Source organism: Hemiscyllium ocellatum, chromosome 31 (genome assembly GCF_020745735.1).
Source record: "Hemiscyllium ocellatum isolate sHemOce1 chromosome 31, sHemOce1.pat.X.cur, whole genome shotgun sequence".
Lineage (NCBI taxonomy): Eukaryota > Metazoa > Chordata > Chondrichthyes > Orectolobiformes > Hemiscylliidae > Hemiscyllium > Hemiscyllium ocellatum.
Genome location: NC_083431.1, coordinates 35,580,903 through 35,705,629, shown reverse-complemented (window position 1 = coordinate 35,705,629; position 124,727 = coordinate 35,580,903). Strand labels below are relative to the sequence as shown.

Sequence of the window (124,727 nt, the reverse complement as noted above, 5' to 3'; positions counted from 1 at the left end):
AGTTATAATGTTTATAAGTCACTTAGGTAAGTACATGAATAGGACAAATTTGGAGATATATGGGCCAGGACCAGGCAGGTGAGACTAGTTTAGTTTGGGATTATGTTCAGCATGGAATGGTTGGACTGAAGTATCTGTTTCTGTGCTCTATGACTCTATGCTCTAGGTTGGTTTTTCCAGAAAGAAAATCTCTGGTTTTGACGGTCCTGGAAGCTGGAGATTTGGCAAGGCAATCTGGAGATCCTTTCCCAACAACCCTGCCACTTTCCCCTTTGTGGCCTGAAAAGTAGCGTTACTTGAAAAAGTCTATAATAAGGGTTAGTTTAGAATTCTTCCAAGACCAAGTGTGCTGCAATGGACCCCAGTGGTTCAATGCACCTCACCCTTGGTAGAGATCAGTTCACTTCCTAAATTCCTGAACAGCACTGATGTACAGAGGGATCTTCGGGTTCAAGTTGATAGCTCCTTGAAAGTGGCTACACAAGTGGATAGGGTGGTAAAGAAGGTGTATAGAATGCTTCAGATTTTGGGTTGGGGAATTGAGTACAAGAGTCAGGATATCATGTGGCAGCTTTATCAGATTTTGGTTAGGCTACACTTAGAGTATTGTGTTCAGTTCTGGTCGCCATATTGCAGGAAGCATGTGGAGGCTTTGGAGAGGGGGTCAGAAGAGGTTTACCAGGATGCTGCCTGGATTAGAGGGTATGAGCTATACGGAGAGGTTAGAGGATGTGAATTGTTTGCTTTGGAGTGGAGGAGGTTAAGAGGAGACTTGATAGAAGTCTATAAAATTAAGAGATGCACTGATAGGTTTGACAGACAAAATCATTTTCCCAGAGTTGAAATATTTAATACTAGTGGACATGCATTTAAATTGAGACGGGGCAAGTTCAGCATCATGGGCCAAAGGGCCCTTTCCTGAACTGTACAGTTCTATCTATAATCTAAATCATGCTATTGACAGAGAAGGGCAGACTTACCCCTTGAATACAGAAGTGGCTACTCTAATTTCAAGTCAGAAAACCTCTTGGGTTGCCAGTTTAATGTGAAGTGCAGTTTTCAAAGGTTCCCTTTAGTGGCCATTCTGCAATTGGCAGCACAGGAAGGTTAGAAATGAAGGCATGACACCAGGGGAGTGTGTCACATTGTGGGCTCAGTCAGCAGTCATTTCTGAGACTATTGGCTGTGCATGGTCTTTAAAACTGGAGAGGACGTTCATGTTCAGGAGGGGTGTGTGCAAAGGCACCGGGACCCAGGTCAGGGAAAGCTTGCTTCCTGAATTGTTACCACTGCTCTGCAACTTCTTTTGCTGATGTTTCACAGATATTGCACTCCATTAAAACATTTCCCTGCTGCTAAACTAACTACACTGCTGTAACGGCCCTTTGCCATGATGTTGCCGCTGGCACAAAGTGTTGTCACTGCCCGGCACTGTCTCGCCTCCATCGTGAGTTCAGGCTGAGCAGACCTCGTCAGTGCAGCTGCTGGCGGTGCCGCAGGGTCCTACACAGGGATCAAACCTTCTGTTGTTGCTGCCCCTGCAGCAGGCTCCCGGGCCTAGCCACTGACCTGAAGCCTCGTCTCAGACTACGAATCTGGACCAGAAAGGCTAGTTGGCACCTGCTCCTCTCCTAATGGTAGGCCTCGAGCTGAGGTGGGGCCATGTCTAGCTCAATCTGGCGTTGCTGCCTCTGCCACTGGACACCTTCAACTTCGTCATTTGGCCTTGTGGCTCCCCGGGCCTGAGCTGCCATTTTTGTCCGCCGTTCCACGCAGTGCTCACTCTCGCTGAAGCTGCTGCAACCAGGGCAGATAAGTAAAAGAAAAGATTTTTTTAAAAAGCCAAAGTAAAAAGCATAAGTAAAAAGAAACAAAAAAAAACAAATTAGACAGAAGTGGGCAAACCTCCAGGCTGAGTAGTCCAACTGCTGCCAACACACCACTGCCATCTAATGAGCTCACTAACTGCCTCAATCCACCTTCATGCACCCGGGTGGCTAGTTTTCTGCCTGTTTGTCCACTGTAGTGTTTGTTACAGTCATTGCATGGTATTTTGTAAATGACATTAGTTTTGCTTGTTGTCTGTATAGGGTCTTTCAAGTTCCAAGATGAAATTGAAAATGACTGCCAAACTATTCAGATCCCTTGGCATCATGTTAGCCTACAAACCCACCAATGCACTAAAACAGCAGCTAATGAACTTGAAAGATTCTATACAGACAACCAGCAAAACTAATGTCAACTAACTGGCAACATCTGTGGGGGAAGAAATAGAGTGAACATTTAGAGTCCAATAGGGCTTTTCTGCAGAGTCTCTGAAGTTAGAACATCACAAAGTCGTTCCTCATTAACTGTTGCATAATTTTGCAAAATAAATTTCTCAAGAGCACATTTCCTCTGGTGATATCGTAATGTGGTAAATTCACTAAAAAATGGTCTCTCTCACTCCCTTGTACATAAAATAAATTTTGCATTGTAGAAGCCTAACTAGTTCACTAAGATGCTTTCGAGAAGGAAACGTGCGAATGCACTTGACTCTTACCTGTTCTCCAACGTGACTTAGCAAGCAATACAATCAACATAAATATAAATATTCAGTCATTACCAAACTTGTCAGCATTATAATTAGCCAAAGAATTAATATCAAAAAGCAATTGTGACAAAAACGTTTTGTTTCTTTCCCAAAGGTCAAGGCAAGTCTACTCCTACAATACTGCACCATGTCTGACATTTTATGCTAAGGAAGTTTGTCTTTATGTAACTGGAGCAGAAATGCAGAAATCTAGACTAATAACCTAGAGATTTGAGTTTAAATACCACATGATGCTTTGTGAATTTGAGTTCGCTGGCTAGTCAAGCAGAAGCTTAGCAAAGTCACGTTCACAGAAACTGACCTATTAGCTAAAGTCACAATCCGCTCAATTACCTCCTTGGTTTCATTCAGTCTGATCGGCAGGCTGGGCAGATGGCGGGCTTCCTATTGATTCTCTGAGAATCAATGTTGACTCTTGACCCAACAAAATTTCAGAATAGCAGGCCAAAATGAAACCCTGATCACCATCTGTCATCAATCCGCTGATGGATCAGTACTGCTCCATTTTTATCACTACAAGGGGGGACACTCTGAATGCAGAATGTTTAGGTCCATCGCTGAGAGCTGCCTAGGACAGCTTCTCCACACACACACACACACACACACCCCTAACTGGATTGTGAAGAACATTACTTCCAGAATGGACTTGCACAGATGGTGAAAGTATTCCAAAAGTGGCCTAACCAATGTCCTGTACAAAGGCAACATGACTTCCCAACTCCTATTATCAATGCATCGACCAATAAAGGCGAGCATACCAAATACCTTCTTCTCTATTCTGTCTAACTGTGACTCTAGTTTCAAGGAGCTATGAGCCTGCACTCTTTGCTCGGCAACACTCGCCAGGACTTTATGTGTCCTGCCCTGATTTGCCTTACCAAAATACAGCATTTCATGTTTATCTAAATAAAGCACCGTCTGCCATTCCTTGGTTCATCGACCCATAAGATCATAAGACCATTACACATAGGAGCAGAAATTAGACAATTCGGCCCTTCAAGTCTACTCTGCTGTTCAATCAAGGTTACTAGGTATCTCAACTCAATTTTCCCGCTTTCGCACCATAGCCTTTGATCCTCTTGGCAATCCTCTTTTCTATCTATCACTGTTTTAAATATGCCAACTGGCCTCCACAATCCTCTGGGGCAATTAATTAAAATGAAGGTACCCAGCCTGGTCAAGGTACCAAGCTAACCTTCTTTGCTGTCCACCAATTTTGGTGTCATCTGCAAACTTACTAACCATACACTAATATTCACATCCAAAACATTTATATACATGACAAAAGACAGTGGCCCCAGCACCAATCCTTGCAGCACACCGCTGATCACAGGTCTTCAGTCCAAAAGACAACCCTCCACCATCACCCTCAATCTCCTAACTCCAAGTGACTAGCTCTCCCTGGATTCCATGTGATCTAACCTTGCAAACCAGTCTACCATGTGCAACCTTGTTGTGCCTAAGTTCATATAGTCAACATTCACCATTCTGCCTACATCCATTTTCTTTGTCCCTTCTTCAAAAATCTCAGTCAAGTTAGTGAGATCTGGTTTCCCATGAACAAAGCCATGTTGACTGTCCCAAATCAGGCTTTGCATTTCCAAATATGTGTAAATCATGTCCCTCGGAATCCTCTGCCATCAACTTATCTATCTCTGACGTCAGGCACACTCATCTATACCTCCCTGGTTTTCCTGGCCACCTTTATTAAATAATAGCACTGTATTACCCAGCCTACAGTCTTCCAGCACGTCATCCATGTCAAATGATGATAGAAATATCTCAGCATTAGGCCAATCAATCATCTCCCTAGCATCCCTCAAAGTTCTGGGATGCACATGATCGGGGGATTTATTTGTTTCAATGTGTTTGATTGTGAGATTTGATCTCATGTCTGCAAATCATTGTTCCAGGCCTGACGATTCCTCCTAATATATAACCACTTTTTAACACCCCGACCAGGAAATAAGAATTCAACAGGAGGGCTCTGAGTATGTTGCTGGTTTGCACCAGTACCTGTAATATCTAATTTCAGCACCTCATGTAAAAAGGAAGAAAAAGTTAATGATAGAGGTCAGGTTTAACTGGTATAACGAGGATATTTTATGTACTAAGTGGGAGTTTCCTGGCACAGTGGTGGTGCTGCTACCTTTGGTCTAAAAAGGCCTGAGTTCAAGTCCTCCCTATTCCACAGTTGTGTCATAACATCTCTAAACAGATTGTCACTGTTCTGTGAAGTTATTTTTGATCAATGACTAATTTTTGCCTTATCCACTGAAGATCCCACCCACTGCTATGCCCTCAGTTTTATTGTTAATGTGAATGTAAATGACAAAATGCAAGTTGGTATTGTCAAGCTGCCAACTTCTGGTTGTGCAGCCTCACTTGCTGCTACACTCACTAAACACAAGCAGACAAAATCAATGGTGCGAGACCTTGAGCTTGCAGGCATCAACATATTAGCTACAGAGCAGACAGACCGAGCCGACAGCAATTGTCCCCCATCCTTGCAGCACTTGCCTATTCCTTTTTTTAGTTACAGGAAATAAGGACGTTGTGAAACTTGAAAGGGTTCAGAAAAGATTTACAAGGATGTTGCCAGGGTTGGAGGATTTGAGCTATGGGGAAGAATAGCTCAACAGGCTATTCCCTGTTGAACAGGCTGGGGCTGTTTACCCTGATGCATCAGAGGCTGAGGGTGACTTTGTAGAGGTTTACGAAATTATGAGGAACATGGATAGGATAAATAGACAAAGTCTTTTCCCTGAGGTGGGGGAGCCAGAACTAGAGGGCATTGGTTTAGGGTGAGAGGGGAAAGATATAAAAGGGACCTAAGGGGAAACTTTTTCATGCAGAGGGTGGTATGTGTATGGAATGAGCTGCCAGAGAATGTGGTGGAGCTGGTACAATTGCAATATTTAAAAGGCATTTGGATGGGTATATGAATAGGAAGGGTTTGGAGGAATATGGGCCAGGTGCTGGCAGGTGGGACTAGATTGGGTTGGGATATCTGGTTGGCATGGACGGGTTGGACCGAAGGGTCTGTTTCCATGCTGTACATCTCTATGACTCTATGAGTCTAAGTGCATCCTTGAACTTCTAAATCAGCTTCATGCTTTGTTCAGTAAGTGTTTTCCAAACCCTTTGATGGTCTTATTTAATGAGGGACAAAGAATCAAACATTGCAGTCATCGATGGTGAGGGCACGGAAAACTGTGGCAGAGTAGATGGCGAGAAATGGAAAGTTAGAACCTGGTGAAGGGAGAGGAAGTAACAATAATGACAGCTCACTTTTATTCCAGTCTTCTACACAGAAACAAGATCAAACAATGCAAACAGTCGGGTCAGGAACTGAAAGAGAGACAATTTTTTAAAAAAAATTATTTGAGAAATTAAAGAATGAGTACTCAAATATTGAGACTTTTTAAAAACTCTTAACATTGATTATGAGGAAGTTTGAATAATTTGAGAGAATATTTTGTGTGTGCACGTCATACTCACACATGCCATGAGTCAGCACAGTGCATTATGAAAAAAATGGTACAGAAGACAAGTTTGTGACAAAGAGAAAATTTAAACTTAGCAAGAGGGTTGGTGTAATAATGGACAAAAAATTACTATGGTGAGAACTGGTGCTTTCAAGCTCACAGTGTCTAAGTTTATAATTCCCTAACCCCATACAGCCTGCTTCTTCCCAAAATGCACAACTTTTCGAAGATTGTGTGCAATTCTGGTCTCCCTCCTATGGAAGGATGTTATGAAACTTGAAAGGGTTCAGAAAAGATTTATAAGAATGTTGCCAGGTTGGAGGTTTTGAGCTGGAGGGAGAGGCCACATAGGCTGGGGTGCTTTTCCTTTGAGTGTCAGAGGCTGAGGGGTGAACTTATAGAGGTTCATAAAATCATGAGGGGCATGGATAGGGTAAATAGACAAGGTCTTTTCCCTTGGCTGAGGGAGTCCAGAACTAGAGGGCATTGATTTAGGGTGAGAGGGGAAAGACTTAATAGGAACCTAAGGACAACATTTTCACGCAAAGGGCAGTGTAAGTATGGCATGAGCTGCCAGAGGAAGTGGTAGGAGATGGTATAATTGCAACATTTAAAAAGCATCTGGATGGGTATATGAATGGGAAGGGATTACAGAGATGTGGGCCAAGTGTTGGCAAATGGGACTAGATTAGGTTAGGATATCTGGTAGGTATGGATGAGTTGGATGAAGGGTCTGTTTCCGTGCTGTACATCTCAGTGACTCTATGACGCTATGTTTCGGCCTACTCCTGCTCCACAGAACTCATCTCTTCAACCACCTCAACTCGATTTTTTTCCTCTCCTTGTCTGGGACCTTCACACTTACATCAGCGATTCCTCTGATATTTCATGTGTGTTTGAGAATTTCTAGCTTGTGGGGATTCTAGCCACCTCCTCTTTACCATGCCTCTGTAATCCCTTTACATGCCACTCCCCCATCAGGGTGGTCTCAGGGTTCGCCACTTCTTCCTGAAAAAAAGGCCTGAAGCAAACCTATCAACCAGAGGTGGGACGGTGGCACAGCAGTTAGCACTGTTGCCTCACAGCGCTAGAGACACGGGTTCAATTCCCGCCTCAGGCGACTGACTGTGTGGAGTTTGCACTTTCTCCCCGTGTCTGTGGGTTTCCTTCAGGTGTTCCGGTTTCCTCCCACAGTCCAAAAATGTGCAGGTCAGGTGAGTTGGCCATGCTAAATTGCCTATAGTGTTAGGCAAAGGGTTACATGTAGGGGAATGGGTCTGGGTGGGTTGCGGATCAGGATGGACTTGTTGGGCCGACGGGCCTGTTTCGACCCTGTAAGTATCTAATCTAACCACCATCCTCCAGCAGGCTGAGCTCGTCCTCACAATGAATAACTTTGCTTTTAACTCCCCTCACTTTCTTGAAGTCAAGGGTGTGGCCATGGGCACCCATTATGAAGGGATCCCTAAAGTGTGGAAGCAGGCCATTTGGCCCATCAAGTCAAAACTGGCCCTATGAAGAGCATCCCTCCCAGACCCACCCCCTTACCCTGCATTCACCAGAGTTAACCCACCAAGCATAGATATCCCTGGACACTAGCTTGACACATCCACCTAACCTGCACAACTTTAGACTGTGAGAGGAAACCAGAGCATCCAAAGAGAACCATGTAGACATAGGGAGAATGTGTAAACTTCACACAGACAGTTGCCTGAGGGTGGAATTGAACCCAGACCTGGTGCTGTGAGGCAGCAGTGCTAAACCACTGAGTCACTATGCACGCCAAAGTGTTTGTGGAAACATGGAACATTCTTGTTCCAGACCTACACAGATCCAACCCCACAATTCTTTGTCCAGTACATTAGTGACATTATAGATGTTGGTTCCTTCTCTCATCCAGAAATGGAAAGATTTATCTATCTCACTTGCAATTCCCATCCCACCCTTACCTTCATCTGGTCCATCTCTGACTCCTCCCTTCCCTTCCTCAACGTCTCTGTTTCCATGTACAGGGATGGGCTTGCCACTGATATCCATTACAAAATGACGGACTCCCACAGTCCGCTTCCTCCAAAGCCTCTATTCCATTCTCCTAGTTCCTCCATTGCTACCATTCTGATGATGCCAACATTTGCTGGACGATTTACAAATGTCCACCTTCTTGCTCAACCTAGAATTCCCCACCACTGTGGTTGACAGGAGCCTCAGGTGTATCTGACCCATCTCTCACAATTTGGCCCTCACCACCACCTCCCCCCTCACCCCCCCCTTTCCCTCATACAATACAAATAGCATCTTCCCTGGTCCTCACTTCCCATTATACCAGCATTCAAATCCAAAGGATAATTAGCCACCATTCCTGTTACCTCCATCGGGATGCCACCACCAGACACATACTCCCCTCCCTGGTCAGCCTTCCACAAGGATTGTTGCCTCCAGTACACCTTGGTTCTCTCCTCCGCTCCCATATTCCCACAGCACCTTCCCATACAATGGCAGAAAGCGTAAAACAGTGGCACAGTGGTCAGCACTGCTGCCTCACAGCTCCAGGGACCCAGGTTCAATTCCTGCCTCCCGTCTGTGTGGAGTTTGCACGTTCTCCCCGTGTCTGCATGGGTTTCTTCCGGGTGCACCAGTTTCCTCCCACAGTCCAAAGGTGTGCAGGTCAGGTGAATTGGCCAGGCTAAATTGCCTGTAGTGTTAGGTGAAGGGGTAAATGTAGGGTTGCTCTTTGGAGGGTCGGTGTGGACTTGTTGGGCCGAAGGGCCTGTTTCCACACTGCAAGTAATCTAACCTAATCTAATCCAGTCAAAACTGCCTGTTTACCTCTGCCCTCCTCAGTATGTAAGGGCCCAAATACACATTCCAGGTGAAGCAGCGCTTTATCTGCATTGCAGTCAATCTCAGCAACTGTATTCACTCTTCACACTGGAAGGATGAAACACAGACTGGGTGACTGCTTTGCAGAACACCTACACTTTGTGCCTAAAAATGATCCTAAATTTCCATTTCCTGCCTCTTCAAAACTTCACGCTGTTTCCTTGGCCAACATCTCTATCTCAGGCTTGCTGCAGTCTCTAGTGAAGCTTGGAGTGAACTGGAAGAACACTATCTCATTTTCCACTTGGGAGACCCTGCAGTCTTTAGAACTGAATATCAAGTTCAGTAATTTTAGGGCCTGAGCATCTTCTCTCATGTCCTTAACCTAACCCCCGCACACCCTTGACGTTACATGGGCGACTTTCATCACACCCAACCCAGTGTCGCCCTCTAATGGTCCCATTTACCAGCTCTTCTTTCTTTTCCAGCTCACCATTATCTATTCCTGATGAAAGGCTTTTGCCCGAAACATCAATTTTCCTGCTCCTCGGATGCTTCCTGACCTACTGTGTTTTTTCCAGCAATACTCTGAACTAAACTCTGGATTCCAGCATCTGCAGTCCTCACTTTTGCTTATTATCTATTTCTTGTCTGCCCAACGGCTGTTCTCTCTCTCTGGGCTCCATCTCCACCAGTCTTTTACTCCTTCCCCTTCCCTCCCTTACCCTTTCTTCAGATATATACTAACCTTTTCCTAGCTACAATCAGTTCTGAAGAAGGGCCACTGGATCCAAAATGTTGACTCTGCTTTCTCTTCACAGATGCTGTCAGACCTGCAGAGTTTCTCCAGCAATTTCTGTTTTTGTTTTAGTTTTCCAGCATCTGTAGTTTTTTTTGTTAACAAAAGTTTCATATTTGGTTGAAAATAAACAAAGTAGCAGGTGAGGACAGACTAAATATTTTGCTCAGTAATGGAGCCAAATGCTTTCAGAGTGGTGCCTCACAAATGAATGAGAGTCCAGGAGCTTGGACTATTCTGAAAATTCTGGACTCATTAAATGGCATAACTAAGAATGAGATTGAGAAATTCATTTCTTGATAGAAAGCAGTTATTAAATGATGCATCTGTCAATGTTGTAAATTGCATTCTTGAACTTGAAATTCTCTAGCTTTGAAAGTATGGCACACTCATAGAAGGCACCCTTAATGATAAGGAGGTTCCTTAGAGGTCTAATAAGCCATGGCCCAGTTCTTTCAACAAGAAGATTCTCATTCTTGCTGGCATGGGCAGGAGACAGCACGGAAACAGACCCTTTGATCCAACCAGTCCATGCCGAATGTAATCCCAAACTAAATCCGTCCAACCTGCCTGCTCCTGGCCCATATCCCTCCAGTCCTTTCCTATTCAGGTACTCATCCAAATGTCTTTAAAAGTTGTAATTGTACCTAAATCCACCACATCCTCAGGAAGTTCATTCCACACATGAACCCCCTATATATCAAACATTTGCTCCTCATGCACATTTTAAAATCTGTCTCCTCTCACCTGAAAAATGTGCCCCCTAGTCTTGAAATCCCCCATCCTAAGGAAAAGCCAACTAGCATTAGTTCTATCTGTACCTCTCATTATGTTATAAACTTCAGTAAAGTTGCCTCTCACCTCCTATGCTCCAATGAAGCAAGTACCAGCCTATCCAGCCTTTCTTCATAACTCAAACCTTCCATACCCGGCGACATCCTGGTAAACCTCTTCTGAACTCTTTCCAACTTGATAATATCCTTCCTATAACTGGGTGGCCAGAACTGGACACAGTACACCAGAACAGGCCTCACCAATGTTCTGTACAACCTCAACATGACTTCCCAACTCCAATACTAAAAGGACTGAGCAATGCAGGCAAGTGTGTTACTCACCTTTTTAACCACCCTGCCTATATGTGTCACAAACTTCAAAGAATTATGTACCTGAACCCCTAGGTCCCTCTACTCCAAAAACAGTATCCAGAGCCTTACCATTAATGTATAAATCCTGTCCCTGCTTTCCTAAATTACAGCAGTCACCTTATTTCAAATGTACTTAATTGGCTGAAAAGTGGTTTGATATATCTGACTTTTGCAAACCAAACATGTTATATAAATTCAAGGCTTTCCTTATTTTTCATTTATTTCTCTTCCAAGTACTCAGCCGATAATTTTGCTTTTCAATGAAGATTTCCCAAGTACTACTCCTACAAAATGCTTCCATTGTGTCTTGAGCAGAGCTGGCAAGAGACTACATTCCTCAAGTCAGGATCCTCCAGATGGATGAGGCTGGTGACTTCTTGCTGTTTGACCCTGTGAATATTGGCTGTAGACTGCTGCATCCTGCCTCCTGACAGAGCACTGTGACCAACTCACTCAATGTGAACATGGTGAGAGAGAAGATCATTGGGCATCAAGAGAGAATTCTGAGTGCACCATTGCCACCATTCCACTCAGCCCCCATGGAGCTGGCTGTGTCTGCTCGCATTATTCATGCGACAACAGACCATAGAAGCTTGAAATCCTCTATCTCTTTGATCCACTCATCTGCACAAGGTGGACAATCGTCTCTCCAAGATTAAGCTTAAAACCTAAATTACTCAATTTGAGTGAGACAAATAGAGAAGTACTTTTCAAAATTTCCAGAGTCAAACAAACTACACATTAAATGTTGACACTAATTTCAGCCAATGAACAGGAGGCGGGACATGATTTATAAAAATAAAAATGCCACTCTCCCTCTTCTCTTGCATCCCTTTCTATCCTTCCTATAGCATCTATATCCCAAAGCATTAAGCTGCCAGTTCTGCCCTTCCCTGAGTCACGTTTCTGTAATTGCCATGATATCCCAGTCCCATGTTCCCAACCATGCCCTTAGATCATTTGCCTTATCTGTTAGGCCTCTTGCATTGAAGTAAATGCAGTTTAATTTATCAGTCCTACCTTGTTCTCTGTCGTGCTCTGGCCAGCCTTGACTTGATCCCTTTATCTGCCATACCAGCCTCAGACTTATCTCCTTACTCACTATATCTTGGGTCCCACACCCCCATCCATTACTTGTTTAAAGCCTTCTGAATAGCATAAGCAAATCTCCCAACCAGGACATAAGACCATAAGACATAGGAGTGGAAGTAAGGCCATTCGGCCCATTGAGTCCACTCCGCCATTCAATCATGGCTGATGGGCATTTCAACTCCACTTACCAGCATTCTCCCCGTAGCCCTTAATTCCTCGAGACAACAAGAATCTATCAATCTCTGCCTTGAAGACATTTAGCGTCCCGGCCTCCAATGCACTTCATGGCAATGAATTCCACAGGCCCACCACCCTCTGGCTGAAGAAATGTCTCCGCATCTCTGTTCTGAATTGACAGATGCAACCTTAGGTTCATGGCTAAGGATCTGGTGTAAGGAACAAAGATTCACATTTTTGGACCATTGGAATCCCTTTTGGAGGAGATGTGACCTGTATAAGAAGTATAGGTGCAATCTGACTGGACGTGCAGTTTTTCTATCTTCCTGAAAGCTGCCATCCATTAATCCTTGCTACAAAAGTGAATTTAATGCAAAACATGCCACCAATGAAGCAATGGCAACCTATATGACTTCTCTCTAGATTTTATTGAATGTTTGCCTTCCAAAAGATGTTTTCTGGTCTTTAAAAACAGGGAAGTCTGCTGGATGACCTTCTGATTCAGTGACATTTGTTATCTGTGGTAATTTCATTTTCTAATGAACAAAACATAGTTAACATTGTGAAACAAAATATTAGATAGCTAATGAAAGAAAGTATGCATTCCTAAATTACCTGTAATTCTTGGAATAATGCTAGTTCATTAGATGCTGTATTGTAGATGCTGAAGTGTTATGTATTGTTAACCATTAACTAATTTATCTCGTCTATTAATATCCTCATTGTATGATATGTCATTATATTTTTGTAAAGCCTTTGAAAAGAAATGAGGGCTTGAGTTGCGAACACTTCTTGATTGAAAATTGCCCCTTAGTTTTAGAGACAAGAATATAAGATGAGGGTGAACTCTCTCTCTCTCTCTATCATCTCCCTCAGCCTGTTAATAAATTTCTTGCCCTCAATCCTAGAGCAAAGTTTTGCTTTGGAATGTCTTTTATCTGTGATGCTGTTGAAGCCAACATTTAATGCACATCCCTAAATTCTCTCGAGGATACAGTGGTGAGCTGCCTTCCTGTGATGCTGCATGCCTTTGGTACATCCGCAGTGCTGTTTGGTAGGGATTTCCAGGATTTTGATCCAGTGACAGTGAAGGAATGGTGTGTGGCGTGGAGAGGAACTTGTAGGTGGTGGCATTCCCATGCATTTGCTTCTCTTTCTTCTATGGGTCAGTTTTGAAAAAGGAAGAATGTTGATTGTGGTGAGTATCAAGTACGTTTCTTTGTCTCTGATTCTGTCGAATTTCATGTATATTGTCGGGCGCTCATCCAGGCAGGAGGGGAACATTCCATCACACTCCTGACTTTTACCTTGAAGGCTTTAGGTAGACAGGAGGTGAGTTACTTGCTGAAAAAAACCTAGACTCTGACCTTCTGTTATAACTACAATATTTGTGTGGTTGCTCCAGTTCAGTTATCCTGGCACTGGTAACACAAATGTTACTTGCCTCTTTTCAGCCGTAGCCTGGATGTTGTGTGGGTCTTCCTGCAGACTATATCAGGTATCTGAGAAATCACAAATGATGCTGAACATAATGACATGAATCTAGGGCAGGTATAAACAGGATTGCTAGGTGGTCTGCTCACTCTTAGGCTTGGTTGTGAGGGAGCTTGATCAGTGTCAAATACTATGCACCTTTAAATAAAGGGTGACTTGGTGAGCGGATACTCAACTGCATGGAGTTATTTCAGATTCAACATGCCTTTTAATGGTGGGAACTGCCCATATCAAATGTCATTTCCTGTTAGGTATTCCCCAGTATTGCTGACTTTTTATAACTATGGTACCACAACATTTACTCCCATATTGTCAATGTTACTGCCCAAAAATGGTTCGACTGCTGTTTTGAGTCTAACACCTGCAGTCTGTATGGTGACATGAAGCCAGGAGCAGAAAATGGTGCTGTCAATGTCTACCTTTGGAAATTGACAGATGATCTTTTTTCATTTAACTAAACAATTCAGCTTTTACACAAACAAAACATTTTGAAAGCATAGTTGTAGCAATTCATTTTTTAAAATCTCTCCACTCTGGAGGCTTCCTGCCTCTATTCCTGATGAAGGGCTTTTGGCCGAAACATCGATTTTCCTGCTCCTTGGATGCTGCCTGACATGCTGTGCTTTTCCAGCACCACTCTGATCGCAATTCATTTTCAGTCCAATGATTCAACTCGTGTGTTTAGAATTAATTCTTTTCAAGTGCTTGTTTAGAATGTAAATTACAATTACATTTATTATTTAGCAGATGCATATTGATCCCTTTATGCCATTGGTAATAATTGACTTGAATCAAAACTGCATGACTGTTCAAAAAATTATAGTTTGAATCCAAAGGTAGAATTAATATGGAGAGGAGACTTTATTCAGTACTTTACTTTCTTCATGATTTGCTATGAGTAACCTAGACCAGCCCTCTAAAGCAATGGGCACATTGGAAGGAGTGGCTAATGGAGATTCGAGATAAAAAGGGATGGTTCCTATCACCAAAGAATTCCCACACAAGATGCAGCCATTAGGTCATTTGTCACAATGACAGTTTGAGCTTATTCACTTATTCTAGGATGTAGACAATGAATAATGGAAGAAATTTGGATTGATCAAGAATTGTCTTAGTGTCTCAGCCAAGTCTCAATCTGCTGCCATAAAGCTTGTTCAGAGAAATATCAAAGCAGAAAATATACATCCATAGATGACAATAAATAAAAATGAGCACGTCACCCAATAAGAGTGATGAATTTAAGTAAGAGGATTTTTAAAACATGTATTTAAGAGCTGGAGTGTAAACCTATCAGATTTATTACCAGCTGACAGTGTCCAGTTACGGACAAAACACGATTGATGCTGAAACTTGATGGATGATGAATGATAATTGTAGATTCATTATCAACAATTAGGTCTCAGGTCATTTTAATTTTTCTGGCATTTCCTCCTATAAAAACTTATATTTTGATTAATTAATCTTGTTTAAGAAGCAAACACAAGAATATATTACAGGTAGAACATTTATTTTTCAAAATAATTGAATAGAACAGCATTTCTTGTCATTGACTGATCATATTTGATATGGATACAAATTGAATTTTAAAAAAAATTATTCACAGGGTGAGGGTGTCATTGGATAGGCCAGCATTTATTGCCCAGAGGGCAGTTAAGAGTCAACCATATTGTTGTGGGTCTGGAGTCACATGTAGGCCAGACCAGGAAAGGATGGCAGCTTCCTTTCCCAAAGGGCATTTTTGATCTAGGTGGATTTTTCCAACAATTGGCAATGGTTGAGTGGTCTTCATTAGACTCTTAATTCCAGTTTTTTATTGAATTCTACTCTCTGTCATGGCGAGATTTGAACCCAGGTCCCCAGAACATTATCTGGGTCCCTGGACTAGTAGTCCAGTGGTAATACTACTAAACCATCACAGATAAGATAAGAATGCATGATAAAATTAAATTAATTCTCCCTCAAGATTGAATTTCTTTGGTTCCAAGAAGGGCTAGTGCAGTCACATCCCCAAATCCACCAAGGTACCATTGTGCAGAATTTAATCAAAATGCATTTATAGCACTGTTTTAGTAAAAGTGGTGAAATTGATGAATCATTCAGCTTTAAGCAATAATTAGACAAATCGTGAACTGTGACATGAATTGTGAATAAGGTGGATATAAATCTTTAAAGCTTATCTTCCAAAGCCTCCAAGTATCATTGTGAATAACTGAAGCAAATTCCATTGCTAATGCCCAGTCAAGAATGCAGCTGAACTCTGAATCATTTCTTTGCAATTAAAAGAGGAGTTAATCACATTTTAAATCATTTATTTATTTTGTGATTATTTTGATGCATTCCCACGGTTATTCTGTAACCCATCATTGATTTCTTTTTTGGAATAGATGTACTGTCATGAAATTTCCGCAGTGGAACGTGTTCCTATTCGCATCTTGAAGTTACTGAAGAGAAAAGAAAGAGGATTACACTCCTCATTGAATAAAGGACAAACGCAACAGGAGAACAACATGTTGGGATGTGAGTTACATATTACCAAGTATTAGAGACAGTGGATTGTATTAACAACAAAAACAAAATATGGAAGAAATGCTAATCAAACTATTGGGGTGACACAGTGGTTAGCACTGCAGCCTCATAGCACCAGGGACCTGGGTTTGATTCCAGTCTCACGTAACTGTGTGGAGGTTGCATATTTTCCAAGTGTCTGTTTGGGTTTCCTCTGGATGCTCCAGTTTCCTCTCACAGTCCAAATATGTGAAAGTTTAGGTGGATTGGCCATGCTGAATTGTCCATAGTGTGCAGGTGAGGTAGATTAGCCATAAGAAATGCAGGGTTGTGGGGATAGGGCAGGGAGAGGGCTTATGATACTCTTCAGCAGGAATGGCCCAAGTGGCCTCTATCTCCCTGAGGTAACAGTGGCTGAAGGACCTGAACTTAAGAGAATTTATATTTGCCAGGAATTGGTGTTGGAGAGACTGTTAGGTCTGAAGGTTGATAAGTCCATGGGGCCTGATGGTCTACATCCCAGGGTACTGAAGGAGGTGGCTCGAGAAATCGTGGATGCGTTGGTGATTATTTTCCAGAGTTCGATAGATTCGGGATCAGTTCCTGCAGATTGGAGGGTGGCTAATGTTATACTACTTTTTAAGAAAGGTGGGAGAGAGAAAGTAGGAAATTATAGACCAGTTAGTCTGACCTCAGTGGTGGGAAAGATGCTGGAGTCAATTATAAAGGATAAAATTATGGCACATCTGGATAGTAGTAACTGGATAGGTCAGAGTCAGCATGGATTTATGAAGGGGAAATCATGCTTGACTAATCTTCTGGAATTTTTTGAGGATGTAACTCTGAAGATAGATGAGGGAGATCCAGTAGAAAGCTTTTGATAAAGTCCCACATAGAAGGTTAGTGAGCAAAATTAGGGCGCATGGTATTGGGGGCAAAGTACTAACTTGGATTGAAAATTGGTCGGCTGATAGGAAACAAAGAGTAGTGATAAACGGCTCCATTTCGGAATGGCAGGCAGTGACCAGTGGGGTACCACAGGGATCAGTGCTGGGACCGCAGCTTTTACAGTATATGTTAATGATATAGAAGATGGTATTAGCAATAACATTAGCAAATTTGCTGATGATACTAAGCTGGGTGGGAGGGTGAAATGTGATGAGGATGTTAGGAGATTACAGGGTGACCTGGACAAGTTAGGTGAGTGGTCAGATGCATGGCAGATGCAGTTTAATGTGGATAAATGTATGGTTATCCACTTTGGTGGCAAGAACAGGAATGCAGATTACTACCTCAATGGAATTAATTTAGGTAAAAGGGCAGTGCAGAGAGATCTGGGTGTTCTTGTACACCAGTCAATGAAGGTGAGCATGCAGGTACAGCAGGTAGCGAAGAAGGCTAAGAAGGCTGGCCTTCATAACAAGAGGGATTGAGTACAGAAGCAAAGAGGTTCTTCTGCAGCTGTACAGGGCCCTGGTGAGACCACACCTGGAGTACTGTGTGCAGTTCTGGTCTCCAAATTTGAGGAAAAACATTCTGGCTATTGAGGAAGTGCACCTAGATTCACAAGGTCAATTCCTGGAATGGCGGGATTACCTTACACTGAAAGACTGAAGCGGCTGGGCTTGTATACCCTTGAGTTTAGAAGACTGAGAGGGGATCTGATTGAGACATATAAGATTATAAAGGATTGGACACTCTGGAGGCAGGAAACATGTTTCCGCTGATGGGTGAGTGCCGAACCAGAGGACACAGCTTAAAAATACGAGGAAGACCATTTAGAACAGAGATGAGGAGAAACTTCTTCACCCAGAGAGTGGTAGCTATTTGGAATGCTCTGCCCCATAGGGCAATGGAGGCCCATTCTCTGTATTCATTTAAGAAAGAGTTGGATAGAGCTCTCAAGGATAGTGGAATCAATAGTTATGGAGATAAGGCAGGAACAGGATACTGATTAAGGATGATCAGTCATGATCATATTGAATGGTGGATGGTGCAGGCTCGAAGGACAGAACGGCCTACACCTGCACCTATTGTCTATTGTCTATTGTGTATCCTGGAGAATGCGCCACAATTCAAATCGTGCCTGATGTCAACAGTTGCCTTATTTTCTCAGTGTTCCTATAATCCTGGAGAACATCAGATTTCTTGACTATGCCATTGCAATGGCTGAGCATCCTCAGGGACTGCTTCCCCTGCTGGATATAAATAAATCCTTCCCTTCTCTGCCTCTTACAATTAATTCAGATTAAGCTCTAGCCTGGCCTGGCTACAGAGATTGCAGCCAGCTAAAGCTCTTTCCCTCTGACAAGGCATTCAGATTTCTCCTGTGTGTATATCATTGGTTGTGTGCTGTTTGCGATGGTTTTATCCCAGTCCCAGTGGTCCTCATAACGGCATTAAAGTTAGTGCTCTTGAAATCAACCTAGAGGGCCTGGACCACAAACCCCAAATGTTGGCTTTCTGCCTCACTGGGTCATGAGAATAACTTTAACCTCAGCACAATGATGTCAGACAATCAAAGGAAAGTCAGTGTCGCCTTCTGATGGAGGAAAGTGCTGCATTCCTTTCGCTTTGAACAATCATGTCAGCACCTTGGGGTGGAATGAGACTACTGCAAATATGACAACAGTGCAGACATCTATAATATTTACCATGTGTTTCCAGACATGCAGCTTAGGTCCATGTAATGAACACCTGTGCTATCCAAATGCCCTCAAAACATTTTTTTCTTTGCCTACCACTGAGTCAAAGTGGTGCCCTGACACTCTGACTTGAAGCGATGGTGGGAGACTGCTGATTGCCCTACCATGTGATGGCATTGGTGAGCATCCTTTAGGGCCTGGGATCCTGGAGAGCCCTGGCCGACTGAGAGAGTCTCATGGACAGATACATTTATCCTGACCTTGGGCTGACCTGCTGCAGGAAAAGGGGTTGCTGCAAAGGGGAAAGCTGGAGAGGTTGGGCATCGTAGTAGTACCCAGAAGTGTTGCTTTGGAAGTGCTTGGCCAGGGCTCCGGGTCCTTGTAGCTGGCTGCTGGCATCTCTCCATCTCCCTGAGGAGGTGAAGGGCCACACTGAGTGAGAACCTTCTCCTCTCTGACCTAATGGTGTAAGACCGACAGCTTTCCAGGCAGTGACTGAGCATTTGGCAGTCAGCTTTCCAAGGCAAGTCATTGTCTGCGTTCCAGTGCCATGCAGCAGATAGCACTTGGCAATGATTCCTCTGTATTTTGCTCTAATCTAGTGAGAGCCACTGGCATCACTGCTTGTTCCAATGCTTGTTGCAGTATGTTCACCATGTTATGGTGGCTCGGTATAGGAGCACATCATCTCCACAAGGCTGAGCAGACTCTGGTCTCCTCAACCGAATATCAGAGCCTTGGGCCATGACTGCTTTGATTGGCTGAGAGCCTGTGCCCGTGATATGCCCACCAGCCTGTGACCCTGAACCCACTCTCAATTCTGGACCCACTGAGCTGATGGACTCTGTTGTGGTAGACGGGACAGGTGATCACTGTTTCCGTGCCTCCTCTGAGGACCTCATCGTCCGCAGAGGATCAGCTGGTGGTGCGACAGTGGGGAGATGCTTCTTCCTCTTCTGGTGGGCACTGGTACCCTTAGTGGGGAAAGAAAGGATTAGTTGGAGTGGATGCATCATGTCTAATGCAGTGTCAATAACTGTACATCCAATAAGAGTAGACTGTAATTTTTCTCACTGTGACATTGCCTGGTCCTCTCCTGGCAGCTTTGTGAACTGCTCTTCGAAAGGATTGAGGACTGAAATATCCAGCATCCCTCTGTGGGTCTGCGCCCACTCTCTCCTGCACAGGTTGTCTTGTCTTGCCTTGCAAGCGGAAGAGAAGATGGATTGAGTGCGATAAAAATGGATGCACTTTGTGAGCATTCAGAGGCAGGCCAGGTCCTGAGGCAATGATTATGTCCAGGGAACTTTGAAGGATTGAGAACATTCGATGGCTGTGACATGGATGTGGTGCTGAGTCCTATGATTTGCACATGCCTCTGATGATTTATTCAGCAACTCACATGCATGTACATAATGAGCTGGAAAGCACATTGACCATGTGGGGAAACTCATTCAAGGCCCTGCTGGAAGTGACCATTTCAAACACACCTGATGCTATACATTTAACTCCAAAAAGGAAAAAGCCCAGCCCACATCTTTTTGAACCATGCTGACCACTTGCTATGTCTCCTCAACAAAATAATTGAGGAAATGCATACCACTATCCCATTGCTCATCTACTTATTTTGTGTTTAACAAAAGCTCACTTGCATGTTACCAGCGTTACCTGGGAGTTTCTGATCTTCAGGCATAATGTGAGTGTATTTTGTTACCGAATAAACAAATCATTAAGGAAGGAGCCACACCAACCTAGTGCACCGCCTTGAGCTCTCAGGGATGCACTTGAAACAGCTGGTCAAATAAGGTCAGTTCATTACACACAATACACACAATAGGTGTTGCTATGGAAAGCACAGTTTAAACAGACTAGTTCACAGTAAACATCTTCCAACTCAACTTGAAGAACAGCACAGAACTTTAGGACCATAACACCATAAGATAGTGGAGCAGAATTGGGCCATTTGGTCCATCAAGTCTGTTCCATCATTCAATCATAGCTGACACGCTTCTCTACCCACTCTCATTCCCTTCTCCTTTAACCCTTGATCCCCTTATCAATCGAGATCTTATGTCTAAAATATACTCAATGATTTGTCCTCCACAGCCTTCTGTGGCAATGGGTTTCACACAATAACCACCCGCTGGTTAAAGAAATTCCTCCTCATCTCAGTTCTCAAAGGTCTTGCCTTTACTCTGAGGCTCTGCCCTCGGGTCCTAGTCTCTCCTTGTAGTGGAAACCTCTTCTCCACGTCCACACTGTCCAGACCTGTCACTGCCCAATGACTTTATCACACCCTAGGAAATGTATTGAATATTATTGGAATCTTCTGCCTATCCTATGCAGTTTTGTGGTTTGACAAATGCAGGAAATATTAATTCTAAGAAAATGTATCTCCAGTTTGAGATCTCTATTTTTGAGGCATTAAGATCAGCAGTAAACTAAAATGCTCAAAGGGCTGGTGCAGGCACAGTGTGCTGAAAGGCCCTCTTCTTCACTGTAACAATTCAGGAAATGCTGAAGGAAAGGGCCTGAAACAAGCATCTTCACCCTGACAGCTCGTGAGTTACAAATCTATGTGTTAATAAAGTGTCCAAGAAAAATGTACAGGCTTTCAGTCCTGTTATCAACTCTGCTTGTTATATCCGCAAAGAACTCGAGTAAATTTATCCAATCTGCTTTCCTTTTCAAAACCCACTTTGATTCTGTTCGATTGCATTAAGCTTTTCTAAATGCCCTGCTATTTCTTCTTTATCAATGGACGTAGGCATTTTCCCAATGACAGATTTTGAGCTAATTGGCCTATGCATCTGACCCCCTCTCTTCTTGAACATTGGCAGCTTCTTAATCTACAGAAATCTTCCCGGAATCCAGTGAGCTCTGGAATCTTTCAAACAATGTCTCCACTATCCATGTAGTCAATTCCTTTAAAACACTTAGATTAGATGGAACAAGAGGGAACAACTACACATGTGGGTTACCTGTAGATGGTGAAAGTCACTCGCTTGATAACTATTAGGATTGAGGTCTTCTGGACCTTGCTTTCGGTCATGAGGTTTTTGAAAGGAATTGTTGAGCTACAAGCAGACTCTCAGTATCAAATTGTTTGTGGATTTGTGTTCTATATGCCCCTTCTGTAGAACTTGAGGAAAATGAAAATAAGTCCACAGAGGCCGGAATCCTGTCACTAAGTCCCCCTTTATTTACATGGGGAGGGTCCTTGATACTGATCCAGCTCCCTCAGTGAACTGAAGTTGCACCCGCCACCTGTAAAGGTTCTGCAGTATAGGCTCTCAGTCTAGCTGATATCTTCTGTGAATGTAATGGTTGGAGTCCAGAGTGAATTTTGTTAAAGACTAGGTTTGCAATCACTGAAACAGCCCGTGTTGGTATCGACCTCCGTTAGAACCAGGTGACCATATAACCAGACGTTTATTTTGATTTGGATATTGCTAAGCAACTTAACTGTTTCAAACCAGATGTAGGTGGACTTTCCAAAGTGAAGATGTTGATGAGAAGTTATGTCTGGTAGGACTCTCCCAGATACCAGCTTGTGAGTCCTCTTACTCCATTTAGATCCAGTGGGACTGTTTGGCTGAGGCTTGGTTTTGTTTTGTTTTGGGGTTTTGCTGTGGATTAACCTGGAGTCCCTCTGTTCAGGATATGTCCTGAGTGAGGCAAGGCAATTGCTTTCACTCAAGTGGTGTTCCCCAAGCTCAATCGGACTGGTGAGGGTGTCACTTCCATTGGAAAACCCCATAACTCATATGGTCCATTTGCTGCATTTTCTTAAGCAAGGTGGTCAAGAAGGTACAACCCCTTCATCCTCAGGCAGCTCAGAAAATTTGGCATGACCATAAGGACCCTCACAACTTCTACAGATGCATCATAGAAAGCACACTATCCGGGTGCATAATGGCCTGGTATGGCAACTGCTCTGCCCAGGACCATAAGAAACTACTGAAGGTGGTGTGCACAGCACAGACCATCACAGAAGCCAACCTCCCATCCATGGGCCCCATTTACATGTCTTGTTGCCACGGAAAGACTGCCAACATCATCAAAGACCAATCCTATTCCTCTTCTACAACTTCTTCTGTCAGACAGAAGATACAGAAGCTTAGACATACGCACCAGCAGGTTCAGGAACAGCTTCTTCCATGCCATTATTAGACTGTTGATTGAACTCTCTAACTTCAAATAATGCTGATTTTGTTAATGTTGATCTTGCCTACCACACGCCCTGACATTGTAACCTGTATGTCTCACTCTGTCCTTGCTTATCAGAATCTGCCTCTACTGCTCGCAAACAAAGCTTTTGACTGTACTTCGGTACACGTGACAATAAATCAAATCAATCAATCAGTTGTAGTACCAGTTTGAAGTCCAGTTGGGTTGCAGCTGGTAGAAACTGTCAAATGGTTACATCACTAATCCCACATACCCATTAGTCTCTCAGCTTCTCACTCAGGGTTAAAGCTGCCTCTGCCAGTCATCATAACATCGTCAAAATATGGATTTCCCTAGTCCTCAAATTGCTGAGTAAAACTGATAATGCCTCAGAATTAGAGGAGGCTTGAGGTCTTTACATTCCTTAACTAAATCTGTCAATTCTTGAAAGGTGCCTCAGGAAAGGGGGGTACCTCATAACTGAGAAAGCTGCAGATCCACAGGCTCCCAGGATAATTACTCATTGTTTTTCATCTACCCCAATGTCATTTGCCTAGAAGAAATAATGCATTCTTTCCACTTACTGGGCCTAGTCTTTGACTCCAGTGAACAGAACCTCTGACACTCCTGTTTGTATCTGTCAGCCAGATTAACAGCATCAATTCGGGAACTCAAATTCTATGAGGCCCACTTGGCTGAGCAGAATATGAGGACTGCAGATGCTGGAGATCAGAGTCAAAAAGTGTGGCACTAGAGAAGCACAGCAGGTTATACAACACACGAGGAGCAGGAGAGTTTGGTTATAAGCCCTTTGTCAGGAATGGAAAGTACCATTTTGGGGTGGGTGTGGAGGGGCTGGAAATCAGCTGAGTGGGGATCAGCATGACATAGAGCCATAGAGTCAGACAGCATAGAAACAGCACTTTTGGCCCAACTTGTCCATGCCAACCAGATTTCCCAAACTAAAGTAATCCCATTTGTCTGCATTTGGCCCATATCCCTGTAAATCTTTCTTATTTATGTACCTGATCAAATGTCCTTTTGACCCAGAGGCCTTTTACTTCACTTAGATTCATTAAAAAAATTGTATTTTCTTACATTCATTTAGTTCTGCTCAGTTGAACAAAATGTTTAATAGACAGTACAATGTTTGATTAATGATACTGTACCATCACATCTTTCCAAAAGTTCAAGTTTATCTTTGGAATCCAGCGGCAGTTCAGAAATGGATTTAATACAAATACATCAATCGGGAGAAATTCAATCTTGCTGTTGTCACAGATTATCCTTGCCAGTGAAACCCGAAGAAGAGTTTGGTGTTGTTCTTTAGAAAATATATTTTTCTGTTCATGCCAGAATCTAGAAAGTAACCAAATGTAATTATCAGACACTACCAAATGGGTGTAATATATTTGAACAATATTCTGTGATAACCTGTTACACACAAGACAATGCACAATAAAACTGAGAAAATGTCAGTGGTGTGAATGCAAGTTATTGAAATGCACATGTTCCCATGAGTTGGCAGGGTGAACTCAGTGGTTAGCACTGCAATCTCACAGCGCCATCGACTTGGGTTTGATTCCAGCGACTGTCTGTGTGGAGTTTGGACATTCTACTTGTGTCTGTGTTGGTTACCTCTGGGTGCTCTGATTTCCTCCCACAATACAAAAATGTGCAGGTTAGGCGGATTGGCCATGGGAAATTGCCCTGGAAGTGGTTTAGCCATGGAAAATACAGGGTTACAGGAATAGGCCGGGTTGGGGGAGGGAGGGGATGCATTGGCCAAATGACCTGTTTCCACACTGTAGGGATCCTTAAAAAAAAAATTAATTGTTCTTATAACTGATTTAGTTTCAGTTTCTCATGTACTCATAACAATTTTATAATTTCTCAACTGCTTTCTTGGTTTCTCTGAGCCAGTTGTTTTATTAAGGAACAGGAATCAGAGCATATCTCACATACTGATGAATTTCTACAATATAAAACTTGCTCTGTGGTCTGCCCATTACGTCTTGGTTTAGGGAGTTCAGATTCAATTTGAGTCAAACAAAAAGCCTGAATAAGGTTGCTAAGTTATGTTAAATTCTGAACAACTTTGTCTTGTAGTAACTGAAAATTAGTTACAATTAGCTGAATTTATCTTATGTTGTAATAGTATCTTCATAAGAGAATTCAATCCATATAGCTTCTGGGACTTTACATTGATTGTAAAATTATTCAAGTATGGTAACATTTCAGAACATGAAAGAAATGCATGCAATGCAGGAAAGTGGATAGGCTCCTGATGATAAATTAAAGATGAGAGAGGCTGCCAGGCTAGAACAGAGAAAAGGACAAATTAGCAGCAATACATCCTTCCAAAAGTTGCTTCTTCTCTTTGCAAGAGAGTGTTCTTTAAGGGGAAAAAATTACCAATCACTGGTAATAATATGGAGCTGCTTCATCTTACATCTCCCTGTAATACTGACATTTTCAGCATTAAAGTTTCAGAAATTGTCAGTGAGTTAGGAGTTGAAAGGACACACCCAGTCCCTAGGCTCCAGCACATACTTTTGTGTACTCTATAAATTGATATTTAGCACGAATGCATCAGTGGCATGAACTGCAAATAATGAACTGCGGAGGCTGGAAACCTGAAACATAAGCAGAAATTGCTGGAGAAACTCAGCAGGTCTGGCAGCATCTATGGAGAGAAGACGGAGATAATGTTTTGTGTCCAATGAACCATTTTCAGAAGAGTCCTGAATCGAATCAGGTTCTGAAGAAGGGTCACTGGCCCCAAGCGTTAACTTTGCTTTCAGTAGCTATTGAGCAATTAGTTGCTCACATGTCCCGCCTGCTTATTTTTTGCTGTTCCAGTTCCACCAGAAACTGGTAGAGAAATTCCTCTACAAAGGATCAACATGACATGCTTGCACAATTACTTCTTACTTTGCTGTGGTATGTTCTGCATCAGAGAGGATAGCACTCTCCACCCTCCAACAATAATGGTTCAGCTCCAAAATCATTGCCACAAAGGTCTGCTCAATACTTTATTACACTTCATAAAAAATTTAAACTCTTGTGAAAAGAATCAGAGAGATAAGTTGTTTAAGTAGACAGCAGATAAGCAAAAAGACAAGTTTCCTTTTCAATTCTCCAGTTACCAAAGACTTGGAAAACATACTGTTTCAGGATCAAATTTAAGGCGGTCACTAAATGAGGTACATAACCATGTTCAGTTATCAATTTTCTTCATGGAAGTGGGTTGATTACTCAATTCAATTCTCAAACATCACCCCGTTTCTGTTAAGAATAGAAAATGCTGGATTGAAGATCGATTGGGGTTGGTATCCAAATTTTTAATGTACTGATTTCCCACCTGAATCAAACCTTCCCATATTGGGGTGATATACATTCCCCCAGCACCACTGTGCTGTGGCAACTACACACAGAGTGAAGCTCAATGGAAAATCCATATTTTTGCAGCACAAGCATCACAAGATTTTTTGTTGATACCGTTTTCCATTACCTGTCTCCATCCCTCAATTCTTGGAATTGCTTTCCTATCAGACAAGCGAACAACTGGCCTACTCTTCCACGCTTCACAAAGGGCTCAATGATTCCTGCCAGCCACAAGTCAATGTTTTCTGGAGTTCCATACAGTTTGATGAGATTATTTGCCACTGTTGGGTTTTTGAGAACTTTGCTGAATTCCTCCTCATTTTTCGGTGCACTAAGACCGCAGAATCTTCTCCAGGAATTGTATCCTTTGTGATATTTGGTAAAAAGAAAAGGAAATGTTAGTTTATAGCAATGATGGAAATGGCAACCAATCAACTGCCAATTGAAACTGTAATGAAGCAAAGGCTATGATTGGCATCTGAGTTTAAATAGAGTCATAGAGTCATAGAGAAGGACAGCACGGAAACAGGCCCTTCAGTCCATGCTGACCAGATATTCTAAATTAATCTAGCCCCATTTGTCAGCACTTGGCCCATATCGCTCTAAACCCTTCCTATTCATATACCCACCCAGATGTCTTTTAAAAACTGTAATTGTACCAGCTTCCACCACTTCCTCTGGCAACTCATTCCATACATGCACCACTCTTTGCGTGAAACAGTTGCCCCTTAGGTCCCTTTTAAATCTCTCCCTTCTCATCCTAAACTTCTGCCCTCCAGTTCACGACTTCCCGCCCCAGAGAACAGATGAATTTAAAAAAATGTTAGTAATATATATTTGTTGAACTGAAATTATACTTTATAAATGTCATAAATATGCAAGCAAGATGAAATGATGGAATGGGTTGCAATGCAATAATCTGACTGTTTTAGGAGAGAAGGAAGCCAATGATTCCGATTGAGTGCAGTATTGGAGTATACCTTCAGCCTCAAAGAGGATCTCTCAGCTAATAAGGCTGTTGTGTTATTCATAGTGGTTTACTGAATGATAGAATAGAATCATAGAATCCTTATAGTGTTGAACCTGGCTATTCAGCCCATCGAGTCCACACTGACATCCTAGGAGACCAATCCCACCCACCCCAACCCTTGTTGAATGTTTTGAAGGCAAAGATAGATGGATTTTCAAAAGGAATTAAGGGCTATGGCGAGCAGGTGGATAAGTGGCGTGAGTCCAAGAGAAGGTCAACCATGCTCTTATTGAATGAAAGGGTAGGCTTGAGGGGCCAGGTGGCCTACTGCTGTTCCTATTTGTTTTTCTTACCTACCCTACCCCTTTGGCATGTCAGCAGTAAGTTAGCATTGGAGATATAAAGGGTCCTGGGGATAATGGGGGAGGAATATGGGTTGGTGTAGAGCTTATGGAGAAAGATTGGCTGCAGGGGGTTACTAGGGAACATGGGGTGAGTAAAGGGATATCATCTGGCCTGGATGGTATGGAGAGTAATGAGGGTAATGGGCATGGGAACAGGGCTACAGTGAATAGGGGTTGATATGGAAGTGGCAGTGGCAGTGGCAGTGTGGGTGGGAGAGAGGGGTTATGAAGTATGTGGGCTAGAGGGCTGTTTTGGTTTCATTAGTTTTCAATCTTCCACACTGTGCTGGTGCATGGTGGAGACTTGTGGCCAATTTCCTCTCTCAATCTGGGATCAACCCGACCTAACTCCCAGTGAATTCCCTGAACCTGGAATGTAAACTCAACCTTCTGAGTAAGTATTTTCCTGGTTGCATCTACAGAGCCAGAAAACATTTCATCTCTGCCCCAGAGTGAAAATCCAGTCTGACTGGAATCAAAACTGTTTGTCAGTACCCCAAAGTGCACATCAATTGCCAAATTTGATCTTGGATTTCTCAGGAATTTTTCTCCAGACCTTAAGACGTGGTGGGTCATCAATTCTCATTAAACTTCATGAGATAGCAAGAGTCCAGAGAAAGTATATTCCTGTTAGGGTGAAAGAAAAGGCTGGTAGGATAAGGAAAGCTGATGATGAAAGAAATTGAGGGTTTGGTTAAGAAAAGGAAGGAAGCATATGTCAGGTATAGACAGGATAGATCGAGTGAATCCTTAGAAGAATATAAAGGCAGTAGGAGGATATTTAAGAGGGGAATCAGGAGGGCAAAAAGGGGACATGAGATAGCTTTGGCAAATAGAATTAAGGAGAATCCAAAGGGTTTTTACAAATGCATTGACAAAGGCTAAGTAGGGAGAGAATAGGGCCCCTCAAAGATCAGCAAGGCGGCCTTTGTATGGAGCTGCAGGAGATGGGGGAGATACTAAACGAGTATTTTGCATGAGTATATACTGTGGAAAAGAACGTGGAAGATAGAGAATATTGGGAAATAGATGGTGACATCTGTCCATATTACAGAGGAGGAAGTGCTGGATGTCTTGAGTTAAAAATCACTCAACACCAGGTTATAGTCCAACAGGTTTAATTGGAAGCACACTAGCTTTCGGAGCGACGCTCCTTCATCAGGTGATACATGAAGGAACATCGCTCCAAAAGCTAGTGTGCTTCCAATTAAACTTGTTGGACTATAACTTGGTGTTGTGTGATTTTTAACTTTGTACACCCCAGTCCAACACCGGCATCTCCAAATCTGGATGTCTTGAAACGCATAAAAGGGGATAAATCCCAGGCCCTGATCAGGTGTACCCTAGAACTCTGTGGGAAGTGAGGGAACTGATTTCTGGGCCTCTCACTGAGATATTTGTCACAGGTGAGGTGCCGGAAGACAGGAAGTTGGCTAACATGATGTCACTATTTAAGAAACGTGGGAAAGACAAGCCAGGGAACTATAGATTAGTGAGCCTGATGTCAGTGGTGGGCAGGTTGTTGGAGGGAATCCTGAGGGACAGGATGTACATATATTTGGAAAGGCAAGGACTAATTAGGGATAGTCAACATGGCTTTGTGCGTGGGAAATCATGTCTCACAAACTTGATTGAGTTTTTTGAAGAAGTAACAAAGAGGATCGATGACAACAGAATGGTAGATATGATCTATCTGGACTTCAGTAAGGCATTTGACAAGGTTCCCCATGGGTGACTGGTTAGCAAGATTAGAGTTAATGGAATACAGGGAGAACTAGCCATTTGGAGACAGAACTGGTTCAAAGGTAGAAGACAGAGGGTGGTGGTGGAGCGTTGTTTTTCAGACTGGAGGCCTGTGACCAGTGGAATGCCACAAGGATTGGTGCTGGGTCCACTACGTTTCATCATTTATATAAATGGTTTGGATGTGAGCATAAGAGGTATCGTTAGTAAGTTTGCTGATGACACCAAAATTGGAGGTATAGTTGTCAGCGAAGAAGGTTACCTCAGATTACAACAAGATCTTCATCAGATGGACCAACGTGCTGAGAAGCGGCAGATGGAGTTTAATTTAGATAAATGTGAGGTGCTGCATTTTGGGAAGCAAATCTTAGCAGGACTTATACACTTAATGGTAAGGTCCTAGGGAGTGTTGCTGAACAAGGAGCACAGGTTCATAGCTCCTTGAAAGTGGAGTCACAGGTAGATAGGATAGTGAAGAAGGCATTTGGTATGCTCTCCTTAATTGGTCAGAGTACTGAGTACAGGAGTTGGGCGGTTATGTTGCAGCTGTACAGGATGTTGGTTAGGCCACCGTTGGAATAGTGCAATTCTGGTTGCCTTCCTATTGGAAAGACTTTGTGAAACTTGAAAGGGTTCAGAAAAGATTTACAAGGATGTTGCCAGGGTTGAATGATTTGAGCTGGAGGGAGAGGTTGAATAGGCTGGGGTTGTTTTCCCTGGAACGTCAGAGGCTGAGGGGGGAGCTTATAGAGGTTTTTAAAATATGAGGGACATGGACAGGATAAATAGACAAAATCTTTTCCCTGGGGTTGGGGAGTGCAGAACTAGAGGGCATAGGTTTAGGGTGAGAGGGGAAAGATACAAAAGAGACCTATGGGACAACCTTTTCACACAGAGGGTGGTACATGTATTGAACGAGCTGCCGGAGGAAGTGGTGGAGGCTGTTACAATTGCAACATTTAAAAGGCATGTGGATGTGTATATGAATAGGAAGGGTTTGGAGGGATATGGGTTGGCTGCTGGCAGGTGGGACTAGATTGGGTTGGGATATCAGGTCGGCATGGACAAGTTAGACCAAAGGGTCTGTTTCCGTGCTGTAACGTCTCTATGTTTCTATGACTTTAAGAGATCATAATTCTTCATGTTTGCAGAACCAGAAAAATGCAATTTCATTGGAGAAGTTCAACAACAAGAAAAAAGAATTGAAATTAATGTTTTGGGAAATTGGAAATATGTGGACATTACAGACAATAAACATGATGATGGGAGCCTAACATCATGTGAGAGAAGTCCTGGGTAGTGGAGTTTGAGGTTGGCAGGCTGTTGAAGAAAATTACCACAAAGGCTTAATGAGTCAGAAATGAGTGAATGTAGAATTGAGCTGAATGTGGAAGTTCAAGGTCAAGACAAAAATTGGATTGCTGATGGTGATGTCAGCCCGAATGGACTGACAGACAAATGAAAGGAATCAGGGAAAAGGTGGAATATTTTTGTGAGGGAATGAAAGAGAATGGTTTTGGTCTTTCCAGTGTGGAGTGAAGGAGTAATTTATTTATCCAATAAATTGACCTGGACGTTTGAGAAGGGCAATGGAATCATAGTCCCTACATTGTGGAAGTAGGCCATTCAGCCCACAATGTCCCTCCAAAGACCATCCCACTCAATCCCTGTAACCCTGCATTTTCCATGGGTAATCCATCTAAATGGCACATTCCTACTCACTATGGGCATTCTAGCATGACCAACATCTTTGGGTAATTAGCCAGACTACCCAGAGGAAACCCACACAGACACAGGGAGAATGTGCAAACTCCACACAAACAGTTGCCTGAGGGTGGAATTGAATCCAGGGGCCTAGTGCTGTGAGGCAGCAAACCACTGAGCCATCATGCCATCCTAATGGGAATTGGGAAAATTTCTGGCTTGGCTCAATTGCCTCAGGAGAAAATGCCAGAGAAGACAGGCTCTTCATTGTTGATGAGGGGGGACAATCAGGCACATCAATCTCTAAGGAGGTCTGAGGGAGCCATATGGGTGCTGAGGCAGGCTGTTCAAAAAGACTCACTTGGTCCTAGAGGAATCATCCCAGCTATGATGCAAAGGTTAGTGTCCTTCAGCCCTCACTATTCATGGTTTCCCCATGGCTCTTCCTATGCCCGTGCTAGGGAGGTACTGCTTTCAGTCTCATCACCCACTGTTGATTGTATAAACACAATGCATCCTATTGTCACAACATGTTCTTTTTAAGAGTTATTCATGCAGTGCTAACAAAAACTCCTTCTTATACAAAATAATAAATATGTCAGTTATTCAGATCCTGTGAATTATCAACAGCAGAATTTGCAGGCCTTTGAAACTTCTCCACCTCACAAATAAACACTGTGAAATTGTCAGCAGAGATTGCAAAATAGATCTGTCAGTCAGACAGGGGTCAAGTAATTCAACCTTTATGAATTGCCTGGATTTTCAGCCAAGTTAAATAGCTGAACAAAACAAAATTATTAGAAGAACCAGGGGCTGCACTTTTCCTACAGAACTCTCTTCTGGTGTAAAACTGACTGGAGTTTAGATTTTGGGAGCGGTGGAGGACAATGAGGCTGTAAATAGAACGGAAATGTTCAATTAAAACAGCTGTGAGAACAATGCAGGCGAGCCAGATGAAATGGGAGCTGGAAATGTGTTGCTGGAAAAGCGCAGCAGGTCAGGCAGCATCCAAGGAACAGGAGATTTGACGTTTCGGGCATGAGCCCTTCTTCAGGAACCTTATGCCCGAAACGTCGAATCTCCTGTTCCTTGGATGCTGCCTGACCTGCTGCGCTTTTCCAGCAACACATTTTCAACTCTGATCTCCAGCATCTGCAGACCTCACTTTCTCCTCCCAGACGAAATGGGAAACTTGCTCATGTACTGATGGCAGTCTTCACTGAGACTTTCAGCAACTTTTACTGTCATCATCGTTAAAAACCTCCATAATCCTTGATTCTGGAGAAGACATGTCACTGACAACTGAAGCACCTGAGAGGCATCTCATACCAAAGGGCCTTCTCAGGGGACAGAATGTGTGTCTCTTTCTGAGTCTGTAGTCTCAAGACAAAACTTAAAGTACCACCAAAAAATTCCCACCTGAACGACGGACCTTCTGGGCGTCATTACACCCAGTGGGTTAGAGAATTGGAGAATTTCCCTCACATTACTGGAACATTTCACAGGTATGAAGAGTGGAATGCACTCTTTAAAGCTGCTGCTGAAATCTGTCCCAAACAAACTGCACCTGAAATCTCCGCCCAAAACTACATCTGTGCCCCTTAAGCTGTTCAAGATTCCAGATACATAGCATCATTGAGATGAGTGCATGGTCAGTCACTCAAAGTAAGTGATGTCTTTGAAAATGTGTTGCAAAAGAGTATTGCTATAATCGATACAACCTGGTGAAGGCCATTTTTCATCTTTATGCTGAAACGTGGACTGTCTCTGCTTGCAGTGTGCTCTTAAATGCACTTTGCAAGGTATAATAAGAATTTCAGAAGAAGGGTCACTGGACCTGAATCTCTGCTTTCTCTGCACAGATGCTGTAAGACCGGGTATGTCTCTTCAGCAATTTCTGTTTTGCTCTAGTCAAAATTTCTGTTGCATCCTCTGTACATTACTGCTTCAAAATTCATGATTGGAAATTGGCGTTAACCATCACTGAAGCCCCTCACTTTCAACATCCTGTAGGTTATGACTGATCAGAAATTGAACTGTACTAACCACACTATTGCTACAAGTGGAGATCAAAGGCTAGCAATCCTGCAGTAAGTAACTCATTTCCTCATCCCCCCAATGCCTGTCAACTATCTACAAGTCAGGGGCGCGATGGAATCCTCCTCACTTCTCTGGATATATGCAGCTCCAACAAACTCAAGAAGCTTTGCATCATCATTTATGTGGGTGACATGATGGCTCGGTGTTTAGCACTGCTGCCTCACTGCTGACTCCAACCTTGGACAACTGTCTGTGTGGAGTTTCCACATTCTCCCTCTATCTGTATGGGTTTCCTCCGGCTGCTCTGGTTTCCTCCCACAGCTTTAAGATGTGCAGGATTAAGTGGTTTGGCCATGCTAAATTGCTCTGCAGAATCCAGAGATATGCAGGCTATGCAGATTAGCAATGGGAAATGTGGAGTTATGGGGATAGGAAAGAGGCCTGGGTCTGAAAGCTATGCTCTTTGGACAGTCAGCGCAGATTTGATTAACTGATTGGTCTCTTTCTGCAATATAGGGATTCTAAGATTCTGTGATTATCCAGGACAAAACAGCCTGCTTGATTAGCACCACATCCATAAACATTGACTCCCTGTATCATTGATACTCAGTGCAGCAGTGTATACCATAATGCACTTCCATGTTATTCACAGGATCTTTCCCCTCCCCTCATTTATACTCTATTTGGTCCCTTGGATGAAATACAAAAGGTACTAAAACTGCATCACTTCACACTTGACTTTGCATTCTCCATTACCTGGAAGTCCATGATCCCGGCCTCGTTGCATATTCAGTGAAGCCAAGTCATCAGCCACTTGACTAACATTTTCAAACAAATGATCATACAAGTCATTCACAAGAACGATATCTTGCTTCATTAGTTTGTTTGGATATCTAATTAATCCACGAAGAAATGGATCAATTCCACCTAAAATGCAAGGAAGAACGTTTTTTACTGAAATTTTCTAAGCATTTCGAGGACTATTTATCAATCTGTGGTGTTGCACTTGGGGAGACAAGGCAAAGTCCGCACAATTATGGGCTAAAGGAGAGGGAAGGGAAGTAGAAAAAGCATGAGAAGAATGAGGTGCCGTGTAAATATAAAGGCAAGATCAATCCTTTAAACTTTAGGAGGTAAAGAGTTAACAAAGGTCGATGAGATTAGGAATTATCAATGAGTGGAAAGAGGTACAGGCGCCAGGTTACAGACTCCACCTATGCTTCCATTTATCTGTTACTAAAATCTGTCTCCATATCTTTGTTACCTCTAGATCTTATTATTACAATTCTCTCTTGACTGACCTCCTACCTTTGACTCTCCATAAACTTGAGCTCATTCAAAACTCCACTCCAAGTCCCAGTTATCAATCACCACAGTGAGGCAGTGGGGTAGGCAAGTGGTTTTTACAGGTAATGGGACTCTCAATGCTGTAGCAAGGCATCAATTTTATGGGTGCCGCATGTTAGGAAGGTATGTTGGAACAGCCAGGGTTAGCATACCCTTAGCATGTATATTGGCTACACTTGTGCCACAAGATATCATGCCAATTTCATCCTGCACCAGTTGGCCACTCGCACCATATGCAAACCATTAGGACCTACCAGTGTTTGTCAGCCTGGTAAGAAGGGCTCCCTACTCAATGCTTTCCTCTGCTACCTGACATTGTGTGCATAATTAGAGCTATGCAGACCACCAGGGGATGTTGTAGAGCAAATCATCAGCATTCTGATACATTAATCCTCAGATATGTAGATCGTTGGGGAGAACTTCAGTAATCACTGCAGCATGTCCCCAAATTCAAGGGCATTGTATGATATGATGGCACAAGATTGTAGCTTTCTACTAGACTTTGCAAGGAGCAAGAGGAGGCGGACGAGGAAGAGGGGGAGAAGGAAGGATGGAGGCATCCAGGATTCTAATCCTCCAGACAGGCCATCAATGAGCAATTTATTAGATTTTGGTTCAGTTAAAATCTTAAGGCTACCACAGCTTCTCCACAATTTTTCCATTCCTTTGGACTATCTAATCTTCTTGGTCAAAAATCCTGAAATAAAAATCAGCACTAACAGTAATAATTATGTAATAAATTCATTCTAAAATATATCCAACGATACATACAGAATCGTATATTCTTTGTATATTCCCATAGCACTCAGCCTGTGATGCCAAACCTTAGTCGAGAGCTTTTACTAGGTACTGTTGGGAAAACAATTACCTTTCATTGAGTGAGATTGCCAATGGTCTTGCCAGATGCCCTTATGAAGCATTGGGCTTTGAGAGTCAGCCTTCAGATTGCAACAGCTCACAAAAGGTGGCAGCAATCAATCTTAGCTGAGTTGTCTGGGTGGCTGGTTTGCGATGGAGAGTGATCCCAACAGCATGTGTTCGATTCCTGGACCAACTAAGATTACCATGAAAATCCTACCTTCTCAACCTCACATCTTGTCTGAGACATGGTAATGCTTAGGCTAAACCGGCCATCTGTCTCAAATGAGGGCACTGCCTTATGGTCCTCTCAGACTAATACAGAGTGTAAACTGTCAGTAATTGTGCTGCACTGTATTTGGGTGGTGTGCCTGTCAGAGCCAAATAGTTGGAGAGACAAAGCAGCGTTGAAAGGATGTGGCATGCTGCTGTCATTGGATGGTGTGTGAAGGCGAGATGGAGAATCTGTATGTTATGCCTGAGATCTAAGTTTCAGTGAGGGCTAAGGTTTGTGTGATCAGCATGGGCTACTTTGGGCAGTGTGCAAGGGTGATGCTTTATGGATTGGAGATGTGACTTGAAGAGGCAGTCATTGACCTCTTTTTAGAAATGTGAAGTCATTGAACATGTTTCGGCAAGTACCAGACTCCATGCGTTGACATCCTTTACTTTCTACTCCCATTCCTTTCAGCTGGCCTTCTTTAAGGACATCCTGACCCCTCTTCTTCTGGCTACCATTTAATTACCCCAAGCACCCTCTTCCTGATATGCTATTCCATATGGATATCACTTTTACTACTGCATTCACTTAAGTGTTGTCTCAGACTCTGATGGCACCTCTGTATTTCAGCTGTTTGGTCAATGTTTGGACCAAGGCCAAAATGAGGTGTGGAGATGGGTGGTCCAAGCAGAACCCAAACTGAGAATCAATGAACGTGTCATGGCTGAACGATTTAATAGAACTACCAGTTATGCCCTTTATTGATGGTTGTGATTAGATTGGCTTGGCACTAATTTGATGGATTAGAATTGTTCTGCTGTTGACAGGAAATATGTGAGCAAAGGGCTATTGTAGTGTAGTGGCAGTGTCTGAGTTCAAGTGTTACCTGTCCCTTACATATGTCAAAACATGTCTGTCATTGATAAAGAACATCAAGATCATTCTGAGTATTAGAATAAATATACTTGGACAATGGCCCTAATATTGAGAAGATCCCAGTGTTTGCAGCTGTACTGGAATTGCTTGGGCAGACAATTGCTTGGCTCGCTAGTTCTGGAGCATAAATCTTCAATACTATAGTTATTGGGAGGTTGTGAGGGCCTAAATAACCCCTTCTCATCCCTTCCAGTCTCTATAACTTTCCCTAGCCGTATAGATCTGAAATCTCTGCTATCCAATTTGGGTCGAAAGTTGCAGATCTCCAACTTTATTCAATCCATGATGTGGAGAGGCTGGTGTTGCTGGGGGGTACAAAGTTAAAAATCATACAACATCAGTTTATAGTCCAACAGGTTTATTTGGAAGGACTAGCTTTCAGAGTGGTGCTCCTTCATCAGGTGATTGTGGAACATAAGACACAGAATTTTTAGCAAAGGATTGACAGTAGCATGCAACTAAAATGATATATTGAACAAAGCTGGATTGTTGTAAAGTCTTTCATCTTTTAGAATGGGTTCCAGGTTTTGGTTCATTAATATGCAAATCCCAAAACTTCTTTTAAGTCACCTTCTCGAGATAACTTAAGATTTGATAACAAAAGGTGACATCTTTAATTTTTTTATTCAGTCCATTATTGGTGGCCACCCTTCATTTAGCTGGACACTAAATTCTTAATTCCCTCTCTAAACCTCCCTGCCTTTCTACCTCACTCTCCTCTTCTATGGCAATCATCCTGATATTACTTTACTAGGCTCAATGCGAAGGCCAGCAATATAAAAAATGAAATGACAATATTGTATCAAATGAACTGTACCCATTCAATACATCAACACCTAGGGTAGTCATGTTACAGTGTACTTCTTACCTTGGTATATCAATTTCCCTGGAGTGAAGAAGGAATTACGCAGCAATAGATTGGGAAATTTGTGATGTTCCTTGTAACTTTCATTCAGACGTGGCACTATTGCATGAATCGTACCATGTCCAAATCGGAAGGCTGCAGTGGCAAAAGCATTCTTAATACTTGGATCAATAGAACTATTATAACTTCTGTATTTGGGCAGGTATTTCCTCATTGCTCTTGGGCCAATTATTTTGGGCAGGTAGTCTCTGTAGGTAATTATCTGTATGTGAAGAAAGGTGAGAAAACAACTCACTAAGCGAATTAATCTGGAAATCAATAATAATGTCAGAAAGTTAAGCGTATAGTATTCCTACCACAAAAGGGGAAGAAATATTATTTTGGCAATAAGGAATTAAGAAGTGCACTGCAGCTGCCATTTACCCTCTAATTTTAAGATTGAGTTCAAATTTACATCAGCACATGGAACAAAGATTTCATTTATTTTAAATAAGGAAACTGTCATGCATCAAAACAGAATATTCCTGCCTTCTCAGAGATATAACCTATAGGCAATTATCAGAAAAATGTGATCACCCATTTGATATTCAACCCCTTTTTTTGCCAGTTCTTCTCCAGATCAGTACGACTTTTAACTTAGAATATTTCTCCTCAAAAATACAAAGAAACCAGAGATTTGAAAGTTATGAAATAATGCGGAGGTCTGGGTGTATCTGTTGGAGAATGTAACAGGGTAACATTTTTGCCTTTTGATTAATGGCAGGCAGTCTGACTTGCTCTCAGTGGGGATGATTGTCGTGTTAACAAGATTAAGTTGTGCTAAAGAGACTCTGTGCTGAATTCTCTCTTTGTTGGCAAAGATAGTAGAGCTATGCTGTCAGCATGTATCTGTTGCCAACCTGCTGCAACTTCCTTTACATACCATGATTTATTTTACAGGATAGGTTTGGAAGTGTGAAAAAGGAAGCGTAGTGTTTATACTAGGTAGTGAGAAAGAAGGGAAGATGGATGAGTAAGTGAGCAAAGGTGAAGCAAATGATGGAAAATGTATATCAGTACTGATGCTTTAATTTCCCTTTTAGGTTATTCGTTGCAAGGATGAAAGCATCTCTGGCTTGATCAGCATTTAAAGTCATAGAGTCATAGAGATGTACAGCATGAAAACAGACCCTTCGGTCCAACCCGTCCATGCCGACCAGATATCCCAAACCAATCTAGTTCCACTTGCCAGCACATGGCCCATATCCTTCTAAACCCTTCCTATTCACGTAGCCATCCAGATGCCTTTTAAATGTTGCAATTGTACCAGCCTCCACCTCTTCCTCTAGCAGCTCATTCTATAGCTGGACCACCCTCTGTGTGAAAAAGTTGCCCCTTCGGTCTCTTTAATATCTATCCTTTCTCATCCTAAACCTATGCACTCTAGTTCTGGATTCCACCAACTTAGGGAAATTTGTGATGTTCTATTTATCTATTTGTCTAATTATCCTATTCTTGCCCCTCATAATTTTCTAAACCTCTATAAGGTCACCCCTCAGCCTCCGACGCTCTATGGAAAACAGCCCTAGCCTATTCAACCTCTCCTTACTGCTCAAATGCTCCAAGCCTGGCAACATCCTTGTAAATCTTTACTGAAGCCTTTCAAGTTTCACAACATCTTTCTGATAGGAAGGAGACCAGAATTGCACACAATATTCCAACAGTGGCCTAACCAATGTCCTGTACAGCCGCAACATGACCTTCCAACTCCTGTACTCAATACTCTGACCAATAAAAGAAAGCATACCAAATGCCTTCCTCACTATCCTATCTACCTGCAACTCCACTTTCAAGGAGCTATGAACCTGCACTCCAAGGTCTCTTTGTTCAGCAAGACTCCCTAGGACCTTACCATTAGGTGTCTCAGTCCTGCTAAGATTTGCTTTCCCAAAATGCAGCACCTCGCATTTATCTGAATTAAACTCCAGCTGACACTTCTCAGCCCATTGGCCTATTTGATCAAAATCCCATTGTAATCTGAGGTAACCTTCTTCGCTGTCCACTCCACCTCCACATTTGGTGTCATTGGAAAACTTACTAACTATACCTGTTATGCTCACATCCAAATCATTTATATAAATGATGAAAAGTAGAGAACCCAGCGCCAATCCTTGAGGCACTCCACTGGTCACAGGCCTCCAGTCTGAAAAACAACCCTACACCACCACCCTCTGTCTTCTACCTTTGAGCCAGTTCTGTCTCCAAATGGCTAGTTCTACCTGTATTCCATTAGATCTAATCTTGCTAACCAGTCACCCATGGGGAACCTTGTTGAACGCAATACTGAAGTCCAGATCGATCACACCTACCACTCTGCCCTCATCAATCCTCTTTGTTACTTCTTCAAAAAACTCAATCGAGTTTATGAGATATGATTTCCCATGCACAAAGCCATGTTGACTATCCCTAATCAGTCCTTGCCTTTCCAAATATATGTACACCCTATCCTTCAGGATTCCCTCCAACAACTTGCCCACCACCGACGTCAGGCTCACTGGTCTATCATTTCCTGGTTTGTCCTTACCACCCTTCTCAAACAGTGGCACCACATTAACCAACCTCCAGTCTTCCGGCACCTCACCTGTGACTATCGATGAGACAAATATCTCAGCAAGAGGCCTAGCAATTGCTTCCCCAGTTTCCCACAGAGTTCTAGGGTATATCTGATCAGGTCCTGGGGATTTATCCACTCTTATGTATTTCAAGACATCCAGTCCTTCCTTATTTATTTCCCATTTCTAGGTAACCTGGAGAAAGTGGCAGTTAGCTGTCTTGAACTATTGCAGTTCATGTGCTACAGGTACACCCCCATTGTTGAAAAGGATCTCCAGAATGTTGACCTAGTGGAAGTAAAGGGAGAGTAATATAGTTCTAGGTCAGGTTGTTGTGAGACTTATTGGAAAATGTTTCCCATGTATCTGTTGTCCTCATTATTTTCGAAGTCATAGATTTGAAAGTTGCTGCTAAAAAATCCTTAGTGAGTTGTTGCAGTACATCTTATACATGGTATGCACTCCCAGTGTTTAACTACTTTGTAAGAAAATGGGACCTCATCCTATACTGTGCCATGGTGGCTTTCTCGGTGGATATTGCCATGCCCAACAACAGAAACCTGTTTGGCAATGTTTCAATTGAAAAACACTGCATTTTTTCTAATTATTTTATACACTTCAAGGAACAATGAAATTTATTCAAATAAGTTAATAGGGTGGCACTGTGGCTCAGTGGTTAGCACTGCTGCCTCACAGTGCCAGGATTCCGCATTTAATTCCAGTCTCGTGCAACTATCTGTGTGGAGTTTTCACATTCTCCCCGTGGCAGCGTGGGTTTCCTCTGGGTGCTCCGGTTTCCTCCCACAGTCCAAAGATGTGCAGGTCAGGTGAATTGGCCATGCTAAATTGCCTGTAGTGTTAGGTGCATTAGAGTGGGTTAAATGTAGGGGAATGGGTTTGGGTGGGTTGCTCTTCAGAGGGTCAGTGTGGACTTGTTGGGCCGAAGGGCTTTTCCACACTGTAGGGAATCTAATCAAATCTTAATATAAACAATTCACCCTTAAAAACAACTTGCTTGACAGTTATTAATTGTGCTTTTTAAGTTGGGTTAGGCCCACTATAAAGATTATATGTGTTGGTGTAGTCTTAGTGGGCCTCAGGGCCTGTTCCTGTGCTGCACGGTTCTTTGCTCATTGTTAACTATTTAACTAGGGGCACAGTTACAGATGTGAGCATGTTCACTGGTCTCATCCATGGATCAGGAGATGATCACACATTTAGTCCACCTGGTGAATTGCTGCAATGATTTTTCTCGCCTCCTGGTAGATTCTTTCTCCACTCCAATGTGGGTTCAGTTTCTTCAGCTCTCTTGCCAAGCGATTGTGTTCCCGGACGAATATTGTATGGAGCACCGTGACCCTGATATGCTCATTTGCACGCTTGTCACCTGTGTAGTTAAAAGAGGCAAGACAAATTCAGGAACCTGAAATAAAAATAGAAAATTTTGAATATCACGAAGACGTTAATTAAATTCTGAGAAGACAAAGTAGTGGTTAAAGTTTGGCTGGAGATTTTTTATAATAAAAGTGGCAGCCTGCTCCATCATGCAACACGATCGTGGCTGTTCTGTTTGTCTTCCTAACTTCTCATTCTCATCACCCCTGATAATGATTGACTCCCTTGCCTGACAAGAATCAATCTACATTCCCTTGAAAATATTCAACAAGGCTGCTTCCCCTGCCTTCTGAGGCAGGGTTCCAAGGTTATACAATCCTCAGTGAAAATAATTCTTATCATCTCTGCCCGAAAAGGGTTTCCCTTCATTTTAAACGGTGTCCTTCGTTCTGGACTTATCCACAGAAGGCAACATTCTTTGTATTTCCACCTTGTAAAGGCTGCTCAAGATCTTATAGATTTTTCTCATCTACTTGTTCAGATTTGTCTAGCACTGGAGAGGTAGGATTTGAACTCAGGCCTCTGTCACTACTTCTGAGCCGCAAGATACTGCTCAAGATGTTATATCCTTGAATCATGATCTCCCTCACTATCATGATCACCCTGGAAACAAGCCTAGTCTGCCAAACCATCCCTGATAAGACAGCCACTCATTTCAGCTAACAATGTATGAACCTCCTCTGAACTGCTTTCAATACAGTTACACTGTTCCATAAATCTGTGCATGGTATCTGAGGTGTGATGTTTAACTGAAGCATGACTTCCTTACTTTTATAAAATAAAATGACTGGAGATCTGAAATCAAAGCAGAAAGCTCTGGAGAAACTCATTCATTCTGGCAGCATCTGCTGACAGAGAAACTGAGTTAATGGTTTTGAGTCTTATATGACTCTTCAATGGTCATATCAGACTCAATATGTCAGTTATGCTCGTAAGTTTTGAGAATATTTGTAGCTCAGGTTGAGCTTCTGGATGTAGGTTTGGTTGCTGAGCTGGAAGGCTCATTTTCAGACATTTTAACATCTTCAGTGAGCCTGTGGACGAAGATGATTACTGCTTTCTATTTATATATTTGGGTTTCTTTGGGTTGGTGATGTCATTTCCTGCGTGATGTCATTTCCTGTGGTGATGTCATTCCCAGTTCTTTTTCTCAGGGAGTGGTAAAAGGGGTTCAAGTCAACGTGTTTGTTGATAGAGTTCCAGTTGGAATGGCATGCTTCTAGGAATTCTCGTGCGTGTCTCTGTTTGGCTTGTCCTAGGATGGATGTGCTGTCCCAATCGAAGTGGTGTCCTTCTTTATCTGTATGTGAGGATACTAGTGAGAGAGGGTTGTGTCATATTGTGGCTAGTTGTTGTTCATGTATCCTGATGGCTAGTTTTCTACCTATTTGTCCAATGTAGTGTTTGTTACAGTTCTTGCACGGTATTTTGTAAATGACATTAGTTTTGCTTGTTGTCTGTATGGAGTCCTTCAAGTTCTCTAGCTGCTCTTTTAGTGTGGAGGTGGGTTTGTGGGCTACTATAATGCCAAGGGGTTTGAGTAGTCTTTCATGTAGGGGAGAATGGCTAGGGCTTCTGGACACATCTTGTCTCCCTGTTTGGGTTTGTTGCTGAGAAATCGGTGGACTGTGTTCATTGGGTACCCATTCTTTTTGAATACACAGAGTTTCCTCTGTTCTGTGTAGTTCCTCTGTGCTGCAGTGTATGGTGGCTCATTGAAATAAAGGTCTGGTGCTGCTGCGTTTGTGGATGTTGGGATGATGCTTCATCCCAACATCCACAAATGAAACTGTATCTGTAAACTAAAATTTTGTGGCTCATGAATTGGAACACCAAGGTCCCCCTTTGCACTTTGGAATTTGGCAATCATTCTTCACCTAGATAATGTTTTGCTTTTTATTCTTCCTACCAAAGTGAACAACCTCACATTTTCCCCACAAAATACTCTCTGATTCTTTCCCACTCACCAAACCTATCTGCATCCATCAACAAATTACTTATGTCCTTTTCACAGCGTGCTTTTCTCATTTTAATTCCTACAATCATGATCATATTGAACGGCACAGCAGAGCCAATGGGCTAAATGGCCTACTCATGCTCAACTGACTTTGTTTCTATCTCTGTGTCAACTGCAAATTTTACTCCCAAGCCTACACTGCCCTCAATTAAGTCACTGATATAAATTGTAGAAAGCTAAAGCTCCAGCCCAGATTCTTACAAGTCTCCACTCATCACATTCTGCCAATTAAAAAGAGTCCCTTTTCTTCATACTCTGTTTTCTACCAGCCAACCAATCTTTACCCATGCTAATATGTTACCCCTTACATGATGCACTCCTGCTTTGCCCAATAACCTTTCATATGGCACTTGGTCAGTTGCTCTCTGCAAATCTAACTCTAGTACATCAACAAGCTCCTTTCTGGTCACACCATGTGTTAATCCTTCAAAGAGCTCCAATGAATTGATTAAAATGATTTCTCTTTCTTAGAGCCATGCTTGTTCTTTTCGATTATATTGAGCTTTTGGAAGTGTGGTGATATAACCTTTTTAATGCTTGACTCTAATACCTTTCCCATAGAAGATATCAAGTGATCTAACTCATAGTTTCTTTCTACCACACCCTGCCCCCAATTCCCAGCTTCTTGATAATAGGGTTATATATGTTATTTTCCAGTTTGATGGAGCCATTACAGAATTTAGGGAATTTTGGAAAGTTAACACCAATTAATCTACAACCTTATTAGCTACCTTTTTAAAGAGGATCCAGGTTTCACCAGTTTCCCCTCCTCCCACCTTATCCCAGTCCCAACCTTCCAACCTGGCACCACCCTCTTGAACGGCCCTATTTGTCCATCTTCCTTCCCATCTATCTGCTCTACCCTCCTCTCCGACGTATGACCTTCATCCCCTACCTTTATCTACCTATTGCATTTCCAGCTACCTTCTCCCCAATCCCACTCCACTTTTATTTATCTCTCAGCCCCCCCTTGGCCCACAAGCCTCAATCCTGATGAAGGGCTTATGCCTGAAACATTGATTCTCCTGCTCCTCGGATGCTGCCTGACCGGCTGTGCTTTTCCAGCATCACATTCTTGGACACCTCTTTTAAGACCCTTGGATGAAGTCCATCAGAACCCAAAGATTTGCCAAACTGCATCTCCATCAAATTGCTCAGTCCCAATTCCCTGGTGATTTCACCAAATTCCTCTGTTCCTTCCACTCCCTGACATATAGCTATCACTGGAATGTTTTTATGTCCTTTGTCATTTCCTTATTATCTACGATTAGTCCCCATTCTCCCTGTCTAGAGGACTAAAGCTCATTTTACCCATTCATTTACTTTCAAAATGGACGGCACGGTGGCACAGTGGTTAGCACTGTGGCCTCACAGTGCCAGAGACCTGGGTTCAATTCCTGCCTCAGGCGACTCTCTGTGTGGAGTTTGCACATTCTCCCGTGTCTTCGTGGGTTTTCTCCGGGTGCTCCGGTTTCCTCCCACAATCCAAAAATGTGCAGCTTAGGTGAATTGGCCATGCTAAACTGCCCGTAGTGTTAGGTGAAGGGGTAAATGTAGAGGAATGGGTCTGGGTGGGTTACGGGTCAGTGTGGACTTGTTGGGCCGAAGGGCCTGTTTCCACACTGTAATCTAATCTAAAAGATATCCTCAGTGGAACTTGATATTTTCTAATTAATCTGTTCAGAGATGTTATTACAGACCTTGGTAGCAGATGGGACTTGAACCCAGGCCTCCTGATCCAGAGGTAGCTGCACTACCACTGCACCACAAAAGCCAGGAGATGAATGATTTTGAAGGGCTGAGGAAAACACATTGGAGGGAGGCATGCGGACCACTTTCCAAGTCAAGAATAAGGACATTTTCTACGACAAAGAGTCAATCTGTTTCTGAGCAGATTGCTGAAAATCTGGAAACAGATGACAACTGATAATGATGAAAGAAGAATAATTTTAATAAAACAGCAAACTGTATAATTAAAAAAAAAGTGTAAAACTGATTGTCAGATGGATTGTAAGTAACCCTGATCATTCCTTATCCAATTCATTTGTGTTAGCAAGGGGAAAATACACCAACAATTATATGAAATCTCCACAGGAATAAAATAGAAGACATAAAAAAATGATGAAGAGCTGGAATAATTGTGTCTGGAAGTGGCAAAATATATGAATGTGATTCAGTGATAGCAGAACTGAGATCTGGGCTGGTGCAAGTAATGCATTGATGATAAAAGGAAGCAGTCTTTGGAATGGAGAGGATGTGTGTTTAAAAATACAAATCCTGGAAAATCTATTATAAAGCAAACACTGATAATGCCACAGTTTGATTTGTATGTGAAAAAGAACACAGCAGGTTTTAATGTTTTAAATGTGTAGATATCAACGGACTCAAATCAGTTAAATAACCTGCTATGGTACATTTTCTCTAGCCCAGTGTGCATTTCCAGTATTTTTTGCTTATTTCTAATTTGGAATTCCTTTTCTTAATTGACTTAACTGTATTTGATTTAAGTATAGCCCAATGTTTAAATGTATTAATCCTATCTTATTGTCTTTGTAAGATCTTCCAAAGCAAAATTGGCTCTCGTCTGCAAAATTGGTTAATGTTTTGTGCAATTGGTAACAGCTATATATGGTAACTCAAGCAGTGAGATTATATGTACAGAAAGTGCACCATCTGAGCTTTCCTCAGTTTATTTCTTACCAGCAATGAAACATGGAATATCAGGATGATCATCGTCAACTGTCTGACAGCGACTTTGAGCACAAGGGTTCATTGAAACATTCATAAATGGTAAATGTTCTAATCCATTGTCTGTGAAGGCTTCATTCACACGTAACCGACCCAAATTACTTGTTTGGTCTCTCAAGAGGTTTGCCTGGGCCTTTGTACTGCCGTACACCATGCTGCCATCGATGAAGGCTGTGATACCATTTAACTGTTCACGTGTGTGAAGATTTCCAAAGCGTTTGGCTGATTGGCGGGTGACACATGCAGGAGCAGAACGGAAGAAAGACAGACATCCGTTAGGGTCCATAATTCTATGATCATCCTGTGGAATCTGTAAGTCAATCGGATAGATAATAATAGGGATTACTTACAATTTATCCTGGTGTTCAGATTTACTCACAAATTTTTAAATACAATTTATGAGAGTATGCTCTTAGGTAGATGTCATTAAACTTCATTTTTCCGCCTTTTTAGATCTTCTCCAATCACCTTCTGCACCTAAAACTTGAAATTTGTGTCTTTCCTTATGAGTAACTTTCCTGGTTCCTGATATTACCATAGTGATGTACACAATGTGTATATCATTACGTATTTAATATCATTCGTATATCTTTTCGGTAGACCACAGTCTGCAGCTTAATGTTGTAGGCCCATTGATGTTCAGATGCTTCTTCATTGCCAGTCTATCTATTGTAAGATCAGAAGTGGGCAGTTCACTGGTAATAACAAGATTTAGCACCATTTTCAATTTGAAGCATTTCATGCCTCAATGCTAAGCACCTATTGTTGAGTTCCTTCCATCACCATCCTATCTTGTACCAGCAACTGGATTGACCAGAAGTTGAGTAGTTCACAGTGAGTGTCTCATTTCCTGACTTGCCAAAACATATCAGTACCTAATAAACACAATCAAAAGTGTAATGCAATCCTCCCCAAAATTAAGGATGGCAGCAGAACCAGTAATAGCTGAGGAGCTCAACAGTATCTGGGAAAAATGAACAATCCACTCACTTGACACTCTATCTCCTACTTTAAAACATATACACCTTGCATCATCAGAGTCAAGATTAGAGTGGCGCTAGAAAAGCACAACAGGTCAGGCAGCATCCGAAGAGCAGGAAAATTAATGTTTTGGGCAAAAGCCCTTCATCAGGAATGCCCGCTGTTTTGCCAGAAACGTCGATTTTCCTGTTCCTTGGATGCTGCTTGACCTGCTGTGCTTTTCCAGCACCACTCTAATCTTGGTCCTAATCTCCAGCATCTGCAGTATCCACCCCACCTTGCATCATCAGCCTATTGTGGCTGCAACTCAATCTGTATGATACACTGCAGCAATTCAGCATGGCTTCTTCCTCCTAAATCCATAACCTGCAATATCTCGAAGGACAAAGAGAGCAGGTTATGAATGTTGAACAAAGTTACACATCATTCCAACTTGGACATGTTTTGTTGCTAAATTATTATCCTGGAACTTATTATCCCTAATAGCATGGTAGGAATCTCTAGACTACACAGACAGGATTGTTCAATAGATGGCTTACCATCTCTCTGACCAGGACATTAGTATTGGGCAATAAATGTCATTTATATCTACAGTAAAAGAACATACAGCTTTGTACGTCTACCTCATCCGTCTATTTATATCAACCTACAATCACAAGTACTCAAGATGTTTGGTTTTCAATATTAAAATTTCATTTGACATTGACCTGCCATTTTGCCTTGCTAGGCAGGCAGCTGAGCTGTGTTACATGACTGCTGGGGGATTTAGGAAGTATCTGAAGCTGTTTGATCTTGAGTTCAGGCTTTCTGAGAATAACAGGCAGCTGCAGTCACTGTGGAGTCAGAGTTGCATGGATCATATTTCCTTTTCACTCAATAGGCAGCGAGAGGCCAGGATGGTAGATGAACAGCAGAAAAGGCAGCAACTGTAAAGAACATTCCAGAGTGAAAGCAGAAAATTCTGCAGCTGAAAGGCATTGAGCGAGAAGTTGTTGGGGGAGCATGTATCTTCTGTTGGAATATCCAGAGCAAGGTAAGAAGTTGCTCTGGAGTCAACAGCAGTTTTACAGTCTGGTTGTGGTCATTTTTACAGCAAGACAAACATAAGGTCAAGATGCCTCCCCTTGATCCAGAAACATGCTCAGTGTATTGGGTATTGGATGCAATGCCATGTCATGCTTGAGTTGGCCTTTCAGTATTGAGAGAGGTTTGCTCAAAATGCAGCAAGGATCCACAGTAACTGGATAGTAGCAGTGTCACTGAAACCTCATTGTATGTTTGTTTTACACGGAAACTCTTCCAGACACAATTATATCAGTTACATGCTTGACTAAGAGGAAAATATTTGTTTCGACAGTGTACCACAGTGGAAGTATGACTCTGTAAGTAACCCATGTTGCAATTTTTAAAGATGTTGATATCGACAGTGAGTATATGCTGTAGAACATGGGTGTGTTTTTGATTACTGACACCACTTACCTCAATTGGGAAGCATGGGGCTTCTTTGGAGCAACTTGTGCCACAGTCAACATCACCTTTTCCAGACATAAGAGTTAAACTTAGATCATGATCAATCCATTGGCCCCATTGCATTAGGAACTGAGAATATTTGAAGTCCAAGGGTGTTTCATAATTGAGAAAATTCCTTATCTTGTTGGACACATGGCGGACCTAAGGAAGGAGCAGAACCGCTTATAATACTGACATTCTAAGCTTACTTTTCAAGTATCTTCTCAAAATTTGGGTTTTCTTAATCTTAAGGAAGTGGTAATGGCATTCTACACTGTAGTGAGACTGAATAGATTGCTATTCCTAGTGTGGTACATCATGGAGTCAAGAAACACACAGTATAAATTCAAACCTTTCTTTAAGGACTATAGGATTTTCCCCCTGAAGACCATTACTGAGCCAGTTGGATTGCTGTTTGCTTTCTTTTAATTGTCATCCAATTTATAAAAGGTGAATTCACTGGTGCTATCTTTAAAAGCCCATTGTGCATCTCATCAAGTGCTGTGTTCCTGTTTATGACATTTGACCCTGACATGGCACACAAGGAGAAATTGGCACCGTCCCTTGCAGACAGACATCTGGAGGTCCTGGTTAATGGACTGGGCAGGGGAGAGATGCCTATGTCACTCAGGGCCAGCAAAGTGGGTCAAGTCACCAGACCCTGCCTGGTCTGAGGCTGACAGCTGGGTTAGTGCAGTCTCAGCCATCTGGAGGATTGCTGGGACATTATTGAGAGAAGATCCTTGATGTCTTCCTCTCAGCAAAAGTGAATGCCATCATCATCTCTTTGCCAATTCACACTCACTGCCCCTGCAACCACCTCCCAATAAGGCATCTTCTCTGGTTTGCTGCTGTTCTCCCTAAAGCTCTGCACAACTGACCTGTACGCCCTTTGACTGACAAACGCACTCACTCAGTCACTCACTCATTTGCTCACTCGCTCTCTTACTCACTAGTTCACTCACTCACTTGCTTACTCACTTGCCCATTTACTCACTCACTCACTCATTTAGTCAGAACACCTCACCAATAACAACAGTGCTGCCCACTTTAACCTTACTCAATCCCTCCTTTTCGCTCATTCCAGGAGAAAATTCCAGGGCAGCACAGTGGCTCAGTGGTTAGCACTGCAGCCTCACAGCAGATCTGGATTCAATTCCAGCCTCGGGCAACTATCTGCATGGGTTTCCTCCGTGTGCTCCGGTTTCCTCCCACAATCCAAAGATGTGCAGGTTAGGTGGATTGGCCATGCTAAAAAGCCCATAATGTTAGGTGCATTAGTTAGAGGAAAATGGGTCTGGGTGGGTTACTCTTTGGAGGGTCGGTGTGGACTGGTTGGGCCGAAGGGCCTGTTTCCACACTGTCGGGAATCTAATCTAATCTAATCAAAACAGCCCATATTAGAACAGAAAATCAAGTCAGTTGGTGAGGTGTCAAAATTCTCTCCTTCTACCTGGGCAGATACCGATTCTGACCAGTCCAGATAACTGGGTGACCATGTCCAAACCACAAGTTGATATCAGAGACTCCTCTTGACACACTGTGTCGGGACACCCTTACAGAAGAATCCCTGGGCGTTCAGTGATGACTACACCCGTTTGACTTTTAGACATAGCCGTTTGGTTGAAGTACACGCAGTGTGCTCGCTACATTAGCTGCTGGGACATGGTGCAGGAATGAGATTGACACAGCATGGGATCAGGCAGGAACATGTCTGCTCCTTGACTATTGGCTGCCTTGCTTTGCATCTATACAAGAAAAAAAACAAAGCAACATTATTGTGAGAATCCAGGGAGGTTTCAAGGTCAGCGCGTACCAAGGAAGCAGAGGAGCAGCCCTGAGATGCAGCCTTATCCAGTCAGTGAGCTGGTTACCTGTCCCTACAGGCAAACTCTACTTGTGTCAGCGTGACAATGAGAGGAGCCCAGAAGTGTTCATTAAATTGCAGAAGCATCCTCTGAGTACATCAGAAATCTGATATGATGGTGGCTGGAGGCCGACACGTGCCGGATACAGGAAGTTGCTACCCTGCGGGTGTTTACTGAGAGGCTGGTGCAATATAATCAACAGATCTGGATGGAACAAGCGGCAAGTCACCAGGTACCCACCCAGAAGGCCATGTCAGGAATTCCAAGCACCTCGTTTGTTTTTGGCAGGTGGTACGATAGGAATCTGCAGTAACAAGGAATAATTACATTGTAATGGGGGTTATGGTGAGCAAAGATCCCCATGAGGATGCATCTTCTGAGGGTCCTAGTCAGAATCTCATCTCAATGTCTAGGACTATGTTGAAAAATGGTCAGTGGTATTTAATGCCCCATCCCTTCCCTTGAGTTGACCTCTGCCTGATCAGAGCTTGGGTGGGAAGATGTCCAGGAAACAAAATGCAATTACATTACTTCTGACCTTCTGGAACAAGGTGTCCCAACAATTCTCCATGACTCAGCCAGACCTCCCTCCCCTACAGTAACAAGCCCTCCCTTCCCTAAAGTAACAAACCCTTCCTCCCCTATAGTAACAAAACCTCCCACAGCCATAGTAATAAACTCCCTCTCCCCTACAGTAAAAAAACTCCCTCACCCTCAGTAATAAAACCTCCCTCCCCTACAATAGCAAAATCTCCCTCACCCACAGTAACAAAACCTTCATTGCCTACAGTAACAAACTCTTCCTCAACCACAGTAACAAACCCTTCCTCCCATATAGTAACAAGACTTCCCTCCCTGAAAGTAACAAGGCTTTCCTCTCCTACAGTAATAAGATCTCCCTCACCCATGATTGCAAAACCTCCCTCACCCACATCAGCCAAAGTTTAAATAAAAGCAAAAACACTCAAGCTGTTGTAAATCTGAAATACAAATGGAAAATGCTGTAGAAACCAAATAGTTCTGGCACTATCTGTGAAGGGAGGAATAGAGAGAATGTGGAGTTAATTAAAATTCATGTCAGGCTCAATAGGAAGAGAGTTTTTGGAGATGTTCACAACCATGGATAGATTTGACAGAGCAAAGGTGACCAGGTGAAAGTGAGTACTGCTGATGCTGGAGATGAGTCACTTGTGTGGTGCTGGAAAAGCACAGCAGGTCAGATAGCATCCAAAGAGCAGGAAGGTTAACGTTTTGGGCAAAAGCTCTTCATCAACAATGAGGCTGGGTCCTCGAGGGTGCAGAGATAAATAGGAGAGGGTGGGACTGGGGAGAAGGTTCCCTTTGCTGAGGACTGATCGTTTGTCCTCATTGGGGGGGAGGTCTAGTTGCCTTTGCTGAGGAGACTGAGGAGCAAAGGTGACACTGTTCCAGTGGCAAAAAAGTCAGCTTCTCTCCATGTTTTGCACTCTGAGACTATCCTCATCACTAGGAGCTAAATAATTGATTTGAGTCATAGAGATGTATAGCACGGAAACAGACCTTTCGGTCCAAATTGTCCATGCCGACTAATCTAGTCTAGTCCAATTTGGCCCATATCTCTCTAAACCCTTCCTATTCATTTACCCATCCAGATGCCTTTTAAGTGCTGTAATTGTACCAGCCTCCACCACTTGCTCCAGCAGCTCATACCATACACACACCACTGTCTGCATGAAAAAGTTGCCCCTTAAGTCCCTTTTATATCTTTCCCCCTCACCCTAAACCTAGGTCCTTTAGTTCTGGGCTCCCCCATGCCAGGGAAAAGACTTTGCCTATTTGTCCTATCCATGCCCCTCATGATTTTATAAACATCTATGAGGTCACCCTCAGCCTCTGATACTCCAGGGAAAACAGCCCCAGCCTGTTCAGCCTCTCCCTATAGCCCAAATCCTCCAACCCTGACAACATCCTTGTGAATCTTTTCTGAACCCTTTCAAGTTTCACAACATCTTTCCGGTAGGAAGGAGACCAGAATTGCACGCAATATTCCAAAAGTGGCCTAACCAGCGTCCTGTACAGCTGCAACATGACTTCCCAACTCCTGTACTCAACACTCTGACCAATTAAGGAAAGCATACCAAATGCCTTCTTCACTATCCTATCTACCTGCAACTCCACTTTCAAGGAGCTATGAACCTGTTATTCAAGGTCTCTTTGTTCAGCAACACTCCCTAGGACCTTACCATTAAGTGTGTAAGTCCTGCTAAGATTTGCCTTCCCAAAATGCAGCACATCGCATTTATCTAAATTAAACTCCATCTGCCACTTCTTAGCCCATTGGCCCATCTGTTCAAGATCCCATTGTAATCTGAGGTAACCCTCTTCGCTGTCCACTACACCTCCAATTTTGGTGTCATCAGCAAACTTACAAATTATATTTCCTATGATTTGGAGATGCCAGTGTTGGACTGGGGTGTACAAAGTTAAAAATCACACAACACCAGGTTATAGTCCAACAGGTTTAATTGGAAGCACTAGCTTTCAGAGCGACGCTCCTTCATCAGGTGATTGTGGAGGACACAATTGTAAGGCACAGGTGATTGTCCTCCACAACCACCTGATGAAGGAGCGTCGCTCCAAAAGCTAGTGTGCTTCCAATTAAACCTGTTGGACTATAACCTGGTGTTGTGTGATTTTTAACTTTCTGTTTCCTATGTTCACATCCAAATTGTTTATATAAATGATGAAACGTAGTAGACCCAGCTCCAATCCTTGTGGCACTCCACTGCTCACAGAGCTCCAATCTGAAAAGATACCCTCCACCACCACCCTCTGTCTTCAACCTTTGAGCCAGTTCTATATTCGAATGGCTAGTTCTCCCTGTATTCAATGCGATCTAATCTTGCGAACCAGTCTCCCATTGGGAACCTTGTCGAACACTTTACTGAAGTCCAGATAGATCACATTTATGGCTCTGCCCTCATCAATCCTCCTTGTTAGTTCTTCAAAAACTCAATCAAGTTTATGAGACATGCTTTCCCACGCACAAAGCCATGTTGACTCTCCCTAATCAGTTCTTGCCTTTCCAAATACAGAGGAACCTCGATTATCTGAACGAGGTAGATGGGCAGTTTTTGTTTGGCTAATGGATTATTCAGATAACTGATTCAATGCCTCTCCTTTGGAAGTCCCCATTTAGGAGACTAGACAACAACCCCCGTGTGCGTCCTGCCCACCCCACCCCCCAGCTGTGTGCTTTCAACTCTCCATGTTTCCAGCCAGCGGATGGTGTGAAGCCGCCAGATGTCTCTCACCTCTTCTCCCCAGTGGAACTCCAGAACAAAATGAAGGAATGGAGATGGAGATGGAGATGACAGCCAGACTGGACACCAACAGCAAGCTGTTGCCTTTGGGGGGATGAATCATAATAGCGCATACACACACACACACACACACACACACACACACACACACACACACACACACACACCAGGAGATCAGTCAGTTGGAGATGGTGCCAGGGCTCCCATCAACATCTAGGGCAGTTCTTGGCAGCATTTCAGTCAGCCAAATTCACTTATAATCAGTGTTGGTAACACGTCTTTGATGAAATGTTTTTATCAGGACCTTGAGATCTTCTTTAGATAATTCAAAATTCAATGGTATTTGGATAATCAAGGTTCCTCTGTATATGTAAATCCTGTCCCTCAGCATTCCCTTCAACAACTTGCCCAATAACAAACTCAGGCTCACTGGTCTACAGTTCCCTGACTTGTCCTTACCACCCTTCTTAAAAAGTGATATCCCGTTAGCCAACCTCCAGTTTTCCAGCACCTCACCTGCAGCCATTGATGATACAAATATCTCAGCCAGGGACCCAGCAATCACTTTCCGAGCTTCCCACAGAGTTCTAGAGTATACCTGATCAGGTCCTGGGGATTTATCCATCTTTACGCATTTCAAGGCATCCAGCACTTCCTCCTCTGTAATATGGACATTTTTCATGATGTCACCATCTATTTCCCCACATTCTATATCTTTCATGTCCTTCTCCACAGTAAACACTGATCCAAAATTCTTGTTTAGTATCTCCTCCATCTCCTGCAGCTTCACACAAAGGCTGCCTTGCTGATTTTTAAGGGGTCCTATTCTCTCCCTAGTTATCCTTTTATCCTGAATGTATTTGTGAAAACTCTTTGGATTTCCCCTTAACTCTATTTGCCAAAGCTATCTCATGTCCCTTTTATGCCTCCTAATTTCCATCTTAAGTATACTCCTACTGCCTTTATACTCTTTTAAGGATTCACTTCTTTGTCTTCTTCCTGCATAACGCTTCCCAAACCACCCAGTGGCTAACAGGGAGGAGACTACAAAGAACATGAAGAGAATGAACAACCTCATTTCTGATAAGTCCAGAATCTAATCAAGTAACCACATTCCAAAGAGACAAATTCAACGGTATGAATCTGTGGTCTATATAAGGACATAATTATCAGTTAACTTGGACGGTTGGTTTGCAATGCAGAGTGATGCCAACAGTGTGGGTTCAGTTCCTGCACTGGCTACTACACAGTATTCTCCCTCTCAACCTCTCCCATCATCTAAAGTATGATGACCCTCAGGGCTTAGTCGCCATCATTCATCTCTTTAATGAGAGAGCAATCCTGATTCTACATGATTGGCATTCAAGACTGGAGATGTGAGAGTTTGAAACTGAGCTACATGTCTACTTCAATTTTTTCAAGCATTTTGTGGATATTCCCTTTGTTACACGTTGACCACATGTCGTGTATGTGTGAAGCCTAAAAGAAATGGAAAAAAACCATTAAATTAAAACCATAAGCACTCCAGCACGGTGCCCAGGCAGTCACTTCTCATGAGTTCACGTTGGGCAACAGCCAACTGCACAGCAACCAACGATAACTGTTTCCACTACCAGGCCCAAGTGATGGGGTCTCAGCCCAAAACCTCAACTTGCCTGCCCCTCAGATGCTGTCTGTCCTGCTGTGCTTCTCTAGCTCTTCATCTATCGACTCTGACTTCCAGCAGTTGCAATCCTTACTGTCGGGAGACAGTGAGATCTGCAGATGCTGGAGATCAGAGTTGAGAGTGGATTGCTGGAAAAGCACAGCAGGTCAGGTAGCATCCGATGAGCAGGAAAATTGATGTTTCAGGGTGGAGCCCTTCATTATTCCTGATGAAGGGCTTCGGCCCAAAATGTCGATCTTCCTGCTCATCGGATGCTGCTTGACCTGCTGTGCTTTTTTGGCAATACACTCTCAGTCCTTATTGTCCCCGAGTGATGGAGATGTCCATGTGAATCCACCTGGATCAGCTACTGCCAAGTGGTCCAAATTACCAGCTCCATCATTCCATTTCACCTGTTTTCTTTTTCCTTTCTTGGGAGCTCAGTGGTTTGAGATTAGATTAGACTTACAGTGTGGAAACAGGCCCTTCGGCCCAACAAGTCCAGGAAGTGGGGGAGAAAGAGACGGTTGTGTTTGTTGAGGTGAAGATAATAATCGAAAGAACCAGAGAGAACTTCTTTTTCTCTGCAGCAAATAGCTATCTTTAAAAAAGTGACTTAACAGGTTCTGACACTACTTTCAAATGGCTGTGTTTCACTTCTGCTTCAGGCCATTTTTGACTAACTGATTGATAGCTACAAACTGAGCTACATTCTCCCAGAAATGCCAAAACAATATGCATAACATGTCTGACGAGATTATTTAAAGCTAGTGATTTCCTGAAGACAGTTCCTGTCCAAATGATTGAAAGACAACCCATCCTTATGAGCACCGCCAACAATGAGTCAGGTATTTATCATTTTAGACATTCCAGACATTGTTAGTGGCTGCTCTTTAGTCACACGGGAGAAGTGAGCATCACTGGCAAGGGCAGTATTTATTGATGTGCATCGTTGACCTTGAGAAGGGGCTGCTCGGTGCAGACACTCCCACAGTGCAGCTAGGAAGGAACTTTCAGGTTTTGGACCCAGTTACAGAAAATGAATAGTTTAAAGTCAGGATTTACTGAGCCCTCCAGAGCGCCTTAAAAGGAATGGTGCTCCAAAGTAGAAGCTAGTCTTGCTTTTCCAAGTCAGGGAGCCACTTTTGCCAGGAAGAGTGGGGGAGGGGGGCAAAGTCAGGAAGTGGGGGAGAAAGAGACGGTTGTGTTTGCTGAGGTGAAGAAAGGGAGTGGTGGTGGGGCGGAGGTGTAGGAAGAAAAGAAAGACTGCAAATAAAAGTGGGAAAGAACAAGGCAGAAGTTTGTAATGGAATGAGAGAGGGAAAGGCTAGGTGTGATCAGGAGAGAGAGGCTGGGAGTTTCTTAGAATCACAGAAGCACTACAGCTTGGAAACAGGTCATTTGGCCCAACAAGTCCACACCAATCCTCCATGGAGTATCCCACCCATTGTATAGCACAGAACATTGATGTGAAACAGACTATGAAGAACTCAATAAATGCAACAAAGACAGGGTCCCCTTGTTCTTGCCTACCACTCCACCAGACTCCACATCCAACTCATCATCTTTAAACACCTCTGCTAACTCCAATTAGACCCCACCACCAAGAACACCTTCCCCTCCCCACCCCTCTCTGTCTTGCATAAGGACCCTTCGCTTTGACAGTCTTTGGTTTACACCACCCCTCCCACCAACTACCCTGCGTGCCCGGTACATTCCCCTGCAATCAGAAAAGATGCACAACCTGCCAGCACACCACCCTCCCTCACCTCCATCCAGGGCCCCAAACAGTCCTTCCAGGCAAAACAGAACTTCACCTGTCTCTCCTCCAACCTAGTTTACTGCATCGGGTGCTCCCGATGTGGTCTTCTCTACATTACGAAGACAAAATGTAACCTTAGGGGACGGTTCGCTGAGCATCTCAACCAGGCCTGCAGGTGCCAAACAGATCTCCCAGTAACTGCACATTTTAATTCCCCTTCCCACTCCCTTTCTGACATGACCAACCTTGGCCTCCTCCATTGCCACAATGAACCACACCGCAAATTGGAGGAACAACAACTCATATTCACCCTGTGCAGCCTACAGCCCAAAGGATTCAATATTGAGATTTCAAATTTCAAATAACCTCTGTTTCCATCCCCTGACTCCCTTCCTAGACCCACCCCCTCCCTTCCATTCCTCTGATTGACACTTCCTTCCAGCTACCAACCGGATTCATTCCTCTCATCGATCAACCCTCTACCTGTCTTCATCTATCCCTACCTCACCACTCTGACCTCCTGTTCATATCCACAACCCTCGCCCACTCCAAACCCAACCTCATTAACGGAGGAACCCCTCAAGCCTACCCCCAGACTTGAAGAAGGGTTGTACCGAAATATAACCAGCCTCCTGCTGCTGTGTGACTAGCCGGGTTTGTCAACCTCCTGCTTATCAACTTTGGATTCCCGCATCTGCAGTCATTTCCCACAAATTCAGTCGAGAGCACTGTGTGAGTGAAATGGTGATTTCAGTTTACAACAGTGTGAGTGAAATGGTGAAATCAATAAACAGCAGCATGTGAGTGAAATGGTGATTTCAGTATATGCAGTGTGTGAGTGAAATGGTAAATTCAGTTTACAGAAGTGTGTGGTTGAAATTGTGAATTCAGTACACAGCAGTGTGGAATAGAAATGGTGAATTCGTTGCACAGCAGGGTGTGAGTGAAATAGTGAATTCAGTATACAGCAATGTGTGGGTGAAATGGTGAATTCAGTATACAGCAATGTGTAAGAGAAATGGTGAATTCAGTTCAGAGCAGTGTGTGGGTGAAATGGTGAATTCAGTTTACAGCAGTGTGTGAGGGAAATGCTGAATTCAGTATACAGCAATTTGTAAGTGAAATGGTGAATTCAATATACAGCAGTGTGTGAGGGAAATGGTGAATTCAGTTTACAGCAGTGTGTGAGGGAAATGGTGAATTCAGTATACAGCAGGGTGTGGGTGTGAAATGGTGAATTCAGTACACAGCATTTTGTAAGTGAAATGGTGAATTCAGTATACAGCAGTGTGTGAGGGAAGTGGTGAATTCAGCAAACAGCAATGTGTGAGTGAAATGGTGAATTCAGTATACAGCTGTGTGTGTGGAGAAATGGTGAATTCAATATACAGCAATGTGTAAGTGAAATGGTGAATTCAGTAGACAGCAGTGTGTAAGTGAAATGGTGAATTCAATAGACAGCAGAGTGTGAGTGAAATGGTGAATTCACTATACAGCAGTGTGTGGGTGAAATGGTGAACTCATTAGACAACAGTGTGTGGATGAAATGGTGAATTCAGAATACAGTTGTGTTTAAGTGAAAAGGTGAATTCAGTACACAACAGAGTGTGGGTGAAATGGTGAACTCATCACACAGCAGGGTGTGAGTGAAATGGTGAATTCAGTTTACAGAAGTGTGTGAGTGAATCAGTGAATTCAGTAAACAGCAGCATGTGAGTGAAATGGTGATTTCAGTATATAGCAGTGTGTGAGTGAAATGGTGAATTCAGTTTACAGAAGTGTAAGGGTGAAATGGTGAATTCAGTATACAACATTTTGTGAGTGAAATGGTTAATTCAGTATATAGCAGTGGGTATTGGAAAAGGTGGATTCAGTGTACAGCAAGGTGTGAGTGAAATGGTGAATTCAGTACACAGCAGCGTGTAAGTGAAATGGTGAATTCGGTATACAGCAGTGTGTGTGTGAAATGGTGATTTCAGCAAACAGCAATGTGTGAGTGAAATGGCAAATTCAGTATACAGCAGGGTGTGAGTGAAATGGCAAATTCAGTATACAGCAGTGTGTGGGTGAAATGGTGAACTCAGACAGCAGTGTGTGAGTGAAATGGTGAATTCATTATACAGCAGAGTGTGAGTGAAATGGTGAAATCAGTTTACAACAGTGTGTGGGCGAAATGGTGAATTTAGTAGACAGCAGTGTGTGAGTGAAATAGTGAATTCAGTTTATAGCATTTTGTGGGTGAAATGGTGAATTCAGTATACAGCAGTCTGTGAGTGAAATGGTGAATTCAGTTTACATAGGTGTGTGGGTGAAATGGTGAATTCAGTACACAGCAGCATGTGAGTGAAATGGTGATTTCAGTATATGCAGTGTGTGAGTGAAATGGTAAATTCAGTTTACAGAAGTGTGTGGTTGAAATTGTGAATTCAGTACACAGCAGTGTGGAATAGAAATGGTGAATTCGTTGCACAGCAGGGTGTGAGTGAAATAGTGAATTCAGTATACAGCAATGTGTGGGTGAAATGGTGAATTCAGTATACAGCAATGTGTAAGAGAAATGGTGAATTCAGTTCAGAGCAGTGTGTGGGTGAAATGGTGAATTCAGTTTACAGCAGTGTGTGAGGGAAATGCTGAATTCAGTATACAGCAATTTGTAAGTGAAATGGTGAATTCAGTATACAGCAGTGTGTGAGGGAAGTGGTGAATTCAGTTTACAGCAATGTGTGAGTGAAATGGTGAATTCAGTTTACAGCAGTGTATGTGTGAAATGGTAATTCAGTTTACAGCAGAGTGTGTGTGTGTGTGAAATGGTGAATTCACTATACAGCAGTGTGTGAGTGAAATGGTGAATTCAGTACTTCAGTGTGTGAGTGAAATGGTGAATTCAGTATACAACATTGTGTCTGAGAAATGGTGAATTCAGTATACAGTGTATGGGTGAAATGTTGAAGCAGTATACAGCAGTGTGCGTGTGAAATAATGAATTCCGTACACAGCAGTGTGTGAGTGAAATGGTGAATTCAGTATACAGCTGTGTGTGTGGAGAAATGGTGAATTCAATATACAGCAATGTGTAAGTGAAATGGTGAATTCAGTAGACAGCAGTGTGTAAGTGAAATGGTGAATTCAATAGACAGCAGAGTGTGAGTGAAATGGTGAATTCACTATACAGCAGTGTGTGGGTGAAATGGTGAACTCATTAGACAACCGTGTGTGGGTGAAATGGTGAATTCAGAATACAGTTGTGTATAAGTGAAAAGGTGAATTCAGTACACAGCAGAGTGTGGGTGAAATGGTGAACTCATCACACAGCAGGGTGTGAGTGAAATGGTGAATTCAGTTTACAGAAATGTGTGAGTGAATCAGTGAATTCAGTAAATAGCAGCCTGTGAGTGAAATGGTGAATTCAGTTTACATAAGTGTAAGGGTGAAATGGTGAATTCAGTAAACAGCAGCATGTGAGTGAAATGGTGATTTCAGTACATAGCAGTGTGTGTGTGTGAAATGGTGAATTCACTGTACAGCAGTGTGTGAGTGAAATGGTGAACTCATTTGACAGCATTGTGTGGGTGAAATGGTGAATTCAGGTTCCAGCAGTGTGTGAGTGAAATCGTGAATTCAGAATACAGCAGTGTGTAAGTGGAAAGGTGAATTCAGTAGACAGCAGAATGTGGGTGAAATGGTGAATTCAGTATACAGCAGTGCGTGAGGGAAATGGTGAATTCAGTACACAGCATTTTGTGAGTGTAATGGTTAATTCAGTATACAGCAGTGGGTATTGGAAAAGGCGAATTTAGTGTACAGCAAGGTGTGAGGGAAATGGTGAATTCAGTACACAGCAGGGTGTGGGTGTGAAAATGTGAATTCAGTACACAGCATTTTGTGAGTGAAATGGTAAATTCAGTATACAGCAGTGTGTGGGTGAAATGGGGAATTCAGTACACAGCAAGGTGTGAGTGAAATGGTGAATTCAGGACACAGCAGTGTGTGGGAGAAATGGTGAATCCATTAGACAGCAGTGTGTGAGTGAAATGATGAATTCACTATACAGCAATGTGTAAGTGAAATGGTGAACTCATTAGACAGCAGTGTGTGGGTGAATTGGTGAACTCATTAGACAGCAGTGTGTGAGTGAAATCGTGAATTCAGAATACAGCAGTGTGTAAGTGAAAAGGTGAATTCAGTATCCAGCAGGGTGTGAGTGAAATGGTGAAATCAGTTCACAGCAGTGTGTTGGTGAAATGGTAAACTCAGACAGCAGTGTTTAAGTGAAAAGGTGTATTCAGTATCCAGCAGGGTGTGAGTGAAATGGTGAAAATAGTTTACAACAGTGTGTGAGCGAAATAGTGAATTTAGTACACAGAATGTGTGTGTGAAATGGTGAATTCAGTATACAGCAGTGTGTAAGAGAAATGGTGAATTCAGAATTCAGCATGGTGTGTGTGAAATGATGAAGTCAGTTTACAGAATTGTGTGAGTGAATCAGTGAATTCAGTTCACAGAAGCATGTGAGTGAAATGGTGATTTCAGTATATAGCAGCGTGTGAGTGAAATGGTGAATTCAGTATACAGTAGTGTATGAGCGAAATGGCGAATTCAGTACACAGCAGGGTGTGAGTGAAATGGTGAATTCTGTTTACAGCAGTGTGTGAGTGACATGGTGAGTTCAGTATACACCAGTGCATAAGGGAAAAGGTTAATTCAGTATACAGTAGTGTGTGGGTGAAATGTTGAATTCAGTATACAGCAGTATATTCAATATACAGCAGTGTGTGGGTGAAATGTTGAATTCAGTATACAGCACCGCACGTAAGTGAAATGGTGAATTCAGTACACAGCAGTATATTCAATATACAGCAGGGTGTGGGTGAAATGGTGAATTCAGTAGATGGCAGGGTGTGAGTGAAATGTGAATGCAGTTTACAGCAGTGTGTGGGTGAAATGGTGAATTCAGTTTACAGAAGAGTGTTGGTGAATTGGTGAATTCAGTATACAGCAGCGTGTGAGTGAAATGGTGAATTCAGTCAACAGCAGTGTGTGAGGGAAATGGTGGGTTCACTATACAGCAGTATGTGAGAGAAATGGTGAATTCAGTGTACAGCAATGTGTAAGTGAAATGATGAATTCAGTATACAGCAGTGTATTTGTGAAATGGTAATTTAGTTTACAGCAGAGTGTGTGTGTGTGTGAAATGGTGAATTCACTATACAGCAGTGTGTGAGTGAAATGGTGAATTCAGTACTTCAGTGTGTGAGTGAAATGGTGAATTCAGTATACAACATTGTGTCTGAGAAATGGTGAATTCAGTATACAGTGTATGGGTGAAATGTTGAAGCAGTATACAGCAGTGTGCGTGTGAAATAATGAATTCCGTACACAGCAGTGTGTGAGTGAAATGGTGAATTCATTATACAGCAGTGTGTGAGTTTAATGGTGAATTCAGTATACATGAGTGTGTGTGTGAAATGGTGAATTTAGTATACATCAGTGTGTGAGTGAAATGGTGAATTCAGTGTACAGCAGTGTGTATGAAATGGTGAATTCAGTAAGTATTAGCGTGTGAGTGAAATGGTGAATTCAGCATACAGCAGTGCGTAAGGGAAAAGGTTAATTCAGTATACAGCAGTGTGTGGGTGAAATGTTGCATTCAGTATACAGCACCGTGCGTAAGTGAAATGGTGAATTCAGTACACAGCAGTGTATTCAATATACAGCAGGGTGTGGGTGAAATGGTGAATTCAGTACACAGCAAGGTGTGAGTGAAATGGTGAATGCAGTTTACAGCAGTGTGTGGGTGAAATGATGAAATTAGTATACAGCAGTGTGTGGGTGAAATGGTGAATTCAGTTTACAGAAGTGTGTTGGTGAAATGGTGAATTCAGTATACAGCAGTGTGTGAGTGAAATGGTGAATTCAGTCAACAGCAGTGTGTGAGTGAAATGGTTGGTTCAGTTTACAGCAGCATGTGAGGGAAATGGTGAATTCAGTATACAGCAATGTGTGGAGAAATGGAGAATTCAGTAGACAGCAGAGTGTGAGTGAAATGGTGAAATCAGTTTACAACAGTGTGTGGGTGAAATGGTGAATTCAGTATACAGCAGTGTGTGTGAAATAGTGAATTCAGTGTACAGCAGTGTGTGTGTGAAATGGTGAATTCAGTTTACAGCAGTGTGTGTGTGAAATGGTGAATTCAGCATACAGTGTATGGGTGAAATGGTGAATTCAGTATACAGCAGTGTGTGTGTAAAATAGTGAATTCTGTACACAGCAGTGTGTGAGGGAAATGTTGAATTCAGTATACAGCAGTGTGTGTGAAATAGTGAATTCAGTGTACAGCAGTGTGTGAGTGAAATGGTGAATTCAGTGTACAGCAGTGTGTGAATGAAATGGTGTATTCAGTATACAGGAGTGTGTGAGTGAAATGGTGAATTCAGTATACAACAGTGTGTAAGTGAAATGGTGAAACCAGTATACAGCAGTGTTTGAGTGAAATGGTGATTTCAGTATATAGGAGCATGTGTGTGAAGTGGTGAATTCAGTATACAGCAGTTGATGTGTGAGTGAAATAGTGAATTCAGTGTACTGCAGTGTTAGGGTAAAATGGTGAATTCAGGTTACAGCAGTGTGTGAGTGAAATGGTGAATTCAGCCAACAGCAGTGTGTGAAAGTAGAATGTGGAATTCAATATACATTAGTGAGAGTGGTCAGCAGTGAATTTGGCGAGATCTTGCTTGTTGAGTGGATTGACAGGTTTGTGACTGAAAAAGTGCATCTAATGGCTGTACATTAGAAATCATCTGAAGTCAGATCAGGTGAATATTGCCTTTCCACTTTTCTACTGAATAAATTGCTGCAGTCCATTAGTTGAAACAGAATCGGAACTTTGAGTGTGGACGAGTTTTTTGTTGTGGAGACAGGTCCCTGGTATAGTAAGTGTTCTTTAAAAGGAATATCTCAGCAGCTTAATCTAAGGGATATCACAACAGCATTGATCACACTTGTGATATACTCCTCCTGTGCTATGTAGAAAGGCAGAATCAACTCCCTCCAACTTCTACCTCCAATTCTGGCTCCGCCCACTCTGCAGTCAAGAGTGTGGTGCTGGAAAAGCAGAGCAGGTCAAGTGGCATCTGAAGAGCAGGAGAATCGACGTTTCATGCTAAGCCCTTCATCAGAAATGGTCATTTCCACCCACGCTGAAACTGAGACTTGGACTACATTTCCCAGGGTCCGCCTGAGTCCTACTGATGACCTGCAGCCAGTCAGTCAGCACACCAGCTTCTCCCTCCTCACCCATCCACCCCCACAATGCTTCTTATCCGCCCACCTCTCCCTCTTTACCTCATCTCCCTGCAACCCTTCCCACTCCCTCCCCCCACTCCCCAGCCCATCCCCCTCCCAATCTCCTTACTCTCCCACTACCTCCACCAAACCACATCCAATCCTCACACACCACATGGCATCACTCTTGCCCCCTCCCCTCCTTCAGCCTCCTAAGGACCCCCGCAAAACCCCACCCGAGTCTTGCCACATTTTTACTAATCCCACCAACCTCGAACTCACTGAGGCCAAACGGTCTGCCCTCAGGAAAGGGCTTACGTTCGTTGCCCTCTGCCCCTGCCTTAATGAATTCTGTTCCCACCGCAATGTGGAGCTCTTCTTCTGCTGCCTCTGCCTCCATACCTTCTTCTTTGACAAGAACTCTAAACCTCCCTCCAATGACCCCTTCTCCTGCCTTCAACCTTCCTCCTCCACTTGGTCACCCCCCCCACCCCCAGCCCCCCAGATTTCTCTATTGCTGACTGTCGATGTGACAGTGGCCACCTCAATTTCTTCACCCTCCTCACCCACTCCTCCCTCATCCCTCCGCACGTGCAGTGCTCCACTCTCTCCACACCAACCCCCAGTTCACCATCAAACCTGTTGACACAGGTGGGGCGGTGGTAGCCTGGAAAACGGACCTCTATGTCACAGGTGAAACACCAACTCTCCGACACCATGAACAACCTCCACCTTGCCCGCGACTCATCAGGCCAAAATCACTTGCACTGTTCATGCCCTCATTGTCTCCAGTGATCGTCCCTCCACTGCCTCCAAACCCATAGGCCCCAGCCCCACACTGCCCTGTTCTATCTGCTCCTCAAGATCTACAAGCCCAGCTACCCTGGCCAACTCATCATCTCTTCATGCTCCCAACTCATCAAACTCATCTCTTCCATCCTCTCCCCCTTGGTTCAGACACTTCCCATCTACATCTGTGACACCAACCACATCATCCATCTCTTCAGCAACTTCCAGTTCCTCGGCTCCAATGTTTTCTCTTCACCATGGATGTGTAGTTCTGATACACATCCATACCCCACAAGGATGGCCTCCAGGCCCTCCCCTTCTTCCTCTCCAGTAGACCCATCCAGTCCCCCTCCACCAATATCCTCCTCCACCTCACTGAACTGATCCTCATCCTCAATAACTTTTCCTTTAACTCCTCCCATTTCCTCCAAATCCATGGGCACTCGGATGGGGCCCAACTACACCTGCCTCTTTAGCAGCTAGATTGAACAGTACCTGTATGGGCACTGTGCGGCAACTCTTATGCCGTTACATCGATGACTGTGCAGCATCCTGCACCCAGGCTGAACTAGAGCAGTTCATCAACTTCACCCTTAACTTCCACTCCACCCTCAAATCCACTTGGTCCATCTCAGACACCTCCCTCCTCTTTCTTGACCTCTCCGATTCCATCTCCGGTGACAGTCTTCAGACAGATATTTACTACAAACCCATAGACTCCTAGAACAACCTGAACTACACCTCCTCCCACCTAGTGTCCTGCAAGAACTTCATCCTGTTCTCCCACTTCCTCTGCCTCAGCCACATCTGCTCAAACGAGGAGACATTCCACTCCCAAGCATTCTAGACATCCACCTATTTCGAACAATGCTCTTTTCCTTCCTACACCACACCACCTCCATTCTCTGCTCCACTGCTCTAACACCCTGCCCCCTACAAACGCAATAAAGATAGATTCCCCCTTGTCCTCACCGACAAGCCCATCACTCTCTGCATCCAACACATCATTCTTAAACACTTTTGGCACTCCAACTAGACCCCACCACCAGGAATACCTTCCCCTACCCTCCCCTCTCTGCCTTCTGCAAGTACCATTTCCTTTTGAGAATTCTTAGTTTGCGCCACTCTGTCCACCAAAGCCCCTGCATCCCAGGTACCTTCTGCTGCAACCAGAATCTGCAAGTACACCAGCCCCCCTCACCTCCATCCAGGGCCCCAAATGGTCCTTCCAGGTGAGATAGAGGTTCACCTGCCTCTCCTCCAACCTAGTTTACTGCATCAGGTACTCCTGATGTGGTCCTCTCTACATCTGGAGACCAAATGTAAACTTAGGGGATGGTTCACCGAGCATCTCAGCTGGGCTCAAAGGAGCCAACTGGACCTTCTAATCACTGCCCATTTTAAATCCCTTTCCCACTCCCTTTCCAACATGAGCATCCTTGGCCTCTTCCATTGCCACAACAAATCAAACCGCTAATTGGAGGAACAACACCTCATCTTCCACCTGGGCAGCCTGCAGAAGACTCAACATTGAGTTCTCCAATTTCAAATAACCTCCCTTACCATCCCTTGACTCCCTTCCCAGCCCCTTCCCCTCCCTTCCATTGCTCCCTGCCACCAACCAGATTCATTCCTCCCATTGATCATCCAGGTCATACCCTCTACCTGTCTTCACCTATCCCCACTTCATCACCCTGCCCCCATCACCCCCTTTATCTGCAGCTCCTCCTACATCCATGCCCAGTTCTGAAGAAGGGTTATACCTGAAGTGTTGACTTTTCTACCTCTTGGCTTGACTTGCTGTATTTTTCCAGCCTCCTGCCTGTCGACATTGGATTCCAGCATTTGCAGTTTTTTTGTCTCTGTCCACTAACTATCCACAGCTTCCATGATGTTGAGACAGTCATTGAGGTGGTCACACTGCAGGTGAAGACTGAACAGGTGGAAAGCAGATGAGTGTCCATCAGACAGAGGAGAGGAAGGCCCCCTCTCTAACAGATATACCATTTCTGAATATGTTGGGGGAGTGACAAGGGAACGCAGGTCCATTGTACCACTCATCACTCTGATGCTTAAGGGATGAAGAATGACAGGGATAGAGGATAGATACATCAGGAAAAGCATGAGGCAAGTGTATCTGCAGCCACAAAAAAAAGGTCCAGGGTGGTGTGGTGCCTCCCTAGCCCAAGGGGTATGAATTTTTCAAGCGAAGCTCAAACACATGCACCAACAGGTTCAAGAGCACCTTCTTTCCCACTACTGTTAGACTGCTGAGTGGATCTTCATGTAGATCTTGCTTTGTGCACCTCCTTTGCAGCTGTCCCCTTGTTTGCCTCACTCTGTCTAAACACCCTAAGATCTGTATGCCCTTGTATGTTATGATCCACCCAGTCTGCACACAAACCACAACGTTTCACTGCACTTAGGTACATGTGACAACAATAAATCAAATCAAATCAAAAGCTGCAGGATATCAGGTCTCACAAACTTGATTGAGTTTTTCGAAGAAGTAACAAAGAGGATTGATGAGGGCAGAGTGATAGATGTGATCTATATGGACTTCAGTAAGGTGTTCGACAAGGTTCCCCATGGGAGACTGATTAGCAAGGTTAGATCTCATGGAATACAAGGAGAACTAACCATTTGGATACAGAACTGGTTCAAAGGCAGAAGACAGAGGGTGGTGGTGGAGGGTTGTTTTTCAGACTGGAGGCCTGTGACCAGTGGACTGCCACAAGGATCAATGCTGGGTCCACTACTTTTTGTCATTTACATAAATGATTTGGATGCAAGCATAAAAGGTATAGTTAGTAAATTTGCAGATGACACCAAAATTGGAGGCGTAGTGGACAGCGAAGAGGGTTACCTCAGATTACAATGGGATCTTGATCAGATGGGCCAATGGGCTGAGAAGTGGCAGATAGAGTTTAATTCAGATAAATGCGAGGTGCTGCATTTTGGGAAAGCAAATCTTAGCAGGGCTGAGACACTTAATGGTAAGGTCCTAGGGGGTGTTGCTGAACAAAGAGACCTTGGAGTGCAGGTTCATAGCTCCTTGAAAGTGGAGTCGCAGGTAGATAGGATAGTGAAGAAGGCATTTGGTATGCTTTCCTTTATTGGTCAGAGTATTGGATACAGGAGTTGGGAGGTCATGTTGCAGCTGTACAGGACATTGGTTAGGCCACTTTTGGAATATTGCGTGCAGTTCTGGGGTCTTTCCTATCAGAAAGATGTTGTGAAACTTGAAAGGGTTCAGAAAAGATTTACAAGGGTGTTGCCAGGCTTGGAGGATTTGGGCTATAGGGAGAGGCTGAACAGGCTGGGGCTGTTTTCCCTGAAGCGTCGGAGGCTGAGGGGTGACCTTATAGAAGTTTACACAATTATGAGGGGCATGGATAGGTAAATAGGCAAAGTCTTTTCCCTGGGGTTGGGAAGTCCAGAACTAGAGGGCATAGCTTTAGGGTGAGAGGGGAAAGATATAAAAGAGACCCAAGGGGCAGCTTTTTCACACAGAGGGTGATATAGATATGGAATGAGCTGCCAGACGAAGTGGTGGAGGCTGGTACAATTACAACATTTAAGAGGCATTTGAATGGGTATATGAATAGGGAGGGTTTGGAGGGATATGGGCCGGGTGCTGGCAGGTGGGACTAGATTGGGTTGGGATATCTGGTCGGCATGTACGGGTTGGACCGAAGGGTCTGTTTCCATGCTGTACATCTCTATGACTCTATATCCCGAAATGAACAGTCAATGCCATGGTACATGTTGCTACCACCATATTGGGAAAAAAAATAGTTGAAGTCCTACTAGCCAAATGTATGGTGATAGGACATATATTAAAAAGACTTCAAAAGTCATAATCTTTGGATTGCCACGCGTTAACGAACTTTGAAATAATATATCAAATATATACATGCTGTATAAATGGTGTAGATTCAGACTCCTGGGACATTGGAATCATTTCTACGAATGTTAGGAATAATGCAAACAGAACAGAAGATGCATCTAGGCAGAACTAGGACTAATTTCTTGTGGTGCTGTTTGCTAGTGCTGTAGCAGAAGGCTTAAACTAGGAAATCAGAGAATGGGAACCTGAGCAGGAAGACAGAGAAGGGGGAAAAAAACAACAGAAAGTGAACATTTAAAAACTAAGAAGCAAAGATAGAAAGCAGAAAAAAACACAAGCAAGAAACAAATGGAGCCAAAGTGGGAAAATGAAGCTAAGATGGATAACAAAAGAGAGAAGTTTAAAGTCTTTGATTCTTAACGCACAAATATTTCACAATAAAATTGATTCAATAACAGCACAAATAGATGCCCTTGGTTATGATCCAGTTGCAATGACTGGGTCATGTCTGCAGGGTGATTAAAGTTGGAAACTGAACACACGCCAGTATTCAATAGTGGGGGAGGTGAAAATCACAATAAGACACACCCAGAGACAGAAAACTTTAGTGTAGCATGTCTGTGGGTTCCCAAACAATAGTAGAGATGGAAGGGAAGGCATTAAACAGGAGATTAGAGATACACGCAATATGGGTACAAACTGTAATTATGGGTGACTTTAATCTAGATATAGACGGATAAACTAAACTTGCAGAGATATCGTGAGAGAGGATTTCCTGGTATGTATGTATAATGCCTGTGCTTTTAGATCACTGAAGAATCAACAACGGAGCAGGCTTTTCTAGTCTGGGTATTGGGAAAGAGCAACAATAAAATAAGATCAATTGTTTAAGATTATGAATGAACAGATTAAATCTAAAACAAGGGTCCTACATCTAAATGAGGAGTATGAGGCACAAGTTGGCAATGAGGATTGAGGAGCTCATTAAAAGGCTTGGCACTGGATAGGCAAAGGCTAATATTTTGAGGAACATAGACATGAATTACAACAATTATTTTTTTCCTGTCTGGTGCAAAAGTACAACAGGAAAGGCTTCAACGAGAAACTAAGAATAATGTTAGATTCAAAGAGGAGGTAGGTAAAATTGCCCGAAAAAGCTGCATTTTTGGGGATTGGAAGAATCTTAGAATTCAGCAAAAGAAAACAAAAAGACTGGTCAAGGGGCTGGGGAAACGGTAGGAGAGGAAACTTGTAAGGTCCATAAAAGCTGACTGTAAAAGTTTCTATCAATATGTGAAGGGAAAAAAAAATACGTTTCAGCAAAGGTAATTTGTGAGACTGACATTGGTGTGACACTCCTTAAAATGTGTATTTATTTGCAACAATTGAATACTAAATGTGACTGATACACATCAACTGATTCAGACATAAGTATATATGTTAGGTGCAGAGAATCTTCCCAAACCAGAAAGCAAGAATAACTATGTCATATCGAATAGCAGAGCAGGTTCAAAGAAACAAATGGTCTACTCCTGCTGCTAGTTTTTAACCAAGGGAGAGGGGATACAAAGAGGCTACAGGGATTAGGGGAGGGAGAGAGGCTGCAATGGGAGAGATAGTAGCAGACATCGGGTAGTGGAGACTCACAGGCTGCGGGTTGAAAAGGGAGTGAAAGGTCGGGAGAGGGAGGGTGCAAACAAAAAGAACAGTTTGAAACCTGTCAACAAACAATGGTCAGTGAACAAAGAGCCAGGAAAATCTGACATCACTGATCAATTGCTTGGGGCTGCAGTGTGAAGCTGGGTATGTACAGGAACTACTCCTTCGGGACAAATGCGGTGATTACTTCTGTTGGAATGAACATTGTCCATTTTCAAATTTAAATCAGAAATTGAGATCTGAGATGCAATAAAAAAACTGCATGATTAAAATATTTTCACAATGGAAGCTCATTCACTGTGGCCTGTCTGATGAAGGTGTGTTTAGGCTGATGGGTTGTCAGCTATCATGGAAAATATCTTTACAAACTTAAGCCCATTGGTTAGTGTAGTTTAAATGCTGTTATCTCTTTTAAAAAAAGTGCTTTCCTTGTATACCTTGCAGGTAATTATTGAGGATCTGATGGGCAATAAACGCTGACCTAGCCAATGATATCCTCATCCTGCCAATGAATATTTTAAAAAATTACTGATCAGCTCCTCTTAACTGGAGGTAAACTGCCATTGAGGAAATAATCAGCACTGAACTAAAGTGACCTGGAATTTTTGGTAAGAAACATCATATTCCATAAACTGCATACCAAAGGCTTGTATTTTTATCATAATTATATCATAAGAAAACATCTCAAGGTGTTTCACATACCACAGGCTCACAGTTAAAATAGATATCCAGCAACTCAGTGTAAATTAGCTCAGGAGTCAAAACACTGTCGATGAGATAGCTTTTAATTCATTGCTTAAAGGGGATAGAGAGGTGGGGAGGCTCGAGGAAGTTGAAAAAAGAAATAACATCGCTACACAGGAGTACAATTGTCAAAGTCTAGATTAGAGTGGTGCTGGAAAAGCACAGCAGGTCAGGCAGGTCCAAGGAGCAGGAAAATCGATGTTTCGGGCAAAAGCCCTTCATCAGGAATAGAGGCAGGGTGCCTGCAGAGTCAAAGCTGTGTCATCATATTAACTATACTTTTTGAAAAAAGCTCATCTCTCTTTAAATGGGGAAAAGCCTCAATATATGGCATTTATGACATTCCATTGTTGAATTATTTCAATTTGGAAGGCAGGCTGATGTGTTACTTCAGCATCTACCACTGAAGGAGGTATTTAGAATGATGTGAGCATTCAATGCTTCTAAGAAAAATAAACATGAGTGTGCAAGAACATCCGCACGGAATTTTGTCTTTTATATTGTGGAACAGTGATTCATAAAATGCCAGCATGGGTGGCTACCTTAAGGCTTGATTTGTAGATAGACTGAGCTAAGAGAGAGTGAGGACTGCAGATTGCTGGAGATCAGAGTCGAAGAGTGTGGTACTGGAAACGCACAGCTGGTAACACTGCATCCAAGGAGCAGGAGAGTCGATGTTTCGAGCATCAACCCATCATCTGGAATGTGGGATTTGCCAAAGGGGGCTGAGAGATAAATGGGATGGAGGCGGGTGTGGGGCGGGAAGGTAGCTGAGAATGTGATAGGTAGGTGAATTTGGGGGGTGAAAGTGATAGGTGGGAGAGGAGGGTGGAGTGGATATGTGGGAAGGAAGATGGACATGTAGGACAGTTCAAGGGGGTAGTGCCGAGTTGGGGGGTTGGATCTGGGATAAGGTGTAGAGAGGAAACATGAGGAAACTGATGAAATCTACATTGATCCCTGTGTGGGTGGAGGGTCCCAAGAAGGAAGATGAGGCATTCTTCCACCAGGCATCAGGTGATAAGGGTTCGGCAGTGGAGGAGGCACAGGACTTGTATGTCCTTGGCGGAGTGGGAGGGGGAGTTGAAGTGGTCAGCCACAGGGCAGTGGGGTTGTTTTGCGTGTGGGTCCTCGAGATGTGCTTGAAAACATCCGCAAGTATGCATCCTGTCTCCCCAATGTAGAGGAGACGACATTGGGAGCAACGGATACGGCATGTGTGGAAGTGCAGATAAATCTCTGATGAGAAGTGACCGGGGCAGCTTCAGCGGCATCCACTACCAGCCAAGCCAACAGAGGGATCAGCAGCAGAGCCCAGCTCCAAACAACACCACCCCCCAGTCCCCCTCCCCCCTCCCCAGCATATATATTGTTTATCCATTCCTAAATTTTCATTACATCTGTATCTTGGCTTTTTTATTCAGTAATTTCCTGCAAGTGGTTGTGCTTTGACTGGTTCAAGACTAAAGCTTTGCTGCTGGTTATTTCTTAAATTAAAAGTCCAAACATGAGCTAAACAAACAAGGTAAATTGCAGTTCCTGCGCCACTCTGGAAAGGTCTAGTGTGCTTGTGACAACTTGGGGGTCTCATGTCTGAATTGTACGAACCAAAAGCCAGATTTATATGATAAGTCTGAATTTAAGCTGTTGTGAAAATGACAAATTTTGATCTGCAAAGAAGTTAGGAATTAAGGGGGAGTAACAATTCAAACTGTTTACAACCAAAGCAGACATTACAACAATAAGTTTTGTTGTAAAAGTTCAAACAACTTACTGGAGATGGAAACTTTTGATGCCTACATGTTTTACTGATCAAGAGAATTTAATGGTCATAAACATGCTTCAAATGGATTTTTTGTTATACTGTTGAGTACAAATCTTGGAGAAACAATGTAAAATCTAGAAGTCACGGTGGATTATTATAGGGAAGCCATGAAATTCTCCCCTGATCAGCCATAAACGTTGACAAGCTGTTTGTGCAGGATGATAAATCAAACAATCAGAACCTTCCATGATCAAACATACATTAATTTTACTTCGACCAATAATTACCAGTGGCAAAGGGAATCCGGAATATAGTAAGCCCTTCTTTGAACCTCTTGGAATTGTAATTCCATCTTCATATTCAGGTGCGAGCCATCGTTTCAATGGGGTGAAAGCTGCTCCAAGTAAGGGATTGTTTCTGAATGGATGAAAAGAAATCATATTTTATTTTGACATTTAATTCTATAATTGCAGATAGACTTCTCCATCAGGAAAAGAAATAAATGTTTGCACAATCATGTCACCAATGTAAATGTTTTGTTGAGGCAAAATTTGTGTAGCATTTTTTGGGACAGTGCCTTGCAATTTGTGCAACATTTGCATATGATGACACAATTAAACCTTTGATTCCTATATTTCTTGACAATGTTTACAGAATACAGAATGTTCTTGTGTAATCTATTAAAAATCACATAACACCAGTTATAGTGCAGGTTTAATTGGAAGCACACTAGCTTTCGGAGCGACGCTCCTTCATCAGGTGATAGTGGATTAGATTACTTACAGTGTGGAAACAGGCCCTTCAGCCCAACAAGTCCACACCGAAGCGCAACCCACCCATTCCCCTACATTTACCCCTTTTTACCTAACACTACGGGCAATTTAGCATGGCCAAGTCACCTGACCTGCACATCTTTGGACTGTGGGAGGAAACCAGAGCACCCGGAGGAAACCCACGCAGACACGGGGAGAATGTGCAAACTCCACACAGTCAGTCCCTGAGTCGGGAATTGAACCCGGGTCTCTGGCGCTGTGAGGCAGCAGTGCTAACCACTGTGCCACCGTGCCGCCCACATAGGTGATAGGTGACAGGTGATAAGGATAGGTGATAGTCCAACACCGGCATCTCTAAATCTTGTGTAATCTGTTATCGAAAAATAATGTGTCATCAAGAGTCATTTCAATGTTCTGTCAATAAACTTGGCAACTAAAATAAACAGAGCCATGTCGCTTTCCTCACTAAAATCTAACTCACATAATGGCACAACTTTTTATTGCTTGGATACCTGGAATTGGTGATGCATAACACTTATTAATTATTTCTTTAGGTTTTCAGTTCCTGAAATTCAGAATAACTTTTGTTTTCTCTCCTTAGCAGGGTAGAGATAATCTTTCTATTACAGAGAATTATCCGAAGGACATGGACGGGGAGTGTTTTGCTCTATTAATCAAATTCCAGATAGTCAAATGCCGGATTACATAGGTTAGCCAAGCATTGGGAATTTGTGATCTTGCCAAGTAATCCGATATTTGGATAATTGAATGTCGGATAATCGAGATTCCCCTGTAGTTGGCACTTAATATCGTGAAAAGGACCAGTATCTAATGTAGCAACATTGCAAATTGTTATGCAACTCAGATATTGTGTTAAACTGGCTCAGTGGTGGCCCTCTCGAATGAGTCAGAACTCACCTGGTTCCAGGTCCACTTTAGACCTTAAACAAATACAGTGTGCTTGGTGGTGCCACCTGGTCAATAAAAAATTAAACTGAAGGTCTGCCAACGCTCAGACAGATGCAAAAGACATAATGAAAGGAAACTTGATGGTATCCAAAGAACATCACTACAATCAGTGAATTAATATCTCAATATGTTTCTGGAACCTTGAAAATAATGATTACATTTCAAAGGCTCTGAAGTACTATTATTTCACTTGATTGATTTCCTTTTGCTTGTTTCCTTATTACTAATTTTATATTTATCCTATTAAAACATATTCGTCAATTACATGTCTAGGTAGGCAAATTGCCCAGTTGAAAACTTCAGAGAGCTCACAGTTTATTACAACTATTCCTTTGTCTATTCTTCAGATGTGGTCATTGAGAATAATTCTGGGCAACTTACTTGATTGTGCATTAGAGAGAAGCCAAATCATTTTCTCTACTGATTTTAAAATATGTATTGGTTGTAGCATTAGTTATTGAATGACAGCCCAGGATGCTTATGCTAGCTAGTTTTATTGTACTCTCCAGGCAAGGACTATGCTAGTTACTGCAAATTCCTAATTGTGCCTTTGGTTGAGAGCAGCAAATGCTCATAATAAAATTCATGGTCTTTTAATCTATATGGCTACGTACAACCAAGAGTCAGTTGCACTTAACAGCTGAGTTTCTCTTGGACCTAACTAAACCTTTCAGTGTCATCCCAACTTCATGATAAATACTTATTTCAAGAGGCTGACAAGTAATGAGTAGCTAACAGTGGTACAGTTAATCAGAACTGGGTTCGTCATACAGCACTTTTGCCATAAAGCTTTTGCAGTTCCCATCATAGAATCATACAGATGTACAGCACAGAAACAGACCCTTCTTTTCTGAATCCTTCCCTGTTTCACAACATCCTTCCAATAGGAAGAAGAACAGAATTGCACACAATATTCCAAAAGTGGCCTAACCAATGTCCTATACAGCCACAACATGAACTCCCAACTCCTATACTCAATACTCTGACCAATAGGGGAAAGCATACCAAATGCCTTCTTCATACCTGTTGTTGCACTGACCATTGATGGTCCTGTAGAATTCAGTTTCTTCAGTGCAGACTGGAAGCTTGGTTAGAGGTGAACAGCCTGAAGTTTGCAAGATGTGGCTGAGGTCATTGTTTGATTGAACATCTGTGGAATACACAGGTAAGGCTTTAAACACTGGAATAGCGAATTACGTTTACCTATTCAAAGTACGCCATTACAGGTTGTTTTGTTGGTCATGTTATCGGGAGGATGAACTGAAAATGTATTGCTGGAAAAGCGCAACAGGTCAGGCTGCATCCAAGGAACAGGAGAATCGACGTTCCGGCCATAAGCCCTTATTAAGGGCTCATGCCCGAAACATCGATCCTCCTGTTCCTTGGATGAAGCCTGACCTGTTGCGCTTTTCCAGCAACACATTTTCAGCTCTGATCTCAGCATCTGCAGTCCTCACTTTCTCCATCGGGAGGAGGAGGTCTTAGTTTTCAATATAATCTTTGTCCATTACTAGTGAGAAATGGGAGATGAATTTTAAATAAATCCTGCCAATCTGAAGGATAATCTCATGATTATTTTCTGCAGTCTTACGTGAGAAATCCATTCAGCAATGGAGTTGACGATGTGTTCAAGAGTTTAGAAGCACTTAAGAGTCTGTTTAAGGATCTAACTAGCTGAGCTAAACTGAATATATTATATCCTGATGTATGACAGGGTCAAAACATGATTAGGGAATTTCAAGTCAGTGTCAACAAGAATGCAGCAGTGTACTCTTTCAATGAATATATATTATTACTTAACAATGCAGTATTGTGCTCTTTCAGTGAACAGACATTGTTCCTTAACAAATATTCAAACATACAAAGATTAGAAAAATGAATCAACTAGCCTGCATTCTGCCCAGTACTCATGGCTGAGTTCACATAAACTTGAACTACTATGTACCACTGCCTGAAAATATTTATTAGTGGCATCCTCCAACTTAGCTTAACCTCAAAGGCGCTACATTACAGTTGAATATGTATCTGACATAGGACCTTCGCAGTATTAAATGCTGACTTGGTCAGGTTTAAGAGAAATATTTTCTCCTTGGTACTTCATAAGAATGGCACCTTTCTTCTTTCATTTACATGGCAAGGACATAAAGGTTATTGAGGTGAAGCACTTGGCTGCATTTAATGTAACACCATAGTACCAATCCTTCCACCTCTGCTGAGAGAAAGACCCGATGCCTGCCCCACTGCCTCCAAGACAGTTGCCCTGCGATTGGTTAGTGGCTGATAGACATCATGTTGGGATGGGACACCTGCGTTCAGAAACATGGAGTGGTTGTCAGGGCTTGGCAGCTCAATGCCAGCAGTACACACAGAGCAGTGCCCACTGATGATGCTATTGAAGAGTGAGAGCAGGCAGGCAGCGAGGGATTGAGAATGTTGACTCCATCTCAATGTGACCAAGGAGGGCTGGTCCTGCCCAACACCAACCCCTGGCGAAAAATCTGCCAGGATGGATGGTTGGTGCAGGTCCCTCTTGTTGCCAGTTAAATTTGGAATCAGATCCTTATATCAGAAGTAATGTGCAGTCCAGGCCTTCAGTTGACTCACTGTATGGCAGAACCAGCCTCTCCCACTGCCTCTGGACTAATTGTTCAGGGGTGAGGGGAGTATGGCAGTAATGGAATCAACAGTGGTGGGTAAGTAATGTCCCCCACCCCGACAAACGCCAGTCTTCAAACCCTCTGGGAGGGGAAAATACAATCCAGCTCAATAACTGTGTTTCTCTCATTAGCTGCTGCATAACCTCAATGCAGCAGCTAATGAGAGCAGCCTTTACTCTCTTTATTGTGATATCAAAAACCTGGCGCTTGCCATTGATGGGCTTGCCATGTTAATGGATGAAATGGAAAACACAACTGATTTAGTTGTGGTACCATGGGTTATCTGGTGATGGGAAAACAAAAGTTCAGCTGTGTGTAAAATCACTGCTGGATAGAAAATAGAAAGGAAACAAGAAAGTTTCACAGCAAGCTCCTTCAGACACCAAGTGAATTAATGTCTAAATCAACTCTTCCAATGATATTAGATCAGAGATAAATTTGATCTGGGATAGGAGGACAACTCTCCTGTTTTTTTTTAAATGCCATGGGATTTTTTAGCTTTGCTTATGAGAGCAGATAGTCCAAAGCTGTGCAGCTTAACTGGATTGGCCATGCCAAATTGCCCATAGTCCAGTGATGCACTGGCTATGTGGATTAGCCATGGGAAATACAGGGTTACAGGGATAGGATCAGGGCTTGGGTCTGGGTCTTGGTCTGTGTGGGATGCTCTTTGGAGGGTCGGTGTGGATTCACCGGGCTGAATGGCCTGCTTTCATATTGCAGGGATTCTATGACCTCAGTTACAAATCTCATGAGTAACGTGCACGGCTGAGGTTCCCAAACTGGGAGTCACCAGTTGAGATTTTACAAACCCTGAAGCAGCAATGGTTGTGGCACTCACAGTGACCAGTCACAGTGTGCGTCCCTTTAAAATGCTCAGTTCCTGCTGTCTAAGAGTCTGTGTGAAAAGGTAGGTGTTCACTCTGCTGCCTTTTCCATTGGGGGAGATGAAGAGATGGACAGTAGAGAGGAGAATGGCGTTTGGCAAAGAGTTGGGAGGTGACCCTTCCCCACCATTCAACAACTGTTTTACCCAACCCCCTGGTAAAAGCTCAGCTGCTGTCATACAATGTCTGACACTTCAAGAGGAGCTCACGGTGGGAAAAGGATTGGGAAATGCTGATGTCAATGGAAAACTTACAGAAGTTTATAAAATAATGAGAGGTATGGATAGAATTAATGGTAGTTGTCTTTTCCCTAAGATAGGAGATTACGATTTTAAGGTGAGAGGAAAGAGATTTATAAAAGGACAAAAGAGGCAAATTTTGTGGATGGTTCGAGTGTGGAATGAACTTCCCAATGAAGTGATGGATGCAGATGCAATTACAATGTTTAAAAGACATTTGTATGAATACATGAATCAGAAAGGTTTGGAGGGACATGGGCTAGGAGCAGGCAGGTAGGACCAGTTTAGTTTGGTTTTATGTTTGGCACAGACTGGGTGGACCAAAGGATTTGTTTCCTATGACTCTATAACTAAAGACATTGAGGGCTAACTGCTCAAAAGAAAAGTACACTAACTGACTATATTTCAGCAACATTTCTGTAATAATTATAGGATAACTTGTAAATAAAGGCACAGGGCACACAATTAAAAAGAGAGTTTGATGGCTAGCATCAGTTTGTTCTGAAGCTATTGAGTCCTGTCTCCCTGTGCTGACCTTTGAATGAAGGATATCTTCACAGAAAATACTTCTGCCTGCTCCCTGGAACTGGAAAATTGACAGAATATAATTTATATCCATTGTCATGCCTTCCACCAAAGGAAACAGTCTTAGACAGTATTTTTCTCCTTTGTGTTGACAGTGAGTATTATATTTCAAGGTGAATATAATAATACAAAGTTTTGAGACAACTATACACATTTATTTTCCACCCGAAAGTGGGTTGAGAACTGGATTTGGTGTTAACCACCAAACTTTGCTACCTAAGCTGTGCTGTCTCTGCATTTTAACCCTATGATTTTTGTAATCAATGCATTGGATTTGGGTATTTTTATTGATTTGATTTCTAGGAGGTGGATGATAATCTGGTATTTACCTTTGGCACGATGCCTAGAGTTAGATATGGATCTTGCTCTCCCTCATTGAACTTTACACTGATCAGACTGGTTCAGGTTTGAAACTTGGTTTTGTTCTTTGAATCTCAGAGGGTAACTCTATTTTTTCTTCACTGGTATAGCACCAATAATGTCCACTGTCCAGTGCTGTCTGTTGTGGATTAGGTTCTCTTTCTTTTTCCTTTCATTTTGTGACAGATTTTCTCTTAAACTGTTCCACTTTCCCTGGAACACCTCTGCTACCAGCTTCTGCCTTACTCCCTTGTGGCTCTTCCACTCAGTTAGATTTCACCTCCATGTCCTCTTGACCTGATAATGTCTTGGGTCCTTCTTTAATGTTGCCATGAAGGTATTAGTTCACCACATTGTTGACTCTGCCTTGTCATGTTTTGTTACCTTCCCTTGCGCTTTCTTGGCTTCTTTTCTAGCTATTGGCCCAACCTTTTCAGTTTCAGTCCTGACCCATTTTGCTGGCTGGACTTCAGCCCTGCTTAATTCAAGTGGCTTTATGTGAGCCACTCCAAATCTCACATGTTTTACAGGCCCTTAGGTTGATTCTGAGTTCTCTCAGTTCTCAGCTGTTTTGCTGATTCCTGCTGATTTAATTCTTGTGCCACTCAAACCTCTCTAACTCTCACAGGGATTTACTGCCTACTGTGGGGCCTCTGAACTTCTCTGAGTTCTCAACCTCCCACCCCAGGCCTTCTAGTTCTCTGCAGTCTTCCTGATGCTCTCTGGACTGACCGTTTCTATTTGCAGGAGATGTCATGCTGTCAGCCATTTTGGGAATCCAAAATTGTGCATGTGAGCGAATCATGGCTATAAGAGGAGCTGCTCCTTTTAGTGAGGTTTACTTTCTCAGTGCTAAAATTGATTTCCTCCATTTCTCGGATCAGTAATTGCTATTTTTATTTCTAAGGGTTTTACGCTTTGTTTTTGAAACTTTAAAACAGAACTTCAAAAACAACGAAGCTTTAAAGGGGAGGAAAGAGAAACAAGAGGAGAGGGATTTTCAGGGCGACCACGTGTGAAGTTGAAGAATGGCTTTAGAGTTCAACAAAAGAAATTTTAAAAAACCCGACCAGTGAATTTTCACAGCGGACTAACAGAAAGTGCAAGTAACTCTGGAAGTCTGGGTTCAGTCCAAGAGAAACAAACAGTGATATTTCAGAGCTGACTTTGGAGTGATCCTCATTGTAAAGAACAAATAAAATCTACAGCCCAGAAACAGGCCCTTTGGCCCTCCAAGCCTGAGCCAATCCAAATCTATTGTCTCAACCAGTCATCCAATTCCTAAGCATCTGTGTCCCTCTGCTCCCCACCTACTTATGTATCTGTCCAGATGCATCTTAAATGAATCTACCGTGCCTGCCTCTACTACCTCTGCTGGCAACGTGTTCCAGGCACCCACCACCCTCTGGGTGTAGTACTTGCCACGTGTAGCCCCCTTAAACTTTTCACCTCTCACCTTGAAAGTATGACCTCTCGTTATTGAATCCTTCACCCTGTGAAAAAGCTTATCTCTATCCACCCTGTCAATACCTTTCATGATTTTGTAAACCTTAATTAGTTCCCCTCTTAATCTCTTTTTTTCTAATGAAAACAAACCTAACCTACTCAAGCTCTCTTCATAGCTAGCACCTTCCATACCAGGCAACATCCTCGTAAACCTTCTCTGCACCCTCTCCAAAGCGTTCACATCCTTTTGGTAATGTGGGACCAGTACTGTACACAGTATTCTAAATGCGGCCAAACCAATGTCTTGTACAATTTTAACGTGACCTGCCAGCTCTTGTACTCAATTTCCCATCCAATGATGGCATGCATATTATCTGCCTTCTTGACCACTCTATCCACCTGTGCAGCAACCTTCAGGGTATAATGGACCTACACTCCCAGATCTCTCTGCCCATCAACCTTTCCCAAGGCTCTTCCGTTCAAGGTATAATTCCCTCCAGAATTAGACTTACCTAAATGCATCACCTCCCGTTATCAGAACTACTCATTGCTGGAAGTGTCAGGATTTCAGACCCTGATAGGCTAACAGTTTTTAAGACTTATAATATGTATGAATCTTAATCTATTTTGTTTTATAAATATATAGCAGTTGGTAAGGTGAGGTGGCACAGATGTTCCAGGGAAAGTGGAACAGTTTAAGAGAAAGTCTGTCACAAAATGTAGGAAAAAGAAAGAATGTTGTTTTTGATTTACTGAGATCTGTCTCTTGGTTATATTTTTAAAATATAAAACACGGGAACTGATGTACCATAGAACACTATTTTAAGGGCAGTAAGACTGTGCTATTTTCTGGGTCTGTAGATTGTTTAAGGGCACAGATGGCCTTTAGTAGGGCGATGTTCTATTCCTGTCAGATGTGAGAGATTAGGGAGAATTTCAATGTTCCTGATGATTCTGTCTGCAGGACATGCGTTTGGTTGTGAATCCTATCGGATTGTATCAATCGGTTGGGTGACAACTAGTTGCAATGAGGAATTTAGAGGAACAAAGGGATATGAAGCATGGCAGTTCCAGGAAGGTAGAAAGACTGCAGATACAGTCAGGTAGATGGGTTACCTCCAGGAAATGTAGGAGAGAGAGGCAGCTAGTGCAGGATGCGGGCATCCCCATCTCAAAAAAATATGCTGTCTTGGATAATGCAGAGGGTGATGGATTCTCAGGGGAATGCAGCACTGACAGCCAAGACTCTGGCACCAGGACTGGCTCTAATGTAATGAGGGGTGTTTCAGGTTCCAAGCAATTGATTGTGATAGGGGACTGTCTAGGTAGAGGCAAGGACAGATGATTCTGCAGCCAATAGTGAGACATCAGAATGGCGTTATTGCCTCCCTGGTGCCAAGATCAAAGATGTCTGGAGATGGTGCAGAATATTTTCAAAGGAGAGAGTGATTAGCAGGAGGTTGTTGTACACGTTGGTACCAACAACACAGGAAGAGAAAGTGCAGAGGTTCTGAAGAAACAATATAAGAAATTAGGCAGGAAGTTAAAAAATAAGTCCTCAACCGTAGTAATATCTGCATTACTCCCTGTACCATGTGCCAGTGAGAGTAGGAATAGGAGGATTCAGCAGATGAATGTGTGGCTGAGGATCTGTTGCATGAGAAAGGGATTCACACTTTTGGACCACTGGGACCCCTTCTGGGGTTGGAGTGACCTGTATAAGAAAGGCAAGTTGCACCTAAAGGGGACCAATGTCCTGGTGGGGAGACTTGTTAATGCGACTCAGAAGACTGTAAGGGGGTGAGGAATGCAAAAAGATAGTGAGAAAATAGATCGGTTTGAGATGGTACAGTTGAGATTGGGAGCAAATTAAATAGTTAAGGCAAGGGAAGAGGAAGGCAGAGAATAAGGTAAGACTGAAAAATTAAACTGTAGTTATTTCAAAGCAAAAGGACTGACAGGTAAAGCAGATGAACTCAGGGCACAGTTGGGAACATAGGACTGAGATATCATTGCCACTACAGAGACATGGCTCAACGGAGTGCAGGAATGGCAACTAATGTTCCAGGATATGGATGCTATAGGAAGGATAGAAAGTGGGGCAAGGGAGGAGGAGAAATGATGATTTTGGTTAGGGATAAGGTTACACCTATAGTTAGGGAGTATTTTCTTGGGAGTATATCCAGAGAAGTTATTTGGGTGGAGCTGAGAAATAAGAAAAGGATGATCACCTTCTTCGGGTTGGATTATAGAGCCCCCAATAGTCAGCGGGAAATTGAGAAGCAAATAAGTAAGGAGATCTTAGTTATCTGTGAGAATAATAGGGTGATAATGGTAGGGGATTTTAACGTTTTAAACATAAACTGGGACTGCTGTAGTGTCAAAGGCTTAGATGGAGAGGAATTTGTTCAGTGTGCACAAGAAAATGTTCTTATTCAGTATGTGGATATACCTAGTATAGGAGGTGCAAAACCTGACCTACTCTTGGGAAATAAGGCAGGGCAAGTGACTGAGGTGTTAGTGGGGGAAGACTTTGGGGTCCTTTTGATAGGTCAAACAGCATTTTATCTTCAGGAATATTCCTCAGCCTCAGGAATATTTAGTTCACTCTATCTCTCTCTTTCTGGTCTGTGATAGCTTGAAAATTGCAGCCTGTCTGAACCTATAGGTCTGTGCATCAAATTATATCTTGACTAGATACCTTCTGGTCTACATGCATCCAAATTAGAAAGAGCATTAAGTTTTTGAGCTCAGAGAAGAATGATCTCACAAAGGTTTTCTAAGGCGACCACTGTTTAAAACCCACTGCTCAAATGTGAACTGTTAACACATTTAAATTCCGGGTGTTCTGAAAACGAGTCACACTGGACTTAAAACATTAACACTGTTTCTTTTACCACAGATGCTGTGTTTCTCCAACATTACCTGTGTTTGTTTTGGGTGTTACTTGTCATTTGTTGAGACTATAGGACATTTTCCTACACACCTTGGCACAATCTTTTACTTACTTAAAATATCCCATTTATCTACATTGTTGTCAGTATCATTCTTCTCAGGTAAACAGGATTAGACTTTGTAAGCTTTCCCTGTTGCCCTACCCTCCATCAGCAAATTGTTAAATTAGTCACTTTTACAGCCATGCTAGCCACTGAAAAGGGAAACAGGAAGTTATTCACCTTTTCTTTGTCATGAAATAGGTGATGCTGAAGACATTAACCTTTAAATCTGTGTTATGTTTGGTTCCTTCACCAGGCATGTTTTCAATGGAATTATTCCATCTCAGCTCAAGCTGTCTCAATTGGAACTTCCTTTCTCTTCCATGTTCTGCTATTATAAATCTAACTTCTCTCTGTCTGTTGTTCTGCCAAGAAGCTATTGAGATATAGTTCTTTTCTGTAACCCCAGGTCTGGTTTCATTGTGTTTCCAAACTGGATAGTTCCAGGTATCCTCTTATATCCAACTTCTTGTACAAGTGTAATTTGGCTCAGGAAATGTAAGTTTCTTGTTGCCTGATTCAGAATCCTATTGCAGGGTTCAATTTCTTTAGATAAAATGATCATCCTAGTTCAGATGATTTTGTTTATTTCAAATTTATTACTTGAATTTACCTCAATCTGTACACAGCTGATTGATTAGATTTATTATATTCCCTACAGCATGGCAACAGGCCCTTTGGCCCAACCTGTCCACATTGACCCTCTGAAGAGCAACCCATCCAGACCCATCCCCCTCCGACCAATGCACCCAGCACTGTGGGTAATCTACCATGGCCAATTCTCCTGACCTGCATATCTTTGGATTGTGGGAGGAAACCTGAGCACCCGAAGGAAACACATGCAGACTACAACTATTTTAGATCAATCTTGTTTTTCTCTTTTTACAACTTTAGTTCATGAATGTCTTGCGTACTAAAGTTTGATGATAGAGGTTGAAACTTTACAGTCCATATTTTGCCACTATCATGACAAAATAAAGGAATATTACAGTACAATGAGTGGAAGAGCCTTAATTAGATACTAAGGAGCAAAAAACCTCAGAGTCAATGTATGTTCAAAAAAGAATCTAGTCCAGAGAATACACCCAATCCGTATCTCAATGCGCAGATACATATATTGACTTAACAGCACATGATAAATCACAAAACTGAATTGTTACAGGTAAATTTTGTTCAACAGTAACTTATTTAACAGTGTAAAATTGGCTGAAATGTTTATGTTTATGCCTGATGGATATTTTGGCAAAGGACGTTATTTATAGCAACTTTCTCCTGAAATTTAGTGAAAAATCCAGCAAAAAATATTCAACTAGCTTTAGCCTAAACTAACTTCCAATTAGTAGATTAGAAAAGCAATATTTCAGATAACACGTGACAATTTCAGATACAGTTTCAAATCTGACCTGATATGTTCAGTGAGCGTTTGTGGACGTGATGAGCCCTACGTTGGATGAGGTTCAGTGCAGCTTGCATGTTCTCTGCAGACCTTATTCCTGTCCTGGTCTCTGCAGTGGGCTGATTGAAGAGGACCATTAGCTCCTTAAAGCTTGCTGATCTTCTTAGGAGTTTCTGCTTAACGCTGGAATAACAGGAAACCATTTTGTAGCAGAATTTAAATTATATTTATAGTAAGCACACTGTAAGGTTGATTCAGAATCCGAAAGGGAGGAAAAAGCATGTGAATGACTAACCTCCAGAAAAGAAAATGGACCTTGCAATAAAGTTTGCAATTTGAAATGAGTTTCAGCCTGAACTTAATTCCTGACAGGTCAGATGTCAGGTACTATTTTGTACCAATATCAGCTCCTGCATAAACCAACAGTATCAATAGGAATTGATAAAGGGAGATTTAACGGTTAAGAAGGATACGCTCAGTAATTGTCGTGTATTATCAATTCCAGTTTTGCTCAATCTCTCTAATAGCACCAATAAATCAAGCAATCCATATCCTCCAGTTCTTCTCTTGTTCAGCTCAGTGGGACTACTGTCATTTAGTCCCACTTGTTATATACCAGAAGATAACTGCTTTTAAGCAGAGTCCTCGCTCTTCATTTAACAGCAGTGCATAAAACTCACACTGATTACTAGCTCTGCATATTTATATACTTTCTAAACATCCTGTTCAAAGTGTTATTACACAACTCGATACCAGATGGGACTTGAACACAGGCCTCCCGGCTCAAAGGTAGGGACACTACCACTGCATCACGAGAAACCTCCATTCGAACTCTATATTAATAAAAGAACTTTATACCCAATTAATCCAAAATTATTATATCCATCACCTTTTCCCTCTTTCTTTTAGATCTCAGGAATTTTTCAGATCATATTAGATCATAATAGCTCCTCATTTTCTCTGATGAAATAAACCAGGATGTTATAAAAACAGTAAACACAAGCAAAACAAAATAGATACCGTTACAACAATTTGCATTTCCTTTTCTCATACATATTAAGGTTGCATACATCCACTGCCCTGTATATCCAACAGTTTCTTAAATCTTACTCCTTTCTTCATAAAGCAATCAGATAGATGACTATTGCTATGCATTCCTAGGAGATTTTCCTGTTTTGCAATATTTGTTTAAAAACTGCATTATCAATCCCCAGTCTTTTCCATTCATATATTCTGCTGAGGGCACATTCTCTCACAGTTGCTCTTTCTCATCACAACACCTAATGGGTATTGCTGCTGAATTCTTTTTCAGAAGTTTATTCAATATTTTGCTAAGAAAAAGTGCCACACTGCAGTTCTGAAAAATAATTCCAAGACCTGAAACATTAACTCTGATTTCTCTCCACTGATGCTGCCAAACCTGCTGAGAGTTTCCAGCGAATATTGTTTTTCTTTCTGATTTCCAGCATCTGCTGTTTTTTGGTTGTTTGGGTTAGTTTTCAGTACTTACTAAGATCCTTACTTCCTTGGGCCTGTCCATTCTTTAAGTCCCTCTTTCTTATCATAAACCATGGCTGTTTATTTTAAGGGCCCAAATGATATGATCTATGTGAGAAATGCGGTAACATTTTGAGAAGGACAGTGAGGCCGATTTTGAAGTCCACAATAACTGGCTGCATCTTTTAACTCAAGTTTCAGGCATCGATGAGAGATTCTGAATCAGCCACTGTGAGTTTTTAAGTGCCCTTATTAATGCTCACTTTATTAGTATGCAGCTTCCTATCCTACCACCCAGCACTATGATTGGATGGTGAGAATTCTTGACATGAACGTCAGAGCGGGTACCTGGTGACTTCAGGAGGTTACTCTACCTTCATGTTGGTCACTGCCCAGCAGAATCCCAAGACACTTTTCATGGGCACCAGCTCCTTGTACTTGTCACCCATGAGCTGTGGTATCTGATAATTGCCAATACTTCAGGAGCTTTATGGATCCACCTACAGGATTCTTAGTAAGTGCAGATTTACTGTGCAGCATGCACCAGCAGCTAACATTGAAAGGCTGTAAGGACACTTTGCGTGCAGGGACAGCCACCCAGCTCAATGACTGGACCAGGCTATAGTGCAGGATGCTCACTTGCTGTCTTAGCACTCACTCACTTAGCTCCTATTTGGATGCTCCCAGCTTCCATACCTTGGCTGGCTTTGCCATCAGCACATCATGACCAAGCAACTTGCCTTGCTGATCAGCAATCCACAGTCAAAGGGGGTCTACATCTGCACCATGTGCTAACCACTCACGAGGGCAAACACACTACATGTGCAGCAGGCAGACAGCCTTGTCTTAAAGTCTTAGGGAGGTAGGCGTAGAGATGTACAGCACGGAAACAGACCCTTCAGTCCAACTCATCCATGCCGACCAGATATCCCAACCCAATCTAGTCCCACCTGCCAGAACCCGACCCATATCCCTCTAAACCTTTCCTATTCATATACCCATCCAAATGCCTCTTAAATGTTGCAATTTTACCAGCCTCCACACTTCCTCTGGCATCTCATTCCATGCATGTACCATCCTCTGCATGAAAAGTTTGCCCTTAGGTCTCTTTTATATCTTTCCCCTCTCACACTAAACCTATGCCCTCTAGTTCTGGACTCCCCCATGCCAGGGAAAAGACCTTGTCTACTTACCCTATTCATGCCCCTCATAATTTTGTAAACCTCTATAAGGTCACTCCTCAGCCTCCGATGCTCATAGGAAAACAGCCCCAGTCTGTTCAGCCTCTTCCTATAGCTCAAATCCTCCAACCCTGGCAACATCCTTGTAAATCCTTTCTGAACCCTTTTAGGTTTCACAACATCTTTCCGATAGGAAGGAGACCAGAATTGCACGCAATATTCCAAAAGTGGCCTAACAAACATCCTGTACAGCTGCAACATGACCTCCCAATTCCTGTACTTAATACTCTATCCAATAAAGGAAAGCATAACAAACGCCTTCTTCACTATCCTATCTACCTGCAACTCCACTTTCAAGGAGCTATGCACCTGCACTCCAAGGTCTCTTTGTTCAGCAACACTCCCTAGTACCTTACCATTAAGTGTGTAAATCCTGCTAAGATTTACTTTCACAAAATGCAGCACCTCACATTTTTCTAAATTAAACTGCATCTGCCACTTCTCAGCCCAATGGCCCATCAAGTCCAGATCCTGTTGTAATCTGAGGTAACCTTCTTCACTGTTGAAAATGTGTTGCTGGTTAAAGCACAGCAGGTCAGGCAGCATCCAAGGAATAGGAAATTCGACGTTTCGGGCATAAGCCCTTCATCAGGGTCCATTACGCCTCCAATTTTGGTGTCATCTGCAAACTTGCTATCTATACCTCTTATGCTCACATCCAAATTATATATATAAATGACAAAACCCTCATCGAGGGTCCCTTCGGTCTGGGATCCTAGAGCAGAAGGTCCAGGGTAACCTCCCATTCCAGTCCAAGGGATGGGCTACAGTCACAAAGATGGTCAGGCTGTTCTCAGTCAGGAGGCCCATGCCTCTGCTGTCCAAGGAGTGGATCACAGTGAGTCTTGTGACTTTGTAGCAGCCAGTCCAGGAGTAGGGTGAATGCAGTCAGGGAGATCTACAGGCTTCAGTCAGAGACTGGGCACTTCTCGCTTGGGACTATCTGGTTAAGTTGCTTCAACGGCTGGGCCATAGTCAGTTCATTCGGGCCGACCACAAAAACTAAAGGGAAAGGGGTTTGAGGGCACAAAGCAGGCTATTGTCAAAGGAACAAGACTCAGGAACCAACATGGATGAGAGCAAGGTAATGCAGGAGGGAGTGGCTTGTCCATGCCAATTCCACTCTGGCATGGTCACCTCAAATGCCAGGGGCTGAGGGAGAAATGTGTGAGGAATGTGCTGGAAACTAAAACTGCCCAACGGAAAAAGAATAGCCATGACCATACCTGGGGTATTTGTCTTGACCGTTGTGAATAGAGCCAATGATGCAAAGCCCTTTAAAGGGCAAGAACATTATACACAGACTCACCCACAGTATAGTGATGCAGAGCTGTAACTAGACTTTGAGTAACTCCAGGTGCCTTCAGTTCAGTGAAGGTACCTAACTCATTACTGCCCCAAACCACATGCAATGTCATTGCCACCGACTGATGGCACCACAACACAGATGCTAGGCTACTCATGTAAATACCAGTCAGACATGGTATAGAACAGACACAAATCTGTCTATACAACCTAACAACTCAGTTTTCAAATGGGGGAGGAGCAATATTTTATTTAAAGGCCACAAACATATTGAATGGTGGAGCAAGCTTGAATGGCCAGATGATCTACTCTTGTTTTTTCTGATTTATTATGTTCTTATGTTTAAAGCCAATGGTCCGGGTCACTGTGCAGTTCAGGAATGGATATCTCACTTGTTATCTTGCTTACTAACCTGCCCATGCTTGACTCATGACAATGTCGAACCTTATTGTATTTAACATAGCTAAAATCTGACTCAAGAATACAGGTAATTTACTATTAGATCCTGAATAAACAGGGAAGCCTGGAATTGTAGTTTTGAGCATACTAATCAATATAATATCAGTGGAACCCAGCAAAAATGGTGAAAATAGCACTTTTTTACAGTCTCCAAGGGACTTTTGACAATCTTCTCCCAAAATTACTACAAGAGATTGAAATAGATCATGTGGACATTTGCCCTTGAGTTCATTGTACAAGATTAAATGTAATTATTGATCAGGAAGGGTTAATCAAAGACTAACTGTTTGTTGTAGACAATGTTATATGTCTGTGAATGTTAAGTTTGAAAATAATGCAAGCAAGCTAGCTTATGATATTTGTTTGTTTGCTATTTGAAAGCTATTCCTACACTTGCAAGAAAGAGACGGTTCCTGACTGACTTGCATGTAAGTAATTGGAGAACATCATTGATTTTGAATGAGCTAATTTCATCGTACAAGAAGTACCTAAACATACAACAACTTCTACCCTCCCCCATTCCTGCAAACTTTTCTTCAGGTTCTTATCCTACCCTCTGTGAAATATACTGTACATAGTACACCTCTTTCCACACCCTCAGTTTTTCATCTGTTATGCATGAGTGAGCTAAAAGTTGTAGGTTATATCTTGGAAGACAGTTGCACTCCAGTCCTAATCAGCCATGCAGCAATTGATGCTGTTTTGGATTTTAACCCAGCAGAATTCTGCTTCCATGACACAAGAGCACCAGTATTCTCTAGGATCCAAAAACATGTATAAAAGCCCCTACCATAAGCTCTTTCATCAAAGTTAATCTTACCAAAGGCTGAACCTCCTTAGATTTTGGCAGAGGAGATGCCATGAACATAGATGCCATGAACATTGTGGGCGGCACGGCAGCATAGTGGTTAGCGCTGCTGCCTCACAGTGCTTGAGACCCGGGTTCAATTCCCAACTCAGGCGACTGACTGTGTGGAGTTTGCACGTTCTCCCCGTGTCTGCGTGGGTTTCCTCTGGGTGCTCCAGTTTCCTCCCACTGTCCAAAGATGTGCGGGTCAGGTGAATTGGCCATGCTAAATTGCCCGTAGTGTTAGGTAAGGGGTAAATGTAGGGGTATGGGTGGGTTGCGCTTTGGTGGGTCGGTGTGGACTTGTTGGGCTGAAGGGCCTGTTTCCACACTGTAAGTAATCTAATCTAGACGTTGTCAGCTTTAATCCCCTCTGCTCTCTTACCCCTTCAGTTTGTTATGTCCCCGTCTTACATTTCTTCCGCATTCCCTGTATTCTTTAAGCAGTTCTTTGCCACTGTGAAAACACAGGCTGTTGAGAGTTAAACCCAGCTCAGTTCTGGTGCCTCAGTTTATGCTTGGAAATACTAAATTCTCTAAATGCTGTAAAATGGAACAACAGCCCATTTCATGGCATCTCCTCTTCCAACATTCTAAGATGCATATCATGTGCCTTTTTACTTACAGAGCAAGGAGCTGTTACCAGCCCCAGTTTCCAGGTTTGGGGGACAGTGAAATGGAGTTTGTCTCTGCCTCACTCTCCTTTATTTCTTGGTGAGAATTTGATCATTTCAATGCAATACAATTAGGAAAATGTTAAATAGTTATTTATCTAGTCAGAATACATTTCATATTATAATGAAGATAATAGGGAAACAATTAAATTGGTTGCTTAAGATAACATCAATCATTCTTTTGTAATATTTCTTTCTAGACAGTGCCTCCAAACATTAACATGCACAAACAACATTCTGGAAATATCAACTGAATAAGTTTTCATTGTGTGTCATCAGTGTTGCTATAAACAGTGAGCAATTAGAAAACACTCAGTCAGGATTAATTATCTTGGCTCAAGGCCAATGTACCATAGGCAATAGATAAATTACACTGGTCCAAGTCAGAATATTTGCTGAGCATGGCCAGCTAAAGTGAAAGGAGGTACACCAGGTTGATTTCGGGGATGCAAGGGCTGTCATAAAAGGAGCAGTTGAATAGCTTGGGCTTGCACTCAAAGGGGCTCAAAAGAATAAGGGGGAATCTGATTGAGTGATGTAAAATGCTATAGGGGATTGATGAGGTAACCATTGAACAGACATTCCCCTTTGTAAGACAGTCTCAAACATGAGGGCAAAGATACAGAGTGAGAGGAGGTAGGTTCAAAACTGAGATGAGGAGAAGCTATCTCTCTCAGAGGGTTGTGAATCTGTGAAACTCACTGCTCCAGAGTGCAGTGGAGCCAGAATCAATCAACAAATTTAAGATATAGATATGTTTCTGATGAAAAGTGGGGTAAAGGGCAATGGGGAACAGGCAGGAAAGTGGAGTTGAAGCTCAGCCAAGATCATGTTAAATGATGGAGTGGGCTTGAAAAGCTGCATTGTTTGATTCCTACACTCCTGTGTATGTTTTCTAGGAAGTAATAGCATTTACACTGAAGGAACCATTTTGATTTTGCTTGTACCAGATTTGTACATACCTTTGGAAAACGTGAATCTGTAAAATCTTTAGCTATGCAGCATTCCCTAAAGCCAAATAGGGACACTTTTTAAAACTGATTCATGGCATGTTTGTGAAGACATCAAATTAATTTTAGAGAGCTACCTGGATGAAGGTACATGGATGGGATAGGTTGATATGAATATGGACCAAATACAGTTTAAATTGTGAGAACTGGGTGGCATGGGCAAGTTGGGCCGAAGGGCTTGTTTTCATGCTGTAGACTGTTATGACTCTGAGACTCCAAGGCAAGAATTCGCTGATATAAATATGTAAAGGCCATTAAATATAGTTCTATTACACCTGTTTTTTCTATATTGCTGTCGATTTGCCTCTAACATGGGAAGACAATGCACGTATACAGTTATGGTGCTAGCCAGGGCTAGAATCATTAATGCACGTATACGGAGTGTGTCACACTATTTAAGTTAAAAGTCACACAACACTAGGCTATAGTCCAACAGGTTTAATTGGAAGCACACCACCTTCGGGGTGCTGCTCCTTCATCAGGTGATTGTGGAGGTTAAGATTGTAAGACACAGAAGGTATAGCAAATGTTTACAGTGTGATGTAACTGAAATTATATATTGAAATTATATATTCTGGATGACACCCTTCAATATTTTCAATATAGAATTTCAGTTGCATCACACTGTAAATTTTTGCAATAAATTCTGTGTCTTACAATCTTATACTCCACAACCATCTGATGAAGGAGCAGCGCTCTGAAAGCGAGTGCTTCCAAATAAAGCTGTCGGACTATAACCTGCGGTTGTGAGACTTTTAACTTTGTACAATCCAGTCCAACACTGGCTCCTCCAAATCATGACACTAATTAAGGTCAGTCATTTTGAAGCACTAGCTCAGTTTCCTCCATCCATCAAATGAACACCCTCCGTCACCTCCCAAAGATAAGCATGAACTGCAAGACCTTCCCACTCTTTAAAATGGATCATCAACCACTTACAAGCTAACTGTTTATCTATTCCTACTTTTACTGAGACTGGAGAAATGTTTAGTGCTGTCCAGAGTTGTCGAAAACTACTAAACTTTCCAAAGACTGGCACTGTATGTGCTGGTCCTGATTTCTGCAGAGTTGGATGCAGTGGCGTGTATCCACAAAAGCATACCAGGAAGAATGAGCAGGGCAAGTTTCTGGGAGAGAGGGAAAGAGAAAAGGAGAAGGATTCCCAGCAGGAGGCCATATCCACCTAGTGTGTGCAGGGAACAATCCTCCCACTGACAATGAGGAACAGTGGGCTGGACATACTGACACAAAGCATGGGGGGTCATGGGGTGTGGAGCAAAGAGTATCCCCTGCCAGGAACCAGTGCAACTCTATTGAGACTGCCCCGGGTCATCCCCAGTGTGATTAAAGGAGACTATTTGGTCAACAGGACTTCCAGGGCTGATTGTCCTACTTCCCATCAATTTTTATTCCTAACAATATCGTATCTATACATACATTGTCCCTAAAACAGTTTGGTTCTGTACAGTAGCATATGAAATAACAAACACACATTTGAGTTTAACTCTCTCCAGTGTTATGGACCTGGATGAACCACTCAAAACATTCTTAAGCAAGCAGCCCAGATCATAACTCTGCAATTTGTTTTGGTAAGTATACAGTGAAAATTACCTGGACGAAATTAGTGAGGTTGACTACCAGGTTTAAAACAGACAAAAAAATTAATTCACAAATTTACACAATGAAACATCAAGAACAGAATAAAGAACCCCTACAGAACTCAAATCTATCCAAACTAGACTTGCCCAAAATACTCTAAATGTGGTCTGAACAGACTCTTATAATGCCTCGGAAGCACATCTTTGCTTTTGTACTCTAGTCCTCTCGAGATGAATGATGAGATTGTATTTGCCTTCCTAAGTATCAACTCAACCTACAAGTTTACCTTAAGAGAAACCTGGAAGAGGAGTCCCAAGTCCCTTTGCACTTCCAATTTCTGAATTTTCTCCCCATTTAGAAAGTAGTCCATGCTTCAATTCTTCCTACCAAAGTGCATGACCTCACACTTTCCCATATTGTATTCCATCTGCCACTTCTTTGCCCACTCTTCTAACTTGCCTAAATCCTTCTGCAGCTTCCCAGCCTCCTTAATACTACCTGCCCCTCCACCTAACTTTGTATCGTCTGCAATCTTAGACAGAATGCCCTCAGTTCCTTCATTCAGATCATTAATATATAAAGTGAAATGTTGTGGTCCCAAGACTGACCCTTGTGGAGCACCACTGGTCACTCATTTCCATCCTGAATAGAACGTTTTTATCCTCACTCTCTGCCTTCTGCCAGATAGCCACGCTTCTATCCATACTAGCACCTTGCCTCTAACATCGTGGGCCCTTCTCTTACTCAGCAACCTCCTGTGTGACACTTTATTAAAGGCCTTCTGGAAGGCCAGATTAAATAACATCCATTGGCTCTCCTTGATCTAAACTACTCATCACCTCCTCAAACAATTCTAACAGATAGTCAGGCATGACCTCCCCTTGATGAAACCATGCTGACTTTACTCAATTTTACCATACAAGTCCAAGTACTCAGAAATCTCATCCCTCAAAATGGACTCCAAGTCTTACTATCAACTGAAATGAGGCTAATCAGCCTATAATTTCCCATCTTTTGCCTTGCTCCCTTCTTAAACAGGGGTGCTAGGTTGGGGTGGGGTGGGGGGGGGCAGCAGGTAAGGAGGGGGAGGTGGTTACGTTAGTGATTTTCCAGTCCCCTGGGAGTGCAGAACTAGAGGGCATAGGTTTAGGGTGAGAGGGAAAAGATGTAAAAGGGACCTAAGGGGTAACCTTTTCACACAGAGGGTGGTGCATGTATGGAATGAGCCGCTGGAGGAAGTGGTGGAGGCTGGTACGATTACAACATTTAAAAGGCATCTGAATGGGTATATGAAAAGGAAGGGTTTAGAGGGATATGGACCCAGTGCTGGCAAATGGGACTAGATTTGGTTAGGATATCTGGTTGGCATGGATGAGTTGTACTACGGGGTCTGTTTCTGTGCTATACATCTCTCTGACTCTATGACCATCCCTGACTCCAGAGATACCTGAAAGATCACTACTCCAGTCTTCACTATCTCTTCAGCTATCTCCCTCAGAATTCTTGGGTGTAGCCCATCTGGTCCAGGTGATTTAATCTCTTTCAGTTTCTCTAGCACCTTCTCCTTGGTGATGGCCACAGTACTCATCTCTGCCCCTTGACTCTCTTGAATTCTTGGGATATCACTCCACAGTGAAGAATGACACAAAGTATTAATTCAGTTCCTCAGCCATTTTCTTTTCCTGCTACTATCTTTCCATTGTCATTTTCAGTGGCCCAATGTCCACTTTTGCCACTCTTTTGCACTTTATATATTGAAAGAAACTCTTGCAATCTTTCCTAATACTACCAGCTTGCTTACCCTCATATCTAATCTTCTCCTTCCTTATTTCTTTCTTTGTTGCCCTCTATTGGTCTTTGTAAGCTTCCCAATCCTCTGGCTTCCCACTGCCCTTCACACATTATATGCTTTCTCTTTTGCTTTTATGCTGACCCTGACTTCCCTGGTCAGCCATGATTGCCTCATCCTTCCCGTACCATGCTTCTTTTTCCTTGGGATGAATTTTTGCTGTGTCTCTCGAATTACTCCCAGAAACTCCTACCATTGCTGTACGACTGTTTTTCCTCTCCCAGTCATTTCTAGTCAGCTCCTCCCTCATGCCTCTATAGTTGCCTTGATTCAAAAGGGACCAAAGTATTTGTCATTACAATGTCCACAGGGATCACCTGATCCACAGAACATAAATCAGATATAGGCCATTCAGCCCCTTGAGCCTGTTCCTCCATTCAATGAGACCATGGTTGTTCTATAGCCTAGTTCCATATACCTGCATTTGGCCCATATCCTTAATATCCACATAAGTCGGCCACATTTCATAAAACCAATGTAGGGCAGATTGTCTTTGATCTAAACTGATATCATTTTACCAAACACAATGAAAGCAATCAGCCAGGATCCCATGAACTGTGTGGAAAGGTCTTAAACTCCTATTGATTTCCGCCATAATGACAATCTTCACATTGTTAGAAATGAAACCTCACCTGCAATCACTGCACATGAAAATGTAACTCCAACAGACAGGAATACAGACAAGTTGCTATTTCAGGGGTTTAATTTTGACAGAGGAGATGAATTTAAGAACATAGAATACAACACAGACTGAGGAGGTTCTTTCTCATCAAGAAACGAAGGACTCAGTTTGGCAGCACTGTCTAGAAAAACAAATTAGAGAACTGAGAACTGAAAAGATGAGTGCAAAACTGGAGATTGCTGATGATCCTAAGCTAATTAGCTAGTTAGTTCAAGATCATCATCTCTAACAAACCAGTTGGATCCCTTTCAGGCTGAAGCAGGTAACATTTTCAATCTCTCATATTTTCAGGGAGTGATCACTGCGTTTCAAGAGAATTTGAGGTCTTTCTGTGATGTAGGATGCCATTAAGTTCACATGTATCCACTTTGTGGAAGTTATACTGAAACCATAAGAGAGTGCAATCCATATTCAAAGCAATGCCAGCAAAGTGTGACTATGAGAAAACAGTGGCCTCCAAAATAAAAAGAATGCAGTATTTCCTAGTGGCATACTAATAGAAAAATAGGGCTGTTTGGTAAAGTCCTTACCTCTGAGCCAGAAGACTTCATTTCAAATCTCATCTTCTCCAGAAGCATATAATAACATCTCTTTATGGGTGAGTTAGATATATCTATAAATAGTAAAAAGGTTGTCGACTGAGGACTGGGGCTAATTAGTAATCAAAAAAAAATTCCGCAGGAGGCAGGGGCCGTAGATGATGTATTAAATGAGTACTTTCCATCAGTGTTCGATATGACTGTATGTAATGCCCAAATCACCATGAAAGAATAATTGGAAGGGATACTGTATGAGTTAAAAGTTGAAAAAGGCTGGTACCTCATAAAATCCCTACAGTATGGTAACAGGCTATTTGGCCCAACAAGTCCACACCAAACCTCTGAAACAACTCATTCCCCTCTCCTACACATCCCTGGGCACTATAGCCTTGCCAGTTCACCCAATGTGCACAAATTCAGACTATGGGAGGAAACAGGAGTACCCAGACACAGTGAGAATTTGCAAGCTCCACACAGATAGTTGTCTGAGGCTGGAATTGAACGTTGGTCTCTGATGCTGTGAGACAGCAGTGCTAACTACTGAACCAGGGTACCACCTTGTTCTTAAGCATGACAACTTGATGAGACCAGATCGGAGAAAGCTGAGTTAATTAAAGGTTTCAAAGACACAATAGGATTAACTTCCAATTCACCTACTGTACAGGGCTGCTCCCACAGCACTGAAGAATGTTAATAATACACCCCTGTTCAGAAAGGGCTTTAAAGTTGTTTGTAATAATTAACTGCTAGCCAGCTCGTCCCTAGTGGTGGTAAAGTTGTCAGAATAGATTATTTTGGCACGTGAGCAATTGTGGGTTAATTAAGGAAAGCCAGCATGAATTTATTCAGTGAAAGTTGTATTTAAGTAATTTGATCAAGCTTTTTTGCTGAGGAAATAGAGGTTAGTTATGGATAATGCAATTGATATGGAGTACAAGGTTGTTTGATAAAGTGCTGCATAATATATTTGCCAGCAAAGTTGAAACTTGTGGTTAAAAAAAAGGGACAGAGGCAGCATTTGTTCAAAGTTGGCTGAGTGAAGGGAAACAAGAGCCTTGTTACAGTTGTTTCTTAAGCCTGAAGAAAGGAGATAGTTGGCTAGACCTGAGTGTGCAATGCAATTCCAAAACATGCAGAACTTGGTCACACTGTAAGCTATGAAGTGGATAGTGAGAGGACATGGACATTCTGGTGGTACAGTCACTATACTTGAGCAAGAATGTGAAGGTATTGAGGGCAATGAAGAGAAGGTTTATAGGAATGGTTCATGGATCGAGAGATTCAATGTGTTACAATGACATGCAGTCACACATTGGATCTTTTAAATATGGAGAACCTTTAACTGAAACAAGGACACAGAATTAAATTAAATAAAATTTTTAAAAAGGCTGCCAGCATACATTGGTTCACTCTGCACTCAGTCGGGGATTGTCTCACTGGATCCACAGATCACCCCGTCTGAGACAATAAATCACTGAATTTAGAAAGAGCTTCATTTCCACCGAAACACGAATTAAAATTCACAGCATGAAATCATGGAAGAGTGCACCAGGTTGAAGTGAATTGCTTGGACAAAGGAGCCAATTTATTTCTGGTGACCGTGCAGTGAATCAAAACGACCATTTGAAATATATAGTGGATTTTTGAATTTCCGATGACAATTACAATGAAGTCATGTGGCCAACGTTGGGTATGTTTGAGTGGGAGAATGTATGAGTAGCAGAGAAGAAAAGCTGTTCACTGTCTCTATTCCTCTCGACGACATAATAATGTAAACTATGGATTGCTGATCTCAAATTCCTTTGTCCAATTTAATACCTGATACTTTCATGGACTGAAATGGGTTTAAAAAGGGATCAAAATGACTGACCTAAAATAGTCACGGGCATCACCTGACCCACACAGTTTGACTAAATTTCAGGAAACCAATGGTCAAAACCCGATCTGAGCTGAAATTAACATTTTACCAAAGGCAGTGAAACTAGTCAGCACCTCCCTTGGGAGGCATGCAAAGAACTTCCTTTACTATTTTCATTTATGACATTATGGAAGATAGACTGAAAATAGCATGTTTAAGATAGATCTCACCTCAATTATTAACTTTGAAAGCATTACTTCTGCAGATGCTGAATATACTGTCAGCTGTTTTTATTTGGCAGAGCAATGGTGATAGAATATAGATGCAGATCTGAACACAGATTCTCTCTTTTTGTCCCTGAAAAAGACAAATGTATGTAGGCTTTTGTCTCCAGCAGGGTATTTGTAACTATATTGAAATGGGTCACTTGTGCAGATGACAGGGCTATTGAACCAAAAACAACAAGTTTTTGTTGTGCAAAAATCACATGTCTCAGCCTTTTTTTGTAATGCATCTATTTCCAGAGAGTATTTTTTCTATGATCAGGGTATTGCAGTCTGCAAGACTTCTCTGTCAGTCTATTTTGAGATGATCAAAGATGTACTGGTGGCTATCTCATCATACATGAAGAGTGTCCTTCTTAAATAAATTTCTCAGCAGAGATACCTATTCTCTGAAGTTGCGACTATATGATGAGAGGAAGTTGAAAAATCTGAAACAATGTCACTCATCCTTTTTATCCTGCGGATTTGGCGTTTGCTTAATAGCCTTTTGTTTGGATCAGAATGACTCAATGGGCAAAGTAAATGTACTCAAGAAAGATGGTCCGGTTGACGTTGACCTGGCACTTCATGTTGGTAAATGCCAATCCATAGCATTGTGATGCCACCAAGAGCTGAAAGTGTTGGTTTGATGCACCTTGCTGACTGTAGCATCAGCTCTGGTTATACTAGAGGCACACAATTGTTATTGGCCTGTCACTATGAATTTATACTGCTGTCCTTCTTCAGATAATGCATCAATGGTATGGAACTGTACTTGCCCAGAAGTCAGTGTAGAGGTGATTACCAATTTCCTGAGCCTCTCTGAGAGTTCTTCTTCAGAGAAATCAGACTTATGCCTTTTGGTGTGGCATCTTGTGACAAACAGCTCAATTGACTCTTGGGGTTTCTGTATGAGAGTTGGATTCCAGTATTCCTGAGGTTCATTCTTACTTTCATGTGTTGTTCAAATGGTCTGGATATTCCCCACCCATATTAATGAATTAAAGCTGTAAAGCTCCTCCTTGCTCATTTAGACCTGCGATAAAGTGTTCAAAGATCTCTTCTCAGCAACATCTATTACTTGATCTACAAAATCAAGCTGCACATGTTGCTTGAATAGCTGTAATTCAATGAAGAAACCATTGTCTGCCCAACCCATAATGAATTATTTGTCTTCCATTTATCCTCAGAGGTTTGTTGCATTTTTAAAAATTGAAGTAGAGTGCAGAGCATGCTTGCTTTGTTTGTGGCTCTATCCTTTTTACTTATTTCTTTTGCTTTTGTTTTTCTTTATTCTACATGAATGCTGTCCCTTTATTGGATTTTGATAACTTTAGGATTCTCCCTTCAACACATGCATGCCCATGGTAGCAATCCGATGAATTTGTGCCAAATGAGAAATAATGAAATCACAGACTTCCCTCTACTTTTATGCCAAGTTGAAGAGACAAAATGGCCGTACCAGCTAACCATTGCTTGAAGGTAAAGCCCCTTAGTCTGGAAAACCACTTTTTAGTGTTTTGGAAAACCATGTTTTCAATCAGAAAGACTCTGTATTTAAACTGTAAGAAGCCTTTGATTGCAGTTCTTTTATACTGCAAAGCAGCCTGAGAAGAGGGTCAGGAATTCTAACCTATATTTTAAGCAGCAAAACTTATAGCTGTTCAATTTTCAGATCTATACTCACAGAAATTTGTGCTTTTGGTTTTCTGAATGTTTTTCAGTTTAGGGATATCCTTTAGCTAATCTTCAATAAGGTTTCCAAGTATCTATCACTGAAAACGTGAATCATTTTATAACTGGCCATTGTTGCTTCCTACAGTACTCTCGCTATAATCTAATGATACCATTGTGATCAAGCTTTTGCCTCCAACTAGATGTCTGTACCGAGTGAAGCAATGCTTATGCTAATTCCTGTAATGTAAGAAATACAGCTGGGAACAGAGTGTGAAAAAATGTAACAGATATTTATTAGAGCTCTTCGTATAGTATATACAAATATTACAGATACAGGCATTTCAGTGTGTAAGAGTAAGCTATGCAGTTACAATCAGGTGAAATGTCTATACGAGATGGTTTTTGGAGCAGCTTGTGGTAGAGCCCACTAGGGAGCAGGCAATTTTGGATTTAGTGTTGTACAATGAGGCAAACTTGATAAACGAGTGAAAGAACCTTTAAGAGGCAGTAATCATAATAGGATTGAATTTACTCTTCAATTTGAGAGGGAGAAGATGGAATCAGAGTTAACAGTATTACAACTGAATAAAGGCAGCTACAGAGGCATGAGGGAAGAGCTGGGTAGAATTGACTAGGAGAGGAGCCTAGCAGGAAAGACAGTGGAACAGCAATGGCAGGAACATCTGGGAGTAATTCAGGAGACGCAGCAGAGACTCATCCCGAGGAAAACGAAGCATGTTTCAGGAAGGATGGCTGACTGGGGAAGTCAGGGTTGGCATAAAAGCAAAAGAGAAAGCATTTAATGGATTGGGAAGTTTACAAAGACCAACAGAGGGCAATAAACAAAGAAATAAGAAGGGAGAAGATTAAATATGAGGGTAAGTTAGCCAGTAATATAATGGAAGACTGTAAGAGTTTCTTTAGATATACAGAGGAATCTCGATTATCCGAACGAGATGAGTGGGCAGTATTTGGTTTGGATAATTGATTGTTTGGATAACTGATTCAATGCCTTTTCGTTGAGAGTCGGAGTTTCGGCCTCTGCCTGCCTTGCTCCCTCTGTCTGTCTCAGAGTTTGTTTCTGAGCAGATACAGACTTGTGTGTAAGGGACCGGCAGCATTGCTGAAGCCTCCCACCCCACTAGTTCAATGGGATTGACACAGTGAGCACTTGCTAAGTCCGCTTCCCATTCAGGAGACTAGACAGCTGCACACTGCACAATGCGCCGCCCCCCCCACCGTCTGTCCCCATTCCACCCCCGCCCCATCCACACCCATCCCTGTCACCCGTCTGTCTTTGTCCCCCCCCACCCTCTTTCTGCCACTGCCCCCTGTCCACCCATCATCTGACCCCTGTCTGCACGCCCGCACCTCCCTGTCCAACCCAGCCACCCCGCACACCCGCTAGAGTCAGGGAGGGTCCCAAACGACTGGAAAATTGCAAATGTGAAATTTAAAAAGGAAGTAAGGCAAAAGATGGAAAATTACAGACCAATTAGCCTAATCTCAGTCATTGTTAAGATCCTGGAATCCATTTTGAGGAATGACATTTTTGAATACTTTGATGTGCATGGTAAAATAGGACAAAGTCAGCATGGTTTCATCAAGATAAGGCCATGTCTGACAAATATGGTAGAAGGAAATAACAAGCAGGTTAGACCAAGAAGAGCTAATTGATGTTATCTACCTGGACTTCAAGAAAGCCTTTGACAAGATGTGGCACAGGAGGCTGCTGAGTAAGATAAGGACACATGGTGTTCAAGGCAAGATGCTAACATGGATAGAAGCTTGGCTGTTTGGCAAGAAGCAGAGAGTGGGGATAAAAGAGTCTTTTTCAGGATCACAGCCGGTGGCAAGGGGTGTTACGCAAGGCTCAGTGTTGGGGCCACAACTTTTCACTTTATACATTAATGATCTGGATAAAGGAACTGAGGGCATTCTGGCTAAGTTCGCAGAGGGTACAAAGATAGGTAGAGGGACAGGTAGCATTGAGGAGGAGGGGAAACTGCAGAAGGATTTGGACAGTTTAGGAGAACAGGCAAAGAAGTGGCAGATGGAATATGATGTGGCAAACTGTGAGGTCATGCACTTTGGTAGGAAGAATAGAGGTATGAATTATTTTCTAAATGAGGAGAGAATTCAGAAGTCTGAAGTGCAAAGAGACTAGAGAGTTCTAGTACACCAAGATTCTCTCAAGGTCAACTTACAGGTTGAGTCAGTAGTGAGGAAGGCAAATGTAATGATGGCATTTATTTTGAGAAAACTTGAATATAAAAGATGGGATAAACTTCTGCGGCTCTATAAGGATCTGGTCAGACGATATTTAGAGAATTGTGTGCAGTTTTGGGCCCCATATCTCAAGAAGGACATGTTGGCCCTGGAGAAGGTTCAGAGGAGGTTCGCAAGAATGGTCCCAAGAATAAAGACCGTAACATATGAGACATGTTTGAGGACTCTGTGTCTATATGCACTGGAGTTTGGAAGGATGGTGGGAGGGTGGGGTGTGGGGTGTTTGGATTGAAACTTACAGAATACTGAAAGTGGATGTTGGGAAGATGTTTCCATTAGTAGGAGCAACTAGGACCCGAGGGCACAGCCTTAGCGTAAAGGGAAGACCTTCTAGAATGGAGATAGGAGAAGCTTCTTCTGTCAGATAGTGATGGATCTATGGAATTCACTACCACAGAAGTCTGTAGAGGCCATGTCATTGAGTATATTTAAGAAGGAATAGATAGGTTCTTGAGTATCAAGAGGATCAAGGGTTATGGGGAGAAAGCAGGACAGTGGGGTTGAGAAACTTGATTGAATGGCAGAGCAGACTAACCGGGCTGAATGGCCTAATTTCTGCTCCTAAGTCTTATGGTTCTATGGTCTTATGCTTCCATCAATATCCATGTTTCAAGTGACTCCAGTTAAGCTGGAGACTGAGGCGTTTAATACCCTCGAGTCACAGGTTATGAAACAGTAAGGATATCATGAGCATGTCTCTTATAAGTTAGCATCGGGTCTTTATTATTTTTCTCAGGGTTCACAAGCAATAAGCTTATTTTTGCCTTTGGCTCCTTAATGTTAGTAATTGTTAGTCAGCTACATTTTTAATTAGAGTTATACTCTCATGCTTAAAAAGTCAAATCTTAGTTGCAACTGACCAAGACAATTTGAAAGAAAAGAACTAGTTCCCACTTTCTCACCTGGTTGTAATAAACCAATAAAGTCAGCAGTCTTTGAACTGCATTTAGTTGTGTCACCATTCCTGCAAGCAGACGGAAAAATCTTGAAGAAGATTTCAACCTGCACAACTGTGTTTCTAGAAGAGGACAGATATATTAACCAGAAGTTAAGACTGCCTCAGCCGCGAACCAAACTCTGTCTATTAAAACCAAAGGACGCTGATTTATCGTTTTCTCTTGATCGAACCTTACTTTGGCGCAAGCTACCCTCTGTTACTCTATAACTTGCACATTTGCATTTTTATTTTGTGGATGTGTTTTTGTGCACGAGTTGCAGAAGTCAGGACATATATTTATGATCTTACTATTTTCAGATTTTTAACTGGGTGGGTTGTAAATTGACTTCTTGTTAAACTCAAGGAAACCTTTGTCTCTTTCTTTACAAGCCACATTTAAAGAGATGAGTAAACACTGACTTGGGAAAATCAAAACCCCATTGCAGTCAAACCAGGAGCAGGAAAAGATGGAAACTGTTTCACCTCTCTTCACTAGGTCAGGTCAAGATTCCTGGTGAGACTGAGAGGTTGGGGTTGATCTTCAAAAAGGGATGCTAAAGAAGGAATTTGACAGGGGCATTCAAAATTTCCAGGGGTCTGGACAATGTGGGTAGGGAGACATTTTCCCATAGTGGAAAGGATGCCACCAAGGAGTTAAATCGAATGTCTGTGTGTTGCTAATCTGCTGTTAATCTCTTGCTCTATGATGTCAGTAATCTACATGTTGGGTTCCAATTTCCTGCTCATAAAGTCATGCTTACTCATTAAGCCAGTTGGAGGGCATTTTATTGGTGTATTAAGTAATAATCCAACTGCATGCACTTTGTTCTTACTTTCAACATGCATCATGTCCTTCAATAATTAGCTGAATCAGGATTGGTCACGTTATTCTCATCTACAGTGTGCAGTCCTGAAGCCTCTTGCTCAGTGTTTCCTTGTCAGCTTGCAATCTTTCAGTCCTAACCATGAGCCTGTCTGTTTGCCATCTTCAGTTCCTGTGTTCACTGATATTGGGTGACTTTGAAGAGCTGACATTGAACTCCAAGCTCTGCTTTTGGTGCCATGTACAGTATTTTTCCATGATAGTATGAGTCATTCTAAATAAGGGGGGAGTACTTTCTTTCTTCTGTTTAAAACCACTTTACATCACTGAATAGAGCTGCAGTCACTTGAAGCTACCTGGTATAGCTGCTGCCTGTTCAGTGTGGAAACTAGAAAGGAAATTGTTAAAGAGTTTGGCTGTCAGACAATGGAGCTGCAACTGTTCATTACCTCAAATAGCCATAGACAGTGAGAAGCAGACTGTAATGATACAGACTTCATCAAATTTTGAAATTCCAATGCTAATCCTGCCAGCCTCCCAATCTAGATACAATGGTGCAGCATCCAAAGTTAACAGTTGACACTGAGTTCATTTTCATTTCTTACAGTCACTCCTTTTTTGGACATTTGTACACAGGAATGGATTTTGTCTCTGTTACATTATTAATATAAAGGCAGAAAATGGTTGCAAAAGATTAATTTCCAATGACATACCAGTCCAAAAGCGATGTAACAGATTATGAATGGAATCTGCTAGTAGCAAATCTTTCCTGTGAATGCCAATGATAGTCTGAGCTGAGAATTGGTGTAAGTGTGAGCTAATGCATTTTGATTTCAAGGCAGTAGGGGCAAGCTGTTGCATATTTTCCAAAATTAACAAATTGAAGGATCAGAAAATAAACAACGAGTTTATTGTAGTGGATGAATTTGATGCTAAATGCAGAAATAAAGAAAGAGAAGGAAAGGAAGTTTGATTAAGAAAGAGCAAAACAAAAACAAAATGTAAAGATAAAAGGAATCTCCAGCAGGTGCACCCTGAAGGAAAGAGAATCTGCATCAAAACAGTTAATGCTGGAGAACTTGACTTGCTCCCATGATTTTAAAATGAACTCGAATGAACTGCCTCTAAATTTCTATCGGTTCCCACCCACCAGCAACTCCAATCCATATCATTTATGTCAATGGGAAGCCATCTAATAAGAGACCATTTTTTGTAAGACCAACAGCAAAATGACACGCCAAGACTTCTGTATTTCAGATAGTTATGCATCTACCCTCTCTTGAAATTATTGTGCCATTTGCATCGGGATAATAACAACATTCATAAAATGTTACATGACTGGACAATGAATGGAGCCTGAGTGATATTATCTTGTCAAAATATTGGGACACACCACAAAGCTTGACCTGCCCAATTCTCATATAACTTCAGCCTCTGCACAATTAATCTTTACATTAATGTGAATGAAATATCCAATATAAAGTAAATTGATTTCTAATCAGATAATTATGCAGTGATGGTCTAATTGCAGTGCCCAGTAAGTGTAATAAAGGCTCTAATTCAGAAGTTGTATTTTTGTTGAACCAGATCTATTTGACAATAAAAGTGTACTCGTGGCTCTACAGGCGCTGAGGGCAGTTGATGCGAATAACTGTCAATGTGGCATTTGAAGAAATACCTCTTGTATATCTGCAAACTTTCAAATGTCAGAAGACGTGTTCACCATTTTGCCTCTTGATCCTCTCCTGTGATTCAGTTAGATCATGTTTGACCTATATCTTAATTCTATGAGTAAGGATGTTAAGGAATATGGAGATTACATAAGTTTGCCAACTTTATTCACAATAGCCACATAACAGTGACATTGTCCACACCATTATTAGACAGTTACTGAGAATCTAGTTCCGACGTTTACCATGCAAAGTTCAATCTTGTAGGGATTGTCCAAGCCAACCACCCCACTTGCACCCTGCTTAAACTGTGGTGCACTCAGAATGGTGCAGCTTGAACCCAAAAGCTCGTGATTTTCTTGAAGTCAGTTTCACAGGTATTCAGGCTGTCACAAAGCTAGTCCCTTTTTTTCTAAAAGTTGTTCCTTGGCTCAAGGAGACTCTGTCCTTGATTTTTTCAGAGGGGTGATAAACCAGGTTGGGCTTTGATCAGTCTGGTTTGGTACAGAGATGAAAAGGATTTTGAGAGGCCTTTTGTTTGCATGTAAACAGATGAGACTTCAGGCCAAAGTGGTCATGTTTTAGAAGTGACCCGTACAAAGAAAATGGAGTGGTCAGCTCTCTAGCTGAGCTGAGCAGTTTTAGTTCAGTCTTGCACTGGATGGAAGTTCAACAGGGAACTGTGTGGAAGCTCTCTCTTTCTGTTCTTCAACTTCAATCTGTAAGCATGTGTTCCACTAATACTGGTATTTAAAGGGAGTTTGCTTATTGGGACTGTTATGTATATTCAGAACAGCATAATTATATCTAGCTGGATAGGCTGAGTTCTGAAGGGATTCTTTATTCTGTTCTTTGTGTTTCATTGCGTGTAATTTTGTGAATGAATTTTTGTCTGTTTTAACCTCGCTAACTTAATCTGGGTAATTTTCACACTTTCCAAAACACATTGCAAAGTTATGGTGTGAACTGCCTGCTTAAGAATGTTTTGAGTGGTCTGGCATAATCCATACAGACTGGGGGCTCTTTGCAGGATTTTAAACAGCGAGTAGTAGTGCTAGTGTTTTTGTTTCGGGTGTTGGTTTGGTTGGGATAGAAATGACTGTTTCAGTCGCCAAAGGTTTTCTGGAAGTGGGTGCAGTGACTTTGGAAGTTTTGCAAAAAGTGAATAAGACCAAGCTGCAAAATTAACAGAGGAGCTGGAATTAGAACTGCCTGGTTCTGTGAGGAAAGGAGAGATAATTACAGCAGCAGCTCAGCATCTAAACTTGCTGGAGAAACCATCAGAATCTATAGAGATGACAAGAATTCAATTTCAAATGAAGCAGTTTGAGTTAGAGGCGAGAGATACAGAAAGGGTAGCAGAAATGAAATGGTTTGAGTGACAATTAAAAGCAGAAGAGAGGGAAAAAGAGAGAGCAGCAGAACAGAGAGAAAAAAAGAGAGCAGCAGAAGACAGCAAAAAAAGACAGAGCACAGAAAGAAAAGGAGAGAGTTTTTGAACTTCTAAATCTGACGGTTGAAAAGGAAAGTCAGCTGAAAAGGACAGAAATGAAGGCTGAAGGTCGGCTCAGTGAGGAAGTAGTGCAAACCCATGTGGAAGAGTTAAAACAGCAAGGTTAGCTGCTGAAGTGGCTGACGATTATGAGCTGCTTCATAAAACACGGTTTGGCTTCCAGAATCAATTTCAGTCCATGAGGGATAGAAACTGGGGCAAAGAGAAATCCTCACGTGGAAAGGGAAAGATAGATCTCAGTGAAGATCATAAGGATAATTTACCACAGGACAAAAAAGAAGGCCTTGAGGGGGACAAAGAAGTTAAAAAGCTCTGGTGTTTTCATTGTAATAAAGTGGACCACACAAAATCACAGTGTTGGTGGGCTGGAGAAAGCCAGGTGTAGGAAAACCAGACAAGCCTGGGAGTTTTGTTGGACTAGTAACAAAAAGCACAAGGGAAGTTAGACAACTGCCTCAGAGTGTACAAGATGAAAAGAGGTTGAGTAAGGAGCACGTGCCAGATTTGCTTAAAAAATATACGTGCAAGGGTAAAGTTTATTCGCATAGGCCAGGGGTAGCAGGTAAAGACATTACAATATTAAGGGACACAGGATCCTTTCAGTCCGTAATGCTGAAGGATGAGGAGATATATTCTCATGACAGACTATTGGCAGAAAAGGTACTGGTAACAGGAATTCATGGTGAGACAAAAAAATGCTCAATTATGTAAAGTGAGGCTAGAGAGTCCAGAAAAGAGTGGAGAATTTGTGGTAGGAATATTGGACTTTGCCTATTTATCCTATCCATGCCCCTCATGATTTTGTAAACCTCTAGAAGGTCACCCCTCAGCCTCCGATGCTCCAGAGAAAACAGCTCCAGCCTGCTCAGCCTCTCCCTATAGCTCAAATCCTCCAACCCTGGCAAAATCCTTGTAAATCTTTCAGGTTTCACAACATCTTTCCATTAGGAAGGAGACCAGAATTGCACACAGTATTCCAACAGTAGCCTAACCAATGTCCTGTACAGCTGTAACATAATATCCCAACGCCTGTACTCAATATTCTGACCAATAAAAGAAAGCATATCAAACGCCTTCTTCACTATCCTATCTACCTGCAACTCCACTTTCAAGGAGCTATGAACCAGCACTCCAAGGTCTCTTTGTTCAACAACACTCCCTAGGACCTTGCCATTAAGTGTATAAGTCCTGCTAAGATTTACTTTCCCAAAAAGCAGCACCTCACATTTATCTGAATTAAACTCCATCTGCCACTTCTCAGCCCATTGGCCAATCTGGTCAAGATCCTGTTGTAATCTGAGGTAACCCTCTTTGCTGTCCACTACACCTCCAATTTTGGTGTCATCTGCAAACTTACTAACTGTACCTCATATGCTCACATCCAAATCATTTATGTAAATGACAAAAAGTAGAGGACCCAGCACCGATCCTTGTGACACTCCACTGGTCACAGGCCTCCAGTCTGAAAAACAACCCTCCACCACCACCACCCTCTGTCTTCTACCTTTGAGCCAGTTCTGTATCCAAATGGCTAGTTCCCCCTTTATTCCAATAGGAAGAGTTAAAACAGTTATACAAAAGGCATATGCAGAGAAGGAGAGTGAATGCCTTTTTTCTGTATTATTACTTAATAAATGATGTCTTAATGAGGAAATGGAGACCATCACACATTCAAGTAGATGAGAAATGGACAGACGTTCATCAGATTGTTTTGCCAGTAGGGTATAGAAAAGAGGCACTGCGAGTCATCCATGAGCTACCACTTTGAGATCATTTAGGGGTGAGGAAACCACAGGCGAAAATACAAAGATATATTTACTGGTCTGGACTACACAGGATGTAGTTGAATTTTGCCTGATGTGTCATACATGTCAGCTAATTGGAAAACCACAGGCAGTAAAAAAAACCTGCACCTTTAATACCTATTCCAGCATTTGAGGAACCTTTCATAAGAGTCTGGATTGATTGTGTAGGTCCCCTACCTCAAACAAAAAGTGGGGATAACTATTTATTAACAATAATGAATGTGTCGACTGGATTTCCAGAGGCAATCCCATTACACAATATCACAGCTAAAAGGGTTGTAAAAGAACTACCTAAATATTTTACTGGATACGGACTACCAATCGAGATCAGTCAGATCAAGGACCAAACTTCACATCCAAACTATTCAAGCGGGTTATGGATAATTTATGAATAAAGCAAATCAAATCTACTGCGTACCATTCAGAATCACAGGGAACGCTAGAAAGATGGCATCAAACACTGAAGATCATGTTGAGAGCTTACAGTCTCCAGATGTTTGGGATAAGGGAGTTCCGTTTGTACTTTCTGTGATCAAATACAGGTGAGCCTTTAAAAGCAAGGTTTAGCGAACTTTATCAAATTATGAGGAAATTGAATGAGGTAAAGGACTTGATAAAGACTCTAGACAGGAAGAAATCTCACAGAGTATGTCATGTGAATGTGTTGACAAGATATTTTGATAGGGAAGGAAAGCAAGAGGAGAAGGGGATAATGATTACAGCACAGAAGGAAGAATCAAGTTTAGAGGATTCTGAATTGGACATTCCTCAAATCAAATTGGACAATGAGGAAGTTGTCGAAAATTGGAATATATTGTTGAGTTACAAGCAAATCAAAATGACCTGAAAGAGTTATTACTATCACATGGGGAGATATGTGAAAATAAACTGGGAAGTACTAACCTAATTGTGCATAATGTAGAGATAGGAGATGCTGTTCCAAGTAGGCAGCATCCTTATAGACATAATCCTCTAAAGTTGGCACAGGTTCAAAAGGAGATAAAGCTCATGCTCCAGAATGGCATAATCAAAGTGAGTTACAGTGACTGGAGCTCACCCATAGTCATGGTGCCAAAGCCAGGTGGTACCCAACGGTTATGTGTGGTATATTGCAAAGTCAACGCCGTTACAAAGACTGATGCATATCCAATTCCACGGTTGGAGGACTGTGTCAAAAAAAATGGGACAAGCAACTTACATTTCAAAATGGGACTTTCTCAGAGGCTACTGGCAAGTACATCTGTTAGAGAGAGCAAAGGCAATTCCAACTTTCATAACACCACATGGACTGTAACAGTTGAAGTCATGCCATTTGGGATGAAAAATGAACCAGCCATGTTTCAGAGGCTGACTAATAAGGTAATTGCCGGATTACCCAACTGTGTTGTTTACATTGATGACCTGGTGATTTTTAGTCACATGTGGAATGACTTATCGGACTGATTGATTGACTTAGGAAGGCAGGATTGTTGGTAAACCGAGCTAAAAGTGAATTTACCAAGCCCCAAGTCACCTTCCTGGATCTTGTTATTGACAAAAATGAAAGTAGCTGGAGAATTTCCCACACCATGGACGGATAAAGCAGTACTACAGTTGTTGGGGATGAGTGGATTTTACCGGAAGTTTGTGGTGAACTTTAGCAGTGTGGCTGCTCCACTCACCGAATCATTAAAAAAGGGCAAGAAAAGCATTTTATCGCCTAAAAACTGTGTTAACCACTGTCCCAGTATTAGCCACACTGGATTACATGAAGCATTTCAAGGTGGCTATCGACGCCAGTGATGTGGGTTTTGGTGCGTGCTCCTGTGGGAGGATGACGAGTTTATGGAAAGACCCACTGGGTATTTTTCCAGAAAGTTGAACTTCCATCAACAGAAATATTCAACGGTGGAGAAAGAGACTTTAAGCTCGGTGTTGGCACTACAACATTTCAGTGTTTATATTACCAGCAATGCATCTGAGACAATTGTATACACTGATCATAGCCCATTGACATTTGTGGAAAAATTTAAGGACAAAAATGCCAGACTGTTTAGATGGAGCTTGTGGTTACAGCCATTCAATTTGACAATTGTGCACGTGTCAGGTCACGAAACGTGATTGCCGATGTGTTAGTGAGACTTGAATGAGATATGAAGGCGTTCGACGTTGGGTGTGCCACGGCCTGAATTTGCATATTGTTGTGCATGTTTGTATGTTTACAGTTAGTACAGTGTATATGTGTGTTTTAGACTACTAACCAGGTTTTGAAGGGTTAAAAATGAAGCCATCTTTTGGTAATGGTGGTTCTTTTTTTTAAGGGAGGAGGTGTCACAAAGCTAGTGCCTTTTTTTTCTAAAAGCTGTTCCTTGGCTCAAGGAGACTCTGTCCTTGATTTTTTCAGAGGGGCAATAAACTGGGTCGAGGCCCAATCAGTCTGGTTTGGTACGGAGATGAAAAGAGTTTTGAGAGGTTTTTTTTGTTTGCATATAAACAGATGAGACTTCAGGCCAAAGTGGTCATGTTTTAGAAGTGACCTTTAGAATGAAAGAGGAGTGGTCAGCTCTCTAGCTGAGCTGAGCAGTTTTAGTTCAGTCTTGAACTGGTTGGAAGTTCAACAGGGAACTGTGTGGAAACTCTCTCTTTCTGCTCTTCAACTTCAGCCTGTAAGCATGTGTTCCACTAATACTGGTCTTTAAAGGGAGTTTGTTTATTGGGACTGTTGTGTATATTCAGAACAGCATAATTATATCTAGTTGGATAGGCTGAGTTCTGTAGGGATTCTTTATTCTGTTCTTTGTGTTTCATTGCGTGTAATTTTGTGAACGAATTTTTGCCTGTTTTAAAATCTAGTAGTCAACCTCGCTAACTTAATCTGGGTCATTTTCACTGTACACTTACCAAAATAAATTGCAAAGTTATGGTGTGAGCTGCCTGCTTAAGAATGTTTTGAGTGGTCTGGCGTAGTCCATAACAAGACAAAGCTTCCGTGAAATCAGATCTGTCAGCTTAGTAAAGTGCCCCTCCCAGTCTCTCATCTATAAAAATAGTCAATGTTCCAGGAAGATGAAAGAAAACATTTCAAAGATACTCTAAAACTGCCTTTGAAGTCTAGCAGTCCTAACAATATTGATTGCGAGGATAATCCTGTTTCCACAACAGAACTTGCTGAAAAAGTTCAGCAGGTCTGGCAGCATCTGTGAAGAGAAATTGGAATTGATGTTTCGGGACCGGTGACCCTTCTTCAGAACGGAGGTGAATTCTGAGGAAGGGTCACCAGACCCAAAATGTTAACTCTGATTTCTCTTCACAGATGCTGCGTTTTTCCAGCACTTCTGGTTTTGTTTCTGATTTACAGCATCCACAGCTCCTTCAGTTTTTAATCCTGTTTTCAGTTATTCAAAACTTTTTCACTAAAACTGCCTCAGGCCTTGAGACACACCTTACTGTGAAAACAGATCAATAGTTGGGAGGGCTGGCTGGCAGCAGGTCAAGCCTCATGTTGATTCACAGTCTATTAATTTTAATTTCCCAGTGGAGCACTGGGAACATCAGATCAGGAAATCAGACTCCAGAACTTCACTATTCTCCATTTCTTAGCTTCTCTTTTTCTAAATCTTTCCTTCACACCTTGGCCCTCTTAAATATACAGGACCCAAAAGAGCAGAGCATTCCACAATCAAGCTCTCTCTTATGCAATTATTCCAATCTTCCAATGCATCTTATTCGTGCAGCACCTGACTTTGGATACCCTAGTTATGATGGGCACAAGTTTACCATTGACGAACTATAGCAGTCACAGCCTGGAAATATTGATGCTCATGTTATTGTAGTGGGTCGAGGGCAGGATGAGGCAGTGATTGATCATAAAGGGTAGACACTGCTGTTGCTGGGAGCCATTGTCACCTCTGACGTTGAAAACCATAGAATGGTTGCATAAGATATACTGTACAATGAATAAACCCATTCCAACTATACAGAAAATCTGAGCAAATTAAGTAATCTGAAATGTGGGCTTGGAACAGTTAGAAGTTCAGTTGTTGACGGCAAAAAGCAAGATCTAACCCCTCCTCCTCAAATAGGACACGGGACCCTGGGCAGCATTTTGCCAATGGTAGCCAAATAAAAAGCCAACATAGTGACCATTATCCAAATAAAGATGGAGGGATGTCTCAATAATCCACTCAGATTTGCATATTTCTATCATGAATCTTCAAGTGATTGAAGAGGCTGATTCTTGACCCACAAATCTTTAGGCATGTGTGGGAGGATCTCCCACCAGGTAGTGAGATGCAGAGTGCAGGATTTGATTCCTTCTTGTGCCCCCTTTGCTGACGATCTGTTTCTGTCTTGGGTGCATTTTCTTTCCCCTTCCCTGAAATGTTGGTTATTTGAGAGCTGTTGAGTCAATCAGAACGATGGGAACTCAGACTCATCACCGCCCACCATGGCTGAGACTGCAGCCAACATTCCAATCGCCTTTTTGTTTTGTACCATTGCACAGACCTCCACAGTTTCTGTGCATCAGCATCTTCTGGTCCGGGAGGAAAAGCCAAATATCAGAAAACCAATTGGCACGTTCTGAGCTTCCTGGAGGCAGTGAGACAGCATGGCTGGGCAGCATAGAGGGAGCATTGGCTGCAATCCCAAGAGAAGGGAACCTTGATGCCGAGAAACAGTGGCTTTTGGGGAGAATGCTGGCAGTCTGAGGTGGGAACAGGGGTGGTCATTTGGGCTCTTAGATGCCACAGGCCAGCCAATGACATGTGCCTCCCCATCCCTAAGAACCTACTGCAAGGGTTCCAGGTTTTACCCGGTGATCCCCCAGGTATGAGTCGGCTGCCCACAGTAGGCAAAAGGCCCATGTTGATGGGAGGTGATGTTAATTGCATCTTGAAATAGCTCAATTGGCTGCCATGTGGGAAGACCATGATAGCGGAAAGCCCTGTGTTGCATTTTCTCACCTATTTTGCCAGCCCTCCTGCCTCCCACCCTGTCCATTTCCAAAGGACCAGGAAAATTGACTCCTGAAATAAACCTTAACAATGTCATTCACCTCAGCCCGCACACTCTGTGATCATTCGACCTGAGGTATTGCCTTACCTGTCTCTGTCTCGAGTCTTTCTGTCTGCCCTATTCACCAGTCTGATAGCTTCTCGTACAGAGCTGTTTACAAAAGGACTGCCTTGAGCTTCTTCTGAACCTGCTGACACAAGAAGGAATACAACTACTTCACCCAAAGTTTAAACTCTTGAGAAATGTGATGCAATCTTCTACTGCTCTTGGCTTGAAAAAAAATGAAATGAACAGGCTCAGTTAATCAACTGAGTTGTAAATCACGTGGGCTAGTCTAAAACTAAAGCTATGCCAACATGGATATCTAAGTATTGTTTTGACCCTCTTTACTTGACTGGCAACTATTGCTTTTGCCCTTTGATATTATAGGTAGCTTGTTGAGTGCGGCTGAATTCTGCACAATCCATTATTCCAACATGCCATTAGGCAGCTCCTTGTGTCGTGCATTGGAGGTGAGTCCTGGATACTCGTGAGAGGTGAGTTCTTTTCCTGCCCTGCTCACAGTGTGAGAGCTGCTATCTTTTAGCTTGTAACTGTGCTAAATGCCCAGTCTGTTGGAAGGTTGTTTCTCTGCTAAGAAAGGCTAAAATGCCTCTGACAGACTGTCAGATTACAGGTTCCGTGGACTCCTCTTTCTCTGAGATGTCCCGATGCCCACCCCTTTACACACACACAGATTCACTCACTCACAAACTCACTTACTCATGAACTCACTCACTGTCTAACTTGGTGATATTGATGCAATGAGGATGTCTCAAGAGAGATCCTCAATGCAGCAAGAGATTGATGAGCTGGAGAGACTGGACTGGCAAAAGAGAACGATTGCTGAAGACAGATTACTGAAAGGAGTTAAGAGTAAGACTGATGAAGGAGAGAGGCTCATGAGAGTTGAGGAGACACTAATGAATGAAAAAAATGTATAATTTGCAAGAAGAAATTGAAGGAATAAGGGAGCCATGCAGTAGAGAATAATGCAGACTGACAAAGAGAAAGAGGGAGAGAAATTAAACGGAAGGAAAGTAAGTGATTTGATTAAGAAGTCAAAGAGGTAAGAGAATTCTAAAACGCAAACAGAATTTGTTACCTTTGAATGGGCAGTATCTGAGCCACCAAACCTCATGTGTTGTGAAGGTATTATGTTGTTTAAGAAATCTTAAGTCATCTATCTGACTAATAAGGAGAAAAATGATCATAAGATAGTTAAGGAAAACCATGTCATAATTCATTTATTCAGAGTGACTCACTGGAACATTCTATACCCTTGACAATTCTATGTCAAGAAAATCAGGTCTGTTATTTACCTGTCGTAACAGTTTGAAATAGAGAATATCCAATGAGCAACACACCCAGTAACCAGACCGGCAACATACTGTCAGAAGTGTATTCAGTCACAAGACCAGTTTGGGCTGAAATAAAGATGAAATGGAAAATAAGAAATTTGCCATCAACAATTCAGTAAAAACACATCAATGCATTAACTTGTAAAGTGATTCAAGAGTGAAAAAAATTGGTTGGGCAGTTATTTTTTAATATTCTTAATATTTGTACCATTAAAGAAAAGAGCAACCTTCCAAGTAATTGTTTAAACCACAGTATCCACAAATGAACATCTCGTGGTATTTCTTATTTGTGTATGTTCAGTTTAAAGAAAATTGCTGATAAAATGCAAGTTAACAAAGTGTGACGAGGTAACAATCTATGTGCAACCCTGGAGAAGCAGGGTAAATCGGGTAATCCAACTTTATCCAGACGGACACCTATGGCTACTCACCTTGAGTTCTCCAACTCTTCGTGAATCTGTGGCTGATACCAATGACTTTGAAATTTCCAATCTGCCAGCTTCACTCACTTGTCCAGTAAACTTTGATTGTTTATGCTGGTCATGCCATACACCAATGACGTCAACCACTCAGCAATATTTTCAAAACAACTTTGGTAAGTAACAATACAAAGTACTTGATAGCATTTCGTTGGAGTCAAGTACCTGACTAATGGAGAAGTGACAGCTCAGAATTATGGAAAGTCTTTTGATGTCTGCCTTTAGAAATTGCCAGCAGCAGTAAAATTCTGCCAAGTAGATACAGGATGGGATGAATTCCCTGACAATGTTAAGAGGAATCAGATATTTGCCCAGTTTTCCACAAATGAACATCTCGTGGTATTTCTTATTTGTGTATGTTCAGTTTAAAGAAAAATGCTGATAAAATGCAAGTTAACAAAGTGTGACGAGGTAACAATCTATGTGCAACCCTGGAGAATGAAGAATCAACAGGTTATGTCCTGTATTAATGAGATTTAATGATATCAGTGTCCATAGTCTTTATATCTTGTACTTCAGCACAGACTCAGAAAACATTGTCTTTCAAATTAGCATCTTATTGCAACAATACTTCTTTAAACTTAGAATTTCAGGTTATTCTGTCACCAAAGAACTGAATAGAATTAAGACTTTCCACTCTGGAGAAAGCTAAATTTGTCCATGTATTAAAAATAAGATCTCAGAGATTTTGTGACTTGTTTATAATAAGACAATATGAATATTCATTGGAAAGGCTGGGTTATATTTGCTAGTCGCTGTAATAATCAAGGAATAAAGCCTCTATTTCCTTGAAATTTTAGGCACTTATCATTGAAGAAACCTGTTCCCTGCTACAAACCCAGCTTCTCAACAAAGTAATTTGCCCAGATCTTTCTACCTCCAGGCAATTGGAGACTGGATACAGGGGAGCTCTCAGATATTGGCCACATGGTACTGGCCCAGAAATGTATGCTCACAGTAGGCAAACATCTAGAAACTTCACACAAGCCAGAAGCAAGCTGCTAATTAAGGGGGTGTTATTGTTTGTTAAACACCTTACTCAAGCACCCTTGTCTTGCATTGCCTTACTTCATCCAGAGATATCAGGCTCATATTACTTCAAGGAGAAACTGAGAACTGCAGATGCTGGACAGTCAGAGTTGAAAAGTGTAGTGATGGAAAAAGACAGATGGTCAGGCAGCATCCGAGGAGTAGGAGAGTTGACGTTTCAGGCATAAGTCCTTCATCAGGAATGGGGGCTACTGCCCGAAACAGCGATTCTCATGCTCCTTGGATGCTGCCTGACTTGCCGTGTGTTTCCAGTGCCACACTTTTCAATTCTTGCCTTGCTGTCTAGTGGAAACACAAAGCCAGGGAGCTTGTCATGTTTGCTCACAGGCCTCAGTCAGTTAAATCATGTAGGATAGCCTTCGCTCAGGTGTTCCCAGCACTGTAAGTAAAGAACAAACTCAGGTACTCCGTTCAAACGCTATTTCTTTGATTCTCTCATGGGATGTGAGCATTGCTGGCTGGCAAGCATTTATTACCTGTTCCTGGTAGCCCTTGATGAAATGGTGATGAGCTGCCTTCTCGAACCACTGCAGTCCATGTGCTGGAGGTTGATCCGCGATGTCAGTTAAGAGGGAACTCCAGGATTTTTGCTCAGCAACAGTGAAGGAATGTTGGTATATTTCCAAGTCAGGATGGTGGGTGGCTTGGAGAGGAACTTGCAGATGATCATGTTCCCAAGTATCTGCTGCCCTTGTCCTTCTAGATGGATCTTATCTTGAGTTTGGAAGCTGCTGTCTGAGGATGTTTGGTGAATTTCTGCAGTGCATCTTGTAAACAGTACACACTGCAGGGACTGAGTAACAGTGTAGAGGGTGTGGACACTTGTAGATATGGTGCCATTCAAGTGGGCTGCTATGTCCTGGATGGTGTCAAGCTTCACTCATCCAGGGAAATGCAGAGTATGCCATCACACTCCTGACTTCTGCCTTGTAGATGCTGAATAAGCTTTGTGGAGTCAGAAGATGAGTTACTCACAGGATTCCTGGCTGCTGACCTGCTCTTTTAGATCTGTGCTAACATGGTGAGTCCAATTGAGTTTCTGATAACCCTCAGGATGCTGATCGTGGAGAGGGGGAGCAGAATTCAGTGGCAATAACACATTTGAATACCAAGGCGCTATGGTTAGATTGTCTCTTATTAGAGATGGTGATTGCTGACATGTGACTGTGATTTGTGTGGCATGAATGTTACTTGCCACTTGTCAGCCCACACCTGGAGAGAGTCCAGATCGTGTTGCATTTGAGCATGGACTGCTTCAGTGTCTGAGGAACTACGAATGCTGCTGAACATTGGGCAATCATCACTGAACATCTCCACTTCCAACTTTATGACAGAGGGAAGGTTTGCAGCTGAAGATGGTTGGGCCTAGGACACGACCTTGCAAGACTCCTGCAAAAATGCCCTAAAGCTGAGATATCTGACTTCCAACAACCACAACAACAGCCAGAGAGTTTTCTATTGATTCCAGTTTTGCTAGTGGTGCCACACTTAGTTGAATATAGTCTTGATGTCCAGGGCTGTCACTCTCCCCTCACCTCTGGAATTCAGCTCTTTTGTCCGTGTTTGAACCAAGGCTGTAATGAGGTTAGGAGCTGAGTGGCCCTAGTGGAACCCAAACTAGGCATCACTGTGCAGGTTATTGCTGAGCTGGATAGCACTGTAGATGACACCTTCCATCATTTTCCTGATGATTGACAGGAGACTGATGTGGGCTGAAAATGTTTTGCTGGAAAAGCGCAGCAGGTCAGGCAGCATCCAAGGAACAGGAAATTTGACGTTTCGAGCATAAGCCCTTCATCAGGATGAAGGGCTTATGCCCGAAACGTCGAATTTCCTGTTCCTTAGATGCTGCCTGACCTGCTGCGCTTTTCCAGCAATACATTTTCAGCTCTGATACTCCAGCATCTGCAGACCTCACTTTCTCCCAGGAGACTGATGTGACACTAATTGGCCGGGTTTAATTTGTTTTGCTTTTTATGTACAGGACACACTTGGACAATTTTCTACACTCTCGGGTAGATGCTAATGCTATAATTACATGATAAGAGCTTACAGAGGGGAGCATGTTCTGGAGCATTAGTCTTCAATACTATTGCCTGAATGTTGTTAGGGTCCACAGACTTAGCAATATACAATGTCTCCACCTGTTTCTTGTCATTATGTGGAATCAATTGAATTAGCCAAAGATTAGTGTCTGTGAGGCTGGGACCACTGGAGGAGGCTGAGATAGATCATCCACATGGCATTTCTGGCTGAAGATTGCTGTGAATGTTTCAGCCAAATGTTTTGCACTGATGTGTTGAGCTCTTCCATCATTGAAGATGGGGATTTTTGTGGAGCTTTCTCTTCCAATGAGTTGTTTCATTGTCCACCACCATTCAAGACTGAATGTGACAGAACTGCAGAGCTTCAATCTGATCCATTGATTGTGAGATTGCTTAACTCTGTCTAGCACTTGGTACTTATATTGCTTGGCAGGTTCCCAGGTTGGCATCTAATTTTCAGGTGTGCCTAATGGTGTTCCTGGCATGCCCTCCTGCACTCTCCATTGAACCAGCGATGGTAATGGTTAAGTAGGGGGATATGCCGGGCCATGAGGTTATAGATTGTGCTGGAGTACAATTCTGCTGCTGTTGATGGCCCACTGCACCTCATGGACGCCCAGTTTGAGTTGATAGATCTGTTTGAAATCTGTCCCATTTAGCACAGTAATAATCCCACAGAACACGGTGGAGGGTGTTCTCAATGTGAAGGCGGGACTTCATCTCCACAAGGACTGTGCAAAGGCCATTCTTTCTGAAACTACCATGGACTGATGCATCTGCAGCCAGCAGATGAGGTCAAGGATGAGGTAAGGATGAGGTCAGGTAGGTTTTTCCCTCGGGTTCGTAATTTTGCCAACTGCATAGACATGGCCAGGTAGCATGAGGCAGTCAGAGTCAGGATCATCTCCAGATGAGGGATGGGGAACTGTATGTCAGGTAGCCCAACATCTCTATCCTGTGCTCTATCCTGGGCTGTTTCCCTACTGGAGTAAGACACAGGAGGGTATTAATTGAAATGGCAGTGGGTGGTACAACTGCTAAATTCAAAGAAGATGGGGAGTCATCCCTCAGGAAGTGGACAGTGCATTTTAAGAATAGTTTTGAATTGGACACTTGGGACAACATTGAGGTAAGTATTTAGTCAATGAAGCACATTCAGAAAGATACCGTGATAAAACTCACTGGGCCTCAGAATGACAATCCCTCCAAAAACCTACTGCAACTTGCATTTAGTCAATTAAAAATGCAAGAATCAGTATTTTGTAATTTATTGAGTTTTTACAGATTTCTATTTTGCTAACTCGACATGTTGCAAATTGTATTTATTTCAAGGTATTTCTAAATCAAATCGATGTTACTAAGTTTAAATAATCCATTAAATTGTAAAAAAAAATTATTACTGGAGCTGCATTGAACTGCTAGCTATTGTAAATTACCTGTAGTTCCAGACTTGAGATGACAGTGTTATGTTCCGAGCTGATAGAAATATTGGAGAAGGCAGAGCCCAGAATGCAACCTGGCTTGATAGACATTGGGTAAAATCTTACAAGGGCCTGAGTGATGTGGGCAATGGCAAGATGTGCCTCAGAATTAGATGATAAATCCAGCCAGGCATATCTCGAGCGCATCTCACTCCATCTTTTATGCTTTTCAGACATGGTATGGTGAGATACACAGTAGGTAGTGGTGAGATTCCAACTGATGAGGATTAATGTTTGTTAAATGCCTCATTAATGCCTCATTGATGTTCAGTGTCCCATCATAAACAAACCCACCAAACAAGGTTAACATAGGGAAAACTCGACAAAAGAATCAGATCAAACACCGAGCAGATTCAGCCCATTGCTTCCCTCAAATAATATTCATAATGGTCAGATAGTGATGGTGAAACATCTCAGAGTGAAATCCACGGGCACCAACCACATGCGGTCTCCATCATGACATTGGCATTCAACATTCCCCCAGCCTTTCGTAGCCATCATGGCACTTCTCTGGTTCACTGGCAGTGCACTCTGGATACACAGACTTGCATTGCAGGGAATACCAGTAATTTACAGAGTAAGGCTGTAACAGTGACACTCTGCTTGCACAACCAAGCACCCAGTTCTCGGATTGGACCAGGCCGTATCTCAGGGCTGCTCACTTCCTCCTTAGCACTCATTCACTTAGCACCTATCTGCATGCTCACAGAATCTGTGTCCTGCCTTGCCAATTAGTGTAATCACAAAAACAAGCAGTTTGCTTTGCTGCTAACCAGCCCTGGAATGGATGAACATCTTGCTGTATGGTAGTGTGCTATGTCAATCTCATACCAGTACCAAACAAACTACACACACAGGAAGAAGGCAGCCCTGTATCTAACTCTTGGGGGTTAGTCCTCATTGAGGTTCTTACAAGCACCAGTCAGTCAGACAGTTCTGCCACAAAGAGTCAAAGCCAGCTTCCCATACTAGTTCAGAGAATAGGCCACAACCAGATATCAGAATTATCAGAGAATCCCTACAGTGTCGAAACAGGCCATTTGGCCCATCCAGACCCCCCCACCCCCACTCTGTAACTCTGCTCTTCCCATGGCTAACCCACCCAGTCTGCATATCCCTGACACTATGTGCAATTTAGCATGGTCAATCCACCTAACCTGCACATCTTTGGATTATGGGAGGAAACTGGAGCACCCAGAGGGAACCCACACAGAGAAAGTGAAAACTGCACGCAAGCAGTCACTCAAGGCTGGAATCAAACCCAGGTCCTTGATGCTGTGAGAAAGCAGGGCTAACTGCTAAACATGAGGTGGAATGAGTGGAGAGTGTCAAGCTCCTGGGAGTGGTCATCCACAAAAAGCTTTCTTGGACTCTTCTTGTGGACGCTTTGGTTACAAAGGCCCAACAATGTCTCTTTTTCCTCAGGCAGCTGAGGAAATTTGACATGATGGCAAATACCCTTGCCAACTTTTATACAAGTGCCATCGAGAGCATTGTGTCTGAATGTATCACTACCTGGTACGGCAACTGTACCATTCAAGTTCAGAGATGGTTACAGAGAGTGGTGAACTCGGCCCAGACAATCATAAAGGCCAACCTCCCATCTATAGAATCCAAGCCCGCTGTCAAGGAAAGGCTGCCAGCATTCTCAAAGATCCATCCCACCCTGGCAATGTTTTACTACAACCTCTACTGTTAGGGAGAAGGTACAGAAGCCTGAACAGATGCATCAGCTGGTTTCACAACAGTTTCTATTCTACAGTTGTTAGAACACTGAATGGACTCACAAAGTCTTAGTATTTGCCTATACCTGTATTCTTGTTTTTTAGGGTGTAGGTTTGCTCGCTGAGCTGTAGGTTTGATATTCAGACGTTTCATTACCTGGCTAGGTAACATCATCAGTGGCAACCTCCAAATGATGCGAAGCTGTGGTCTCCTGCTTTCTATTTATATCTTTCTCCTGGATTGGGTTCCTGGGGTTTGTGGTGATGTCATTTCCTGTTCATTTTCTGAGGGGTTGATAGATGGCATCTAGATCTATGTGTTTGTCTATGACATTGTGGTTGGAGTGCCAGGCCTCTAGGAATTCTCTGGCATGTCTTTGCTTAGCCTGTCCCAGGATAGATGTGTTGTCCCAGTCAAAATGGTGGTTTTCTTTCCTCTGGATGTAGGGTTACAAGGGAGAGAGGGTCGTGTCTTTTTGTGGCTAGCTGGTGTTCGTGTATCCTGGTGGCTAACTTTCTTTCTGTTTTTCCTTCGTAGTGTTTGTGGTAGTCCTTGCATGGAATTTTGTGGACGACGTTGGTTTTGTCCATGGGTTGTACTAGGTCTTGTATTTTTTAGTTTTTGTTTGAGAGTGTTGATGGGTTTGTGGTTTTACCAAAAACCCCAGGAACCCCATCCAGGGCAAACATATAAATAGAAAGCAGGAGACAACAGCTTCGCTTCACTTGGAGGTCACCATTGATGATGTTACCTAGCCAGGTAATGAAATGTCTGGGTATCAAACCTACAGCTCAGCGAGCAAACCTACACCCTAAACTTCAACCTGAGCTACAAACCTTCACAAACCTTGCAAAAATTCTTGTTTTTGCCGCTGTTCACCTATTATTTAATATCTATGCGACTTAACTCCCTGATCTGCCTGTATTGCTTGCAAGACAAAGCTTTTCACTGTGCCTTGGTAGACGTGACAATAAATTCAATTCAATTCAATTAAGCCACCATGCCATCCCAATCCGGTTGGGGTTTTAGAAGTCAGGGGCTCCATGGCTCTGCAGTTCACTGAGTGGGTTAAGAATTAACAATTTATAGTTTATAAAGTATTTTAAAAATGTTATAAAACATTTTTGATTTTTTAGAAGTTGAACTTTGCAGAGAATGGTTTTTAATTTTTTTGTGTCTGTTAAAGGGTTAATACTTTATCCTTTGTATGTGTTACCTTATTTAAAAGTGTTAATATTTATGCTGTCATATTTTAACCTAATATTAATCTGCTTTCAATTTTTAAAAACTATGTCTTATTAAATAAATCAGCAATTTTGATTATTAAAAAAGTTGAAAATAAATTTTGACTGTTTCTTTTTACTTCTGAAACTAATACAGAAAAACTATTTAATTGATC

General features: G+C 42.4%; 1 protein-coding gene across 3 annotated transcripts; it reads right to left on the bottom strand.

The window, feature by feature from the left end:
- Nucleotides 1–15,098: 15,098 nt before the first annotated feature.
- LOC132830387 (myeloperoxidase-like) lies at nucleotides 15,099–117,064 on the bottom strand. Of its 3 annotated transcripts, none has more exons than XM_060848043.1 (14): nucleotides 116,980–117,064; nucleotides 116,510–116,614; nucleotides 115,236–115,338; nucleotides 85,624–85,799; nucleotides 76,074–76,200; nucleotides 73,596–73,725; nucleotides 48,614–48,805; nucleotides 46,106–46,463; nucleotides 41,220–41,380; nucleotides 37,406–37,664; nucleotides 33,933–34,103; nucleotides 26,443–26,680; nucleotides 24,098–24,287; nucleotides 15,099–16,049 (listed from the first exon to the last, which is right to left on the bottom strand). In XM_060848043.1, the coding sequence occupies exons 2-14, from the start codon at nucleotides 116,574–116,576 to the stop codon at nucleotides 16,047–16,049; spliced, it is 2,175 nt and encodes a 724-aa protein (XP_060704026.1). In that variant the 5' UTR covers nucleotides 116,577–116,614; nucleotides 116,980–117,064; the 3' UTR covers nucleotides 15,099–16,046. The 3 variants fall into 3 exon arrangements, with proteins under 3 accessions (XP_060704026.1, XP_060704027.1, XP_060704028.1); XM_060848044.1 differs by having other exon boundaries at nucleotides 115,236–115,335; XM_060848045.1 differs by lacking the exons at nucleotides 115,236–115,338; nucleotides 116,980–117,064 and having other exon boundaries at nucleotides 116,510–116,591.
- Between the last annotated feature and the right edge of the window lie 7,663 nt (nucleotides 117,065–124,727).

Excerpts from the sequence above, each read along its gene's own strand:
- LOC132830387 (XM_060848043.1), bottom strand. The coding sequence starts at position 116,576 with ATGTTGCCGGTCTGGTTACTGGGTGTGTTGCTCATTGGATATTCTCTA. Across the intron at positions 73,726-76,073 it reads AATGGTCAGTGCAACAACAG|AAACAATCCCTTACTTGGAG; the intron begins GTATGAAGAAGG and ends TCATCCATTCAG. Across the intron at positions 46,464-48,613 it reads CCCCATGCTTCCCAATTGAG|ATTCCACAGGATGATCATAG; the intron begins GTAAGTGGTGTC and ends ATTGACTTACAG.